The 108,960-nt window shown below is 57.5% G+C and overlaps 5 protein-coding genes across 22 annotated transcripts in view; all 5 read right to left on the minus strand.

Annotated features, from left to right (window-relative positions):
- Positions 1-2,667, minus strand: part of LOC141750206 (uncharacterized) — a 12,424-nt gene extending 9,757 nt beyond the window's left edge. For 4 of the 7 annotated variants that reach the window (XM_074604918.1, XM_074604920.1, XM_074604916.1 and 1 more), the window contains exons 1-4: positions 2,330-2,666; positions 1,829-1,885; positions 1,282-1,358; positions 546-711 (exon numbers count right to left, since the gene is read on the minus strand). In XM_074604918.1, coding sequence (XP_074461019.1) covers positions 546-711; positions 1,282-1,358; positions 1,829-1,885; positions 2,330-2,428 — 399 coding nt within the window. In that variant the 5' untranslated portion in view covers positions 2,429-2,666. Of the gene's footprint in view, positions 1-545; positions 712-1,281; positions 1,359-1,828; positions 1,886-2,329 lie in introns of all 7 variants that reach the window. The other 3 variants (XM_074604923.1, XM_074604922.1, XM_074604919.1) reach the window with 2 other exon arrangements.
- A 15,203-nt stretch (positions 2,668-17,870) lies between these two features.
- On the minus strand, positions 17,871-29,049 carry LOC141750428 (uncharacterized). Of its 4 annotated transcripts, none has more exons than XM_074605473.1 (14): positions 28,777-29,049; positions 28,276-28,332; positions 27,729-27,805; positions 26,993-27,158; positions 25,403-25,509; positions 24,772-24,903; positions 23,701-23,845; positions 23,210-23,440; positions 22,781-22,974; positions 21,793-21,920; positions 21,426-21,595; positions 19,428-19,583; positions 18,888-19,001; positions 17,871-18,060 (listed from the first exon to the last, which is right to left on the minus strand). In XM_074605473.1, exons 1-14 carry the CDS (start codon positions 28,873-28,875, stop codon positions 18,019-18,021), a joined length of 1,818 nt encoding a protein of 605 aa, XP_074461574.1. In that variant the 5' UTR covers positions 28,876-29,049; the 3' UTR covers positions 17,871-18,018. The 4 variants fall into 4 exon arrangements, with proteins under 4 accessions (XP_074461574.1, XP_074461570.1, XP_074461573.1 ...); XM_074605469.1 differs by having other exon boundaries at positions 19,428-19,580; positions 28,777-29,024; XM_074605472.1 differs by lacking the exon at positions 17,871-18,060 and having other exon boundaries at positions 19,428-19,580; positions 21,426-21,722; positions 28,777-29,024.
- Positions 29,050-39,016: 9,967 nt separating this feature from the next.
- Positions 39,017-59,463, minus strand: LOC141750098 (uncharacterized). Its single transcript, XM_074604680.1, has 17 exons — positions 59,425-59,463; positions 58,886-58,951; positions 54,028-54,061; positions 53,102-53,252; positions 50,776-51,111; positions 49,493-49,658; positions 47,904-48,010; positions 47,273-47,404; positions 46,202-46,346; positions 45,802-45,948; positions 45,017-45,247; positions 44,588-44,781; positions 43,600-43,727; positions 43,236-43,402; positions 41,240-41,395; positions 40,700-40,813; positions 39,017-39,872 (listed from the first exon to the last, which is right to left on the minus strand). The coding sequence occupies exons 1-17, from the start codon at positions 59,461-59,463 to the stop codon at positions 39,831-39,833; spliced, it is 2,355 nt and encodes a 784-aa protein (XP_074460781.1). The 3' UTR covers positions 39,017-39,830.
- A 1,301-nt stretch (positions 59,464-60,764) lies between these two features.
- LOC141750425 (uncharacterized) lies at positions 60,765-73,624 on the minus strand. 5 transcript variants are annotated; one of them, XR_012589665.1, is made up of 15 exons: positions 73,110-73,624; positions 72,609-72,665; positions 72,062-72,138; positions 71,326-71,491; positions 69,734-69,840; positions 69,103-69,234; positions 68,032-68,176; positions 67,632-67,778; positions 66,847-67,077; positions 66,418-66,611; positions 65,430-65,557; positions 65,063-65,359; positions 63,068-63,220; positions 62,528-62,641; positions 60,765-61,685 (listed from the first exon to the last, which is right to left on the minus strand). XR_012589665.1 is itself a non-coding variant. In XM_074605466.1 (15 exons), the coding sequence occupies exons 1-15, from the start codon at positions 73,206-73,208 to the stop codon at positions 61,659-61,661; spliced, it is 1,947 nt and encodes a 648-aa protein (XP_074461567.1). In that variant the 5' UTR covers positions 73,209-73,624; the 3' UTR covers positions 60,765-61,658. The 5 variants fall into 5 exon arrangements, 3 of the variants coding, with proteins under 3 accessions (XP_074461567.1, XP_074461566.1, XP_074461568.1); XR_012589664.1 differs by having other exon boundaries at positions 63,068-63,223; XM_074605466.1 differs by having other exon boundaries at positions 65,063-65,232.
- Positions 73,625-83,293: 9,669 nt separating this feature from the next.
- Positions 83,294-95,966, minus strand: LOC141750418 (uncharacterized). Of its 5 annotated transcripts, none has more exons than XM_074605442.1 (15): positions 95,694-95,966; positions 95,192-95,248; positions 94,645-94,721; positions 93,921-94,086; positions 92,328-92,434; positions 91,698-91,829; positions 90,627-90,771; positions 90,227-90,373; positions 89,442-89,672; positions 89,013-89,206; positions 88,025-88,152; positions 87,658-87,827; positions 85,661-85,816; positions 85,121-85,234; positions 83,294-84,277 (listed from the first exon to the last, which is right to left on the minus strand). In XM_074605442.1, exons 1-15 carry the CDS (start codon positions 95,790-95,792, stop codon positions 84,251-84,253), a joined length of 1,950 nt encoding a protein of 649 aa, XP_074461543.1. In that variant the 5' UTR covers positions 95,793-95,966; the 3' UTR covers positions 83,294-84,250. The 5 variants fall into 5 exon arrangements, 1 of the variants encoding a protein (XP_074461543.1); XR_012589662.1 differs by having other exon boundaries at positions 83,295-84,271; positions 85,661-85,813; positions 87,658-87,954; positions 95,694-95,941; XR_012589661.1 differs by having other exon boundaries at positions 83,295-84,277; positions 85,661-85,813; positions 87,658-87,954; positions 95,694-95,941.
- Positions 95,967-108,960: the final 12,994 nt, after the last annotated feature.

The following is a 108,960-nucleotide window of genomic DNA, read 5'->3' on the forward strand; positions in this document are numbered from 1 at the left end:
GTTAAGAGATTCCGGGCTGCAACAGATCCTCGCTAAATTGGTTTATAGCATGCTGAACTTTGACATTCTGTGATAGAAAGCATTGATTGTGCACATAGAATCCTTTAGCCATAAACCATTGACCAAGTCTGCGACTAGGATTGGGTCCAGCCGCACCCGACTCCTCTCTCAGAAGGCCTTTAGAAAGCCAGGGGTCCTTTCTGAACCTTGACTCAACGGGAGGGTCTCCCTGACAGCTCTCTCTGACCCCGTCCTCTGTGCAGGAAAAAAACAAGTGGACCTTGCTATAGCACCCCCTTAAAACTGTCGCATCTACTGTCGACTTGGTCAAATCATTGGTTTATATCAATAAATATATTGCTGCTTCTCTCTTAGGGGTGAAGTCTATCGCTCCATCCGCGACAACCCCTCTCTTCTGCTCGTCAACACCAACACATCCTCAGCAGAGCCACAACCTTCTCACAGCAAGTTCTCTGGGCCAGAAACAAAATGCGTTCTCATGCCACGCTGGCACCACCTCTGACATTCCCGCAGCTGAGCCTCACCTCACGTTCCTGGCGCCATTCGCGCTCCTTCGCTTCCAGCTCCTCCCGCGCCCTCATCCAATCCACCGTCAGCTTTCCAACATCTTCTTTGAGGGCTGAATTCACCTCTTCCGCTTTCTCCAGGTGCTCCCGCAGCAGACTGTTCGCTTCGGCCAGATCCTCGCACCTTGGAAAGGGAGGAACAGCCATGAGGTCACTGAACAACCCCTATCCACAAGCACCATCCCCGGGATTTCCCGGCTCCCCCAACACTGACTTTCTTCTCAAACTGAGAGGCAGGAAAAGCGCTTTCTAGGGTGAACTAAGATCTCTCGCTGATGGCCAACTCATTTGCTTCTCCTTGCTTTAAGCCTTCCATTTCCACCTACAGGTTGGGTTTCTCCTTCCTCTTCAACTCGGACGATGCCCACGGCTGGGCCTCCCCTTCGTGCTGCCTCATCACTGGACGCATCACCTTTCTCTAGCGTTGCCCCCAGTCCCTCACCTACTGCACCAGGGCAGCGTTTAGGCTGGAAAGGGACCCTTGGAGCTCACCCACAGGAACGCCCCGCTCCAAACAGAAGCATTCCGCACACACCACTATTACTGCCCCACAGAACAGGTGGTGCACCTCTCTCCTTTCCAAAGGGCTTGCCCCAACACTTCCCTTGCGGAGACTGACTACCACTGACAGGTTTTCCCTCCCTGCCGTGAGCATCCAGGATACTGAGTAGGAGGGAACGCTTCTTCCTTGTACCTTTGCTGCTCCTCTTTCACCTGAAGCAGGGCTTTCTCCAGGGCCTCTGTGCCTTCCCACCTGCCTGGGAGGCATCCCTGAAGAAGAAAGCAAATAGTTAGTCCAATTCTTCCACCTGAAGCCCAGGAATGCTCTCCTACGCTCCCACCCTTTCTTTCCTAGATCTGCTTTAGCCGGGAAGCAGAACGAAAAGCACAGAGACAGCTCTCTCTGGCCGACGCCAGCATTCTCGCCTTCCAAAACACTGTCTGTCCACCCATTCCATTTCAGAGACAGCCCTAGAACAGGCAGCAAAGCCCTCGCCCGAGACCCAGGACAAAACGTTCCCCGCCAATAAAGCACTCCCGCACACAACTCCAATCCTGCATTTCTGGGACTGCTGGCTGCTCTAAGAGCGGCAACTGGGCAGAACACGGGCGGGCAAACTCGCAGCGCTTCTTGAAACCCTCCGCGAGCACAATCTTGCTTTCCCCTGCCATGGCTCGGGGAGCTTTTTCGCTCCCGAACGCTCCGGCCGCTCTCTTCAGTTCGCGCCCTGCGCACTCACCGCTCCTGCTTCCAGCTGCTGCTCCAGCTCTCGGCAGCGGGTCCGGTACTGCAGGACCTGGGCGCAGACACGGCATGAAGATGAGCGACTGCAGCCGGGGACGGACCCGGCTCCTCCGGCACCGGCTTTTCTCTCGCTCTCCGCAGCCCGAGCTCAGCCCGCGCCACGGCGCTGCCGCTACAACACCGAGTCCCTTCGGGACCGGGAAGCTTCGCTTCCCCCGAGCCCGGCCAAGCCCCGGCGAGCGGCTCGGGGGTGACCGCGGACGGGACGGGACGGGCGGGGCGGCTCCCGGGGCCTCCCTCCCTCCCTCCCCCGAGCTTCGGGCTCGGCGCCGTCCCGCCCGCGGCAGCGCAGCGCAGGGCAGGGCCCGGGCAGGACCCCGCCGGGGCCGCGCCTTCGCCCCCCGAGGGCTCCGCCGCCGAGTCCGTCCGCCGACGGCGCGGGCACCCCGGCCCGGCCTCGGGGAGCTCCCCCCGGGCAGGCGCCCCCGCTCCTCACCTTCGCCTGCAGCTTCCGCACCAGCACCGCTTGCCGGTGCCGCGCCTCCTGCGAGCTCTGCAGCCGGCGCTGCAGGGAGGCCGGGCCCGGCGCCGCCATGCCCCCGCTCGCCGGCCGGGCTCCGCCGCCTGACGGGCGCCGCCGGGAGCCGCGGGGCGGGAGGGACGGGCTCGCTCGGGGCCGCTCTGCGGCGGCGCTTTCCTGCGGGCTGCGGGGCTGCCGCGGGGGAAGAGGCCGCTCCGGCCGCGGTTCGCTCCGGCCGGCTCCGCTCGGAGACCGTTACCGGCCCCGGCCGACGCTGGGGGCGGGAGCGGGGGGAAACGGTCCCCGCGAGCCGCGTGTCGGGGGGTCCCCGAGACGGCGGGCGAGAGCCGGGGCCGCGGGGACGGGCCGTCGCCCGGGGAAGGCGGCGGCAGCGCCGGAGCCTCTGCCGGAGGCTCCGGCTTCGGCCTGGGCTGCCGCGGGAGCGGGGGGCCCGGCCCGGGGCGAAACCCCGACGTGCCCGGGGGGAGCTCCCGGACCTTGTCCTCCCCGACGGGCGGCGCGAAGGGCCCGGGCCGCCAGCAGGGAACGGGGAAGCCGGGGCGGGAGGGAAAGCTTCCGAGTTCCAGGGCAAGGGACCCCGGGAATAAAGCGCTATTTCATGGGCTCAGGAGGAAACACGACAAACGGGGCTCAGCCCCCTTTGCCCCCCAGCCTCCTCTGTCCTGGGAATTCACTTATTCGCCACTCAAGTCATGAGCTTGCATAACTTACAGCCCTTAAGTCGGGCACTTGCAAGCAAACAAAAGAGAATTAGTTCCCTAGTGAGAGTGCTCATCCTTCCCCTTCCATCACGGTGCGGGCGTCCCCTGTGTCACCCCGGGAAGCACGAAAGCCTGAGCGGGCCGGCTGCTGCTGCATCCTGGGTCTAAAGTAGACCCAGTCAGGACGTTGTGACTGATACAGGACCCGTTACGCAACATTTTAAATACTTCTTGTCCCCAGGCATTAAACTTGCAATGCCACAACCTGTGAATAGAGAAAGGCTGCCAAGGGACACAGCAGCGAGAGCACTATCACCACACTCCCGCGACAACGGGAGAAATCCTCGTACCTCCCCCTCATTCAGCTCTTGCCTTAGTTTAGCCTTTCAGCTTCAACAACAGAAAGCTACATCCAAGTGACACAAACCAACAAATTCCCTTTATGCTGACACACAGAATGACGCTGTCTCCCAGAAAAGGGAGTCAGGAGATCATGTTTTGGAAAGGAGAAGTCAGGACAGTATTCCTGTTAGACTGCAACACTTTGCCAGAATCCTTTCTGGTTTGTATCGAAGAGCAAGGGTGAGCCATAACAGGTAGAAAGGGTAGAGGAGAGGGTCACGTAGCCAAGGGCCACTTCCTACAACTTGTAACCGATAAGTCAGCTACAATATATTTCTCAGGTATGCATGAACACACACAAAGTGCCTGCAGTAAGGGGCACGTTTAGGCTTAAAGGCTTGAGTCGCCGGAACCTTCCCTGGGGAGAGGCTCTTTCCTCTAACCAGGTCATGCCATTTGTCAGCCCGCTGTGATTTAAAGATACAACCAAAGCCAAGTTTGGCCAGAACAGCTGCTTCCTTTCTAGTCGTAAAAGACCATTAACTTGGGAGCTTTATTCCTGAAATGCATCCATGAGTCCTTGTCATGATTTCAGAGGGACTAGGCAAAGATTTGCCCCGCAAAAGTAGCCAGTATAAAAGCAGTCGGACTGATCTGCACGTTTCATAGACTTGCGTGCCTTAAACGTGTTGAAAAACTGGTTGAAAGCTGCCTCCTACCTCAACCCCCCCACCTTCGGCTGTCTGACTCCTTGTCTGACTCCTTGTGGGAGTGGGGTGTCTCTGAGGGTGCCAGGGAGAATTTAGACGTTTCCCGAGAGCGGTTCCCGAAGATTTCCGAAGGGCGAACTTTGGCCTGCTTAGGAGCATGGTTGAGAGTGTCCACTGGGGGACAGTCCAGAAGGGCAAAGGTGCCCAGGAAGGCTGGTCTTACTTCAAGGAGGAACTCCTGAAAGCTCAGGAGAAGGCCATCCCCAAGTCCCAGAAAACAAGCAGACAGGGAAGAAGACCAGCCTGGCTAAATAGAGAGCTTAGGCTGGCCATCAGGTAAAAAAAAATAGAAAGTTTATGATCCTTGGAAAAGGGGGTTGGCTACTTATGAAAAACAGCAAGACGTAGTAAAGCTATGCAGGGCGAAAATCAGAAGGGCCAAAGCTCAAGCAGAACTCGTCTTGGCCACCACGGTTAAAGAGAACAAGAGGTTCTTTCAGTATATCAACAGCAAAAGGAAGACTAGGGAAAACGCAGGCCCACTAACGAATGAGATGGGCGCCCTAGTGGTGGAAGACACAGAGAAGGCAGAGCTACCGAATGCCTTCTTTGCTTCAGCCTTCACTGCTAAAGCCGACCCGCACGAATAGCAGGCCCTGGAGGCAAGGGGGGCGGTCTGGAGAGAGGAAGAGTTTTCCCCAGTAGGGGAAGATCAGGTTAGAGACCACTCGGCCAAACTGGACATCCATAAGTCCATGGGCCCTGACGAGATGCACCCGCGAGTGCTGAGAAAGCTGGCAGATGTTATTGCTTGGCCACTCTCCATCATCTTTGAAAGGTCATGGAGAAGAGGAGAGGGGCCTGAGGACTGGAGGAAGGCCAATATCACTCCAGTCTTCAAGAAGGGCAGGAAGGAGCACTCGGGGAACTACAGACCAGTTAGTCTCACCTCCGGCCCTGGGAAGGTAGCGGAGCGACTTGTTCTGGGTGTCATATCCACGCACGTTCAGGAGCAGGAAGTTATTAGAAGTGGTCAACGTGGATTTCCCAAGGGTAAATCATGCTTGACCAATCTCAGAGCCCTCTATGATGTTATAACTGGTTGGCTGGATGAGGGCAGAGCAGCGGATGTCGTCTACCTTGGCTTCAGCAAGGCTTTTGACACTGTCTCTCATAACATCCTCCTTAGGAAACTGAGGAAGTGTGGACTAGACGAGGGGACAGTGAGGTGGATTGAGAGCTGGCTGTGTGACAGGACTCAGAGGGTCGTCATTAATGGAGCAGGGTCGAGCTGGAGGCCTGTAACCAGTGGTGTCCCCCAGGGGTCAATCCTTGGACCAGTATTGTTTAACGTATTCATCAAGGGCCTGGACGAGGGGACAGAGCGTATGCTCAGCAAGTTCGCGATGACACCAAAGCGGGTGGGGTGGCTGACACCCCAGAGGGCCGTGCTGCCATCCAGCTTGACCTAGACAGGCTGGAGAGCTGGGCAGAGAAAAAACTAATGAGGTTCAACAAGGACAAGTGTAGGGTCCTGCACCTGGGGAGGAAGAATGTCAGGCACCAGTAGAGGTAGGGGTGGACCTGCTGGAAAGCAGCTCTGAAGAAAAGGATCTGGGGGTCTTGGTAGACAGTAAATTATCCATGAGCAAGCAATGTGCCCTTGTCGCCAAGGCGGCCAACGGAATTCTGGGCTGCATAGGGAAGAGTGTGGCCAGCAGGTCCAGGGAGGTCATTCTCCCCCTCTACTCTGCACTGGTGAGGCCACAACTGGAATACTGTGTCCAGTTCTGGGCTCCCCAGTTCAAGAGAGACAGGGAACTGCTGGAGAGAGTCCAGCATAGGGCAAGAAAGACGATGGAGGCATTGGAGCATCTCCCTTATGAGGAAAGGCTGAGAGAGCTGGGACTCTCTAGCCTGGAGAAGAGAAGGCTGAGGGGAGACCTTATTAATGTTGACAAGTATCTAAAGGGTGGGTTTAAAGAGGATGGAGACAGACTCTTTTCAGTGGTTCCCAGTAACGGCCGATGGGCACAAGGAGCCTTGGGGCCTCCCTGTAGGGCTGCCTACACTTTCTGCATTCCTTGTGCAGTGGAAAGGGTCCCCTTCTTGACCTCTCCTGTCAGGGGACACTACACCCAGGAATCAGCAGCTCTCTGCCGTTTGGCAGGACTCGGAGCAAACCCACCTTCTGCAGCCTTAAACCCCTCCCCTGAGCAGCCCGTGGGAGCGAGCAGCCTGTGCAGAGCAGGGTCAGGAGAACTGAACCTGGTGAAGCAAAGCTCCTGCTGCGCTGGTGGATGAGCCTGGGACCCCCGGCTCTGCAGCGCAGTCAGGGCTCTGCCCCTTATCTCAGCCCTTTGCCGGCCAGGGCTGCTGCGGTGGCACCAAAACTCTTCATTCCTGCACCTGTGAGCAAAAACTAAACAAACCATTTCCCCAGCCAACGGTGAGAGTGCTCATCTCTCCTCCCCCCTCACCTCCTCCTTTCCGCCAGTGGGCAGCAACCCCACTCCCGACACCAACCTGGGGGGGATTCTGCATCTCTGGGGCCTCAGCCGAGAGAGAATTTTCATCCCGAGCCAGCCTGTCCCGTGGAGAAGGGGCAATAAAGAGCAGGTCACAGACAACCTCCCATCGGCACGTTTGCTGGCAGAAGAATGCATGCACCAAATAAATAACATTTTCAAAAAATGAGCAGTAGTATGTTTTCCATTCTCCTTGAGCAAAAGAGTTTTGCTGAAGCGTTTTCCCCTTTTGGCAACAACCAAACTTCCATATTTTGGCTGGGGCACGCAGCAGGGCTGGGGACCCTCCACTTGCCTCGGCAGCGGCACTGGCTCCTCGTCCCGGGTTGTTGAGACCCCCACCTGCCGCCACCCCCTGCCCCATCCTGGTTCCCCCCCGCCCGCCTCAGCCCTGACACATGCCAGCCAGCGGGACTGGCACCAAGGAGCGCGTCCCACAGCCTCCACCCCACCGCTGAGGGCGATGCCTTCCCCTCCCAGCCCACGGGCTGCTTGGCAGCACCTTGGAAAGCCTGACCCACCGGGCACTCAGCCCCCGCCTTGCCCTGGCACCTTTCCTCCGAACCAAGGCACCGGGGCTTTCCCTTCATTGCTCCCTGCAGTTCCTTGCAACTCCTTTGCGCTCCCCACAACTCACTGCTGGGCACAAAAAGATGCCCCCAGTCATCCCCGCAAACATTTTATTACTGACTTCCCACTTGCCCCCCACCTTGCCCCTTCTACTCTATTCCTTCTTAAGCAGGCCTTTCCCCAAACCCACCCAACACCACCCTCGTTACCCAGCTCATCTAGGATTATTACAGCTCTGAGAAAGTTAATGCCCTCCCAACACCATCATCTTGGGGCACTCGCTACAAACTCACCAACAGCAGGGGTGAGCTCAACTCAAGCCACAAGGACAAAGGATCTCGCAGGAAGGGTCTCAGCAGGGAGGGGGAAAGGGAGAAGCATTGCTTTGGGCAGCAGGATCCGAGTGGAGACCGGGTGCAGGCTGCTCCCTGCAGCGCCTGACCCTGGGACAGCCCGGACACCTGCGAGTCACTGGCTGGAACCCATGCGTCCAGGGGAGCCTTTCCTGGGGGGCAGAAGGGCTCAGGTCCCACCAGCCCCACTCCACCCAGCTGCTCAAGGGAAGCCCTGAGACCCCGCCTGCGCAGGAGGTCTCAGGACAAGCCCAGTGGGTGGGAGCCATTGCTAAGGGCCAGGGATGCGAAATCCTGCTGGAGCCAGGCACCCCAGACAGACGGAGGGAGCGAGGAAAGGAGCTCAGCAGATCGGTATGAAATCAGAGCAAGGTGGGGAGCACGTGTGTGTCTGCACACACCGGTGGGATCCAGGAGTGCTGGAAGAGAAGACGTCAGACAGCAGCACCCACCACAGGGGCAAGGCCAAAAAGCCACGCTGGCCGTGCACCACGGATAAACCCCCAACCCGCCCTCCTCTGGGGACTGTCCCCACGGGGTGGAACAGGCAGGGGGTCGCGGCGTGGGGCCACACTCACCCACAGACTCGGTGCAAGCCCTGCAACTCCACACCATCCGCCTCCTCGTACGTGGCCATGTCTTCCCCCAGCTGGAGGACGCAGTCCCACAAGCCTTGGTAAACGCTGGCGCAGGCGGTGCCCGATGCCAGCAGCCCGGCCAGCCACCCACGGGGTCGGCGTCAGCGCCCACACCTCGGGGGACAGAGCCCACCTCCTCCCCAGGCTCACCCGGGCACACCACGGCCACCACCGTGCCGCTGCCACCCAGGCACGGCGAGCTGCCCCTTCCCCGCAGGACACACACCAACCTCATGCTGTCCCTCGCCCCTGCCCAGCCCCGCCGCCCTTTGCGGAGAGCCCCAAAGCGCCGCTCCGCCGGGGCAGGGAGCCCATGCGGGGGCAGCCGGGGCACCCCAGCACCGGCACCCCCGGCCCGGAGCCCAGGGCACGGACACCCGGGGGGGCACGGACAGCTCGGCACCGCCAGCCGACACCCACCGGACACACACGCACAGCCCCGACACAGCCACACAGAGAGGGGACCCCGCATCGCCCCCCGCCTCCGCACCCCGGGGAGCGGCCCCTCCGCAGCCCGGCACCCCACAGCCCCCCCCGGCCACCCCATAGCTCGACCCACGCCCGGACAGCCTTACCCCCCGCCAGGAACCCCACGGCCGCGTCCCGGTCCCCGTCCCCTCACGCCGGCATCGGGAGCGGGCTCCGGCTCCGCAGCTGGCCGCAACCCCCCTGGCCGGCAGCGCTCCCCGACCCCCTCCGCGGGGAGGGCGCCCGGCCCGGACCGCCGCTAATGAGGGGCTAATGAGCCGCGGGTAATGAGGGGGCGGGCGGGGCCGCGGCTCCCGAGCGCCCGGGGGCAGCCCCGTGCCCGCAGCCCCGGCCCCCCGCGGCTCCCCGCATCCTGCACCCCCGGCCCGCACAGCATCGCCCCCCCTCGCCACTCTGCCGGCACCCACGGCTCCCCGCACCCCGCCACAACACATGAAAAACACGAATACAACTCTTTATTAACAACAACACAACTACCTACAACTCCTAACAACTATTAACAACTCTTACAAATATTAACTAACAAAAATATTAACAACTAACAAAAATATTAACAACTAACAAAAATATTAACAACTAACAAAGCACGAGGGCATCGTGCGCGGGGTCCCTGCAGCGGGGACCACTCACCCCAGCCCCAGCCCGGTGGCAGGAGACCCTCCCTCCCTGCGGGCAGTGCATGGCGAGCACGTGCCTGTCCTCCTGATGGCACGTCCACATCCATCACCTCCTCCTCCTCCACATCCACCTCCATCTCTTCACTTTCCTCCACCTGCTCGATCTCCATGTCTTCCTCCATCTTCACAGTCTCCTCCACAGCCTCCAGTGCAAGTTCTAACATCCTAAGACAAGAGGCAAGCAGAAAAGTGCATTGGTCCTGCCCTGCCCAGCCGAGTGGACCCGTGGGACAGGGCTCTCCACACCCCTGCCCCTCTCGCCGGCCAGGGAGAGCCGTGGCCACAGCCCCAGCAGGAGCTGGCTGGACCTGGGCAGCTCCTTGGCCACCAGCACCCACCAGCGCTGACACCCCAGTGCCTGCAGCTGGAGGCTCCTGTTCTTCTGCATCTTCATCATTTTGGTGATTCTCATGGTCTTCTGGATCTGATGGCACAGAGAGGGCAGGGGTGAGCAGCCCTGCTCCCTGCCCTGCAGGGCCACGGGCATACACCCAGCACCCCGCCCCCCCCCCCCCCCCCCCCCCAGCCCCTGGCCCCACGTGTGCCTGGGTGCCCCGAAGCTCCTTACTCGGTGCAGGTGGCCTTTGGGCTCCGTGCTGCTCCGCTGGCAGGGCTCAGCTCCCACGGCTCCAGCCTGGAAGGTGGCAGCATTCATGGACTGCAGATCCATGGGGAATGTTGGGGAATTTTTCTCACAATGCTATGGCAGCAGGCAAAGAAATAACGGTGATGGGCACAGGCAGGGCGGGAGGGCTGCGGTGTGTCCAAAGGTTGAGGCGGGAAACGCTCGCTGGGGCGTGGTCTCAAGGCACCAGGCGCATGGCAGAAGGGCTCGGGGTGGAAAGGTTGGGATCAAGCAGGAAGCGCTGGGCTGTGGGTTCAAGGCAGAAGGTTCAGGGCACAAGGTCTGTGTCGGGCACAGGTGTCCTGGTTCCTGTGGGGAGAGGATTAATTCTCCCCACGCTCCGGCAGGGACACAGGTATTCTATCCCATGGGAGCCATGCCCACTCCGAGCTGCCGGGGGAGGCAGCAGGAAGTCGCCGCTTGGAGGGGGCGGGGGCGTCCCGGGCCGGGTTGGTGAGCGGGCGGTGAGCGGCGGTCCGGTAATCGTGTTTGTATACTCCTCTATCCGTGTTATTGTTGTTGTTTTCTTGTTCCCTTTGCTGTTCTGTTAAACTGCCTTTGTCTCAACCCAAGAGTTTTGCCTTTTTCTTCTGATTCTTCCCATATTGGGAAAGCCCAAGAGAGCAGCACGTGGCTCTTTGTTGCTGTCTGAGGCCAAACCACGACGCCCGGGTCTTCCTCTTTTCCCTTTTTGAAAATGGGGGTTATGTGTCCCCTCTTCCAGTCAGCGGGAACTTCACCCGACTGCCACGACTTTTCAAATATAACGGAAAGTGGCTCAGCGACTTCATCCGCCAGCTCCCTCAGGAGCCGGGGATGGATTTCATCACGTCCCATGGACTTATGCACCATCAGGTTCCTCAGATGGTCTCAGACCTGATCTACTCCTACAGCAGGCGCTTCTTCATTCTCGTAGATCCTGCCTTGGCATTCTGCAGCTTGGGCGGTGTGGTTGGAGCCCTTGCTGGTGAAGAAAGAGGCGAAAAAATCATTGAGTACCTCAGCCTTCTCCAGATCCTGGGTGACCAGGTCGCCTGTTTCCTTCTGGAGAGGGCCCACACCTTCCCTACTCTGGCCTTTGCCCGTGACGTACTTAGAGAAGTTTTTCTTGTCACCCTTGATGTCCCTAACCAGATTTAATTCTGTCTGGGCTTTAGCTTGCCTAATCTGGTTCCTGCCCACTCGGACAGTTTCTCTGGATTCCACCCAGTCAACCCGTCCTTGCTTCCACCCTCTGTACGCCTCCTTTTTGCTTTTGAGCTTGTCCAGGAGCTCCTTGTTAATCCATGCTTTTCAAATGGTCCGTTTTCAAATGGTCCCCACGGTTTAGGGGGTGCAGCCCCACTTGTCGTCTTCTCCCGGGCTTGTATCATTTTGTTGAGGAGTTGTCCCAGCAAGAAGAAGGTTTCAACATTTGTTAGCAAGCTTCAGTCATTTACACCTTCATTTCTGACAAAACAAAACTACAACATAGAGCTATTGCATTAAATAAAAATGCATATGAATTATAGTAACCCTAAATTTATGTCATCTATTAAAAAAATAAAAACATCATATCTAAATTTCCTTAACATTCCTTTTTCAGTATTGGCTATATCTTCAGGAACAACAATTTTAACCATGTAGTCATCACCCCAGTGACTTCATTAAAGCGTTCAGTTGCTCTCGTTGCTGTCTCAAATAACGTTGAGAAGAGACAAATACCTGAGCAATGGGCGCACAAGAACAACCTGGAGCAAAGCGATGCTGCCGCGACGCTGCATCCTCCCCACTTTGCTGGTGCAGCCACTGACGGTGGCAGCCGCGCAAGGGCCGGGGGATCTGCCCCTCTTCTGGATGCCTCCATTCTGGCTGCCCCCCAAGGCCGGTTTACTGCAGGGAGCTGGAAATCCTCCAGCTGTGCTCACAGCGGGGTCCTTCCTGCCTCCTCGGCTCTCGCAGGACAATTAGTGAGGAGCCACCAAGTCAACTCCAGCTTGGAACTGAGCTGGGAGAAAAGGGGAGTTTTAAGCCATAGAGAAGCTTCCCCAGCTCCCCTTTACAATCTTACTGTGGTTTGAGAAAAGCCATAACAACTTAGTGTTGTTTAGACAATTATTCTATAACCCGATGAGCCTCCCCACCCAGGAAGGGGAATTGGGGAAAGCAGGGAAACACAAGGGTTGAAATATAAATAGATTTAATAGGATAAGACCAAAGAATTGACAATAACACTAAAGAAACAGTATTAATGACGATATTAATACAAGATATACAAGCTCAGGCAATTTTATCAGCAGGAAGCGGTGCACTCCCAACAGGGGACAGCAAATGTGGGACACTGCCAGCACTGTGGCTTTGGGAGGAAGGGAAGGGCTCAGTCAGAGCAAGGTGGGGAGCACGTGTGTGTCTGCACACACCGGTGGGATCCAGGAGTGCTGGAAGAGAAGAGGTCAGACAGCAGCACCCACCACAGGGGCAAGGCCAAAAAGCCACGCTGGCCGTGCACCACGGATAAACCCCCAACCCGCCCCCCTCCGGGGACTGTCCCCACGGGGTGGAACAGGCAGGGGGTCGCGGCGTGGGGCCGTACTCACCCACAGACTCGGTGCAAGCCCTGCAACTCCACACCATCCGCCTCCTCGTACGTGGCCATGTCTTCCCCCAGCTGGAGGACGCAGTCCCACAAGCCTTGGTAAACGCTGGCGCAGGCGGTGCCCGATGCCAGCAGCCCGGCCAGGTGCCCTGCCAGCCACCCACGGGGTCGGCGTCAGCGCCCACACCTCGGGGGACAGAGCCCACCTCCCCCCCGGGCTCACCCGGGCACACCACGGCCACCACCGTGCCGCTGCCACCCAGGCACGGCGAGCTGCCCCTTCCCCGCAGGACACACACCAACCTCATGCTGTCCCTCGCCCCTGCCCAGCCCCGCCGCCCTTTGCGGAGAGCCCCAAAGCGCCGCTCCGCCGGGGCAGGGAGCCCGTGCGGGGGCAGCCGGGGCACCCCAGCACCGGCACCCCCGGCCCGGGGCCCAGGGCACGGACACCCGGGGGGGCTCGGACAGCTCGGCTCCGCCAGCCGACACCCACCGGACACACACGCACAGCCCCGACACAGCCACACAGAGAGGGGACCCCGCATCGCCCCCCGCCTCCGCACCCCGGGGAGCGGCCCCTCCACAGCCCAGCACCCCACAGCCCCCCCGGGCACCTCACAGCCCGACCCCCGCCCGAGCAGCCTTACCCAGGGTCAGGAGCAGCACGGCCATGCCCCAAGGACGACCCATCCCGACTCCGCTTCACACCGGCATTGGGCTCGGCCACCGCCGCCCCCACCACCATGACCGGCAGCACTCCCCGCCCGCCTCCGCGGGGAGACCTCCCCGTCCCGGACCGCCGCTAATGAGGGGCTAATGAGCCGCGGGTAATGAGGGGGCGGGCGGGGCCGCGGCTCCCGAGCGCCCGGGGGCAGCCCCGTGCCCGCAGCCCCGGCCCCCCGCCGCTCCCCGCATCCCGCACCCCCGGCCCGCACAGCATCGCCCCCCCTCGCCACTCTGCCGGCACCCACGGCTCCCCGCACCCCGACACCCTGCGCCCACCGCACCCCTGCACCAGCTCCCTCTCCCCAAAGCCCCCCGCAGCCTGCGCTGCCCACTCCACGGCTCGCCCCGAGTGGCGACCAGGGCCCGGGGCCGCTGCCAGCAGCGGGAATGCCAGAGGGCAAGGAGGGCTCTGCTCCGGGCTTCAGCTCTGGACACGGCCCCGGCTAAAGCAAGGCAGAACCAGAAGCAAAGACCTGAGCGTGGGGAGGTTCAAAGCCTTAAACATCAGCACCTACAGCTCCAAAACCTTCTCCCCTCATCCTTGTACCAGCCATTCCCAAGGATGTCATGGTCCTCGGGTGATCAGTTTGCATTTTGCAGCTCTGCGGCCTCATCCTGGCTTGTGCCCCATCCCTCCCTTTCCTTTCCCTCCAGCAGCAAGGCCAGCAGCAGGTTTCCCGCCTGCTTTGGTGGCATCACGGCAGGGGTCGGTCACAGCAGAGCTCACACTTGGCTGGGGACCCCTTTGCTCTTGGGGCCACCACTCTCCAGCAGCCCATGAACCCCGCTGGTGCCCAGGTCTGTCCCTGCCATCAGCCGCATCCCATCTGTGCACAGGGACCCCCTGCCCCCGGGGCGCCCGTGCCAGCACCCCCAGCCGCCTCCAGCCCCGCCATCCCCGAGACACTGGAACCACAACTCTGCAAACGCCGCGGGTGCCCAAACAAAGGCAAAGAGAACTTGGGTGTGAAAAACATGAACACAACTCTTTATTAACAACAACACAACTACCTACAACTACTGACAAAAACACAAGTAACTACAAAACACAACGGTAGAAATACAACTGTAGAAATACAACTATATAAATACTATAGAAATACAACTAAGTGTAGAAAGACAACTATATAAATCCTATAGAAACCCAACTGTAGAAATATAACTATATACATCTCTTCCTCTTTGTCGCTCTTGTGTGTTGCTTTGAACTGCCACACGTCTGCTGCCCCTGGAAGAAAAGCAAGCGGCACGGCCGTTTGGCTAACGAGCAGCGCCTCACCCAGCAGAGCTGGGGCTTCCCGAGCCAGCTCAGCGGCAGCAGCTCCTTCACTTCGGGCTTCACTGTGATGGGCATTCGATGGCCACAGCCCTGGGACACGCTGGGGACAGCGGGACTCTGCTGCCAGCGCTGAGCCCCACCTGGGCTCGGGCTTACACTTGCCTGTCCCGGCCCTAAGGAACCGCTCCCGGCCCAAAGCAGACGGGGGCTCAGGGCAGCGTGGTGGGGGCGGTTGTGCCGCCAGCACGAGGGCAGCGGGTGCCATGTCCTTGCAGCGGGGACCACCCACCCCAGCCCCAGCCCCAGCCCCAGCCCGGTGGCAGGAGACCCTCCCTCCCTGCGGGCAGTGCATGGCGAGCACGTGCCTGTCCTCCTGATGGCACGTCCACATCCATCGCCTCCTCCTCCTCCACATCCACCTCCATCTCTTCCACTTCCTCCTTCTTGTCAACCTCCATTTCTTCTTCTATGTTTATATTCCTGGCAGCCTCGTCCGCAGCCTCCAGTGCAAGTTCTAACATCCTAAGACAAGAGGCAAGCAGAAAAGTGCATTGGTCCTGCCCTGCCCAGCCGAGTGGACCCGTGGGACAGGGCTCTCCACACCCCTGCCCCTCTCGCCGGCCAGGGAGAGCCGTGGCCACAGCCCCAGCAGGAGCTGGCTGGACCTGGGCAGCTCCTTGGCCACCAGCACCCACCAGCACTGGCGCCCCAGTGCCTGCAGCTGGAGGCTCCTGTACTTCTGCATCTTCATCATTTTGGTGTTTCGCATGGTCTTCTGGATCTGGCGGAATAGAGAGGGCAGGGGTGAGTGGCCCTGCTCCCTGCCCCATGGGGCCCTGAGCACACAGCCCGGCCAAGGGCCCCCCACTGCACAGACCCCGGCCCTGCGCCTGCCTGGGCGCCCCGAAGCTCCTTACTCGGTGCAGGTGGCCTTTGGGCTCGGCGCTGCTCCGCTGGCAGGGCTCAGCTCCCACGGCTCCAGCCTGGAAAGGGGCAGCGCAGGCACCGGCTCAGGCTCCGGCCAGCACCCGCCTGCTCCCGGCAAGCATCCCTGCGGCACCAGCCCGGGGCAGCCTGGGCTGTGTGTGGGGACGTGTCCCCCCGGCGCAGGGATGCTGCATTCCAGCAGGGCATGAGCAGCCCAGAAGGGCTTCTGCCAGCCCCTGGCCTTGCAGGGGTGGGGGGAGAGGGCAAGACAAGGTCTCGGCCCCCCGACCACTGCTGGGTGCCCACCTCCGGGGAGCAGGGACGTACCTCTGCCAGCGCAAGCCTCTTGGTCTTCGTCGCCTTCATTATCACAACGCTAGGGGAAAGGTAATGGAGCAGGTGGGATGGGAAGGGAAGGGCTGGGTGGAGGGTAGGAGCTGTGAGGAGCAGGAGAGCAGGGCTGTGTGGGGAGCAGGAGAGAAGGGCTGTCGGGCACAGGGCAGAGGGGATGCGTTGTGCCCGTCGCCAGGGACTGGCAGTTACAGATGGAACACGGGCCATGGCAACGGGAACGCAGTGGGCATGGGGACGAGCCCCCTTAAAGGGGGGCCAGCTTAATACATACCTACCCCCCAAAGTTAAGAATCCCAACACGTTACACTTCAGTCCTGTCTTAAGCGGCTCTTCCTCACCATCCCCTCATGCCTGACCATCCCCTCATGCCAAGCTGCTCCTCAGTTTAGTCTCAGAAGCGTGCCGGAGAATACGTGCCCAACAGCATCCAGCCTACGCTGCTGCGGGCTACGCTGGCCGAAGAGCAGGAGCTTAAAGAGGAGGCTGAGACCGTGGTCGGGGAAGTGCTGGATGGGGGAAGGCGCTGGATCAGCCCCTCCACGTCTTCAGGAGGGCTCCCCATGGGGTCGGCGGGAGGTTGTTTGCCAGTGCCAGAGAGGCAGAGCCTTTGGACACTTCTCCTGCGGAGCGATGGGAGGAATTGGGACTGGTGGCTCGAGAGATTGTGGCGAGCACGTTGGGGAGCTTTGGGCAGCGTTTGGTCCTGAGGAGGTGTGCGGCTCCTGGGGCAAGGAGCCCCCGCGCAGCTCCACCAGGCGGACAATAAAACGTTTGCTCCCAGGGGGTGCCTTGTGCCTTCCTTCCTTCCTTCAGGCCAGGCCATACTGTGTCTGTCCGGGCATCTTCCCTGCAATGATTTCCCTCCTCTTCCTCCCTCCCACAGCCTGGGTCAGACGAAGACCCAGCTTTTGTCTCCTTTGGGAAGCTTTGTGGCCGGGCTATCAGAGGGACTGGCCCAGCTCTGTTGAGCCTGGGTTCTGGCGGTCCTTGTGTTGAGATCCTTTCTCCAGGGCTCTTTCTCCTCAGAGCAAGCAGCCCTGCACAAAACCCTTGTTCTCGCCCCTCCGGGGATGGACGGTGGCGTCTCCCCCTGGGGACCGCTCTGCCACATCGCCTTTGGGTCTCCTCGCTGCGCAGCGCGGAGGCAGGTCTATTGTGGAGGCCCAGAACGGTGCAGCGGAGCAGGTTCGAGCGGCCGGTGCCAGGGCTCACCCAAAGAGAGCTGCAGGCGGGGAATGGGAAAAACCAGGGCAGGAGGAGATGGCCCTAAATCAGGGTTCTTCACCCGCTGGGCAAAAACCAATCAACACACTGAGTCGAGATATTTGGCTTTATTTCAGTTCTGCAGAATCGGGTGCCGGGCGTTTAACAACAGCCAGCACACCACACGTTTCCGACAGTCCCAGGTTCACAGTGATAAGATACAGCCCATGAGTGAGCTACAGTTCCCTTACCAGCCCTCATCACACACGTGCATTCAAGTCCAAGTTTGGAACGGTTTGGGAGATCCCCCTAATTAGGCCAATTAAGGTTTAATTTCAGGAGTTCAGCTCAGGTTCCATCAAAGTTCTACTACAATTCTATACAAAGCGCTCCTGTAACTTTTTAACCATATTCTTTTGACATCCCTACTCTAACCTTTTCCTGACCCATGAATGTACCAAGCACTCTTTTTTTCCTTCAGAAACAGTACAAAATGGCTTTTATTACAAAAAGGTAAAAACCCCTCTCCCTTTTTCCTTCAGAAACAATACAAAATGGCTTTTATTACAAAAAGGTAAAAACCCCTCTCCCTTTTTCCTTCAGAAACAATACAAAACGGTTTTTAGTACAAAAACATAAAAACCCCTCTCCCTTTTTTCCTTCAGAAATAGTACAAAACGGTTTTTAGTACAAAAACGTAAAACCCCACTATCACTAGCACATGCTGCAAAATCTAAACAGAACAAATGCACCCCCCCTGCCCACAGGAAAACAAACACAGTCCAGGGAAGGGCCCAAGACGGGAACCCTGCGACGCTGCAGCTGCTCCGCGGCAGGACAAGGTTCAGCGCAGCTCCCGAGTCTCTGCCATCGGAGCAGCAGCTTTGGCCTTCAAGGTCTTGAAGTTCCTGGCCGGTCTTTGCACAGCACGCAATCCAGTCCCGCTTCTATTTTCGCTCTTGCGCCAGCTGCGTCTGCAGAAGGGACACCTGAAAGAGGCCAAAGGCCGAGCTCAGACAAGCCCACGCTGGTAGGACCAGCCCTAGCTCCACGGTACCGGCTCTCGGGGAAGACGCACCCTCTAACGCCAGCCCCGACAAACACTTGCTCTTCGGGGAATGGAAGTCGCAGGTTCCCAGAGTCACCCTGGCCTCACCTCACACTATCAACAAGTTGACTTTCTCTCTGGCTTACCATTCACACGTACAACCCCGAGACATCCCATGGATATGAGAGAGAGAGGTTCCTACAGGATTAAGTCACCCAACTCCCCTTTCCAAGAGAGAGACTGGGGCTACTGCCACCTTACTGCCACAGGCTTTTTCCTCAGCAGGAGAGTTACTGGTGACACAAGGCACTGAGGAACTCTTCTGTTCTCATCTGCCTTAAAAACGTGACAGCTGGCGCGTGAAAAGGGAAAATGGGAAAGCTCAACAAGACGAGCAAGGCTCAAGGGGAACGTCCTTAGACTATTCTCTATTTCCCATCCATTCCGTTTTCTGAGTTTCCTCCAATCCCTCTCCCACCCTGCCTGACCCACAGGCACCACAGAGACCAGACCTCGGTGAACGATGCTGTCTGGCCATGGCCAAGGGACGCGTCTGACTGGGTATTCCCACTGCCTGCCCATCTCCCTTCCCCATGGCCAAACAAAACTCGGGCCACAGCATCGTGCAGAGCTGTGCCCACCAGCACAGCCACAGCGGCTTTGGATGAGAGCTTTCCTGCTCCTCAGCCGGTCTATACTGGGGGGCTGCTGCCATCGTTCCTCCATCTGGCCAGAGTCTCCTCCCACCAAGTAAGATCCTGGTCTCACCTGCTGAGACGCCAGCATCTTGTGCTGGTCAGACTCGGAGACAGAAAATCCGCCTGCATCTGGCAGCGCACGACCTCTGCAATATCTCCTCAGTCGCCTCCGTTCACGTTCCACCTGCACGTTGGATAGGAGAAAGGGTCACAGAAGCCTGCCACCAAACAAGGAGCAAAAGGACCTCTGGGCATCACGGCAAGGAGATGGCTGCTCAGGGACTGTGAATTGCACCACAGAACGCTGGGGCCAAAAAGCACTCCAAGTAGCCCACGGAAGAGAGCGAGCAGGAGGAAAGAGTTCCTGACACAAGAGTGTCCAATGGGTGTGTATGGGGACACTGGGGCAAGAAGGGTGGTACCGCAGTGAACGTGCATTTGCGAAGGCAACGGGGTGCCAGAAGAGAGAGAAAAGACAAAAGTGTGTGGCCACAGGGCACAGTGGGAGAGGGAAGGAAACAAGCCGAGGACTCCACAGTGCTGCCTCTGGGAATGCGGTGTCTTCCAGAGGACCGTGATGCTGCGCAGAGGCAGCGAAAGCCTGGTCTACCTCCTCCAGAGTCCTCCTGAGCTCAGCACTGTATTGCTTCAGCTCCGTCTTCTCCCGGTCCAGCCTTGCAACTGCTCGCTGCAGACGTTCCAGCCGCTGCGACAGGAGTCTCTTCTCCGAGAGCCAGGACAGCCGCTGCCCTTCTGCAATCGCCTGCTGGGCATTCAGAGAGCAGATGATGGGAGTGGTGCCACAGAAAGGAGAGAAGGGCCAGAGTCAACACATCGCGGAGAGCGACCATGGAGGAAAGGACAGTGCTACGTCCCTTCTCCTCCTCCTCCCGGTCCACAGCCCAAAACAACACTCTCCCTTCCCAGGGGCCCTCCTCCACATCACCTCGGAGAAATCCCTGCGCCAAAAGAACACCCTGAAAGCGCAATGAAGCCTTCAACCTCACCAGCCAACGGTACCATTTCCATTCTCTCTAATACCCTGGGAAAGCTGGACCTCAGGAGTCTCCATCTCTGAAAGCATCCTCTAAGCACCATCAGCGTCGCTGCTGTTCAGCCATCCTCACAAAATTCTGCTACGTTTAGTACATTCGCTTGGTCAACTGTGCCCTTTCCTTTCCATGCCAAATCCCAACCGCCACACATTGCTTAATCTTGCCTAGATAGGAGAGAACCAATCACCCACGCACAGCTCTTGGACTCGCATTAATTTTAACGGCAAGCTGCGTAGTTCTTTCATTACTTCTGGGCTTGACAGAAAGCGTTTGAGCAGCTGAATGGTGAATTACTAGCAAACATTGTCTTCTCGGCCCAAGCACAAACACAGGCTGGGCAGAGAATGGATTGAGAGAGCCCTGAGCAGAAGGACTTGGGGGTGATGGTCCATGAGAGCCGGCAACGTGCACTTGCAGCCCAGAAAGCCCCCCGTATCCTGGGCTGCATCCCCAGTAGCGTGGCCAGCAGAGCGAGGGAGGGGATTCTGCCCCTCTGCTCTGCTCTGGGGAGAACCCCTGCAGTGCTGCCTCCAGCTCTGGGGCCATGAATATCAGCACACGGACCTGTCGGAGCGGGGACAGAGGAGGCCACAGAGATGCTGCGAGGGCTGGAGCCCCTCTGCTGTGAGGACAGGCTGAGAGAGCTGGGGGGGTTCAGCCTGGAGAAGAGAAGGCCCCGGGGAGACCTTAGAGCCCCTTCCAGTCCCTAAAGGGGCTCAGGGGGGAACGGTTTTAGACTGAAAGAAGGGAGACTGAGATGAGATATTAGGAAGAAATTCTTTGCTGTGCGAGCGGTGAGACACTGGCCCAGGTTGCCCGGAGAAGCTGTGGCTGGCCCATCCCGGGAGGGGTTCAAGGCCAGGTTGGACGGGGCTTGGAGCAACCTGGTCTAGTGGGAGGTGTCCCACTGGCATGGGGGTAGGAACTAGAAGATCTTTAAGGTCTCTTCCAACCCAAACCATTCAGTCATTTGATGAAGTCTCAGCCAAGCTCCTCAGAACAGCGTAGGCTCACAGCCTCCATTTTCACAGCTCGGCTCCCTTTTCATCAAGGAAAAGGTGCAGACGGACTGCAGGGTCAGAAAGGGACCAGACCCTCGTGCCCTCCTCACAAGACAGGCCGCGAACGCCAGTACCAGGAACAAGGGGCCTGTTCCGTCTGCTCCAATACCTCTGTCAGCCGCCAAAGGACAGAAAGGAAGGAACAAGGTTCCCCCGCCTGCAGCTGGCAGCAGCGTTAGGAGTCTACTCCATGGCGGGCGGGAGGCTGCTAAGATCCCAGCCCTTTGCTGCCATGCTTTGGCTGGGGACCACCCAACCTTCTGTTGAACTCCTCTTACACCCACACGCAACCCGTGCCTGCATTTACTGTCCCACCAGAGTCCTGGGGGTCTCCACGCTCCTTCAAGGACGAGCCACTGGCTCTGCTGCCTGGCCCGGCACCGTGTCGCCCGGGACAGACCACTGCTGCCATTTCACACGCTCAGCCTGTTCTTCTCCTCAAGCCAGCCCACAAAGCTTGCTTGAAGGATTCAGAAGCATAGTGTTTCCTACCACGTCTTGCAGGAGCTTGTTTATCTCCCCTTGGTGGTCGGCCTCCCGAACTTTGAGGGTGTCGGTATGCTGCTCTTCTTTCTGCAGGAGCTCTTGCGCCATGTTTTGCCGTTCCTGCTTCAGGAGAGACCTCTCTGCTTCCAGCTCCCACTGAAGGCACTTCACTTCCCCTGCAAACACGACAAATGGCAAGAGTCAGAGGCTGCACAAACAGCGCCTCTGACTTTACTGACCTTACGCCCTTTGAGTTTCCGTGGAGGAGGGGTCTGTCTCCAGCTCCTTCACTCCTCAGAAGCACTGCGGACACAGAGCTGCTTTCATACCACCTTCCCCGGGCATGGGGTCACCAGAAACGGGAGGCTCTCACCTTGGATCACCTCCTTGGCCTGCGCCACCGCGTGAAGCTGGGTTTCAAGATGACTCCTGGTGATCTCCAGCTCAGACAAGTGCTGCTGAGCCTCCAACAGGCTGCATTCCACGGTCTCCTTCCCTGACCTGCAAAGCGTGAATACAGAGAGAAAGGAGCTGCTTGCTCCTGACACCCAACAGGGAGTTGTTCCAGGAAGAAGTGGTGCAAGATCCCTACCCCTGCCTACGGAAAAAGGCTCGCGTGGAAACTCCTGCACAGAGAGCCTATTTCTGCCCTTTAAAATAGCAATGCGGGCCCCTGCGAGGGAATGGCCAGGCTTCCCGTGTCACCTGGCAGGGCACAGAAAGCCCAGCCAAATTGGACTGCAATAGCCAAATCTTCACTTGCTGGGGTCTGATCCACGACACACGGGTAGCTGCGCCCACCAAGCCTGTGCCAGCAAGCAAAACTTGGATGGACAACGGAGGATGTATCTTCAAGGAGGAGAACAAGCACACAGTCCCGATTACACCAGTCTCTGGCAGGCCAAAGTAACTATGTCCATTTTAACAGACATCAGTGATGGGCAGGAACCCCTGAAGGCTGGCGACAATTCAAGAGAGGTTTCCCTGCTGCTGGTGTCACCAGCTCTAGCTCCTGCACCATACTAACACGAGTTAGCTTAGTTTAATTATGTGTGGTTTAATCATGGCTCCATTGAGAGCCCACTCGGCTGGCTGTGGACGTCACAGAGGAACACGTAAGGGGGCATAAACATGAGCTCAACGCTCAGGACAGCTTTGCCAGCTTCAGCTGTCAGAAAAATAACCTTCAAATCAAGGTAGACTTTGTTTTTTTTTGCTTGAAATTCTTCCGTTTTCTGTCCATGGAAGCGAAAACATGTGAAAAGCACAGAGGATGCAATCAATCCCCATGTAACCATTGTCACCTTTACCATTACAGACATTAAAGAACGTCCTGCCCAGGGTCTCCTCCCTGCCCTTACCTGGCCTCTGCCAGCTGCTCCGAAAGGCCTTGTCTCTCCCGCTCCATGGCTGCCAGTCGCACCTCCAGGGCAGCCTTCTCCCGCACCAGCAATTCCTTCTCTGCGCACACCTCGGCCAGTGCGTGCCCTTGGCGAGAGGACTCCTGGCGCAACTGCTCCAGGCCACTGCGAGACGACTCTTGCTGGCGGGAAACCTGAAAGCGGGACAAAATGCAGTGAGAGTCCTTGCGTGCAGCCCTGGCTTTTGCCCCAGACAAAGGCTCCAGAGCTACACAGTTTGCTGCTTTTGCCACCTGGGAGAACAGTAGAGTCGTGGATGCAGTCCTCTCTCTGCAACTTACCAGAAGCCAAAAAGGAGGCCAACACGCACAGCTTCAGCCAGCCAAGCAGCCACATGCCCACCCAGAAGCACCAGGTCTTTGGTCTCACCTCAAGGAGTTTCTCTTGGGCTTCTTCCTTCTCCTCTGCCAGGACCCCCAGCTCTACCCGCAGCTCCTCTTGTTGCTCCTCTGCTTTCTTCAGCAGCTGCTCCAGGTGGGCTTTCTCTGCACAGAGCTCTTTGGTTGTTCTTTTACACAAGCTCAGCTTCTCCTGGGCAGAGATCTTTGCTCTCTCCATCTCATCCACTTTACACAAGAGAGCGTCATTCTCTCCCTCCAGCTGCAATCACAGAAGCACAGAGGAAATTAAATACAGCAAGACTTACTCTGAAGAAGAGGAGAGCAGCAAATCCACATCCCCTGCGTCTCGCTGACATACTCCCAGCTCAGCGCGCCCAATAAGCACGTGCGGACAAACTACCCCAAAGAGCCTGCGTGGTCTCATCACCATTTCCCAAGGAGGAGAACAGCACGTTCCCTGGCGTCTACTGACACGAAAAAAGCATCTGTGCTGGTCTTGCTACCACAAGGTGACCATACCTTCTCCAGGGCCACTCTAAGCTCATGCTTCTCTTCCTTCAGCACATCCCTCTCAAGGTGCGATTCCTCCAGCGCCTCTCTCGCAACTAACAACTCATGCTGTAACAAGCAGTGTTTGTCTTCAAGTGCCACTAAGTCCTTCAGTCTGTGAGAAGGGGAAAGACAAACAACTTGTCAACGTAAAAACATTCTCCTTTCCAAAACCAGGAGCACATACTGTGTCCCAGCTATGGCAGTTGGAATGACTTCCAACGGCTTTGTACCTACACCTAAACACCACCGGCATTTCCTGACTAGAGCTGCATCACTCTTTCTCATGGATGAAACGTTCGTCACTGAGAAAGTAAATCAAGCTTCCAGACATCACAGAACGTTTCCAAAACGTTCAGGTACTCGCAACAGCTTCCTGCCTCTTAGTTCTCTCTCTCCTCTTTCATACGTTGGATACAAGCCTTGCACAAGTTCTTCTTGGGCTAAAACAGACTTTGAAAGTCCAGACTACGACTCCCACAATTACTTTTGCCTTCTGCAGTGAATGAATCAAAGGCCCTGCAAGCTCTCTGGGGAGACGGCTATGAATGTCCAATCCAATGACCATGGGATCACAGGAGGGTCCAGGTTAATACGCTGCATGTTGCAAAATGGCCCCTCTTGCCCCAAAGGCCTTCTGCACTCAGTCTGGCAAGGAACTGTCAGCACAGAGGTGCTACAGTGCTTAGGATGGTGCTGGGCAAATTCCTGCCAACTCCTCTAGCACCGCCCCGGGGAGCAAAAGGGCTGGACCAGAGACAGAGCTCTCTTTAGGCTGCTCTCGCTTGCTCACCAAGAACCAGTTCACAGCAAAAGCACTGGAATACGCCACCTCTTTGCCAGTCTGGTCTTACCCAGAGGAGCTTCTGGCAGTCAGACGATTTTTGCCGTCCTTTCTGTTGAAGGCAACCGTTTGACTCGGGACAGAAACAAGGCTGTGCAGAACGGGCGTGTTTGCAATGCGAACACAGCCCATCTATGAACGCAAGAGGCAGCCCCAGAAGAGAATGGTGGTAACAGCAAAGTTTAAAACACCTTTACCTGTCCTGAAGCTCCTTCTTCTCCAGCTCCCCCTTGGCTTGGAAGGACATCACGCTGCAGTTTAGACGGGAGCAGTTTGCCATTACAGACCCAGAAAGCCTCATTTGCTCTGCCTTCAGCTCTGACAAATCTCTGCAGAAGAACAAAGGAAGAGCCAACGTTCACACCACCAGCTCTATCAGCTGACTCGCTTCTCACGCACGTAATCACGCAAAGAGGAAAAGCTGGCAGGAAAGATGACATCTCGGCTGGGGACAAATCATTCCCCTGACACTCTGGGGTCAGGACACACCTTGGCGAGCGACTGCTCAGAGGCTCACGACAACAGCCACATAATAAACTTTTCAGGAAGGTGGAGGAAGAATAAGCCTAAAACGGCGTAACAGCAAAAGCACAAAGAACACAAGAACCAAGGCACGCTCGACGCCTTAAGGAAGGTTCATAATCCAGGAAGATAAACGGCTGACAGTAACCCAGAGTTTGAAATCACTTGCCGACACCAGCAGCAGACACTATCACGGCTACGCTGTTCTTGTTTGTGTAGGAGGCAACTCTGAGAAAGGAACCTCAGAGAGGTGTGAAGGGAAGGTACATTTTTGCTGCAAGAGATGGGGCCTCAACTTCTACTCACCGGTTCGTGGCAGCCTTCATTTCCAGGAAATGACGGCGGAAGGTGACCATCTGATGCCACAGACCGAGCAGACGGTCACGGTCACCCCTGAAGTAGTTCTCATAGAGCTAAAGATGCAAAGACAAAAAGAAATGCCAGTTCAGCCTCCGCCATCACTGTACGAGTCTTTCCGCTGGCAGAGAGCACAACCACCATCGCCAGCTCTCCTTGAATAACTATTCCGACAGGGCACCAAGGACTGAAGAGGCACCGCAGAAGCAGCCCCAGCAGACCTGCCACCTGCCTTCAAAGAAGGCAACATCCACCCTTCTCCTGCGGGAGGGGACATCAGCAAAGCAAGCTGACCCCGAGTCAGCACCTCGCCTTGCAGAGCTGTCTCACACTCTTGGTGGAGGAAGACAAAGACAAGCCCCTCCAAGACCACTGTCCCATTTGCTAGCGGTGACGGAGGCCTGTCTTGTCCTTCCCTTGGCTACTCTGAATCTCAAAACACACAGACCTCTCTGCTCTCACGGCTCTAGACGGAGATTTAAGAACCATCAAAAAGACGAGCGCTCCTGTGTCACTGCCCTACAGCGTCCAGCAGCAGCAAGCATTTGCCTTTAGGACCGAGCAGCACGGCCACAGCAGGTGGGCCTCTTCCATCACCACGATTTGCAGACACTCCTCCATCTCCCACCCCTGCCACGCTGAGCTCCCCCTCCCACGCACCAACTTGATCTTTGGCTCCCATAACCCTGCCCAAGCGATAACCACCCCTGGAGGTCAGCATGGGTGCATCTCGTCGCGATGGCGGCATCCGGGGCTCACAGGGGGTCTCAGGGAGACGCATAACACCACAACAGCCAAGGGGTGACGTGAGCAATGCGCCCACCTCACCGCAATCCTGGTACTGTGGTCAATGTGCAAATTCGACTGGAAGTCGTCATCTTCCCCCCATAAATAGTCAAGAGCCCAAGGGCATTTGGAGCTCTCCTGCTCGGCAGCGGGCTGCGGCCAGGATCTCCCCGTGAGCAGGGACGCTGCTCAGGATTACTCCTCCAGGTTAAGAGATTCCTGGCTGCAACAGATCCTCGCTAAATTGCTTTAGAGCATGCTGAACTTTGACATTCTGTGATAGAAAGCATTGCTTGTGCACATAGAATCCTTTAGCCATAAACCATTGACCAAGTCTGCGACTAGGATTGGGTCCAGCCGCACCCAGACTCCTCTCTCAGAAGGCCTTTAGAAAGCCAGGGGTCCTTTCTGAACCTTGACTCAACGGGAGGGTCTCCCTGACAGCTCTCTCTGACCCCGTCCTCTGTGCAGGAAAAAAACAAGTGGACCTTGCTATAGCACCCCCTTAAAACTGTCGCATCTACTGTCGACTTGGTCAAATCATTGGTTTATATCAATAAATATATTGCTGCTTCTCTCTTAGGGGTGAAGTCTATCGCTCCATCCGCGACAACCCCTCTCTTCTGCTCGTCAACACCAACACATCCTCAGCAGAGCCACAACCTTCTCACAGCAAGTTCTCTGGGCCAGAAACAAAATGCGTTCTCATGCCACGCTGGCACCACCTCTGACATTCCCGCAGCTGAGCCTCACCTCACGTTCCTGGCGCCATTCGCGCTCCTTCGCTTCCAGCTCCTCCCGCGCCCTCATCCAATCCACCGTCAGCTTTCCAACATCTTCTTTGAGGGCTGAATTCACCTCTTTCGCTTTCTCCAGGTGCTCCCGCAGCAGACTGTTTGCTTCGGCCAGATCCTCGCACCTTGGAAAGGGAGGAACAGCCATGAGGTCACTGAACAACCCCTATCCACAAGCACCATCCCCGGGATTTCCCGGCTCCCCCAACACTGACTTTCTTCTCAAACTGAGAGGCAGGAAAAGCGCTTTCTAGGGTGAACTAAGATCTCTCGCCGATGGCCAACTCATTTGCTTCTCCTTGCTTTAAGCCTTCCATTTCCACCTACAGGTTGGGTTTCTCCTTCCTCTTCAACTCGGACGATGCCCACGGCTGGGCCTCCCCTTCGTGCTGCCTCATCACTGGACGCATCACCCTTCTCTAGCGTTGCCCCCAGTCCCTCACCTACTGCACCAGGGCAGCGTTTAGGCTGGAAAGGGACCCTTGGAGCTCACCCACAGGAACGCCCCGCTCCAAACAGAAGCATTCAGCACACACCACTATTACTGCCCCACAGAACAGGTGGTGCACCTCTCTCCTTTCCAAAGGGCTTGCCCCAACACTTCCCTTGCGGAGACTGACTACCACTGACAGGTTTTCCCTCCCTGCCGTGAGCATCCAGGATACTGAGTAGGAGGGAACGCTTCTTCCTTGTACCTTTGCTGCTCCTCTTTCACCTGAAGCAGGGCTTTCTCCAGGGCCTCTGTGCCTTCCCACCTGCCTGGGAGGCATCCCTGAAGAAGAAAGCAAATAGTTAGTCCAATTCTTCCACCTGAAGCCCAGGAATGCTCTCCTACGCTCCCACCCTTTCTTTCCTAGATCTGCTTTAGCCGGGAAGCAGAACGAAAAGCACAGAGACAGCTCTCTCTGCCCGACGCCAGCATTCTCGCCTTCCAAAACACTGTCTGTCCACCCATTCCATTTCAGAGACAGCCCTAGAACAGGCAGCAAAGCCCTCGCCCGAGACCCAGGACAAAACGTTCCCCGCCAATAAAGCACCCCTGCACACAACTCAAATCCTGCATTTCTGGGACTGCTGGCTGCTCTAAGAGCGGCAACTGGGCAGAACACGGGCGGGCAAACTCGCAGCGCTTCTTGAAACCCTCCGCGAGCACAATCTTGCTTTCCCCTGTCATGGCCCGGGGAGCTTTTTCGCTCCCGAACGCTCCGGCCGCTCTCTTCAGTTCGCGCCCTGCGCACTCACCGCTCCTGCTTCCAGCTGCTGCTCCAGCTCTCGGCAGCGGGTCCGGTACTGCAGGACCTGGGCGCAGACACGGCATGAAGATGAGCGACTGCAGCCGGGGACGGACCCGGCTCCTCCGGCACCGGCTTTTCTCTCGCTCTCCGCAGCCCGAGCTCAGCCCGCGCCACGGCGCTGCCGCTACAACACCGAGTCCCTTCGGGACCGGGAAGCTTCGCTTCCCCCGAGCCCGGCCAAGCCCCGGCGAGCGGCTCGGGGGTGACCGCGGACGGGACGGGACGGGCGGGGCGGCTCCCGGGGCCTCCCTCCCTCCCTCCCTCCCCCGAGCTCCGGGCTCGGCGCCGTCCCGCCCGCGGCAGCGCAGGGCAGGGCCCGGGCAGGACCCCGCCGGGGCCGCGCCTTCGCCCCCCGAGGGCTCCGCCGCCGAGTCCCGTCCGCGGACGGCGCGGGCACCCCGGCCCGGCCTCGGGGAGCTCCCCCCGGGCAGGCGCCCCCGCTCCTCACCTTCGCCTGCAGCTTCCGCACCAGCACCGCTTGCCGGTGCCGCGCCTCCTGCGAGCTCTGCAGCCGGCGCTGCAGGGAGGCCGGGCCCGGCGCCGCCATGCCCCCGCTCGCCGGCCGGGCTCCGCCGCCTGACGGGCGCCGCCGGGAGCCGCGGGGCGGGAGGGACGGGCTCGCTCGGGGCCGCTCTGCGGCGGCGCTTTCCTGCGGGCTGCGGGGCTGCCGCGGGGGAAGAGGCCGCTCCGGCCGCGGTTCGCTCCGGCCGGCTCCGCTCGGAGACCGTTACCGGCCCCGGCCGACGCTGGGGGCGGGAGCGGGGGGAAACGGTCCCCGCGAGCCGCGTGTCGGGGGGGCCCCGAGACGGCGGGCGAGAGCCGGGGCCGCGGGGACGGGCCGTCGCCCGGGGAAGGCGGCGGCAGCGCCGGAGCCTCTGCCGGAGGCTCCGGCTTCGGCCTGGGCTGCCGCGGGAGCGGGGGGCCCGGCCCGCAGCGAAACCCCGACGTGGCCGGGGGGAGCTCCCGGACCTTGTCCTCCCCGACGGGCGGCGCGAAGGGCCCGGGCCGCCAGCAGGGAACGGGGAAGCCGGGGCGGGAGGGAAAGCTTCCGAGTTCCAGGGCAAGGGACCCCGGGAATAAAGCGCTATTTCATGGGCTCAGGAGGAAACACGACAAACGGGGCTCAGCCCCCTTTGCCCCCCAGCCTCCTCTGTCCTGGGAATTCACTTATTCGCCACTCAAGTCATGAGCTTGCATAACTTACAGCCCTTAAGTCGGGCACTTGCAAGCAAACAAAAGAGAATTAGTTCCCTAGTGAGAGTGCTCATCCTTCCCCTTCCATCACGGTGCGGGCGTCCCCTGTGTCACCCCGGGAAGCACGAAAGCCTGAGCGGGCCGGCTGCTGCTGCATCCTGGGTCTAAAGTAGACCCAGTCAGGACGTTGTGACTGATACAGGACCCGTTACGCAACATTTTAAATACTTCTTGTCCCCAGGCATTAAATTTGCAATGCCACAACCTGTGAATAGAGAAAGGCTGCCAAGGGACACAGCAGCGAGAGCACTATCACCACACTCCCGCGACAACGGGAGAAATCCTCGTACCTCCCCCTCATTCAGCTCTTGCTTTAGTTTAGCCCTTCAGCTTCAACAACAGAAAGCTACATCCAAGTGACACAAACCAACAAATTCCCTTTATGCTGACACACAGAATGACGCTGTCTCCCAGAAAAGGGAGTCAGGAGATCATGTTTTGGAAAGGAGAAGTCAGGACAGTATTCCTGTTAGACTGCAACACTTTGCCAGAATCCTTTCTGGTTTGTATCGAAGAGCAAGGGTGAGCCATAACAGGTAGAAAGGGTAGAGGAGAGGGTCACGTAGCCAAGGGCCACTTCCTACAACTTGTAACCGATAAGTCAGCTACAATATATTTCTCAGGTATGCATGAACACACACAAAGTGCCTGCAGTAAGGGGCACGTTTAGGCTTAAAGGCTTGAGTCGCCGGAACCTTCCCTGGGGAGAGGCTCTTTCCTCTAACCAGGTCATGCCATTTGTCAGCCCGCTGTGATTTAAAGATACAACCAAAGCCAAGTTTGGCCAGAACAGCTGCTTCCTTTCTAGTCGTAAAAGACCATTAACTTGGGAGCTTTATTCCTGAAACGCATCCATGAGTCCTTGTCATGATTTCAGAGGGACTAGGCAAAGATTTGCCCCGCAAAAGTAGCCAGTATAAAAGCAGTCGGACTGATCTGCACGTTTCATAGACTTGCGTGCCTTAAACGTGTTTAAGATTTAACCTTAAGGTGTTTCAGTTTTAAACACCTTTAAGGTGTTTAAATGCTCGTCAGCTGTCCCTTGTTCCCGTGAAAGCGAAACCAGGCATACAGTGATGGCAGGACGACCAGAGCATCCACCCAAGAAAGGCAGAAGAGCATCTTACCGTGTCTCTCGGCCCCTGGAGTCACGCGATTGCCACCTTTATCCAACCGCTGCTTAAACAGGTTGTGCTCTACATCCAGCTGCTGCTCTCCTGCTCCTTCCATGGCTTCGATGCTCAAATCTGAAAGCAGTGAGCAAGGGAAGTGGTCTGTAAAGGCACAGTCATTATGGCCTGTGGTGGGCTGAGGAAGCATTCAACCCGTGAAAACGCAGAATCTTTCAGCCAGGGGGACAAGAATGTGCCAAAGTGAAAGACTCTGTATGCTTGGGGCCAAGTGTCACCCAGGGAAGAAAACACACGTTGCAGCAGCCGAAATGCCCCTTCCAAATACGGGGTTAGGTTTGGTGTACAAGAAGGACTGTTTCCAGCTGCCACAGAAAGCGTTACCCTGAAGGGTAATACACTTAAGGCAAAAAAAAAAAAAAATCCACAAACCAAGCCCCTCCAAGCCCATAACCATCTTCACAAACACCGCTTCAGGAGCACAGCTTAAAAGTGGTTGAAAGCTGCCTCCTGTCTCAACCCCCCCACCTTCGGCTGTCTGACTCCTTGTCTGACTCCTTGTGGGAGTGGGGTGTCTCTGAGGGTGCCAGGGATAATTTAGACGTTTCCCGAGAGCGGTTCCCGAAGGGCGAACTTTGGCCTTCTTAAGAGCATGGTTGAGAGTGTCCCTTGGGGGACAGTCCAGAAGGGCAAAGGTGCCCAGGAAGGCTGGTCTTACTTCAAGGAGGAACTCCTAAAAGCTCAGGAGAAGGCCATCCCCAAGTCCCAGAAAACAAGCAGACAGGGAAGAAGACCAGCCTGGCTAAATAGAGAGCTTAGGCTGGCCATCAGAGAAAAAAAGCAAGTTTATGATCCTTGGAAAAGGGGGTTGGCTACTTATGAAAAATACCAAGACGTAGTAAAGCTATGCAGGGCGAAAATCAGAAGGGCCAAAGCTCAAGCAGAACTCGTCTTGGCCACCACGGTTAAAGAGAACAAGAGGTTCTTTCAGTATATCAACAGCAAAAGGAAGACTAGGGAAAACGTAGGCCCACTAACGAATGAGATGGGCGCCCTAGTGGTGGAAGACACAGAGAAGGCAGAGCTACCGAATGCCTTCTTTGCTTCAGCCTTCACTGCTAAAGCCGACCTGCACGAATCCCAGGCCCTGGAGGCAAGGGGGGCGGTCTGGAGAGAGGAAGAGTTTTCCCCAGTAGGGGAAGATCAGGTTAGAGACCACTCGGCCAAACTGGACATCCATAAGTCCATGGGCCCTGACGAGATGCACCCGCGAGTGCTGAGAGAGCTGGCAGATGTTATTGCTTGGCCACTCTCCATCATCTTTGAAAGGTCATGGAGAAGAGGAGAGGGGCCTGAGGACTGGAGGAAGGCCAATATCACTCCAGTCTTCAAGAAGGGCAGGAAGGAGCACTCGGGGAACTACAGACCAGTTAGTCTCACCTCCGGCCCTGGGAAGGTAGCGGAGCGACTTGTTCTGGGTGTCATATCCACGCACGTTCAGGAGCAGGAAGTTATTAGAAGTGGTCAACGTGGATTTCCCAAGGGTAAATCATGCTTGACCAATCTCAGAGCCCTCTATGATGTTATAACTGGTTGGCTGGATGAGGGCAGAGCAGCGGATGTCGTCTACCTTGGCTTCAGCAAGGCTTTTGACACTGTCTCTCATAACATCCTCCTTAGGAAACTGAGGAAGTGTGGACTAGACGAGGGGACAGTGAGGTGGACTGAGAGCTGGCTGTGTGACAGGACTCAGAGGGTCGTCATTAATGGAGCAGGGTCGAGCTGGAGGCCTGTAACCAGTGGTGTCCCCCAGGGGTCAATCCTTGGACCAGTATTGTTTAACGTATTCATCAAGGGCCTGGACGAGGGGACAGAGCGTATGCTCAGCAAGTTCGCGATGACACCAAAGCGGGTGGGGTGGCTGACACCCCAGAGGGCCGTGCTGCCATCCAGCGTGACCTAGACAGGCTGGAGAGCTGGGCAGAGAAAAAACTAATGAGGTTCAACAAGGACAAGCGTAGGGTCCTGCACCTGGGGAGGAAGAATGTCAGGCACCAGTAGAGGTAGGGGTGGACCTGCTGGAAAGCAGCTCTGAAGAAAAGGATCTGGGGGTCTTGGTAGACAGTAAATTATCCATGAGCAAGCAATGTGCCCTTGTCGCCAAGGCGGCCAACGGAATTCTGGGCTGCATAGGGAAGAGTGTGGCCAGCAGGTCCAGGGAGGTCATTCTCCCCCTCTACTCTGCACTGGTGAGGCCACAAGTGGAATACTGTGTCTAGTTCTGGGCTCCCCAGTTCAAGAGAGACAGGGAACTGCTGGAGAGAGTCCAGCAAAGGGCAAGAAAGACGATGGAGGCATTGGAGCATCTCCCTTATGAGGAAAGGCTGAGAGAGCTGGGACTCTTTAGCCTGGAGAAGAGAAGGCTGAGGGGAGACCTTATTAATGTTGACAAGTATCTAAAGGGTGGGTTTAAAGAGGATGGAGACAGACTCTTTTCAGTGGTTCCCAGTAACGGCCGATGGGCACAAGGAGCCTTGGGGCCTCCCTGTAGGGCTGCCTACACTTTCTGCATTCCTTGTGCAGTGGAAAGGGTCCCCTTCTTGACCTCTCCTGTCAGGGGACACTACACCCAGGAATCAGCAGCTCTCTGCCGTTTGGCAGGACTCGGAGCACACCCACCTTCTGCAGCCTTAAACCCCTCCCCTGAGCAGCCCGTGGGGGCGAGCAGCCTGTGCAGAGCAGGGTCGGGAGAACTGAACCTGGTGAAGCAAAGCTCCTGCTGCGCTGGTGGATGAGCCTGGGACCCCCGGCTCTGCAGCGCAGTCAGGGCTCTGCCCCTTATCTCAGCCCTTCGCTGGCCAGGGCTGCTGCGGTGGCACCAAAACTCTTCATTCCTGCACCTGTGAGCAAAAACTAAACAAACCATTTCCCCAGCCAACGGTGAGAGTGCTCATCTCTCCTCCCCCCTCACCTCCTCCTTTCCGCCAGTGGGCAGCAACCCCACTCCCGACACCAACCTGGGGGGGATTCTGCATCTCTGGGGCCTCAGCCCAGAGAGAATTTTCATCCCGAGCCAGCCTGTCCCGTGGAGAAGGGGCAATAAAGAGCAGGTCACAGACAACCTCCCATCGGCACATTTGCTGGCAGAAAAATGCAAGCACCAAATAAAGACATTTTCAAAAAATGAGCAGTAGTATGTTTTCCATTCTCCTTGAGCAAAAGAGTTTTGCTGAAGCGTTTTCCCCTTTTGGCAACAACCAAACTTCCATATTTTGGCTGGGGCAGGCAGCAGGGCTGAGGATCCTCCACTTGCCTCGGCAGCAGCACTGGCTCCTCGTCCCGGGTTGTTGAGACCCCCACCTGCCGCCACCCCCTGCCCCATCCTGGTTCCCCCCCGCCCGCCTCAGCCCTGACACATGCCAGCCAGCGGGACTGGCACCAAGGAGCGCGTCCCACAGCCTCCACCCCACCGCTGAGGGCGATGCCTTCCCCTCCCAGCCCACGGGCTGCTTGGCAGCACCTTGGAAAGCCTGACCCACCGGGCACTCAGCCCCCGCCTTGCCCTGACACCTTTCCTCCGAACCAAGGCACCAGGGCTTTCCCTTCATTGCTCCCTGCAGTTCCTTGCAACTCCTTTGCGCTCCCCACAACTCACTGCTGGGCACAAAAAGATGCCCCCAGTCATCCCCGCAAACATTTTATTACTGACTTCCCACTTGCCCCCCACCTTGCCCCTTCTGCTCGATTGCTCTTTAAGCAGGCCTTTCCCCAAACCCACCCAACACCACCCTCGTTACCCAGCTCATCTAGGATTATTACAGCTCTGAGAAAGTTAATGCCCTCCCAACACCATCTTCTTGGGGCACTCGCTACAAACTCACCAACAGCAGGGGTGAGCTCAACTCAAGCCACAAGGACAAAGGATCTCGCAGGAAGGGTCTCAGCAGGGAGGGGGAAAGGGAGAAGGATTGCTTTGGGCAGCAGGATCCGAGTGGAGACCGGGTGCAGGCTGCTCCCTGCAGCGCCTGACCCTGGGACAGCCCGGACACCTGCGAGTCCCTGGCTGAAGCCCCTGTGTCCAGGGGAGCCTTGACAGCCGGGGGGGCACGGACAGCTCGGCTCCGCCAGCCGACACCCACCGGACACACACGCACAGCCCCGACAGAGCCACACGGAGAGAGGGGACCCCGCATCGCCCCCCGCCTCCGCACCCCGGGAAGCGGCCCCTCCGCACCCCGGCCCCCCGCAGCCCGACCCCCGCCCGGGCAGCCTTACCCAGGGACAGGAGCAGCACGGCAGGGCGCCGCCGCCCGCAACCCCCCTGGCCGGCAGCACTCCCCGCCCGCCTCCGCGGCGAGGGCACCACGCCCCGGCCGCCGCTAATGAGGGGCTAATGAGCCGCGGGTAATGAGGGGGCGGGCGGGGCCGCGGCTCCCGAGCGCCCGGGGGCAGCCCCGTGCCCGCAGCCCCGGCCCCCCGCGGCTCCCCGCATCCCGCACCCCCGGCCCGCACAGCATCGCCCCCCCTCGCCACTCTGCCGGCACCCACGGCTCCCCGCACCCCGACACCCTGCGCCCACCGCACCCCTGCACCAGCTCCCTCTCCCCAAAGCCCCCCGCAGCCTGCGCTGCCCCCTCCACGGCTCGCCCCGAGTGGCGACCAGGGCCCGGGGCCGCTGCCAGCAGCGGGAATGCCGGAGGGCAAGGAGGGCTTTGCTCCGGGCTTCAGCTCTGGGCACGGCCCCGGCTAAAGCAAGGCAGAACCAGAAGCAAAGACCCGAGCGTGGGGAGGTTCAAGGCCTTAAACATCAGCAGCTACAGCTCCAAAACCTTCTCCCCTCATCCTTGTACCAGCCATTCCCAAGGATGTCATGGTCCTCGGGTGATCAGTTTGCATTTTGCAGCTCTGCGGCCTCATCCTGGCTTGTGCCCCATCCCTCCCTTTCCTTTCCCTCCAGCAGCAAGGCCAGCAGCAGGTTTCCCGCCTGCTTTGATGGCATCACGGCAGGGGTCGGTCATGGCAGAGCTCACACTTGGCTGGGGACCCCTTTGCTCTTGGGGCCACCACTCTCCAGCAGCCCACGAACCCCGCTGGTGCCCAGGTCCGTCCCTGCCGTCAGCCGCATCCCATCTGTGCACAGGGACCCCCTGCCCCCGGGGCGCCCGTGCCAGCACCCCCAGTCGCCTCCAGCCCCGCCATCCCCGAGACACTGGAACCACAACTCTGCAAACGCCTCGGGTGCCCAAACAAAGGCAAAGAGAACTTGGGTGTGAAAAACATGAACACAACTCTTTATTAACAACAACACAACTACCTACAACTACTGACAAAAACACAAGTAACTACAAAACACAACGGTAGAAATACAACTGTAGAAATACAACTATATAAATACTATAGAAATACAACTGTAGAAATACAACTATATAAATACTATAGAAATACAACTATATAAATACAATGGAAATCCAATGGTAGAAATACAACTATATAAATACTATAGAAATACAACTAACTGTAGAAAGACAACTATATAAATCCTATAGAAACCCAACGGTAGAAATATAACTATATACATCTCTTCCTCTTTGTCGCTCTTGTGTGTTGCTTTGAACTGCCACACGTCCGCTGCCCCTGGAAGAAAAGCAAGCGGCACGGCCGTTTGGCTAACGAGCAGCGCCTCACCCAGCAGAGCTGGGGCTTCCCGAGCTGGCTCAGCGGCAGCAGCTCCTTCACTTCGGGCTTCACTGTGATGGGCATTCGATGGCCACAGCCCTGGGACACGCTGGGGACAGCGGGACTCTGCTGCCAGCGCTGAGCCCCACCTGGGCTCGGGCTTACACTTGCCTGTCCCGGCCCTAAGGAACCGCTCCCGGCCCAAAGCAGACGGGGGCTCAGGGCAGCGCGGTGGGGGCGGTTGTGCCGCCAGCACTAGTGCAGCGGGTGCCATGTCCCTGCAGCGGGGACCACCCACCCCAGCCCCAGCCCCAGCCCCAGCCCCAGCCCGGTGGCAGGAGACCCTCCCTCCCTGCGGGCAGTGCATGGCGAGCACGTGCCTGTCCTCCTGATGGCACGTCCACATCCATCGCCTCCTCCTCCTCCACATCCACCTCCATCTCTTCCACTTCCTCCTTCTTGTCAACCTCCATTTCTTCTTCTATGTTTATATTCCTGGCAGCCTCATCCGCAGCCTCCAGTGCAAGTTCTAACATCCTAAGACAAGAGGCAAGCAGAAAAGTGCATTGGTCCTGCCCTGCCCAGCCGAGTGGACCCGTGGGACAGGGCTCTCCACACCCCTGCCCCTCTCGCTGGCCAGGGAGAGCCGTGGCCACAGCCCCAGCAGGAGCTGGCTGGACCTGGGCAGCTCCTTGGCCACCAGCACCCACCAGCACTGGCGCCCCAGTGCCTGCAGCTGGAGGCTCCTGTTCTTCTGCATCTTCATCATTTTGGTGTTTCGCATGGTCTTCTGGATCTGGCGGAACAGAGAGGGCAGGGGTGAGTGGCCCTGCTCCCTGCCCCATGGGGCTCTGAGCACACAGCCCGGCCAAGGGCCCCCCACTGCACAGACCCCGGCCCTGCGCCTGCCTGGGCGCCCCGAAGCTCCTTACTCGGTGCAGGTGGCCTTTGGGCTCGGCGCTGCTCCGCTGGCAGGGCTCAGCTCCCACGGCTCCAGCCTGGAAAGGGGCAGCGCAGGCACCGGCTCAGGCTCCGGCCAGCACCTGCCTGCTCCCGGCAAGCATCCCTGCGGCACCAGCCCAGGGCAGCCTGGGCTGTGTGTGGGGACGTGTCCCCCCGGCGCAGGGATGCTGCATCCCAGCAGGGCATGAGCAGCCCAGAAGGGCTTCTGCCAGCCCCTGGCCTTGCAGGGGTGGGGGGAGAGGGCAAGACAAGGTCTCGGCCCCCCGACCACTGCTGGGTGCCCACCTCCGGGGAGCAGGGACGTACCTCTGCCAGCGCAAGCCTCTTGGTCTTCGTCGCCTTCATTATCACAACGCTAGGGGAAAGGTAATGGAGCAGGTGGGATGGGAAGGGAAGGGCTGGGTGGAGGGTAGGAGCTGTGAGGAGCAGGAGAGCAGGGCTGTGTGGGGAGCAGGAGAGAAGGGCTGTCGGGCACAGGGCAGAGGGGATGCGTTGTGCCCGTCGCCAGGGACTGGCAGTTACAGATGGAACACGGGCCATGGCAACGGGAACGCAGTGGGCATGGGGACGAGCCCCCTTAAAGGGGGGCCAGCTTAATACATACCTACCCCCCAAAGTTAAGAATCCCAACACATTACACTTCAGTCCTGTCTTAAGCGGCTCTTCCTCACCATCCCCTCATGCCTGACCATCCCCTCATGCCAAGCTGCTCCTCAGTTTAGTCTCAGAAGCGTGCCGGAGAATACGTGCCCAACAGCATGCAGCCTACGCTGCTGCGGGCTACGCTGGCCGAAGAGCAGGAGCTTAAAGAGGAGGCTGAGACCGTGGTCCGGGAAGTGCTGGATGGGGGAAGGCGCTGGATCAGCCCCTCCACGTCTTCAGGAGGGCTCCCCATGGGGTCAGCGGGAGGTTGTTTGCCAGTGCCAGCGAGGCAGAGCCTTTGGACACTTCTCCTGCGGAGCGATGGGAGGAATTGGGACTGGTGGCTCGAGAGATTGTGGCGAGCACGTTGGGGAGCTTTGGACAGCGTTTGGTCCTGAGGAGGTGTGCGGCTCCTGGGGCAAGGAGCCCCCGCGCAGCTCCACCAGGCGGACAATAAAACGTTTGCTCCCAGGGGGTGCCTTGTGCCTTCCTTCCTTCAGGCCAGGCCATACTGTGTCTGTCCGGGCATCTTCCCTGCAATGATTTCCCTCCTCTTCCTCCCTCCCACAGCCTGGGTCAGACGAAGACCCAGCTTTTGTCTCCTTTGGGAAGCTTTGTGGCCGGGCTATCAGAGGGACTGGCCCAGCTCTGTTGAGCCTGGGTTCTGGCGGTCCTTGTGTTGAGATCCTTTCTCCAGGGCTCTTTCTCCTCAGAGCAAGCAGCCCTGCACAAAACCCTTGTTCTCGCCCCTCCGGGGACGGACGGTGGCGTCTCCCCCTGGGGACCGCTCTGCCACATGGCCTTTGGGTCTCCTCGCTGCGCAGCGCGGAGGCAGGTCTATTGTGGAGGCCCAGAACGGTGCAGCGGAGCAGGTTCGAGCAGCCGGTGCCAGGGCTCACCCAAAGAGAGCTGCAGGCGGGGAATGGGAAAAACCAGGGCAGGAGGAGATGGCCCTAAATCAGGGTTCTTCACCCGCTGGGCAAAAACCAATCAACACACTGAGTCGAGATATTTGGCTTTATTTCAGTTCTGCAGAATCGGGTGCCGGGCGTTTAACAACAGCCAGCACACCACACGTTTCCGACAGTCCCAGGTTCACAGTGATGAGATACAGCCCATGAGTGAGCTACAGTTCCCTTACCAGCCCTCATCACACACGTGCATTCAAGTCCAAGTTTGGAACGGTTTGGGAGATCCCCCTAATTAGGCCAATTAAGGTTTAATTTCAGGAGTTCAGCGCAGGTTCCATCAAAGTTCTACTACAATTCTATACAAAGCGCTCCTGTAACTTTTTAACCATATTCTTTTGACATCCCTACTCTAACCTTTTCCTGACCCATGAATGTACCAAGCACTCTCTTTTTCCTTCAGAAACAGTACAAAATGATTTTATTACAAAAAAGGTAAAAACCCCACTCTCTTTTTCCTTCAGAAACAATACAAAATGGCTTTTATTACAAAAACATAAAAACCCCTCTCCCTTTTACCTTCAGAAATAGTACAAAATGGTTTTTAGTACAAAAACATAAAAACCCCTCTCCCTTTTTCCCTTCAGAAATAGTACAAAACGGTTTTTAGTACAAAAACATAAAACCCCACTATCACTAGCACATGCTGCAAAATCTAAACAGAACAAATGCACCCCCCCTGCCCACAGGAAAACAAACACAGTCCAGGGAAGGGCCCAAGACGGGAACCCTGCGACGCTGCAGCTGCTCCGCGACAGGACAAGGTTCAGCGCAGCTCCCGAGTCTCTGCCATCGGAGCAGCAGCTTTGGCCTTCAAGGTCTTGAAGTTCCTGGCCGGTCTTTGCACAGCACGCAATCCAGTCCCGCTTCTATTTTCGCTCTTGCGCCAGCTGCGTCTGCAGAAGGGACACCTGAAAGAGGCCAAAGGCCGAGCTCAGACAAGCCCACGCTGGTAGGACCAGCCCTAGCTCCACGGTACCGGCTCTCGGGGAAGACGCACCCTCTAACGCCAGCCCCGACAAACACTTGCTCTTCGGGGAATGGAAGTCGCAGGTTCCCAGAGTCACCCTGGCCTCACCTCACACTATCAACAAGTTGACTTTCTCTCTGGCTTACCATTCACACGTACAACCCCGAGACATCCCATGGATATGAGAGAGAGAGGTTCCTACAGGATTAAGTCACCCAACTCCCCTTTCCAAGAGAGAGACTGGGGCTACTGCCACCTTACTGCCACAGGCTTTTTCCTCAGCAGGAGAGTTACTGGTGACACAAGGCACTGAGGAACTCTTCTGTTCTCATCTGCCTTAAAAACGTGACAGCTGGCGCGTGAAAAGGGAAAATGGGAAAGCTCAACAAGACGAGCAAGGCTCAAGGGGAACGTCCTTAGACTATTCTCTATTTCCCATCCATTCCGTTTTCTGAGTTTCCTCCAATCCCTCTCCCACCCTGCCTGACCCACAGGCACCACAGAGACCAGACCTCGGGGAACGATGCTGTCTGGCCATGGCCAAGGGACGCATCTGACTGGGTATTCCCACTGCCTGCCCGTCTCCCTTCCCCATGGCCAAACAAAACTCGGGCCACAGCATCGTGCAGAGCTGTGCCCACCAGCACAGCCACAGCGGCTTTGGATGAGAGCTTTCCTGCTCCTCAGCCGGTCTATACTGGGGGGCTGCTGCCATCGTTCCTCCATCTGGCCAGAGTCTCCTCCCACCAAGTAAGATCCTGGTCTCACCTGCTGAGACGCCAGCATCTCGTGCTGGTCAGACTCGGAGACAGAAAATCCGCCTGCATCTGGCAGCGCACGACCTCTGCAATATCTCCTCAGTCGCCTCCGTTCACGTTCCACCTGCACGTTGGATAGGAGAAAGGGTCACAGAAGCCTGCCACCAAACAAGGAGCAAAAGGACCTCTGGGCATCACGGCAAGGAGATGGCTGCTCAGGGACTGTGAATTGCACCACAGAACGCTGGGGCCAAAAAGCACTCCAAGTAGCCCACGGAAGAGAGCGAGCAGGAGGAAAGAGTTCCTGACACAAGAGTGTCCAATGGGTGTGTACGGGGACACTGGGGCAAGAAGGGTGGTACCGCAGTGAACGTGCATTTGCGAAGGCAACGGGGTGTCAGAAGAGAGAGAAAAGACAAAAGTGTGTGGCCACAGGGCACAGTGGGAGAGGGAAGGAAACAAGCCGAGGACTCCACAGTGCTGCCTCTGGGAATGCGGTGTCTTCCAGAGGACCGTGATGCTGCGCAGAGGCAGCGAAAGCCTGGTCTACCTCCTCCAGAGTCCTCCTGAGCTCAGCACTGTATTGCTTCAGCTCCGTCTTCTCCCGGTCCAGCCTTGCAACTGCTCGCTGCAGACGTTCCAGCCGCTGCGACAGGAGTCTCTTCTCCGAGAGCCAGGACAGCCGCTGCCCTTCTGCAATCGCCTGCTGGGCATTCAGAGAGCAGATGATGGGAGTGGTGCCACAGAAAGGAGAGAAGGGCCAGAGTCAACACATCGCGGAGAGCGACCATGGAGGAAAGGACAGTGCTACGTCCCTTCTCCTCCTCCTCCCGGTCCACAGCCCAAAACAACACTCTCCCTTCCCAGGGGCCCTCCTCCACATCACCTCGGAGAAATCCCTGCGCCAAAAGAACACCCTGAAAGCGCAATGAAGCCTTCAACCTCACCAGCCAACGGTACCATTTCCATTCTCTCTAATACCCTGGGAAAGCTGGACCTCAGAAGTCTCCATCTCTGAAAGCATCCTCTAAGCACCATCAGCGTCGCTGCTGTTCAGCCATCCTTACAAAATTCTGCTACGTTTAGTACATTCGCTTAGTCAACTGTGCCCTTTCCTTTCCATGCCAAATCCCAGACACCACACATTGCTTAATCGTGCCTAGATAGGAGAGAACCAATCACCCACGCACAGCTCTTGGACTCGCATTAATTTTAACGGCAAGCTGCGTAGTTCTTTCATTACTTCTGGGCTTGACAGAAAGCGTTTGAGCAGCTGAATGGTGAATTACTAGCAAACATTGTCTTCTCGGCCCAAGCACAAACACAGGCTGGGCAGAGAATGGATTGAGAGAGCCCTGAGCAGAAGGACTTGGGGGTGATGGTCCATGAGAGCCAGCAACGTGCACTTGCAGCCCAGAAAGCCCCCCGTATCCTGGGCTGCATCCCCAGTAGCGTGGCCAGCAGAGCGAGGGAGGGGATTCTGCCCCTCTGCTCCGCTCTGGGGAGAACCCCTGCAGTGCTGCCTCCAGCTCTGGGGCCATGAATATCAGCACACGGACCTGTCGGAGCGGGGACAGAGGAGGCCACAGAGATGCTGCGAGGGCTGGAGCCCCTCTGCTGTGAGGACAGGCTGAGAGAGTTGGGGGATTCGGCCTGGAGAAGAGAAGGCCCCGGGGAGACCTTAGAGCCCCTTCCAGTCCCTAAAGGGGCTCAGGGGGAACGGTTTTAGACTGAAAGAAGGGAGACTGAGATGAGATATTAGGAAGAAATTCTTTGCTGTGCGAGCGGTGAGCCCCTGGCCCAGGTTGCCCAGAGAAGCTGTGGCTGGCCCATCCCTGGAGGGGTTCAAGGCCAGGTTGGACGGGGCTTGGAGCAACCTGGTCTAGTGGGAGGTGTCCCACTGGCATGGGGGTAGGAACTAGAAGATCTTTAAGGTCTCTTCCAACCCAAACCATTCAGTCATTTGATGAAGTCTCAGCCAAGCTCCTCAGAACAGCGTAGGCTCACAGCCTCCATTTTCACAGCTCGGCTCCCTTTTCATCAAGGAAAAGGTGCAGACGGACTGCAGGGTCAGAAAGGGACCAGACCCTCGTGCCCTCCTCACAAGACAGGCCGCGAACGCCAGTACCAGGAACAAGGGGCCTGTTCCGTCTGCTCCAATACCTCTGTCAGCCGCCAAAGGACAGAAAGGAAGGAACAAAGTTCCCCCGCCTGCAGCTGGCAGCAGCGTTAGGAGTCTACTCCATGGCGGGCGGGAGGCTGCTAAGATCCCAGCCCTTTGCTGCCATGCTTTGGCTGGGGACCACCCAACCTTCTGTTGAACTCCTCTTACGTCCACACGCAACCCGTGCCTGCATTTACTGTCCCACCAGAGTCCTGGGGGTCTCCACGCTCCTTCAAGGACGAGCCACTGGCTCTGCTGCCTGGCCCGGCACCGTGTCGCCCGGGACAGACCACTGCTGCCATTTCACACGCTCAGCCTGTTCTTCTCCTAAAGCCAGCCCACAAAGCTTGCTTGAAGGATTCAGAAGCATAGTGTTTCCTACCACGTCTTGCAGGAGCTTGTTTATCTCCCCTTGGTGGTCGGCCTCCCGAACTTTGAGGGTGTCGGTATGCTGCTCTTCTTTCTGCAGCTCTTGCGCCATGTTTTGCCGTTCCTGCTTCAGGAGAGACCTCTCTGCTTCCAGCTCCCACTGAAGGCACTTCACTTCCCCTGCAAACACGACAAATGGCAAGAGTCAGAGGCTGCACAAACAGCGGCTCTGACTTTACTGACCTTACGCCCTTCGAGTTTCCGTGGAGGAGGGGTCTGTCTCCAGCTCCTTCACTCCTCAGAAGCACTGCGGACACAGAGCTGCTTTCATACCACCTTCCCCGGGCATGGGGTCACCAGAAACGGGAGGCTCTCACCTTGGATCACCTCCTTGGCCTGCGCCACCGCGTGAAGCTGGGTTTCAAGATGACTCCTGGTGATCTCCAGCTCAGACAAGTGCTGCTGAGCCTCCAACAGGCTGCATTCCACGGTCTCCTTCCCTGACCTGCAAAGCGTGAATACAGAGAGAAAGGAGCTGCTTGCTCCTGACACCCAACAGGGAGTTGTTCCAGGAAGAAGTGGTGCAAGATCCCTACCCCTGCCTACGGAAAAAGGCTCGCGTGGAAACTCCTGCACAGAGAGCCTATTTCTGCCCTTTAAAATAGCAATGCGGGCCCCTGCGAGGGAATGGCCAGGCTTCCCGTGTCACCTGGCAGGGCACAGAAAGCCCAGCCAAATTGGACTGCAATAGCCAAATCTTCACTTGCTGGGGTCTGATCCACAACACACGGGTAGCTGCGCCCACCAAGCCTCTGCCAGCAAGCAAAACTTGGATGGACAACGGAGGGTGTATCTTCAAGGAGGAGAACAAGCACACAGTCCCGATTACACCAGTCTCTGGCAGGCCAAAGTAACTATGTCCATTTTAACAGACATCAGTGATGGGCAGGAACCCCTGAAGGCTGGCGACAATTCAAGAGAGGTTTCCCTGCTGCTGGTGTCACCAGCTCTAGCTCCTGCACCATACTAACACGAGTTAGCTTAGTTTAATTATGTGTGGTTTAATCATGGCTCCATTGAGAGCCCACTCGGCTGGCTGTGGACGTCACAGAGGAACATGTAAGGGGGCATAAACATGAGCTCAACGCTCAGGAGAGCTTTGCCAGCTTCAGCTGTCAGAAAAATAACCTTCAAATCAAGGTAGACTTTGGTTTTTTTTGCTTGAAATTCTTCCGTTTTCTGTCCATGGAAGCGAAAACATGTGAAAAGCACAGAGGATGCAATCAATCCCCATGTAACCATTGTCACCTTTACCACTACAGACATTAAAGAACGTCCTGCCCAGGGTCTCCTCCCTGCCCTTACCTGGCCTCTGCCAGCTGCTCCGAAAGGCCTTGTCTCTCCCGCTCCATGGCTGCCAGTCGCACCTCCAGGGCAGCCTTCTCCCGCACCAGCAATTCCTTCTCTGCGCACACCTCGGCCAGTGCGTGCCCTTGGCGAGAGGACTCCTGGCGCAACTGCTCCAGGCCACTGCGAGACGACTCTTGCTGGCGGGAAACCTGAAAGCGGGACAAAATGCAGTGAGAGTCCTTGCGTGCAGCCCTGGCTTTTGCCCCAGACAAAGGCTCCAGAGCTACACAGTTTGCTGCTTTTGCCACCTGGGAGAACAGTAGAGTCGTGGATGCAGTCCTCTCTCTGCAACTTACCAGAAGCCAAAAAGGAGGCCAACACGCACAGCTTCACCCAGCCAAGCAGCCACATGCCCACCCAGAAGCACCAGGTCTTTGGTCTCACCTCAAGGAGTTTCTCTTGGGCTTCTTCCTTCTCCTCTGCCAGGACCCCCAGCTCTACCCGCAGCTCCTCTTGTTGCTCCTCTGCTTTCTTCAGCAGCTGCTCCAGGTGGGCTTTCTCTGCACAGAGCTCTTTGGTTGTTCTTTTACACAAGCTCAGCTTCTCCTGGGCAGAGATCTTTGCTCTCTCCATCTCATCCACTTTACACAAGAGAGCGTCATTCTCTTCCTCCAGCTGCAATCACAGAAGCACAGAGGAAATTAAATACAGCAAGACTTACTCTGAAGAAGAGGAGAGCAGCAAATCCACATCCCCTGCGTCTCGCTGACATACTCCCAGTTCAGCGCGCCCAATAAGCACGTGCGGACAAACTACCCCAAAGAGCCTGCGTGGTCTCATCACCATTTCCCAAGAAGAAGGAGGACACTGCATTTAAGCAACAGTAGGAGAATGGAAAGGGAGCAACACGGTCTTCAAAGACGGGTAGACGTGGCGCTCAGGGACATGGGTTAGTGGGGTTTTGGCAGTGTTAGGTTCGTGTTTGGACTCAATGATTTTAAAGGTCCCTTCCAACCTAGACAATTCTACGAGTCTACGATTGTCCCTGTCTTCCCCTGCCAGAAACAGCATCTGTGGCGCTCTTGCTAGACTTCCTATGAAGGTTGGGCTTGGACAGAAAAAGGAACCCTTCCGTATTCAGTCAGTCACACTCTCAGAAGGCAAGAAGTCTGAGAAGACGCAGCGGCTGGAGACAAACACCTGCCAAGACCTTTGGCAACTCTGCTCACCTGCAGCACAAGTTTGTTCAGTTGCACTTTGTCCAAAGCAAGAGCTTCATTGATACAGCTCATGTTTGCTGTTGCAACACGTAGATCGGCAAGTTCAGCACTCAGCTCATTCTGAGCCCCTGTCAGCTCTGCCACCGACTGCTCGGCCTGAAGAGACAAAAGAACAACATGACAACAAGGGCAGGGAAATCCCTGCCTTCGAGCAGCAACTCCACATCCCCTGCGTCTCGCTGACATACTCCCAGGTCAGCGCTCCCAATAAGCACGTGCGGACAAACTACTCCAAAGAGCCTGCGTGGTCTCATCACCATTTCCCAAGGAGGAGAACAGCACGTTCCCTGGCGTCTACTGACACGAAAAAAGCATCTGTGCTGGTCTTGCTACCACAAGGTGACCATACCTTCTCCAGGGCCACTCTAAGCTCATGCTTCTCTTCCTTCAGCACATCCCTCTCAAGGTGCGATTCCTCCAGCGCCTCTCTCGCAACTAACAACTCATGCTGTAACAAGCAGTGTTTGTCTTCAAGTGCCACTAAGTCCTTCAGTCTGTGAGAAGGGGAAAGACAAACAACTTGTCAACGTAAAAACATTCTCCTTTCCAAAACCAGGAGCACATACTGTGTCCCAGCTATGGCAGTTGGAATGACTTCCAACGGCTTTGTACCTACACCTAAACACCACCGGCATTTCCTGACTAGAGCTGCATCACTCTTTCTCATGGATGAAACGTTCGTCATTGAGAAAGTAAATCAAGCTTCCAGACATCACAGAACGTTTCCAAAACGTTCAGGTACTCGCAACAGCTTCCTGCCTCTTAGTTCTCTCTCTCCTCTTTCATACGTTGGATACAAGCCTTGCACAAGTTCTTCTTGGGCTAAAACAGACTTTGAAAGTCCAGACTACGACTCCCACAATTACTTTTGCCTTCTGCAGTGAATGAATCAAAGGCCCTGCAAGCTCTCTGGGGAGACGGCTATGAATGTCCAATCCAATGATCACGGGATCACAGGAGGGTCCAGGTTAATACGCTGCATGTTGCAAAATGGCCCCTCTTGCCCCAAAGGCCTTCTGCACTCAGTCTGGCAAGGAACTGTCAGCACAGAGGTGCTACAGTGCTTAGGATGGTGCTGGGCAAATTTCTGCCAACTCCTCTAGCACCGCCCCGGGGAGCAAAAGGGCTGGACCAGAGACAGAGCTCTCTTTAGGCTGCTCTCGCTTGCTCACCAAGAACCAGTTCACAGCAAAAGCACTGGAATACGCCACCTCTTTGCCAGTCTGGTCTTACCCAGAGGAGCTTCTGGCAGTCAGACGATTTTTGCCGTCCTTTCTGTTGAAGGCAACCGTTTGACTCGGGACAGAAACAAGGCTGTGCAGAACGGGCGTGTTTGCAATGCGAACACAGCCCATCTATGAACGCAAGAGGCAGCCCCAGAAGAGAATGGTGGTAACAGCAAAGTTTAAAACACCTTTACCTGTCCTGAAGCTCCTTCTTCTCCAGCTCCCCCTTGGCTTGGAAGGACATCACGCTGCAGTTTAGACGGGAGCAGTTTGCCATTACAGACCCAGAAAGCCTCATTTGCTCTGCCTTCAGCTCTGACAAATCTCTGCAGAAGAACAAAGGAAGAGCCAACGTTCACACCACCAGCTCTATCAGCTGACTCGCTTCTCACGCACGTAATCGCGCAAAGAGGAAAAGCTGGCAGGAAAGATGACATCTCGGCTGGGGACAAATCATTCCCCTGACACTCTGGGGTCAGGACACACCTTGGCGAGCAACTGCTCAGAGGCTCACGACAACAGCCACATAATAAACTTTTCAGGAAGGTGGAGGAAGAATAAGCCTAAAACGGCGTAACAGAAAAAGCACAAAGAACACAAGAACCAAGGCACGCTCGACGCATTAAGGAAGGTTCATAATCCAGGAAGATAAACGGCTGACAGTAACCCAGAGTTTGAAATCGCTTGCTGACACCAGCAGCAGACACTATCACGGCTACGCTGCTCTTGTTTGTGTAGAAGGCAACTCTGAGAAAGGAACCTCAGAGAGGTGTGAAGGGAAGGTACATTTTTGCTGCAAGAGATGGGGCCTCAACTTCTACTCACCGGTTCGTGGCAGCCTTCATTTCCAGGAAATGACGGCGGAAGGTGACCATCTGATGCCACAGCCCGAGCAGACGGTCACGGTCACCCCTGAAGTAGTTCTCATAGAGCTAAAGATGCAAAGACAAAAAGAAATGCCAGTTCAGCCTCCGCCATCACTGTACGAGTCTTTCCGCTGGCAGAGAGCACAACCACCATCGCCAGCTCTCCTTGAATAACTATTCCGAGAGGGCACCAAGGACTGAAGAGGCACCGCAGAAGCAGCCCCAGCAGACCTGCCACCTGCCTTCAAAGAAGGCAACATCCACCCTTCTCCTGCGGGAGGGGACATCAGCAAAGCAAGCTGACCCTGAGTCAGCACCTCGCCTTGCAGAGCTGTCTCACACTCTTGGTGGAGGAAGACAAAGACAAGCCCCTCCAAGACCACTGTCCCATTTGCTAGCGGTGACGGAGGCCTGTCTTGTCCTTCCCTTGGCTACTCTGAATCTCAAAACACACAGACCTCTCTGCTCTCACGGCTCTAGACGGAGATTTAAGAACCATCAAAAAGACGAGCGCTCCTGTGTCACTGCCCTACAGCGTCCAGCAGCAGCAAGCATTTGCCTTTAGGACCGAGCAGCACGGCCACAGCAGGTGGGCCTCTTCCATCACCACGATTTGCAGACACTCCTCCACCTCCCACCCCTGCCACGCTGAGCTCCCCCTCCCACGCACCAACTTGATCTTTGGCTCCCATAACCCTGCCCAAGCGATAACCACCCCTGGAGGTCAGCATGGGTGCATCTCGTCGCGATGGCGGCATCCGGGGCTCACAGGGGGTCTCAGGGAGACGCATAACACCACAACAGCCAAGGGGTGACGTGAGCAATGCGCCCACCTCACCGCAATCCTGGTACTGTGGTCAATGTGCAAATTCGACTGGAAGTCGTCATCTTCCCCCCATAAATAGTCAAGAGCCCAAGGGCATTTGGAGCTCTCCTGCTCGGCAGCGGGCTGCGGCCAGGATCTCCCCGTGAGCAGGGACGCTGCTCAGGATTACTCCTCCAGGTTAAGAGATTCCGGGCTGCAACAGATCCTCGCTAAATTGGTTTATAGCATGCTGAACTTTGACATTCTGTGATAGAAAGCATTGATTGTGCACATAGAATCCTTTAGCCATAAACCATTGACCAAGTCTGCGACTAGGATTGGGTCCAGCCGCACCCGACTCCTCTCTCAGAAGGCCTTTAGAAAGCCAGGGGTCCTTTCTGAACCTTGACTCAACGGGAGGGTCTCCCTGACAGCTCTCTCTGACCCCGTCCTCTGTGCAGGAAAAAAACAAGTGGACCTTGCTATAGCACCCCCTTAAAACTGTCGCATCTACTGTCGACTTGGTCAAATCATTGGTTTATATCAATAAATATATTGCTGCTTCTCTCTTAGGGGTGAAGTCTATCGCTCCATCCGCGACAACCCCTCTCTTCTGCTCGTCAACACCAACACATCCTCAGCAGAGCCACAACCTTCTCACAGCAAGTTCTCTGGGCCAGAAACAAAATGCGTTCTCATGCCACGCTGGCACCACCTCTGACATTCCCGCAGCTGAGCCTCACCTCACGTTCCTGGCGCCATTCGCGCTCCTTCGCTTCCAGCTCCTCCCGCGCCCTCATCCAATCCACCGTCAGCTTTCCAACATCTTCTTTGAGGGCTGAATTCACCTCTTCCGCTTTCTCCAGGTGCTCCCGCAGCAGACTGTTCGCTTCGGCCAGATCCTCGCACCTTGGAAAGGGAGGAACAGCCATGAGGTCACTGAACAACCCCTATCCACAAGCACCATCCCCGGGATTTCCCGGCTCCCCCAACACTGACTTTCTTCTCAAACTGAGAGGCAGGAAAAGCGCTTTCTAGGGTGAACTAAGATCTCTCGCTGATGGCCAACTCATTTGCTTCTCCTTGCTTTAAGCCTTCCATTTCCACCTACAGGTTGGGTTTCTCCTTCCTCTTCAACTCGGACGATGCCCACGGCTGGGCCTCCCCTTCGTGCTGCCTCATCACTGGACGCATCACCTTTCTCTAGCGTTGCCCCCAGTCCCTCACCTACTGCACCAGGGCAGCGTTTAGGCTGGAAAGGGACCCTTGGAGCTCACCCACAGGAACGCCCCGCTCCAAACAGAAGCATTCCGCACACACCACTATTACTGCCCCACAGAACAGGTGGTGCACCTCTCTCCTTTCCAAAGGGCTTGCCCCAACACTTCCCTTGCGGAGACTGACTACCACTGACAGGTTTTCCCTCCCTGCCGTGAGCATCCAGGATACTGAGTAGGAGGGAACGCTTCTTCCTTGTACCTTTGCTGCTCCTCTTTCACCTGAAGCAGGGCTTTCTCCAGGGCCTCTGTGCCTTCCCACCTGCCTGGGAGGCATCCCTGAAGAAGAAAGCAAATAGTTAGTCCAATTCTTCCACCTGAAGCCCAGGAATGCTCTCCTACGCTCCCACCCTTTCTTTCCTAGATCTGCTTTAGCCGGGAAGCAGAACGAAAAGCACAGAGACAGCTCTCTCTGGCCGACGCCAGCATTCTCGCCTTCCAAAACACTGTCTGTCCACCCATTCCATTTCAGAGACAGCCCTAGAACAGGCAGCAAAGCCCTCGCCCGAGACCCAGGACAAAACGTTCCCCGCCAATAAAGCACTCCCGCACACAACTCCAATCCTGCATTTCTGGGACTGCTGGCTGCTCTAAGAGCGGCAACTGGGCAGAACACGGGCGGGCAAACTCGCAGCGCTTCTTGAAACCCTCCGCGAGCACAATCTTGCTTTCCCCTGCCATGGCTCGGGGAGCTTTTTCGCTCCCGAACGCTCCGGCCGCTCTCTTCAGTTCGCGCCCTGCGCACTCACCGCTCCTGCTTCCAGCTGCTGCTCCAGCTCTCGGCAGCGGGTCCGGTACTGCAGGACCTGGGCGCAGACACGGCATGAAGATGAGCGACTGCAGCCGGGGACGGACCCGGCTCCTCCGGCACCGGCTTTTCTCTCGCTCTCCGCAGCCCGAGCTCAGCCCGCGCCACGGCGCTGCCGCTACAACACCGAGTCCCTTCGGGACCGGGAAGCTTCGCTTCCCCCGAGCCCGGCCAAGCCCCGGCGAGCGGCTCGGGGGTGACCGCGGACGGGACGGGACGGGACGGGCGGGGCGGCTCCCGGGGCCTCCCTCCCTCCCTCCCTCCCCCGAGCTTCGGGCTCGGCGCCGTCCCGCCCGCGGCAGCGCAGGGCAGGGCCCGGGCAGGACCCCGCCGGGGCCGCGCCTTCGCCCCCCGAGGGCTCCGCCGCCGAGTCCGTCCGCCGACGGCGCGGGCACCCCGGCCCGGCCTCGGGGAGCTCCCCCCGGGCAGGCGCCCCCGCTCCTCACCTTCGCCTGCAGCTTCCGCACCAGCACCGCTTGCCGGTGCCGCGCCTCCTGCGAGCTCCGCAGCCGGCGCTGCAGGGAGGCCGGGCCCGGCGCCGCCATGCCCCCGCTCGCCGGCCGGGCTCCGCCGCCTGACGGGCGCCGCCGGGAGCCGCGGGGCGGGAGGGACGGGCTCGCTCGGGGCCGCTCTGCGGCGGCGCTTTCCTGCGGGCTGCGGGGCTGCCGCGGGGGAAGAGGCCGCTCCGGCCGCGGTTCGCTCCGGCCGGCTCCGCTCGGAGACCGTTACCGGCCCCGGCCGACGCTGGGGGCGGGAGCGGGGGGAAACGGTCCCCGCGAGCCGCGTGTCGGGGGGTCCCCGAGACGGCGGGCGAGAGCCGGGGCCGCGGGGACGGGCCGTCGCCCGGGGAAGGCGGCGGCAGCGCCGGAGCCTCTGCCGGAGGCTCCGGCTTCGGCCTGGGCTGCCGCGGGAGCGGGGGGCCCGGCCCGGGGCGAAACCCCGACGTGCCCGGGGGGAGCTCCCGGACCTTGTCCTCCCCGACGGGCGGCGCGAAGGGCCCGGGCCGCCAGCAGGGAACGGGGAAGCCGGGGCGGGAGGGAAAGCTTCCGAGTTCCAGGGCAAGGGACCCCGGGAATAAAGCGCTATTTCATGGGCTCAGGAGGAAACACGACAAACGGGGCTCAGCCCCCTTTGCCCCCCAGCCTCCTCTGTCCTGGGAATTCACTTATTCGCCACTCAAGTCATGAGCTTGCATAACTTACAGCCCTTAAGTCGGGCACTTGCAAGCAAACAAAAGAGAATTAGTTCCCTAGTGAGAGTGCTCATCCTTCCCCTTCCATCACGGTGCGGGCGTCCCCTGTGTCACCCCGGGAAGCACGAAAGCCTGAGCGGGCCGGCTGCTGCTGCATCCTGGGTCTAAAGTAGACCCAGTCAGTACGTTGTGACTGATACAGGACCCGTTACGCAACATTTTAAATACTTCTTGTCCCCAGGCATTAAACTTGCAATGCCACAACCTGTGAATAGAGAAAGGCTGCCAAGGGACACAGCAGCGAGAGCACTATCACCACACTCCCGCGACAACGGGAGAAATCCTCGTACCTCCCCCTCATTCAGCTCTTGCCTTAGTTTAGCCTTTCAGCTTCAACAACAGAAAGCTACATCCAAGTGACACAAACCAACAAATTCCCTTTATGCTGACACACAGAATGACGCTGTCTCCCAGAAAAGGGAGTCAGGAGATCATGTTTTGGAAAGGAGAAGTCAGGACAGTATTCCTGTTAGACTGCAACACTTTGCCAGAATCCTTTCTGGTTTGTATCGAAGAGCAAGGGTGAGCCATAACAGGTAGAAAGGGTAGAGGAGAGGGTCACGTAGCCAAGGGCCACTTCCTACAACTTGTAACCGATAAGTCAGCTACAATATATTTCTCAGGTATGCATGAACACACACAAAGTGCCTGCAGTAAGGGGCACGTTTAGGCTTAAAGGCTTGAGTCGCCGGAACCTTCCCTGGGGAGAGGCTCTTTCCTCTAACCAGGTCATGCCATTTGTCAGCCCGCTGTGATTTAAAGATACAACCAAAGCCAAGTTTGGCCAGAACAGCTGCTTCCTTTCTAGTCGTAAAAGACCATTAACTTGGGAGCTTTATTCCTGAAATGCATCCATGAGTCCTTGTCATGATTTCAGAGGGACTAGGCAAAGATTTGCCCCGCAAAAGTAGCCAGTATAAAAGCAGTCGGACTGATCTGCACGTTTCATAGACTTGCGTGCCTTAAACGTGTTGAAAAACTGGTTGAAAGCTGCCTCCTACCTCAACCCCCCCACCTTCGGCTGTCTGACTCCTTGTCTGACTCCTTGTGGGAGTGGGGTGTCTCTGAGGGTGCCAGGGAGAATTTAGACGTTTCCCGAGAGCGGTTCCCGAAGATTTCCGAAGGGCGAACTTTGGCCTGCTTAGGAGCATGGTTGAGAGTGTCCACTGGGGGACAGTCCAGAAGGGCAAAGGTGCCCAGGAAGGCTGGTCTTACTTCAAGGAGGAACTCCTAAAAGCTCAGGAGAAGGCCATCCCCAAGTCCCAGAAAACAAGCAGACAGGGAAGAAGACCAGCCTGGCTAAATAGAGAGCTTAGGCTGGCCATCAGGTAAAAAAAAATAGAAAGTTTATGATCCTTGGAAAAGGGGGTTGGCTACTTATGAAAAATACCAAGACGTAGTAAAGCTATGCAGGGCGAAAATCAGAAGGGCCAAAGCTCAAGCAGAACTCGTCTTGGCCACCACGGTTAAAGAGAACAAGAGGTTCTTTCAGTATATCAACAGCAAAAGGAAGACTAGGGAAAACGCAGGCCCACTAACGAATGAGATGGGCGCCCTAGTGGTGGAAGACACAGAGAAGGCAGAGCTACCGAATGCCTTCTTTGCTTCAGCCTTCACTGCTAAAGCCGACCTGCACGAATCCCAGGCCCTGGAGGCAAGGGGGGCGGTCTGGAGAGAGGAAGAGTTTTCCCCAGTAGGGGAAGATCAGGTTAGAGACCACTCGGCCAAACTGGACATCCATAAGTCCATGGGCCCTGACGAGATGCACCCGCGAGTGCTGAGAGAGCTGGCAGATGTTATTGCTTGGCCACTCTCCATCATCTTTGAAAGGTCATGGAGAAGAGGAGAGGGGCCTGAGGACTGGAGGAAGGCCAATATCACTCCAGTCTTCAAGAAGGGCAGGAAGGAGCACTCGGGGAACTACAGACCAGTTAGTCTCACCTCCGGCCCTGGGAAGGTAGCGGAGCGACTTGTTCTGGGTGTCATATCCACGCACGTTCAGGAGCAGGAAGTTATTAGAAGTGGTCAACGTGGATTTCCCAAGGGTAAATCATGCTTGACCAATCTCAGAGCCCTCTATGATGTTATAACTGGTTGGCTGGATGAGGGCAGAGCAGCGGATGTCGTCTACCTTGGCTTCAGCAAGGCTTTTGACACTGTCTCTCATAACATCCTCCTTAGGAAACTGAGGAAGTGTGGACTAGACGAGGGGACAGTGAGGTGGATTGAGAGCTGGCTGTGTGACAGGACTCAGAGGGTCGTCATTAATGGAGCAGGGTCGAGCTGGAGGCCTGTAACCAGTGGTGTCCCCCAGGGGTCAATCCTTGGACCAGTATTGTTTAACGTATTCATCAAGGGCCTGGACGAGGGGACAGAGCGTATGCTCAGCAAGTTCGCGATGACACCAAAGCGGGTGGGGTGGCTGACACCCCAGAGGGCCGTGCTGCCATCCAGCTTGACCTAGACAGGCTGGAGAGCTGGGCAGAGAAAAAACTAATGAGGTTCAACAAGGACAAGTGTAGGGTCCTGCACCTGGGGAGGAAGAATGTCAGGCACCAGTAGAGGTAGGGGTGGACCTGCTGGAAAGCAGCTCTGAAGAAAAGGATCTGGGGGTCTTGGTAGACAGTAAATTATCCATGAGCAAGCAATGTGCCCTTGTCGCCAAGGCGGCCAACGGAATTCTGGGCTGCATAGGGAAGAGTGTGGCCAGCAGGTCCAGGGAGGTCATTCTCCCCCTCTACTCCGCACTGGTGAGGCCACAACTGGAATACTGTGTCCAGTTCTGGGCTCCCCAGTTCAAGAGAGACAGGGAACTGCTGGAGAGAGTCCAGCAAAGGGCAAGAAAGACGATGGAGGCATTGGAGCATCTCCCTTATGAGGAAAGGCTGAGAGAGCTGGGACTCTCTAGCCTGGAGAAGAGAAGGCTGAGGGGAGACCTTATTAATGTTGACAAGTATCTAAAGGGTGGGTTTAAAGAGGATGGAGACAGACTCTTTTCAGTGGTTCCCAGTAACGGCCGATGGGCACAAGGAGCCTTGGGGCCTCCCTGTAGGGCTGCCTACACTTTCTGCATTCCTTGTGCAGTGGAAAGGGTCCCCTTCTTGACCTCTCCTGTCAGGGGACACTACACCCAGGAATCAGCAGCTCTCTGCCGTTTGGCAGGACTCGGAGCAAACCCACCTTCTGCAGCCTTAAACCCCTCCCCTGAGCAGCCCGTGGGAGCGAGCAGCCTGTGCAGAGCAGGGTCAGGAGAACTGAACCTGGTGAAGCAAAGCTCCTGCTGCGCTGGTGGATGAGCCTGGGACCCCCGGCTCTGCAGCGCAGTCAGGGCTCTGCCCCTTATCTCAGCCCTTTGCCGGCCAGGGCTGCTGCGGTGGCACCAAAACTCTTCATTCCTGCACCTGTGAGCAAAAACTAAACAAACCATTTCCCCAGCCAACGGTGAGAGTGCTCATCTCTCCTCCTCCCTCACCTCCTCCTTTCCGCCAGTGGGCAGCAACCCCACTCCCGACACCAACCTGGGGGGGATTCTGCATCTCTGGGGCCTCAGCCGAGAGAGAATTTTCATCCCGAGCCAGCCTGTCCCGTGGAGAAGGGGCAATAAAGAGCAGGTCACAGACAACCTCCCATCGGCACGTTTGCTGGCAGAAGAATGCATGCACCAAATAAATAACATTTTCAAAAAATGAGCAGTAGTATGTTTTCCATTCTCCTTGAGCAAAAGAGTTTTGCTGAAGCGTTTTCCCCTTTTGGCAACAACCAAACTTCCATATTTTGGCTGGGGCACGCAGCAGGGCTGGGGACCCTCCACTTGCCTCGGCAGCGGCACTGGCTCCTCGTCCCGGGTTGTTGAGACCCCCACCTGCCGCCACCCCCTGCCCCATCCTGGTTCCCCCCCGCCCGCCTCAGCCCTGACACATGCCAGCCAGCGGGACTGGCACCAAGGAGCGCGTCCCACAGCCTCCACCCCACCGCTGAGGGCGATGCCTTCCCCTCCCAGCCCACGGGCTGCTTGGCAGCACCTTGGAAAGCCTGACCCACCGGGCACTCAGCCCCCGCCTTGCCCTGGCACCTTTCCTCCGAACCAAGGCACCGGGGCTTTCCCTTCATTGCTCCCTGCAGTTCCTTGCAACTCCTTTGCGCTCCCCACAACTCACTCCTGGGCACAAAAAGATGCCCCCAGTCATCCCCGCAAACATTTTATTACTGACTTCCCACTTGCCCCCCACCTTGCCCCTTCTACTCTATTCCTTCTTAAGCAGGCCTTTCCCCAAACCCACCCAACACCACCCTCGTTACCCAGCTCATCTAGGATTATTACAGCTCTGAGAAAGTTAATGCCCTCCCAACACCATCATCTTGGGGCACTCGCTACAAACTCACCAACAGCAGGGGTGAGCTCAACTCAAGCCACAAGGACAAAGGATCTCGCAGGAAGGGTCTCAGCATGCGGGGGGGAAGGGAGAAGGATTGCTTTGGGCAGCAGGATCCGACTGGAGACCGGGTGCAGGCTGCTCCCTGCAGCGCCTGACCCTGGGACAGCCCGGACACCTGCGAGTCCCTGGCTGAAGCCCCTGTGTCCAGGGGAGCCTTGACAGCCGGGGGGGCACGGACAGCTCGGCTCCGCCAGCCGACACCCACCGGACACACACGCACAGCCCCGACAGAGCCACACGGAGAGAGGGGACCCCGCATCGGCCCCCGCCTCCGCACCCCGGGAAGCGGCCCCTCCGCACCCCGGCCCCCCGCAGCCCGGCCCCCGCCCGGGCAGCCTTACCCAGGGACAGGAGCAGCACGGCAGGGCGCCGCCGCCCGCAACCCCCCTGGCCGGCAGCACTCCCCGCCCGCCTCCGCGGCGAGGGCACCACGCCCCGGCCGCCGCTAATGAGGGGCTAATGAGCCGCGGGTAATGAGGGGGCGGGCGGGGCCGCGGCTCCCGAGCGCCCGGGGGCAGCCCCGTGCCCGCAGCCCCGGCCCCCCGCGGCTCCCCGCATCCCGCACCCCCGGCCCGCACAGCATCGCCCCCCCTCGCCACTCTGCCGGCACCCACGGCTCCCCGCACCCGGACACCCTGCGCCCACCGCACCCCTGCACCAGCTCCCTCTCCCCAAAGCCCCCCGCAGCCTGCGCTGCCCCCTCCACGGCTCGCCCCGAGTGGCGACCAGGGCCCGGGGCCGCTGCCAGCAGCGGGAATGCCAGAGGGCAAGGAGGGCTCTGCTCCGGGCTTCAGCTCTGGGCACGGCCCCGGCTAAAGCAAGGCAGAACCAGAAGCAAAGACCCGAGCGTGGGGAGGTTCAAAGCCTTAAACATCAGCACCTACAGCTCCAAAACCTTCTCCCCTCATCCTTGTACCAGCCATTCCCAAGGATGTCATGGTCCTCGGGTGATCAGTTTGCATTTTGCAGCTCTGCGGCCTCATCCTGGCTTGTGCCCCATCCCTCCCTTTCCTTTCCCTCCAGCAGCAAGGCCAGCAGCAGGTTTCCCGCCTGCTTTGATGGCATCACGGCAGGGGTCGGTCATGGCAGAGCTCACACTTGGCTGGGGACCCCTTTGCTCTTGGGGCCACCACTCTCCAGCAGCCCACGAACCCCGCTGGTGCCCAGGTCCGTCCCTGCCGTCAGCCGCATCCCATCTGTGCACAGGGACCCCCTGCCCCCGGGGCGCCCGTGCCAGCACCCCCAGCCGCCTCCAGCCCCGCCATCCCCGAGACACTGGAACCACAACTCTGCAAACGCCGCGGGTGCCCAAACAAAGGCAAAGAGAACTTGGGTGTGAAAAACATGAACACAACTCTTTATTAACAACAACACAACTACCTACAACTACTGACAAAAACACAAGTAACTACAAAACACAACGGTAGAAATACAACTGTAGAAATACAACTATATAAATACTATAGAAATACAACTAAGTGTAGAAAGACAACTATATAAATCCTATAGAAACCCAACTGTAGAAATATAACTATATACATCTCTTCCTCTTTGTCGCTCTTGTGTGTTGCTTTGAACTGCCACACGTCTGCTGCCCCTGGAAGAAAAGCAAGCGGCACGGCCGTTTGGCTAACGAGCAGCGCCTCACCCAGCAGAGCTGGGGCTTCCCGAGCCAGCTCAGCGGCAGCAGCTCCTTCACTTCAGGCTTCACCGTGATGGGCATTCGATGGCCACAGCCCTGGGACACGCTGGGGACAGCGGGACTCTGCTGCCAGCGCTGAGCCCCACCTGGGCTCGGGCTTACACTTGCCTGTCCCGGCCCTAAGGAACCGATCCCGGCCCAAAGCGGACGGCGGCTCAGGGCAGCGCGGTGGGGGCGGTTGTGCCGCCAGCACGAGGGCAGCGGCTGCCGTGTCCCTGCAGCGGGGACCACCCACCCCAGCCCCAGCCCCAGCCCCAGCCCGGTGGCAGGAGACCCTCCCTCCCTGCGGGCAGTGCATGGCGAGCACGTGCCTGTCCTCCTGGTGGCACGTCCACATCCATCGCCTCCTCCTCCTCCACATCCACCTCCATCTCTTCCACTTCCTCCTTCTTGTCAACCTCCATTTCTTCTTCTATGTTTATATTCCTGGCAGCCTCGTCCGCAGCCTCCAGTGCAAGTTCTAACATCCTAAGACAAGAGGCAAGCAGAAAAGTGCATTGGTCCTGCCCTGCGCAGCCGAGTGGACCCGTGGGACAGGGCTCTCCACACCCCTGCCCCTCTCGCCGGCCAGGGAGAGCTGTGGCCACAGCCCCAGCAGGAGCTGGCTGGACCTGGGCAGCTCCTTGGCCACCAGCACCCACCAGCACTGGCGCCCCAGTGCCTGCAGCTGGAGGCTCCTGTACTTCTGTATCTTCATCATTTTGGTGTTTCGCATGGTCTTCTGGATCTGGCGGAACAGAGAGGGCAGGGGTGAGTGGCCCTGCTCCCTGCCCCATGGGGCCCTGAGCACACAGCCCGGCCAAGGGCCCCCCCCTGCACAGACCCCGGCCCTGCGCCTGCCTGGGCGCCCCGAAGCTCCTTACTCGGTGCAGGTGGCCTTTGGGCTCGGCGCTGCTCCGCTGGCAGGGCTCAGCTCCCACGGCTCCAGCCTGGAAAGGGGCAGCGCAGGCACCGGCTCAGGCTCCGGCCAGCACCCGCCTGCTCCCGGCGAGCATCCCTGCGGCACCAGCCCGGGGCTGCCTGGGCTGTGTGTGGGGACGTGTCCCCCCGGCGCAGGGATGCTGCATCCCAGCAGGGCATGAGCAGCCCAGAAGGGCTTCTGCCAGCCCTTGGCCTTGCAGGGGTGGGGGGAGAGGGCAAGACAAGGTCTCGGCCCCCCGACCACTGCTGGGTGCCCACCTCCGGGGAGCAGGGACGTACCTCTGCCAGCGCAAGCCTCTTGTTCTTCGTCGCCTTCATTATCACAACGCTAGGGGAAAGGTAATGGAGCAGGTGGGATGGGAAGGGAAGGGCTGGGTGGAGGGTAGGAGCTGTGAGGAGCAGGAGAGCAGGGCTGTGTGGGGAGCAGGAGAGAAGGGCTGTCGGGCACAGGGCAGAGGGGATGCGTTGTGCCCGTCGCCAGGGACTGGCAGTTACAGATGGAACACGGGCCATGGCAACGGGAACGCAGTGGGCATGGGGACGAGCCCCCTTAAAGGGGGGGCAGCTTAATACATACCTACCCCCAAAAGTTAAGAATCCCAACACATTACACTTCAGTCCTGTCTTAAGCGGCTCTTCCTCACCATCCCCTCATGCCTGACCATCCCCTCATGCCAAGCTGCTCCTCAGTTTAGTCTCAGAAGCGTGCCGGAGAATACGTACCCAACAGCATCCAGCCTACGCTGCTGCGGGCTACGCTGGCCGAAGAGCAGGAGCTTAAAGAGGAGGCTGAGACCGTGGTCGGGGAAGTGCTGGATGGGGGAAGGCGCTGGATCAGCCCCTCCACGTCTTCAGGAGGGCTCCCCATGGGGTCGGCGGGAGGTTGTTTGCCAGTGCCAGAGAGGCAGAGCCTTTGGACACTTCTCCTGCGGAGCGATGGGAGGAATTGGGACTGGTGGCTCGAGAGATTGTGGCGAGCACGTTGGGGAGCTTTGGGCAGCGTTTGGTCCTGAGGAGGTGTGCGGCTCCTGGGGCAAGGAGCCCCCGCGCAGCTCCACCAGGCGGACAATAAAACGTTTGCTCCCAGGGGGTGCCTTGTGCCTTCCTTCCTTCAGGCCAGGCCATACTGTGTCTCTCCGGGCATCTTCCCTGCAATGATTTCCCTCCTCTTCCTCCCTCCCACAGCCTGGGTCAGACGAAGACCCAGCTTTTGTCTCCTTTGGGAAGCTTTGTGGCCGGGCTATCAGAGGGACTGGCCCAGCTCTGTTGAGCCTGGGTTCTGGCGGTCCTTGTGTTGAGATCCTTTCTCCAGGGCTCTTTCTCCTCAGAGCAAGCAGCCCTGCACAAAACCCTTGTTCTCGCCCCTCCGGGGACGGACGGTGGCGTCTCCCCCTGGGGACCGCTCTGCCACATCGCCTTTGGGTCTCCTCGCTGCGCAGCGCGGAGGCAGGTCTATTGTGGAGGCCCAGAACGGTGCAGCGGAGCAGGTTCGAGCAGCCGGTGCCAGGGCTCACCCAAAGAGAGCTGCAGGCGGGGAATGGGAAAAACCAGGGCAGGAGGAGATGGCCCTAAATCAGGGTTCTTCACCCGCTGGGCAAAAACCAATCAACACACTGAGTCGAGATATTTGGCTTTATTTCAGTTCTGCAGAATCAGGTGCCGGGCGTTTAACAACAGCCAGCACACCACACGTTTCCGACAGTCCCAGGTTCACAGTGATAAGATACAGCCCATGAGTGAGCTACAGTTCCCTTACCAGCCCTCATCACACACGTGCATTCAAGTCCAAGTTTGGAACGGTTTGGGAGATCCCCCTAATTAGGCCAATTAAGGTTTAATTTCAGGAATTCAGCTCAGGTTCCATCAAAGTTCTACTACAATTCTATACAAAGCGCTCCTGTAACTTTTTAACCATATTCTTTTGACATCCCTACTCTAACCTTTTCCTGACCCATGAATGTACCAAGCACTCTCTTTTTCCTTCAGAAACAGTACAAAATGGTTTTATTACAAAAAGGTAAAAACCCCTCTCCCTTTTTCCTTCAGAAACAATACAAAACGGTTTTTAGTACAAAAACATAAAAACCCCTCTCCCTTTTTTCCTTCAGAAATAGTACAAAACGGTTTTTAGTACAAAAACATAAAAACCCCTCTCCCTTTTTTCCTTCAGAAATAGTACAAAATGGCTTTTATTACAAAAACATAAAAACCCCTCTCCCTTTTTCCTTCAGAAATAGTACAAAACGGTTTTTAGTACAAAAACATAAAACCCCACTATCACTAGCACATGCTGCAAAATCTAAACAGAACAAATGCACCCCCCCTGCCCACAGGAAAACAAACACAGTCCAGGGAAGGGCCCAAGACGGGAACCCTGCGACGCTGCAGCTGCTCCGCGACAGGACAAGGTTCAGCGCAGCTCCCGAGTCTCTGCCATCGGAGCAGCAGCTTTGGCCTTCAAGGTCTTGAAGTTCCTGGCCGGTCTTTGCACAGCACGCAATCCAGTCCCGCTTCTATTTTTGCTCTTGCGCCAGCTGCGTCTGCAGAAGGGACACCCGAAAGAGGCCAAAGGCCGAGCTCAGACAAGCCCACGCTGGTAGGACCAGCCCTAGCTCCACGGTACCGGCTCTCGGGGAAGACGCACCCTCTAACGCCAGCCCCGACAAACACTTGCTCTTCGGGGAATGGAAGTCGCAGGTTCCCAGAGTCACCCCGGCCTCACCTCACACTATCAACAAGTTGACTTTCTCTCTGGCTCACCATTCACACGTACAACCCCGAGACATCCCATGGATATGAGAGAGAGAGGTTCCTACAGGATTAAGTCACCCAACTCCCCTTTCCAAGAGAGAGACTGGGGCTACTGCCACCTTACTGCCACAGGCTTTTTCCTCAGCAGGAGAGTTACTGGTGACACAAGGCACTGAGGAACTCTTCTGTTCTCATCTGCCTTAAAAACGTGACAGCTGGCGCGTGAAAAGGGAAAATGGGAAAGCTCAACAAGACGAGCAAGGCTCAAGGGGAACGTCCTTAGACTATTCTCTATTTCCCATCCATTCCGTTTTCTGAGTTTCCTCCAATCCCTCTCCCACCCTGCCTGACCCACAGGCACCACAGAGACCAGACCTCGGGGAACGATGCTGTCTGGCCATGGCCAAGGGACGCATCTGACTGGGTATTCCCACTGCCTGCCCGTCTCCCTTCCCCATGGCCAAACAAAACTCGGGCCACAGCATCGTGCAGAGCTGTGCCCACCAGCACAGCCACAGCGGCTTTGGATGAGAGCTTTCCTGCTCCTCAGCCGGTCTATACCGGGGGGCTGCTGCCATCGTTCCTCCATCTGGCCAGAGTCTCCTCCCACCAAGTAAGATCCTGGTCTCACCTGCTGAGACGCCAGCATCTCGTGCTGGTCAGACTCGGAGACAGAAAATCCGCCTGCATCTGGCAGCGCACGACCTCTGCAATATCTCCTCAGTCGCCTCCGTTCACGTTCCACCTGCACGTTGGATAGGAGAAAGGGTCACAGAAGCCTGCCACCAAACAAGGAGCAAAAGGACCTCTGGACATCACGGCAAGGAGATGGCTGCTCAGGGACTGTGAATTGCACCACAGAACGCTGGGGCCAAAAAGCACTCCAAGTAGCCCACGGAAGAGAGCGAGCAGGAGGAAAGAGTTCCTGACACAAGAGTGTCCAATGGGTGTGTACGGGGACACTGGGGCAAGAAGGGTGGTACCGCAGTGAACGTGCATTTGCGAAGGCAACGGGGTGCCAGAAGAGAGAGAAAAGACAAAAGTGTGTGGCCACAGGGCACAGTGGGAGAGGGAAGGAAACAAGCCGAGGACTCCACAGTGCTGCCTCTGGGAATGCGGTGTCTTCCAGAGGACCGTGATGCTGCGCAGAGGCAGCGAAAGCCTGGTCTACCTCCTCCAGAGTCCTCCTGAGCTCAGCACTGTATTGCTTCAGCTCCGTCTTCTCCCGGTCCAGCCTTGCAACTGCTCGCTGCAGACGTTCCAGCCGCTGCGACAGGAGTCTCTTCTCCGAGAGCCAGGACAGCCGCTGCCCTTCTGCAATCGCCTGCTGGGCATTCAGAGAGCAGATGATGGGAGTGGTGCCACAGAAAGGAGAGAAGGGCCAGAGTCAACACATCGCGGAGAGCGACCATGGAGGAAAGGACAGTGCTACGTCCCTTCTCCTCCTCCTCCCGGTCCACAGCCCAAAACAACACTCTCCCTTCCCAGGGGCCCTCCTCCACATCACCTCGGAGAAATCCCTGCGCCAAAAGAACACCCTGAAAGCGCAATGAAGCCTTCAACCTCACCAGCCAACGGTACCATTTCCATTCTCTCTAATACCCTGGGAAAGCTGGACCTCAGGAGTCTCCATCTCTGAAAGCATCCTCTAAGCACCATCAGCGTCGCTGCTGTTCAGCCATCCTTACAAAATTCTGCTACGTTTAGTACATTCGCTTGGTCAACTGTGCCCTTTCCTTTCCATGCCAAATCCCAGACGCCACACATTGCTTAATCTTGCCTAGATAGGAGAGAACCAATCACCCACGCACAGCTCTTGGACTCGCATTAATTTTAACGGCAAGCTGCGCAGTTCTTTCATTACTTCTGGGCTTGACAGAAAGCGTTTGAGCAGCTGAATGGTGAATTACTAGCAAACGTTTTCTTCTTGGCCCAAGCACAAACACAGGCTGGGCAGAGAATGGATTGAGAGAGCCCCGAGCAGAAGGACTTGGGGGTGATGGTCCATGAGAGCCGGCAGCGTGCACTTGCAGCCCAGAAAGCCCCCCGTATCCTGGGCTGCATCCCCAGTAGCGTGGCCAGCAGAGCGAGGGAGGGGATTCTGCCCCTCTGCTCCGCTCTGGGGAGAACCCCTGCAGTGCTGCCTCCAGCTCTGGGGCCATGAATATCAGCACACGGACCTGTCGGAGCAGGGACAGAGGAGGCCACAGAGATGCTGCGAGGGCTGGAGCCCCTCTGCTGTGAGGACAGGCTGAGAGAGTTGGGGGTTCGGCCTGGAGAAGAGAAGGCCCCGGGGAGACCTTAGAGCCCCTTCCAGTCCCTAAAGGGGCTCAGGGGGAACGGTTTTAGACTGAAAGAAGGGAGACTGAGATGAGATATTAGGAAGAAATTCTTTGCTGTGCGAGCGGTGAGCCCCTGGCCCAGGTTGCCCAGAGAAGCTGTGGCTGGCCCATCCCTGGAGGTGCTCAAGGCCAGGTTGGACGGGGCTTGGAGCAACCTGGTCTAGTGGGAGGTGTCCCACTGGCATGGGGGTAGGAACTAGAAGATCTTTAAGGTCTCTTCCAACCCAAACCATTCAGTCATTTGATGAAGTCTCAGCCAAGCTCCTCAGAACAGCGTAGGCTCACAGCCTCCATTTTCACAGCTCGGCTCCCTTTTCATCAAGGAAAAGGTGCAGACGGACTGCAGGGTCAGAAAGGGACCAGACCCTCGTGCCCTCCTCACAAGACAGGCCGCGAACGCCAGTACCAGGAACAAGGGGCCTGTTCCGTCTGCTCCAATACCTCTGTCAGCCGCCAAAGGACAGAAAGGAAGGAACAAGGTTCCCCCGCCTGCAGCTGGCAGCAGCGTTAGGAGTCTACTCCATGGCGGGCGGGAGGCTGCTAAGATCCCAGCCCTTTGCTGCCATGCTTTGGCTGGGGACCACCCAACCTTCTGTTGAACTCCTCTTACACCCACACGCAACCCGTGCCTGCATTTACTGTCCCACCAGAGTCCTGGGGGTCTCCACGCTCCTTCAAGGACGAGCCACTGGCTCTGCTGCCTGGCCCGGCACCGTGTCGCCCGGGACAGACCACTGCTGCCATTTCACACGCTCAGCCTGTTCTTCTCCTCAAGCCAGCCCACAAAGCTTGCTTGAAGGATTCAGAAGCATAGTGTTTCCTACCACGTCTTGCAGGAGCTTGTTTATCTCCCCTTGGTGGTCGGCCTCCCGAACTTTGAGGGTGTCGGTATGCTGCTCTTCTTTCTGCAGGAGCTCTTGCGCCATGTTTTGCCGTTCCTGCTTCAGGAGAGACCTCTCTGCTTCCAGCTCCCACTGAAGGCACTTCACTTCCCCTGCAAACACGACAAATGGCAAGAGTCAGAGGCTGCACAAACAGCGCCTCTGACTTTACTGACCTTACGCCCTTTGAGTTTCCGTGGAGGAGGGGTCTGTCTCCAGCTCCTTCACTCCTCAGAAGCACTGCGGACACAGAGCTGCTTTCATACCACCTTCCCCGGGCATGGGGTCACCAGAAACGGGAGGCTCTCACCTTGGATCACCTCCTTGGCCTGCGCCACCGCGTGAAGCTGGGTTTCAAGATGACTCCTGGTGATCTCCAGCTCAGACAAGTGCTGCTGAGCCTCCAACAGGCTGCATTCCACGGTCTCCTTCCCTGACCTGCAAAGCGTGAATACAGAGAGAAAGGAGCTGCTTGCTCCTGACACCCAACAGGGAGTTGTTCCAGGAAGAAGTGGTGCAAGATCCCTACCCCTGCCTACGGAAAAAGGCTCGCGTGGAAACTCCTGCACAGAGAGCCTATTTCTGCCCTTTAAAATAGCAATGCGGGCCCCTGCGAGGGAATGGCCAGGCTTCCCGTGTCACCTGGCAGGGCACAGAAAGCCCAGCCAAATTGGACTGCAATAGCCAAATCTTCACTTGCTGGGGTCTGATCCACGACACACGGGTAGCTGCGCCCACCAAGCCTGTGCCAGCAAGCAAAACTTGGATGGACAACGGAGGGTGTATCTTCAAGGAGGAGAACAAGCACACAGTCCCGATTACACCAGTCTCTGGCAGGCCAAAGTAACTGTGTCCATTTTAACAGACATCAGTGATGGGCAGGAACCCCTGAAGGCTGGCGACAATTCAAGAGAGGTTTCCCTGCTGCTGGTGTCACCAGCTCTAGCTCCTGCACCATACTAACACGAGTTAGCTTAGTTTAATTATGTGTGGTTTAATCATGGCTCCATTGAGAGCCCACTCGGCTGGCTGTGGACGTCACAGAGGAACATGTAAGGGGGCATAAACATGAGCTCAACGCTCAGGAGAGCTTTGCCAGCTTCAGCTGTCAGAAAAATAACCTTCAAATCAAGGTAGACTTTGGTTTTTTTTGCTTGAAATTCTTCCGTTTTCTGTCCATGGAAGCGAAAACATGTGAAAAGCACAGAGGATGCAATCAATCCCCATGTAACCATTGTCACCTTTACCATTACAGACATTAAAGAACGTCCTGCCCAGGGTCTCCTCCCTGCCCTTACCTGGCCTCTGCCAGCTGCTCCGAAAGGCCTTGTCTCTCCCGCTCCATGGCTGCCAGTCGCACCTCCAGGGCAGCCTTCTCCCGCACCAGCAATTCCTTCTCTGCGCACACCTCGGCCAGTGCGTGCCCTTGGCGAGAGGACTCCTGGCGCAACTGCTCCAGGCCACTGCGAGACGACTCTTGCTGGCGGGAAACCTGAAAGCGGGACAAAATGCAGTGAGAGTCCTTGCGTGCAGCCCTGGCTTTTGCCCCAGACAAAGGCTCCAGAGCTACACAGTTTGCTGCTTTTGCCACATGGGAGAACAGTAGAGTCGTGGATGCAGTCCTCTCTCTGCAACTTACCAGAAGCCAAAAAGGAGGCCAACACGCACAGCTTCACCCAGCCAAGCAGCCACATGCCCACCCAGAAGCACCAGGTCTTTGGTCTCACCTCAAGGAGTTTCTCTTGGGCTTCTTCCTTCTCCTCTGCCAGGACCCCCAGCTCTACCCGCAGCTCCTCTTGTTGCTCCTCTGCTTTCTTCAGCAGCTGCTCCAGGTGGGCTTTCTCTGCACAGAGCTCTTTGGTTGTTCTTTCACACAAGCTCAGCTTCTCCTGGGCAGAGATCTTTGCTCTCTCCATCTCATCCACTTTACACAAGAGAGCGTCATTCTCTTCCTCCAGCTGCAATCACAGAAGCACAGAGGAAATTAAATACAGCAAGACTTACTCTGAAGAAGAGGAGAGCAGCAAATCCACATCCCCTGCGTCTCGCTGACATACTCCCAGGTCAGCGCGCCCAATAAGCACGTGCGGACAAACTACCCCAAAGAGCCTGCGTGGTCTCATCACCATTTCCCAAGAAGAAGGAGGACACTGCATTTAAGCAACAGTAGGAGAATGGAAAGGGAGCAACACGGTCTTCAAAGACGGGTAGACGTGGCGCTCAGGGACATGGGTTAGTGGGGTTTTGGCAGTGTCAGGTTCGTGTTTGGACTCAATGATTTTAAAGGTCCCTTCCAACCTAGACAATTCTACGAGTCTACGATTGTCCCTGTCTTCCCCTGCCAGAAACAGCATCTGTGGCGCTCTTGCTAGACTTCCTATGAAGGTTGGGCTTGGACAGAAAAAGGAACCCTTCCATATTCAGTCAGTCACACTCTCAGAAGGCAGGAAGTCTGAGAAGAAGCAGCAGCTGGAGACAAACACCTGCCAAGACCTTTGGCAACTCTGCTCACCTGCAGCACAAGTTTGTTCAGTTGCACTTTGTCCAAAGCAAGAGCTTCATTGATACAGCTCATGTTTGCTGTTGCAACACGTAGATCGGCAAGTTCAGCACTCAGCTCATTCTGAGCCCCTGTCAGCTCTGCCACCGACTGCTCGGCCTGAAGAGACAAAAGAACAACATGACAACAAGGGCAGGGAAATCCCTGCCTTCGAGCAGCAACTCCACATCCCCTGCGTCTCGCTGACATACTCCCAGGTCAGCGCTCCCAATAAGCACGTGCGGACAAACTACCCCAAAGAGCCTGCGTGGTCTCATCACCATTTCCCAAGGAGGAGAACAGCACGTTCCCTGGCGTCTACTGACACGAAAAAAGCATCTGTGCTGGTCTTGCTACCACAAGGTGACCATACCTTCTCCAGGGCCACTCTAAGCTCATGCTTCTCTTCCTTCAGCACATCCCTCTCAAGGTGCGATTCCTCCAGCGCCTCTCTCGCAACTAACAACTCATGCTGTAACAAGCAGTGTTTGTCTTCAAGGGCCACTAAGTCCTTCAGTCTGTGAGAAGGGGAAAGACAAACAACTTGTCAACGTAAAAACATTCTCCTTTCCAAAACCAGGAGCACATACTGTGTCCCAGCTACGGCAGTTGGAATGACTTCCAACGGCTTTGTACCTACACCTAAACACCACCGGCATTTCCTGACTAGAGCTGCATCACTCTTTCTCATGGATGAAACGTTCGTCATTGAGAAAGTAAATCAAGCTTCCAGACATCACAGAACGTTTCCAAAACGTTCAGGTACTCGCAACAGCTTCCTGCCTCTTAGTTCTCTCTCTCCTCTTTCATACGTTGGATACAAGCCTTGCACAAGTTCTTCTTGGGCTAAAACAGACTTTGAAAGTCCAGACTACGACTCCCACAATTACTTTTGCCTTCTGCAGTGAATGAATCAAAGGCCCTGCAAGCTCTCTGGGGAGACGGCTATGAATGTCCAATCCAATGACCATGGGATCACAGGAGGGTCCAGGTTAATACGCTGCATGTTGCAAAATGGCCCCTCTTGCCCCAAAGGCCTTCTGCACTCAGTCTGGCAAGGAACTGTCAGCACAGAGGTGCTACAGTGCTTAGGATGGTGCTGGGCAAATTTCTGCCAACTCCTCTAGCACCGCCCCGGGGAGCAAAAGGGCTGGACCAGAGACAGAGCTCTCTTTAGGCTGCTCTCGCTTGCTCACCAAGAACCAGTTCACAGCAAAAGCACTGGAATACGCCACCTCTTTGCCAGTCTGGTCTTACCCAGAGGAGCTTCTGGCAGTCAGACGATTTTTGCCGTCCTTTCTGTTGAAGGCAACCATTTGACTCGGGACAGAAACAAGGCTGTGCAGAACGGGCGTGTTTGCAATGCGAACACAGCCCATCTATGAACGCAAGAGGCAGCCCCAGAAGAGAATGGTGGTAACAGCAAAGTTTAAAACACCTTTACCTGTCCTGAAGCTCCTTCTTCTCCAGCTCCCCCTTGGCTTGGAAGGACATCACGCTGCAGTTTAGACGGGAGCAGTTTGCCATTACAGACCCAGAAAGCCTCATTTGCTCTGCCTTCAGCTCTGACAAATCTCTGCAGAAGAACAAAGGAAGAGCCAACGTTCACACCACCAGCTCTATCAGCTGACTCGCTTCTCACGCACGTAATCGCGCAAAGAGGAAAAGCTGGCAGGAAAGATGACATCTCGGCTGGGGACAAATCATTCCCCTGACACTCTGGGGTCAGGACACACCTTGGCGAGCAACTGCTCAGAGGCTCACGACAACAGCCACATAATAAACTTTTCAGGAAGGTGGAGGAAGAATAAGCCTAAAACGGCGTAACAGAAAAAGCACAAAGAACACAAGAACCAAGGCACGCTCGACGCATTAAGGAAGGTTCATAATCCAGGAAGATAAATGGCTGACAGTAACCCAGAGTTTGAAATCGCTTGCTGACACCAGCAGCAGACACTATCACGGCTACGCTGCTCTTGTTTGTGTAGAAGGCAACTCTGAGAAAGGAACCTCAGAGAGGTGTGAAGGGAAGGTACATTTTTGCTGCAAGAGATGGGGCCTCAACTTCTACTCACCGGTTCGTGGCAGCCTTCATTTCCAGGAAATGACGGCGGAAGGTGACCATCTGATGCCACAGCCCGAGCAGACGGTCACGGTCACCCCTGAAGTAGTTCTCATAGAGCTAAAAATGCAAAGACAAAAAGAAATGCCAGTTCAGCCTCCGCCATCACTGTACGAGTCTTTCCGCTGGCAGAGAGCACAACCACCATCGCCAGCTCTCCTTGAATACCTATTCCGACAGGGCACCAAGGACTGAAGAGGCACCACAGAAGCAGCCCCAGCAGACCTGCCACCTGCCTTCCAAGAAGGCAACATCCACTCTTCTCCTGCGGGAGGGGACATCAGCAAAGCAAGCTGACCCCGAGTCAGCACCTCGCCTTGCAGAGCTGTCTCACACTCTTGGTGGAGGAAGACAAAGACAAGCCCCTCCAAGACCACTGTCCCATTTGCTAGCGGTGACGGAGGCCTGTCTTGTCCTTCCCTTGGCTACTCTGAATCTCAAAACACACAGACCTCTCTGCTCTCACGGCTCTAGACGGAGATTTAAGAACCATCAAAAAGACAAGCGCTCCTGTGTCACTGCCCTACAGCGTCCAGCAGCAGCAAGCATTTGCCTTTAGGACCGAGCAGCACGGCCACAGCAGGTGGGCCTCTTCCATCACCACGATTTGCAGACACTCCTCCATCTCCCACCCCTGCCACGCTGAGCTCCCCCTCCCACGCACCAACTTGATCTTTGGCTCCCATAACCCTGCCCAAGCGATAACCACCCCTGGAGGTCAGCATGGGTGCATCTCATCGCGATGGCGGCATCCGGGGCTCACAGGGGGTCTCAGGGAGACGCATAACACCACAACAGCCAAGGGGTGACGTGAGCAATGCGCCCACCTCACCGCAATCCTGGTACTGTGGTCAATGTGCAAATACGACTGGAAGTCGTCATCTTCCCCCCATAAATAGTCAAGAGCCCAAGGGCATTTGGAGCTCTCCTGCTCGGCAGCGGGCTGTGGCCAGGATCTCCCCGTGAGCAGGGACGCTGCTCAGGATTACTCCTCCAGGTTAAGAGATTCCTGGCTGCAACAGATCCTCGCTAAATTGCTTTATAGCATGCTGAACTTTGACATTCTGTGATAGAAAGCATTGATTGTGCACATAGAATCCTTTAGCCATAAACCATTGACCAAGTCTGCGACTAGGATTGGGTCCAGCCGCACCCGACTCCTCTCTCAGAAGGCCTTTAGAAAGCCAGGGGTCCTTTCTGAACCTTGACTCAACGGGAGGGTCTCTCTGACAGCTCTCTCTGACCCCGTCCTCTGTGCAGGAAAAAAACAAGTGGACCTTGCTATAGCACCCCCTTAAAACTGTCGCATCTACTGTCGACTTGGTCAAATCATTGGTTTATATCAATAAATATATTGCTGCTTCTTCTCTCTTAGTGGTGAAGTCTATCGCTCCATCCGCGACAACCCCTCTCTTCTGCTCGTCAACACCAACACATCCTCAGCAGAGCCACAACCTCCTCACAGCAAGTTCTCTGGGCCAGAAACAAAATGCGTTCTCATGCCACGCCGGCACCACCTCTGACATTCCCGCAGCTGAGCCTCACCTCACGTTCCTGGCGCCATTCGCGCTCCTTCGCTTCCAGCTCCTCCCGCGCCCTCATCCAATCCACCGTCAGCTTTCCAACATCTTCTTTGAGGGCTGAATTCACCTCTTTCGCTTTCTCCAGGTGCTCCCGCAGCAGACTGTTTGCTTCGGCCAGATCCTCGCACCTTGGAAAGGGAGGAACAGCCATGAGGTCACTGAACAACCCCTATCCACAAGCACCATCCCCGGGATTTCCCGGCTCCCCCAACACTGACTTTCTTCTCAAACTGAGAGGCAGGAAAAGCGCTTTCTAGGGTGAACTAAGATCTCTCGCCGATGGCCAACTCATTTGCTTCTCCTTGCTTTAAGCCTTCCATTTCCACCTACAGGTTGGGTTTCTCCTTCCTCTTCAACTCGGACGATGCCCACGGCTGGGCCTCCCCTTCGTGCTGCCTCATCACTGGACGCATCACCCTTCTCTAGCGTTGCCCCCAGTCCCTCACCTACTGCACCAGGGCAGCGTTTAGGCTGGAAAGGGACCCTTGGAGCTCACCCACAGGAACGCCCCGCTCCAAACAGAAGCATTCAGCACACACCACTATTACTGCCCCACAGAACAGGTGGTGCACCTCTCTCCTTTCCAAAGGGCTTGCCCCAACACTTCCCTTGCGGAGACTGACTACCACTGACAGGTTTTCCCTCCCTGCCGTGAGCATCCAGGATACTGAGTAGGAGGGAACGCTTCTTCCTTGTACCTTTGCTGCTCCTCTTTCACCTGAAGCAGGGCTTTCTCCAGGGCCTCTGTGCCTTCCCACCTGCCTGGGAGGCATCCCTGAAGAAGAAAGCAAATAGTTAGTCCAATTCTTCCACCTGAAGCCCAGGAATGCTCTCCTACGCTCCCACCCTTTCTTTCCTAGATCTGCTTTAGCCGGGAAGCAGAACGAAAAGCACAGAGACAGCTCTCTCTGCCCGACGCCAGCATTCTCGCCTTCCAAAACACTGTCTGTCCACCCATTCCATTTCAGAGACAGCCCTAGAACAGGCAGCAAAGCCCTCGCCCGAGACCCAGGACAAAACGTTCCCCGCCAATAAAGCACCCCTGCACACAACTCAAATCCTGCATTTCTGGGACTGCTGGCTGCTCTAAGAGCGGCAACTGGGCAGAACACGGGCGGGCAAACTCGCAGCGCTTCTTGAAACCCTCCGCGAGCACAATCTTGCTTTCCCCTGTCATGGCCCGGGGAGCTTTTTCGCTCCCGAACGCTCCGGCCGCTCTCTTCAGTTCGCGCCCTGCGCACTCACCGCTCCTGCTTCCAGCTGCTGCTCCAGCTCTCGGCAGCGGGTCCGGTACTGCAGGACCTGGGCGCAGACACGGCATGAAGATGAGCGACTGCAGCCGGGGACGGACCCGGCTCCTCCGGCACCGGCTTTTCTCTCGCTCTCCGCAGCCCGAGCTCAGCCCGCGCCACGGCGCTGCCGCTACAACACCGAGTCCCTTCGGGACCGGGAAGCTTCGCTTCCCCCGAGCCCGGCCAAGCCCCGGCGAGCGGCTCGGGGGTGACCGCGGACGGGACGGGACGGGCGGGGCGGCTCCCGGGGCCTCCCTCCCTCCCTCCCTCCCCCGAGCTCCGGGCTCGGCGCCGTCCCGCCCGCGGCAGCGCAGGGCAGGGCCCGGGCAGGACCCCGCCGGGGCCGCGCCTTCGCCCCCCGAGGGCTCCGCCGCCGAGTCCCGTCCGCGGACGGCGCGGGCACCCCGGCCCGGCCTCGGGGAGCTCCCCCCGGGCAGGCGCCCCCGCTCCTCACCTTCGCCTGCAGCTTCCGCACCAGCACCGCTTGCCGGTGCCGCGCCTCCTGCGAGCTCTGCAGCCGGCGCTGCAGGGAGGCCGGGCCCGGCGCCGCCATGCCCCCGCTCGCCGGCCGGGCTCCGCCGCCTGACGGGCGCCGCCGGGAGCCGCGGGGCGGGAGGGACGGGCTCGCTCGGGGCCGCTCTGCGGCGGCGCTTTCCTGCGGGCTGCGGGGCTGCCGCGGGGGAAGAGGCCGCTCCGGCCGCGGTTCGCTCCGGCCGGCTCCGCTCGGAGACCGTTACCGGCCCCGGCCGACGCTGGGGGCGGGAGCGGGGGGAAACGGTCCCCGCGAGCCGCGTGTCGGGGGGGCCCCGAGACGGCGGGCGAGAGCCGGGGCCGCGGGGACGGGCCGTCGCCCGGGGAAGGCGGCGGCAGCGCCGGAGCCTCTGCCGGAGGCTCCGGCTTCGGCCTGGGCTGCCGCGGGAGCGGGGGGCCCGGCCCGCAGCGAAACCCCGACGTGGCCGGGGGGAGCTCCCGGACCTTGTCCTCCCCGACGGGCGGCGCGAAGGGCCCGGGCCGCCAGCAGGGAACGGGGAAGCCGGGGCGGGAGGGAAAGCTTCCGAGTTCCAGGGCAAGGGACCCCGGGAATAAAGCGCTATTTCATGGGCTCAGGAGGAAACACGACAAACGGGGCTCAGCCCCCTTTGCCCCCCAGCCTCCTCTGTCCTGGGAATTCACTTATTCGCCACTCAAGTCATGAGCTTGCATAACTTACAGCCCTTAAGTCGGGCACTTGCAAGCAAACAAAAGAGAATTAGTTCCCTAGTGAGAGTGCTCATCCTTCCCCTTCCATCACGGTGCGGGCGTCCCCTGTGTCACCCCGGGAAGCACGAAAGCCTGAGCGGGCCGGCTGCTGCTGCATCCTGGGTCTAAAGTAGACCCAGTCAGGACGTTGTGACTGATACAGGACCCGTTACGCAACATTTTAAATACTTCTTGTCCCCAGGCATTAAATTTGCAATGCCACAACCTGTGAATAGAGAAAGGCTGCCAAGGGACACAGCAGCGAGAGCACTATCACCACACTCCCGCGACAACGGGAGAAATCCTCGTACCTCCCCCTCATTCAGCTCTTGCTTTAGTTTAGCCCTTCAGCTTCAACAACAGAAAGCTACATCCAAGTGACACAAACCAACAAATTCCCTTTATGCTGACACACAGAATGACGCTGTCTCCCAGAAAAGGGAGTCAGGAGATCATGTTTTGGAAAGGAGAAGTCAGGACAGTATTCCTGTTAGACTGCAACACTTTGCCAGAATCCTTTCTGGTTTGTATCGAAGAGCAAGGGTGAGCCATAACAGGTAGAAAGGGTAGAGGAGAGGGTCACGTAGCCAAGGGCCACTTCCTACAACTTGTAACCGATAAGTCAGCTACAATATATTTCTCAGGTATGCATGAACACACACAAAGTGCCTGCAGTAAGGGGCACGTTTAGGCTTAAAGGCTTGAGTCGCCGGAACCTTCCCTGGGGAGAGGCTCTTTCCTCTAACCAGGTCATGCCATTTGTCAGCCCGCTGTGATTTAAAGATACAACCAAAGCCAAGTTTGGCCAGAACAGCTGCTTCCTTTCTAGTCGTAAAAGACCATTAACTTGGGAGCTTTATTCCTGAAACGCATCCATGAGTCCTTGTCATGATTTCAGAGGGACTAGGCAAAGATTTGCCCCGCAAAAGTAGCCAGTATAAAAGCAGTCGGACTGATCTGCACGTTTCATAGACTTGCGTGCCTTAAACGTGTTTAAGATTTAACCTTAAGGTGTTTCAGTTTTAAACACCTTTAAGGTGTTTAAATGCTCGTCAGCTGTCCCTTGTTCCCGTGAAAGCGAAACCAGGCATACAGTGATGGCAGGACGACCAGAGCATCCACCCAAGAAAGGCAGAAGAGCATCTTACCGTGTCTCTCGGCCCCTGGAGTCACGCGATTGCCACCTTTATCCAACCGCTGCTTAAACAGGTTGTGCTCTACATCCAGCTGCTGCTCTCCTGCTCCTTCCATGGCTTCGATGCTCAAATCTGAAAGCAGTGAGCAAGGGAAGTGGTCTGTAAAGGCACAGTCATTATGGCCTGTGGTGGGCTGAGGAAGCATTCAACCCGTGAAAACGCAGAATCTTTCAGCCAGGGGGACAAGAATGTGCCAAAGTGAAAGACTCTGTATGCTTGGGGCCAAGTGTCACCCAGGGAAGAAAACACACGTTGCAGCAGCCGAAATGCCCCTTCCAAATACGGGGTTAGGTTTGGTGTACAAGAAGGACTGTTTCCAGCTGCCACAGAAAGCGTTACCCTGAAGGGTAATACACTTAAGGCAAAAAAAAAAAAAATCCACAAACCAAGCCCCTCCAAGCCCATAACCATCTTCACAAACACCGCTTCAGGAGCACAGCTTAAAAGTGGTTGAAAGCTGCCTCCTGTCTCAACCCCCCCACCTTCGGCTGTCTGACTCCTTGTCTGACTCCTTGTGGGAGTGGGGTGTCTCTGAGGGTGCCAGGGATAATTTAGACGTTTCCCGAGAGCGGTTCCCGAAGATTTCCGAAGGGCGAACTTTGGCCTTCTTAAGAGCATGGTTGAGAGTGTCCCTTGGGGGACAGTCCAGAAGGGCAAAGGTGCCCAGGAAGGCTGGTCTCACTTCAAGGAGGAACTCCTAAAAGCTCAGGAGAAGGCCATCCCCAAGTCCCAGAAAACAAGCAGACAGGGAAGAAGACCAGCCTGGCTAAATAGAGAGCTTAGGCTGGCCATCAGAGAAAAAAAGCAAGTTTATGATCCTTGGAAAAGGGGGTTGGCTACTTATGAAAAATACCAAGACGTAGTAAAGCTATGCAGGGCGAAAATCAGAAGGGCCAAAGCTCAAGCAGAACTCGTCTTGGCCACCACGGTTAAAGAGAACAAGAGGTTCTTTCAGTATATCAACAGCAAAAGGAAGACTAGGGAAAACGTAGGCCCACTAACGAATGAGATGGGCGCCCTAGTGGTGGAAGACACAGAGAAGGCAGAGCTACCGAATGCCTTCTTTGCTTCAGCCGTCACTGCTAAAGCCGACCCGCACGAATCCCAGGCCCTGGAGGCAAGGGGGGCGGTCTGGAGAGAGGAAGAGTTTTCCCCAGTAGGGGAAGATCAGGTTAGAGACCACTCGGCCAAACTGGACATCCATAAGTCCATGGGCCCTGACGAGATGCACCCGCGAGTGCTGAGAGAGCTGGCAGATGTTATTGCTTGGCCACTCTCCATCATCTTTGAAAGGTCATGGAGAAGAGGAGAGGGGCCTGAGGACTGGAGGAAGGCCAATATCACTCCAGTCTTCAAGAAGGGCAGGAAGGAGCACTCGGGGAACTACAGACCAGTTAGTCTCACCTCCGGCCCTGGGAAGGTAGCGGAGCGACTCGTTCTGGGTGTCATATCCACGCACGTTCAGGAGCAGGAAGTTATTAGAAGTGGTCAACGTGGATTTCCCAAGGGTAAATCATGCTTGACCAATCTCAGAGCCCTCTATGATGTTATAACTGGTTGGCTGGATGAGGGCAGAGCAGCGGATGTCGTCTACCTTGGCTTCAGCAAGGCTTTTGACACGCTCTCTCATAACATCCTCCTTAGGAAACTGAGGAAGTGTGGACTAGACGAGGGGACAGTGAGGTGGACTGAGAGCTGGCTGTGTGACAGGACTCAGAGGGTCGTCATTAATGGAGCAGGGTCGAGTTGGAGGCCTGTAACCAGTGGTGTCCCCCAGGGGTCAATCCTTGGACCAGTATTGTTTAACGTATTCATCAAGGGCCTGGACGAGGGGACAGAGCGTATGCTCAGCAAGTTCGCGATGACACCAAAGCGGGTGGGGTGGCTGACACCCCAGAGGGCCGTGCTGCCATCCAGCGTGACCTAGACAGGCTGGAGAGCTGGGCAGAGAAAAAACTAATGAGGTTCAACAAGGACAAGTGTAGGGTCCTGCACCTGGGGAGGAAGAATGTCAGGCACCAGTAGAGGTAGGGGTGGACCTGCTGGAAAGCAGCTCTGAAGAAAAGGATCTGGGGGTCTTGGTAGACAGTAAATTATCCATGAGCAAGCAATGTGCCCTTGTCGCCAAGGCGGCCAACGGAATTCTCGGCTGCATAGGGAAGAGTGTGGCCAGCAGGTCCAGGGAGGTCATTCTCCCCCTCTACTCCGCACTGGTGAGGCCACAACTGGAATACTGTGTCCAGTTCTGGGCTCCCCAGTTCAAGAGAGACAGGGAACTGCTGGAGAGAGTCCAGCAAAGGGCAAGAAAGACAATGGAGGCATTGGAGCATCTCCCTTATGAGGAAAGGCTGAGAGAGCTGGGACTCTTTAGCCTGGAGAAGAGAAGGCTGAGGGGAGGCCTTATTAATGTTGACAAGTATCTAAAGGGTGGGTTTAAAGAGGATGGAGACAGACTCTTTTCAGTGGTTCCCAGTAACGGCCGATGGGCACAAGGAGCCTTGGGGCCTCCCTGTAGGGCTGCCTACACTTTCTGCATTCCTTGTGCAGTGGAAAGGGTCCCCTTCTTGACCTCTCCTGTCAGGGGACACTACACCCAGGAATCAGCAGCTCTCTGCCGTTTGGCAGGACTCGGAGCACACCCACCTTCTGCAGCCTTAAACCCCTCCCCTGAGCAGCCCGTGGGGGCGAGCAGCCTGTGCAGAGCAGGGTCGGGAGAACTGAACCTGGTGAAGCAAAGCTCCTGCTGCGCTGGTGGATGAGCCTGGGACCCCCGGCTCTGCAGCGCAGTCAGGGCTCTGCCCCTTATCTCAGCCCTTCGCTGGCCAGGGCTGCTGCGGTGGCACCAAAACTCTTCATTCCTGCACCTGTGAGCAAAAACTAAACAAACCATTTCCCCAGCCAACAGTGAGAGTGCTCATCTCTCCTCCCCCCTCACCTCCTCCTTTCCGCCAGTGGGCAGCAACCCCACTCCCGACACCAACCTGGGGGGGATTCTGCATCTCCGGGGCCTCAGCCCAGAGAGAATTTTCATCCCGAGCCAGCCTGTCCCGTGGAGAAGGGGCAATAAATAGCAGGTCACAGACAACCTCCCATCGGCACGTTTGCTGGCAGAAAAATGCAAGCACCAAATAAATAACATTTTCAAAAAATGAACAGTAGTATGTTTTCCATTCTCCTTCAGCAAAAGAGTTTTGATGAAGCGTTTTCCCCTTTTGGCAACAACCAAAGTTCCATATTTTGGCTGGGGCACGCAGCAGGGCTGAGGATCCTCCACTTGCCTCGGCAGCGGCACTGGCTCCTCGTCCCGGGTTGTTGAGACCCCCACCTGCCGCCACCCCCTGCCCCATCCTGGTTCCCCCCCGCCCGCCTCAGCCCTGACACATGCCAGCCAGCGGGGCTGGCACCAAGGAGCGTGTCCCACAGCCTCCACCCCACCGCTGAGGGCGATGCCTTCCCCTCCCAGCCCACGGGCTGCTTGGCAGCACCTTGGAAAGCCTGACCCACCGGGCACTCGGCCCCCGCCTTGCCCTGGCACCTTTCCTCCGAACCAAGGCACCGGGGCTTTCCCTTCATTGCTCCCTACATTCCCTTGCAACTCCTTTGCGCTCCCCACAACTCACTGCTGGGCACAAAACAATGCCCCCAGTCATCCCCGCAAACATTTTATTACTGACTTCCCACTTGCCCCCCACCTTGCCCCTTCTGCTCGATTGCTTTTTAGGTAGACCTTTCCCCAAACCCGCCCAACACCACCCTCGTTATCCAGCTCATCTAGGATTATTACAGCTCTGAGAAAGTTAATGCCCTCCCAACACCATCATCTTGGGGCACTCGCTACAAACTCACCAACAGCAGGGCTGAGCTCAACTCAAGCCACAAGGACAAAGGATCTCGCAGGAAGGGTCTCAGCATGCGGGGGGGAAGGGAGAAGGATTGCTTTGGGCAGCAGGATCCGACTGGAGACCGGGTGCAGGCTGCTCCCTGCAGCGCCTGACCCTGGGACAGCCCGGACACCTGCGAGTCCCTGGCTGAAGCCCCTGTGTCCAGGGGAGCCTTGACAGCCGGGGGGGCACGGACAGCTCGGCTCCGCCAGCCGACACCCACCGGACACACACGCACAGCCCCGACAGAGCCACACGGAGAGAGGGGACCCCGCATCGGCCCCCGCCTCCGCACCCCGGGAAGCGGCCCCTCCGCACCCCGGCCCCCCGCAGCCCGACCCCCGCCCGGGCAGCCTTACCCAGGGACAGGAGCAGCACGGCGGGGCGCCGCCGCCCGCAACCCCCATGGCCGGCAGCACTCCCCGCCCGCCTCCGCGGCGAGGGCACCACGCCCCGGCCGCCGCTAATGAGGGGCTAATGAGCCGCGGGTAATGAGGGGGCGGGCGGGGCCGCGGCTCCCGAGCGCCCGGGGGCAGCCCCGTGCCCGCAGCCCCGGCCCCCCGCCGCTCCCCGCATCCCGCACCCCCGGCCCGCACAGCATCGCCCCCCCTCGCCACTCTGCCGGCACCCACGGCTCCCCGCACCCCGACACCCTGCGCCCACCGCACCCCTGCACCAGCTCCCTCTCCCCAAAGCCCCCCGCAGCCTGCGCTGCCCCCTCCACGGCTCGCCCCGAGTGGCGACCAGGGCCCGGGGCCGCTGCCAGCAGCGGGAATGCCAGAGGGCAAGGAGGGCTCTGCTCCGGGCTTCAGCTCTGGACACGGCCCCGGCTAAAGCAAGGCAGAACCAGAAGCAAAGACCCGAGCGTGGGGAGGTTCAAAGCCTTAAACATCAGCAGCTACAGCTCCAAAACCTTCTCCCCTCATCCTTGTACCAGCCATTCCCAAGGATGTCATGGTCCTCGGGTGATCAGTTTGCATTTTGCAGCTCTGCGGCCTCATCCTGGCTTGTGCCCCATCCCTCCCTTTCCTTTCCCTCCAGCAGCAAGGCCAGCAGCAGGTTTCCCGCCTGCTTTGATGGCATCACGGCAGGGGTCGGTCACGGCAGAGCTCACACTTGGCTGGGGACCCCTTTGCTCTTGGGGCCACCACTCTCCAGCAGCCCACGAACCCCGCTGGTGCCGAGGTCCGTCCCTGCCATCAGCCGCATCCCATCTGTGCACAGGGACCCCCTGCCCCCGGGGCGCCCGTGCCAGCACCCCCAGCCGCCTCCAGCCCCGCCATCCCCGAGACACTGGAACCACAACTCTGCAAACGCCGCGGGTGCCCAAACAAAGGCAAAGAGAACTTGGGTGTGAAAAACATGAACACAACTCTTTATTAACAACAACACAACTACCTACAACTACTGACAAAAACACAAGTAACTACAAAACACAACGGTAGAAATACAACTGTAGAAATACAACTATATAAATACTATAGAAATACAACTATATAAATACAATGGAAACCCAATGGTAGAAATACAACTATATAAATACTATAGAAATACAACTAACCGTAGAAATACAACTATATAAATCCTATAGAAACCCAACGGTAGAAATATAACTATATACATCTCTTCCTCTTTGTCACTCTTGTGTGTTGCTTTGAACTGCCACACATCTGCCGCCCCTGGAAGAAAAGCAAGCGGCACGGCCGTTTGGCTAACGAGCAGCGCCTCACCCAGCAGAGCTGGGGCTTCCCGAGCCGGCTCAGCGGCAGCAGCTCCTTCACTTCGGGCTTCACTGTGATGGGCATTCGATGGCCACAGCCCTGGGACACGCTGGGGACAGCGGGACTCTGCTGCCAGCGCTGAGCCCCACCTGGGCTCGGGCTTACACTTGCCTGTCCCGGCCCTAAGGAACCGCTCCCGGCCCAAAGCGGACGGGGGCTCAGGGCAGCGCGGTGGGGGCGGTTGTGCCGCCAGCACGAGGGCAGCGGGTGCCATGTCCTTGCAGCGGGGACCACCCACCCCAGCCCCAGCCCCAGCCCCAGCCCGGTGGCAGGAGACCCTCCCTCCCTGCGGGCAGTGCATGGCGAGCACGTGCCTGTCCTCCTGATGGCACGTCCACATCCATCGCCTCCTCCTCCTCCACATCCACCTCCATCTCTTCCACTTCCTCCTTCTTGTCAACCTCCATTTCTTCTTCTATGTTTATATTCCTGGCAGCCTCATCCGCAGCCTCCAGTGCAAGTTCTAACATCCTAAGACAAGAGGCAAGCAGAAAAGTGCATTGGTCCTGCCCTGCCCAGCCGAGTGGACCCGTGGGACAGGGCTCTCCACACCCCTGCCCCTCTCGCTGGCCAGGGAGAGCCGTGGCCACAGCCCCAGCAGGAGCTGGCTGGACCTGGGCAGCTCCTTGGCCACCAGCACCCACCAGCACTGGCGCCCCAGTGCCTGCAGCTGGAGGCTCCTGTACTTCTGCATCTTCATCATTTTGGTGTTTCGCATGGTCTTCTGGATCTGGCGGAACAGAGAGGGCAGGGGTGAGTGGCCCTGCTCCCTGCCCCATGGGGCCCTGAGCACACAGCCCGGCCAAGGGCCCCCCACTGCACAGACCCCGGCCCTGCGCCTGCCTGGGCGCCCCGAAGCTCCTTACTCGGTGCAGGTGGCCTTTGGGCTCGGCGCTGCTCCGCTGGCAGGGCTCAGCTCCCACGGCTCCAGCCTGGAAAGGGGCAGCGCAGGCACCGGCTCAGGCTCCGGCCAGCACCCGCCTGCTCCCGGCGAGCATCCCTGCGGCACCAGCCCGGGGCAGCCTGGGCTGTGTGTGGGGACGTGTCCCCCCGGCGCAGGGATGCTGCATTCCAGCAGGGCATGAGCAGCCCAGAAGGGCTTCTGCCAGCCCCTGGCCTTGCAGGGGTAGGGGGAGAGGGCAAGACAAGGTCTCGGCCCCCCGACCACTGCTGGGTGCCCACCTCCGGGGAGCAGGGACGTACCTCTGCCAGCACAAGCCTCTTGGTCTTCGTCGCCTTCATTATCACAACGCTAGGGGAAAGGTAATGGAGCAGGTGGGATGGGAAGGGAAGGGCTGGGTGGAGGGTAGGAGCTGTGAGGAGCAGGAGAGCAGGGCTGTGTGGGGAGCAGGAGAGAAGGGCTGTCGGGCACAGGGCAGAGGGGATGCGTTGTGCCCGTCGCCAGGGACTGGCAGTTACAGATGGAACACGGGCCATGGCAACGGGAACGCAGTGGGCATGGGGACGAGCCCCCTTAAAGGGGGGCCAGCTTAATACATACCTACCCCCCAAAGTTAAGAATCCCAACACGTTACACTTCAGTCCTGTCTTAAGCGGCTCTTCCTCACCATCCCCTCATGCCTGACCATCCCCTCATGCCAAGCTGCTCCTCAGTTTAGTCTCAGAAGCGTGCCGGAGAATACGTGCCCAACAGCATCCAGCCTACGCTGCTGCGGGCTACGCTGGCCGAAGAGCAGGAGCTTAAAGAGGAGGCTGAGACCGTGGTCGGGGAAGTGCTGGATGGGGGAAGGCGCTGGATCAGCCCCTCCACGTCTTCAGGAGGGCTCCCCATGGGGTCGGCGGGAGGTTGTTTGCCAGTGCCAGAGAGGCAGAGCCTTTGGACACTTCTCCTGCGGAGCGATGGGAGGAATTGGGACTGGTGGCTCGAGAGATTGTGGCGAGCACGTTGGGGAGCTTTGGGCAGCGTTTGGTCCTGAGGAGGTGTGCGGCTCCTGGGGCAAGGAGCCCCCGCGCAGCTCCACCAGGCGGACAATAAAACGTTTGCTCTCAGGGGGTGCCTTGTGCCTTCCTTCCTTCAGGCCAGGCCATACTGTCTGTCCGGGCATCTTCCCTGCAATGATTTCCCTCCTCTTCCTCCCTCCCACAGCCTGGGTCAGACGAAGACCCAGCTTTTGTCTCCTTTGGGAAGCTTTGTGGCCGGGCTATCAGAGGGACTGGCCCAGCTCTGTTGAGCCTGGGTTCTGGCGGTCCTTGTGTTGAGATCCTTTCTCCAGGGCTCTTTCTCCTCAGAGCAAGCAGCCCTGCACAAAACCCTTGTTCTCGCCCCTCCGGGGACGGACGGTGGCGTCTCCCCCTGGGGACCGCTCTGCCACATGGCCTTTGGGTCTCCTCGCTGCGCAGCGCGGAGGCAGGTCTATTGTGGAGGCCCAGAACGGTGCAGCGGAGCAGGTTCGAGCGGCCGGTGCCAGGGCTCACCCAAAGGGAGCTGCAGGCGGGGAATGGGAAAAACCAGGGCAGGAGGAGATGGCCCTAAATCAGGGTTCTTCACCCGCTGGGCAAAAACCAATCAACACACTGAGTCGAGATATTTGGCTTTATTTCAGTTCTGCAGAATCGGGTGCCGGGCGTTTAACAACAGCCAGCACACCACACGTTTCCGACAGTCCCAGGTTCACAGTGATGAGATACAGCCCATGAGTGAGCTACAGTTCCCTTACCAGCCCTCATCACACACGTGCATTCAAGTCCAAGTTTGGAACGGTTTGGGAGATCCCCCTAATTAGGCCAATTAAGGTTTAATTTCAGGAGTTCAGCTCAGGTTCCATCAAAGTTCTACTACAATTCTATACAAAGCGCTCCTGTAACTTTTTAACCATATTCTTTTGACATCCCTACTCTAACCTTTTCCTGACCCATGAATGTACCAAGCACTCTCTTTTTCCTTCAGAAACAGTACAAAATGATTTTATTACAAAAAAGGTAAAAACCCCACTCTCTTTTTCCTTCAGAAACAATACAAAATGGCTTTTATTACAAAAAGGTAAAAACCCCTCTCCCTTTTTCCTTCAGAAACAATACAAAACGGTTTTTAGTACAAAAACATAAAGACCCCTCTCCCTTTTTTCCTTCAGAAATAGTACAAAACGGTTTTTAGTACAAAAACATAAAAACCCCTCTCCCTTTTTTCCTTCAGAAATAGTACAAAATGGCTTTTATTACAAAAACATAAAAACCCCTCTCCCTTTTTTCCTTCAGAAATAGTACAAAACGGTTTTTAGTACAAAAACGTAAAACCCCACTATCACTAGCACATGCTGCAAAATCTAAACAGAACAAATGCACCCCCCCTGCCCACAGGAAAACAAACACAGTCCAGGGAAGGGCCCAAGACGGGAACCCTGCGACGCTGCAGCTGCTCCGCGACAGGACAAGGTTCAGCGCAGCTCCCGAGTCTCTGCCATCGGAGCAGCAGCTTTGGCCTTCAAGGTCTTGAAGTTCCTGGCCGGTCTTTGCACAGCACGCAATCCAGTCCCGCTTCTATTTTCGCTCTTGCGCCAGCTGCGTCTGCAGAAGGGACACCCGAAAGAGGCCAAAGGCCGAGCTCAGACAAGCCCACGCTGGTAGGACCAGCCCTAGCTCCACGGTACCGGCTCTCGGGGAAGACGCACCCTCTAACGCCAGCCCCGACAAACACTTGCTCTTCGGGGAATGGAAGTCGCAGGTTCCCAGAGTCACCCTGGCCTCACCTCACACTATCAACAAGTTGACTTTCTCTCTGGCTTACCATTCACACGTACAACCCCGAGACATCCCACGGATATGAGAGAGAGAGGTTCCTACAGGATTAAGTCACCCAACTCCCCTTTCCAAGAGAGAGACTGGCGCTACTGCCACCTTACTGCCACAGGCTTTTTCCTCAGCAGGAGAGTTACTGGTGACACAAGGCACTGAGGAACTCTTCTGTTCTCATCTGCCTTAAAAACGTAGACAGCTGGCGCGTGAAAAGGGAAAATGGGAAAGCTCAACAAGACGAGCAAGGCTCAAGGGGAACGTCCTTAGACTATTCTCTATTTCCCATCCATTCCGTTTTCTGAGTTTCCTCCAATCCCTCTCCCACCCTGCCTGACCCACAGGCACCACAGAGACCAGACCTCGGGGAACGATGCTGTCTGGCCATGGCCAAGGGACGCATCTGACTGGGTATTCCCACTGCCTGCCCGTCTCCCTTCCCCATGGCCAAACAAAACTCGGGCCACAGCATCGTGCAGAGCTGTGCCCACCAGCACAGCCACAGCGGCTTTGGATGAGAGCTTTCCTGCTCCTCAGCCGGTCTATACTGGGGGGCTGCTGCCATCGTTCCTCCATCTGGCCAGAGTCTCCTCCCACCAAGTAAGATCCTGGTCTCACCTGCTGAGACGCCAGCATCTCGTGCTGGTCAGACTCGGAGACAGAAAATCCGCCTGCATCTGGCAGCGCACGACCTCTGCAATATCTCCTCAGTCGCCTCCGTTCACGTTCCACCTGCACGTTGGATAGGAGAAAGGGTCACAGAAGCCTGCCACCAAACAAGGAGCAAAAGGACCTCTGGACATCACGGCAAGGAGATGGCTGCTCAGGGACTGTGAATTGCACCACAGAACGCTGGGGCCAAAAAGCACTCCAAGTAGCCCACGGAAGAGAGCGAGCAGGAGGAAAGAGTTCCTGACACAAGAGTGTCCAATGGGTGTGTACGGGGACACTGGGGCAAGAAGGGTGGTACCGCAGTGAACGTGCATTTGTGAAGGCAACGGGGTGCCAGAAGAGAGAGAAAAGACAAAAGCGTGTGGCCACAGGGCACAGTGGGAGAGGGAAGGAAACAAGCCGAGGACTCCACAGTGCTGCCTCTGGAAATGCGGTGTCTTCCAGAGGACCGTGATGCTGCGCAGAGGCAGCGAAAGCCTGGTCTACCTCCTCCAGAGTCCTCCTGAGCTCAGCACTGTATTGCTTCAGCTCCGTCTTCTCCCGGTCCAGCCTTGCAACTGCTCGCTGCAGACGTTCCAGCCGCTGCGACAGGAGTCTCTTCTCCGAGAGCCAGGACAGCCGCTGCCCTTCTGCAATCGCCTGCTGGGCATTCAGAGAGCAGATGATGGGAGTGGTGCCACAGAAAGGAGAGAAGGGCCAGAGTCAACACATCGCGGAGAGCGACCATGGAGGAAAGGACAGTGCTACGTCCCTTCTCCTCCTCCTCCCGGTCCACAGCCCAAAACAACACTCTCCCTTCCCAGGGGCCCTCCTCCACATCACCTCGGAGAAATCCCTGCGCCAAAAGAACACCCTGAAAGCGCAATGAAGCCTTCAACCTCACCAGCCAACGGTACCATTTCCATTCTCTCTAATACCCTGGGAAAGCTGGACCTCAGAAGTCTCCATCTCTGAAAGCATCCTCTAAGCACCATCAGCGTCGCTGCTGTTCAGCCATCCTTACAAAATTCTGCTACGTTTAGTACATTCGCTTGGTCAACTGTGCCCTTTCCTTTCCATGCCAAATCCCAACCACCACACATTGCTTAATCTTGCCTAGATAGGAGAGAACCAATCACCCACGCACAGCTCTTGGACTCGCATTAATTTTAACGGCAAGCTGCGTAGTTCTTTCATTACTTCTGGGCTTGACAGAAAGCGTTTGAGCAGCTGAATGGTGAATTACTAGCAAACATTGTCTTCTCGGCCCAAGCACAAACACAGGCTGGGCAGAGAATGGATTGAGAGAGCCCTGAGCAGAAGGACTTGGGGGTGATGGTCCATGAGAGCCGGCAACGTGCACTTGCAGCCCAGAAAGCCCCCCGTATCCTGGGCTGCATCCCCAGTAGCGTGGCCAGCAGAGCGAGGGAGGGGATTCTGCCCCTCTGCTCCGCTCTGGGGAGAACCCCTGCAGTGCTGCCTCCAGCTCTGGGGCCATGAATATCAGCACACGGACCTGTCGGAGCGGGGACAGAGGAGGCCACAGAGATGCTGCGAGGGCTGGAGCCCCTCTGCTGTGAGGACAGGCTGAGAGAGTTGGGGGGGTTCGGCCTGGAGAAGAGAAGGCCCCGGGGAGACCTTAGAGCCCCTTCCAGTCCCTAAAGGGGCTCAGGGGGAACAGTTTTAGACTGAAAGAAGGGAGACTGAGATGAGATATTAGGAAGAAATTCTTTGCTGTGCGAGCGGTGAGCCCCTGGCCCAGGTTGCCCAGAGAAGCTGTGGCTGGCCCATCCCTGGAGGTGCTCAAGGCCAGGTTGGACGGGGCTTGGAGCAACCTGGTCTAGTGGGAGGTGTCCCACTGGCATGGGGGTAGGAACTAGAAGATCTTTAAGGTCTCTTCCAACCCAAACCATTCAGTCATTTGATGAAGTCTCAGCCAAGCTCCTCAGAACAGCGTAGGCTCACAGCCTCCATTTTCACAGCTCGGCTCCCTTTTCATCAAGGAAAAGGTGCAGACGGACTGCAGGGTCAGAAAGGGACCAGACCCTCGTGCCCTCCTCACAAGACAGGCCGCGAACGCCAGTACCAGGAACAAGGGGCCTGTTCCGTCTGCTCCAATACCTCTGTCAGCCGCCAAAGGACAGAAAGGAAGGAACAAAGTTCCCCCGCCTGCAGCTGGCAGCAGCGTTAGGAGTCTACTCCATGGCGGGCGGGAGGCTGCTAAGATCCCAGCCCTTTGCTGCCATGCTTTGGCTGGGGACCACCCAACCTTCTGTTGAACTCCTCTTACGCCCACACGCAACCCGTGCCTGCATTTACTGTCCCACCAGAGTCCTGGGGGTCTCCACGCTCCTTCAAGGACGAGCCACTGGCTCTGCTGCCTGGCCCGGCACCGTGTCGCCCGGGACAGACCACTGCTGCCATTTCACACGCTCAGCCTGTTCTTCTCCTCAAGCCAGCCCACAAAGCTTGCTTGAAGGATTCAGAAGCATAGTGTTTCCTACCACGTCTTGCAGGAGCTTGTTTATCTCGCCTTGGTGGTCGGCCTCCCGAACTTTGAGGGTGTCGGTATGCTGCTCTTCTTTCTGCAGGAGCTCTTGCGCCATGTTTTGCTGTTCCTGCTTCAGGAGAGACCTCTCTGCTTCCAGCTCCCACTGAAGGCACTTCACTTCCCCTGCAAACACGACAAATGGCAAGAGTCAGAGGCTGCACAAACAGCGGCTCTGACTTTACTGACCTTACGCCCTTTGAGTTTCCGTGGAGGAGGGGTCTGTCTCCAGCTCCTTCACTCCTCAGAAGCACTGCGGACACAGAGCTGCTTTCATACCACCTTCCCCGGGCACGGGCTCACCAGAAACGGGAGGCTCTCACCTTGGATCACCTCCTTGGCCTGCGCCACCGCGTGAAGCTGGGTTTCAAGATGACTCCTGGTGATCTCCAGCTCAGACAAGTGCTGCTGAGCCTCCAACAGGCTGCATTCCACGGTCTCCTTCCCTGACCTGCAAAGCGTGAATACAGAGAGAAAGGAGCTGCTTGCTCCTGACACCCAACAGGGAGTTGTTCCAGGAAGAAGTGGTGCAAGATCCCTACCCCTGCCTACGGGAAAAGGCTCGCGTGGAAACTCCTGCACAGAGAGCCTATTTCTGCCCTTTAAAATAGCAATGCGGGCCCCTGCGAGGGAATGGCCAGGCTTCCCGTGTCACCTGGCAGGGCACAGAAAGCCCAGCCGAATTGGACTGCAATAGCCAAATCTTCACTTGCTGGGGTCTGATCCACGACACACGGGTAGCTGCGCCCACCAAGCCTGTGCCAGCAAGCAAAACTTGGATGGACAACGGAGGGTGTATCTTCAAGGAGGAGAACAAGCACACAGTCCCGATTACACCAGTCTCTGGCAGGCCAAAGTAACTGTGTCCATTTTAACAGACATCAGTGATGGGCAGGAACCCCTGAAGGCTGGCGACAATTCAAGAGAGGTTTCCCTGCTGCTGGTGTCACCAGCTCTAGCTCCTGCACCATACTAACACGAGTTAGCTTAGTTTAATTATGTGTGGTTTAATCATGGCTCCATTGAGAGCCCACTCGGCTGGCTGTGGACGTCACAGAGGAACATGTAAGGGGGCATAAACATGAGCTCAACGCTCAGGAGAGCTTTGCCAGCTTCAGCTGTCAGAAAAATAACCTTCAAATCAAGGTAGACTTTGGTTTTTTTTGCTTGAAATTCTTCCGTTTTCTGTCCATGGAAGCGAAAACATGTGAAAAGCACAGAGGATGCAATCAATCCCCATGTAACCATTGTCACCTTTACCATTACAGACATTAAAGAACGTCCTGCCCAGGGTCTCCTCCCTGCCCTTACCTGGCCTCTGCCAGCTGCTCCGAAAGGCCTTGTCTCTCCCGCTCCATGGCTGCCAGTCGCACCTCCAGGGCAGCCTTCTCCCGCACCAGCAATTCCTTCTCTGCGCACACCTCGGCCAGCACGTGCCCTTGGCGAGAGGACTCCTGGCGCAACTGCTCCAGGCCACTGCGAGACGACTCTTGCTGGCGGGAAACCTGAAAGCGGGACAAAATGCAGTGAGAGTCCTTGCGTGCAGCCCTGGCTTTTGCCCCAGACAAAGGCTCCAGAGCTACACAGTTTGCTGCTTTTGCCACATGGGAGAACAGTAGAGTCGTGGATGCAGTCCTCTCTCTGCAACTTACCAGAAGCCAAAAAGGAGGCCAACACGCACAGCTTCACCCAGCCAAGCAGCCACATGCCCACCCAGAAGCACCAGGTCTTTGGTCTCACCTCAAGGAGTTTCTCTTGGGCTTCTTCCTTCTCCTCTGCCAGGACCCCCAGCTCTACCCGCAGCTCCTCTTGTTGCTCCTCTGCTTTCTTCAGCAGCTGCTCCAGGTGGGCTTTCTCTGCACAGAGCTCTTTGGTTGTTCTTCTACACAAGCTCAGCTTCTCCTGGGCAGAGATCTTTGCTCTCTCCATCTCATCCACTTTACACAAGAGAGCGTCATTCTCTTCCTCCAGCTGCAATCACAGAAGCACAGAGGAAATTAAATACAGCAAGACTTACTCTGAAGAAGAGGAGAGCAGCAAATCCACATCCCCTGCGTCTCGCTGACATACTCCCAGTTCAGCGCGCCCAATAAGCACGTGCGGACAAACTACCCCAAAGAGCCTGCGTGGTCTCATCACCATTTCCCAAGAAGAAGGAGGACACTGCATTTAAGCAACAGTAGGAGAATGGAAAGGGAGCAACACGGTCTTCAAAGACGGGTAGACGTGGCGCTCAGGGACATGGGTTAGTGGGGTTTTGGCAGTGTCAGGTTCGTGTTTGGACTCAATGATTTTAAAGGTCCCTTCCAACCTAGACAATTCTACGAGTCTACGATTGTCCCTGTCTTCCCCTGCCAGAAACAGCATCTGTGGCGCTCTTGCTAGACTTCCTATGAAGGTTGGGCTTGGACAGAAAAAGGAACCCTTCCATATTCAGTCAGTCACACTCTCAGAAGGCAAGAAGTCTGAGAAGAAGCAGCAGCTGGAGACAAACACCTGCCAAGACCTTTGGCAACTCTGCTCACCTGCAGCACAAGTTTGTTCAGTTGCACTTTGTCCAAAGCAAGAGCTTCATTGATACAGCTCATGTTTGCTGTTGCAACACGTAGATCGGCAAGTTCAGCACTCAGCTCATTCTGAGCCCCTGTCAGCTCTGCCACCGACTGCTCGGCCTGAAGAGACAAAAGAACAACATGACAACAAGGGCAGGGAAATCCCTGCCTTCGAGCAGCAACTCCACATCCCCTGCGTCTCGCTGACATACTCCCAGGTCAGCGCTCCCAATAAGCACGTGCGGACAAACTACCCCAAAGAGCCTGCGTGGTCTCATCACCATTTCCCAAGGAGGAGAACAGCACGTTCCCTGGCGTCTACTGACACGAAAAAAGCATCTGTGCTGGTCTTGCTACCACAAGGTGACCATACCTTCTCCAGGGCCACTCTAAGCTCATGCTTCTCTTCCTTCAGCACATCCCTCTCAAGGTGCGATTCCTCCAGCGCCTCTCTCGCAACTAACAACTCATGCTGTAACAAGCAGTGTTTGTCTTCAAGTGCCACTAAGTCCTTCAGTCTGTGAGAAGGGGAAAGACAAACAACTTGTCAACGTAAAAACATTCTCCTTTCCAAAACCAGGAGCACATACTGTGTCCCAGCTATGGCAGTTGGAATGACTTCCAACGGCTTTGTACCTACACCTAAACACCACCGGCATTTCCTGACTAGAGCTGCATCACTCTTTCTCATGGATGAAACGTTCGTCACTGAGAAAGTAAATCAAGCTTCCAGACATCACAGAACGTTTCCAAAACGTTCAGGTACTCGCAACAGCTTCCTGCCTCTTAGTTCTCTCTCTCCTCTTTCATACGTTGGATACAAGCCTTGCACAAGTTCTTCTTGGGCTAAAACAGACTTTGAAAGTCCAGACTACGACTCCCACAATTACTTTTGCCTTCTGCAGTGAATGAATCAAAGGCCCTGCAAGCTCTCTGGGGAGAAGGCTATGAATGTCCAATCCAATGACCATGGGATCACAGGAGGGTCCAGGTTAATACGCTGCATGTTGCAAAATGGCCCCTCTTGCCCCAAAGGCCTTCTGCACTCAGTCTGGCAAGGAACTGTCAGCACAGAGGTGCTACAGTGCTTAGGATGGTGCTGGGCAAATTCCTGCCAACTCCTCTAGCACCGCCCCGGGGAGCAAAAGGGCTGGACCAGAGACAGAGCTCTCTTTAGGCTGCTCTCGCTTGCTCACCAAGAACCAGTTCACAGCAAAAGCACTGGAATACGCCACCTCTTTGCCAGTCTGGTCTTACCCAGAGGAGCTTCTGGCAGTCAGACGATCTTTGCCGTCCTTTCTGTTGAAGGCAACCGTTTGACTCGGGACAGAAACAAGGCTGTGCAGAACGGGCGTGTTTGCAATGCGAACACAGCCCATCTATGAACGCAAGAGGCAGCCCCAGAAGAGAACGGTGGTAACAGCAAAGTTTAAAACACCTTTACCTGTCCTGAAGCTCCTTCTTCTCCAGCTCCCCCTTGGCTTGGAAGGACATCACGCTGCAGTTTAGACGGGAGCAGTTTGCCATTACAGACCCAGAAAGCCTCATTTGCTCTGCCTTCAGCTCTGACAAATCTCTGCAGAAGAACAAAGGAAGAGCCAACGTTCACACCACCAGCTCTATCAGCTGACTCGCTTCTCACGCACGTAATCGCGCAAAGAGGAAAAGCTGGCAGGAAAGATGACATCTCGGCTGGGGACAAATCATTCCCCTGACACTCTGGGGTCAGGACACACCTTGGCGAGCGACTGCTCAGAGGCTCACGACAACAGCCACATAATAAACTTTTCAGGAAGGTGGAGGAAGAATAAGCCTAAAACGGCGTAACAAAAAAGCACAAAGAACACAAGAACCAAGGCACGCTCGACGCATTAAGGAAGGTTCATAATCCAGGAAGATAAATGGCTGACAGCAACCCAGAGTTTGAAATCGCTTGCTGACACCAGCAGCAGACACTATCACGGCTACGCTGCTCTTGTTTGTGTAGAAGGCAACTCTGAGAAAGGAACCTCAGAGAGGTGTGAAGGGAAGGTACATTTTTGCTGCAAGAGATGGGGCCTCAACTTCTACTCACCGGTTCGTGGCAGCCTTCATTTCCAGGAAATGACGGCGGAAGGTGACCATCTGATGCCACAGCCCGAGCAGACGGTCACGGTCACCCCTGAAGTAGTTCTCATAGAGCTAAAAATGCAAAGACAAAAAGAAATGCCAGTTCAGCCTCCGCCATCACTGTACGAGTCTTTCCGCTGGCAGAGAGCACAACCACCATCGCCAGCTCTCCTTGAATACCTATTCCGACAGGGCACCAAGGACTGAAGAGGCACCGCAGAAGCAGCCCCAGCAGACCTGCCACCTGCCTTCAAAGAAGGCAACATCCACCCTTCTCCTGCGGGAGGGGATATCAGCAAAGCAAGCTGACCCCGAGTCAGCACCTCGCCTTGCAGAGCTGTCTCACACTCTTGGTGGAGGAAGACAAAGACAAGCCCCTCCAAGACCACTGTCCCATTTGCTAGCGGTGACGGAGGCCTGTCTTGTCCTTCCCTTGGCTACTCTGAATCTCAAAACACACAGACCTCTCTGCTCTCACGGCTCTAGACGGAGATTTAAGAACCATCAAAAAGACGAGCGCTCCTGTGTCACTGCCCTACAGCGTCCAGCAGCAGCAAGCATTTGCCTTTAGGACCGAGCAGCACGGCCACAGCAGGTGGGCCTCTTCCATCACCACGATTTGCAGACACTCCTCCATCTCCCACCCCTGCCACGCTGAGCTCCCCCTCCCACGCACCAACTTGGTCTTTGTCTCACATAACCCTGCCCAAGCGATAACCACCCCTGGAGGTCAGCATGGGCGCATCTCGTCGTGATGGCGGCATCCGGGGCTCACAGGGGGTCTCAGGGAGACGCATAACACCACAACAGCCAAGGGGTGACGTGAACAATGTGCCCACCTCACCGCAATCCTGGTACTGTGGTCAATGCGCAAATACGACTGGAAGTCATCATCTTCCCCCCATAAATAGTCAAGAGCCCAAGGGCATTTGGAGCTCTCCTGCTTGGCAGCGGGCTGCGGCCAGGATCTCCCCGTGAGCAGGGACGCTGCTCAGGATTACTCCTCCAGGTTAAGAGATTCCTGGCTGCAACAGATCCTCGCTAAATTGCTTTAGAGCATGCTGAACTTTGACATTCTGTGATAGAAAGCATTGATTGTGCACATAGAATCCTTTAGCCATAAACCATTGACCAAGTCTGCGACTAGGATTGGGTCCAGCCGCACCCAGACTCCTCTCTCAGAAGGCCTTTAGAAAGCCAGGGGTCCTTTCTGAACCTTGACTCAACGGGAGGGTCTCCCTGACAGCTCTCTCTGACCCCGTCCTCTGTGCAGGAAAAAAACAAGTGGACCTTGCTATAGCACCCCCTTAAAACTGTCGCATCTACTGTCGACTTGGTCAAATCATTGGTTTATATCAATAAATATATTGCTGCTTCTTCTCTCTTAGGGGTGAAGTCTATCGCTCCATCCGCGACAACCCCTCTCTTCTGCTCGTCAACACCAACACATCCTCAGCAGAGCCACAACCTTCTCACAGCAAGTTCTCTGGGCCAGAAACGAAATGCGTTCTCATGCCACGCTGGCACCACCTCTGACATTCCCGCAGCTGAGCCTCACCTCACGTTCCTGGCGCCATTCGCGCTCCTTCGCTTCCAGCTCCTCCCGCGCCCTCATCCAATCCACCGTCAGCTTTCCAACGTCTTCTTTGAGGGCTGAATTCACCTCTTTCGCTTTCTCCAGGTGCTCCCGCAGCAGACTGTTCGCTTCGGCCAGATCCTCGCACCTTGGAAAGGGAGGAACAGCCATGAGGTCACTGAACAACCCCTATCCACAAGCACCATCCCCGGGATTTCCCGGCTCCCCCAACACTGACTTTCTTCTCAAACTGAGAGGCAGGAAAAGCGCTTTCTAGGGTGAACTAAGATCTCTCGCTGATGGCCAACTCATTTGCTTCTCCTTGCTTTAAGCCTTCCATTTCCACCTACAGGTTGGGTTTCTCCTTCCTCTTCAACTCGGACGATGCCCACGGCTGGGCCTCCCCTTCGTGCTGCCTCATCACCTTTCTCTAGCGTTGCCCCCAGTCCCTCACCTACTGCACCAGGGCAGCGTTTAGGCTGGAAAGGGACCCTTGGAGCTCGCCCACAGGAACGCCCCGCTCCAAACAGAAGCATTCAGCACACACCACTATTACTGCCCCACAGAACAGGTGGTGCACCTCTCTCCTTTCCAAAGGGCTTGCCCCAACACTTCCCTTGCGGAGACTGACTACCACTGACAGGTTTTCCCTCCCTGCCGTGAGCATCCAGGATACCGAGTAGGAGGGAACGCTTCTTCCTTGTACCTTTGCTGCTCCTCTTTCACCTGAAGCAGGGCTTTCTCCAGGGCCTCTGTGCCTTCCCACCTGCCTGGGAGGCATCCCTGAAGAAGAAAGCAAATGGTTAGTCCAATTCTTCCACCTGAAGCCCAGGAATGCTCTCCTACGCTCCCACCCTTTCTTTCCTTGATCTGCTTTAGCCGGGAAGCAGAACGAAAAGCACAGAGACAGCTCTCTCTGGCCGACGCCAGCATTCTCGCCTTCCAAAACACTGTCTGTCCACCCATTCCATTTCAGAGACAGCCCTAGAACAGGCAGCAAAGCCTTCGCCCGAGACCCAGGACAAAACGTTCCCCGCCAATAAAGCACTCCCGCACACAACTCCAATCCTGCATTTCTGGGACTGCTGGCTGCTCTAAGAGCGGCAACTGGGCAGAACACGGGCGGGCAAACTCGCAGCGCTTCTTGAAACCCTCCGCGAGCACAATCTTGCTTTCCCCTGTCATGGCCCGGGGAGCTTTTTCGCTCCCGAACGCTCCGGCCGCTCTCTTCAGTTCGCGCCCTGCGCACTCACCGCTCCTGCTTCCAGCTGCTGCTCCAGCTCTCGGCAGCGGGTCCGGTACTGCAGGACCTGGGCGCAGACACGGCATGAAGATGAGCGACTGCAGCCGGGGACGGACCCGGCTCCTCCGGCACCGGCTTTTCTCTCGCTCTCCGCAGCCCGAGCTCAGCCCGCGCCACGGCGCTGCCGCTACAACACCGAGTCCCTTCGGGACCGGGAAGCTTCGCTTCCCCCGAGCCCGGCCAAGCCCCGGCGAGCGGCTCGGGGGTGACCGCGGACGGGACGGGACGGGACGGGCGGGGCGGCTCCCGGGGCCTCCCTCCCTCCCTCCCCCGAGCTCCGGGCTCGGCGCCGTCCCGCCCGCGGCAGCGCAGGGCAGGGCCCGGGCAGGACCCCGCCGGGGCCGCGCCTTCGCCCCCCGAGGGCTCCGCCGCCGAGTCCCGTCCGCGGACGGCGCGGGCACCCCGGCCCGGCCTCGGGGAGCTCCCCCCGGGCAGGCGCCCCCGCTCCTCACCTTCGCCTGCAGCTTCCGCACCAGCACCGCTTGCCGGTGCCGCGCCTCCTGCGAGCTCTGCAGCCGGCGCTGCAGGGAGGCCGGGCCCGGCGCCGCCATGCCCCCGCTCGCCGGCCGGGCTCCGCCGCCTGACGGGCGCCGCCGGGAGCCGCGGGGCGGGAGGGACGGGCTCGCTCGGGGCCGCTCTGCGGCGGCGCTTTCCTGCGGGCTGCGGGGCTGCCGCGGGGGAAGAGGCCGCTCCGGCCGCGGTTCGCTCCGGCCGGCTCCGCTCGGAGACCGTTACCGGCCCCGGCCGACGCTGGGGGCGGGAGCGGGGGGAAACGGTCCCCGCGAGCCGCGTGTCGGGGGGGCCCCGAGACGGCGGGCGAGAGCCGGGGCCGCGGGGACGGGCCGTCGCCCGGGGAAGGCGGCGGCAGCGCCGGAGCCTCTGCCGGAGGCTGCGGCTTCGGCCTGGGCTGCCGCGGGAGCGGGGGGCCCGGCCCGCGGCGAAACCCCGACGTGCCCGGGGGGAGCTCCCGGACCTTGTCCTCCCCGACGGGCGGCGCGAAGGGCCCGGGCCGCCAGCAGGGAACGGGGAAGCCGGGGCGGGAGGGAAAGCTTCCGAGTTCCAGGGCAAGGGACCCCGGGAATAAAGCGCTATTTCATGGGCTCAGGAGGAAACACGACAAACGGGGCTCAGCCCCCTTTGCCCCCAGCCTCCTCTGTCCTGGGAATTCACTTATTCGCCACTCAAGTCATGAGCTTGCATAACTTACAGCCCTTAAGTCGGGCACTTGCAAGCAAACAAAAGAGAATTAGTTCCCTAGTGAGAGTGCTCATCCTTCCCCTTCCATCACGGTGCGGGCGTCCCCTGTGTCACCCCGGGAAGCACGAAAGCCTGAGCGGGCCGGCTGCTGCTGCATCCTGGGTCTAAAGTAGACCCAGTCAGGACGTTGTGACTGATACAGGACCCGTTACGCAACATTTTAAATACTTCTTGTCCCCAGGCATTAAATTTGCAATGCCACAACCTGTGAATAGAGAAAGGCTGCCAAGGGACACAGCAGCGAGAGCACTATCACCACACTCCCGCGACAACGGGAGAAATCCTCGTACCTCCCCCTCATTCAGCTCTTGCCTTAGTTTAGCCCTTCAGCTTCAACAACAGAAAGCTACATCCAAGTGACACAAACCAACAAATTCCCTTTATGCTGACACACAGAATGACGCTGTCTCCCAGAAAAGGGAGTCAGGAGATCATGTTTTGGAAAGGAGAAGTCAGGACAGTATTCCTGTTAGACTGCAACACTTTGCCAGAATCCTTTCTGGTTTGTATCGAAGAGCAAGGGTGAGCCATAACAGGTAGAAAGGGTAGAGGAGAGGGTCGTGTAGCCAAGGGCCACTTCCTACAACTTGTAACCGATAAGTCAGCTACAATATATTTCTCAGGTATGCATGAACACACACAAAGTGCCTGCAGTAAGGGGCACGTTTAGGCTTAAAGGCTTGAGTCGCCGGAACCTTCCCTGGGGAGAGGCTCTTTCCTCTAACCTGGTCATGCCATTTGTCAGCCCGCTGTGATTTAAAGATACAACCAAAGCCAAGTTTGGCCAGAACAGCTGCTTCCTTTCTAGTCGTAAAAGACCATTAACTTGGGAGCTTTATTCCTGAAATGCATCCATGAGTCCTTGTCATGATTTCAGAGGGACTAGGCAAAGATTTGCCCCGCAAAAGTAGCCAGTATAAAAGCAGTCGGACTGATCTGCATGTTTCATAGACTTGCGTGCCTTAAATGTGTTGAAAAACTGGTTGAAAGCTGCCTCCTACCTCAACCCCCCCACCTTCGGCTGTCTGACTCCTTGTCTGACTCCTTGTGGGAGTGGGGTGTCTCTGAGGGTGCCAGGGAGAATTTAGACGTTTCCCGAGAGCGGTTCCCGAAGATTTCCGAAGGGCGAACTTTGGCCTGCTTAGGAGCATGGTTGAGAGTGTCCCTTGGGGGACAGTCCAGAAGGGCAAAGGTGCCCAGGAAGGCTAGTCTTACTTCAAGGAGGAACTCCTAAAAGCTCAGGAGAAGGCCATCCCCAAGTCCCAGAAAACAAGCAGACAGGGAAGAAGACCAGCCTGGCTAAATAGAGAGCTTAGGCTGGCCATCAGAGAAAAAAAGCAAGTTTATGATCCTTGGAAAAGGGGGTTGGCTACTTATGAAAAATACCAAGACGTAGTAAAGCTATGCAGGGCGAAAATCAGAAGGGCCAAAGCTCAAGCAGAACTCGTCTTGGCCACCACGGTTAAAGAGAACAAGAGGTTCTTTCAGTATATCAACAGCAAAAGGAAGACTAGGGAAAACGTAGGCCCACTAACGAATGAGATGGGCGCCCTAGTGGTGGAAGACACAGAGAAGGCAGAGCTACCGAATGCCTTCTTTGCTTCAGCCGTCACTGCTAAAGCCGACCCGCACGAATCCCAGGCCCTGGAGGCAAGGGGGGCGGTCTGGAGAGAGGAAGAGTTTTCCCCAGTAGGGGAAGATCAGGTTAGAGACCACTCGGCCAAACTGGACATCCATAAGTCCATGGGCCCTGACGAGATGCACCCGCGAGTGCTGAGAGAGCTGGCAGATGTTATTGCTTGGCCACTCTCCATCATCTTTGAAAGGTCATGGAGAAGAGGAGAGGGGCCTGAGGACTGGAGGAAGGCCAATATCACTCCAGTCTTCAAGAAGGGCAGGAAGGAGCACTCGGGGAACTACAGACCAGTCAGTCTCACCTCCGGCCCTGGGAAGGTAGCGGAGCGACTCGTTCTGGGTGTCATATCCACGCACGTTCAGGAGCAGGAAGTTATTAGAAGTGGTCAATGTGGATTTCCCAAGGGTAAATCATGCTTGACCAATCTCAGAGCCCTCTATGATGTTATAACTGGTTGGCTGGATGAGGGCAGAGCAGCGGATGTCGTCTACCTTGGCTTCAGCAAGGCTTTTGACACTGTCTCTCATAACATCCTCCTTAGGAAACTGAGGAAGTGTGGACTAGACGAGGGGACAGTGAGGTGGACTGAGAGCTGGCTGTGTGACAGGACTCAGAGGGTCGTCATTAATGGAGCAGGGTCGAGTTGGAGGCCTGTAACCAGTGGTGTCCCCCAGGGGTCAATCCTTGGACCAGTATTGTTTAACGTATTTATCAAGGGCCTGGACGAGGGGACAGAGCGTATGCTCAGCAAGTTCGCGATGACACCAAAGCGGGTGGGGTGGCTGACACCCCAGAGGGCCGTGCTGCCATCCAGCGTGACCTAGACAGGCTGGAGAGCTGGGCAGAGAAAAAACTAATGAGGTTCAACAAGGACAAGTGTAGGGTCCTGCACCTGGGGAGGAAGAATGTCAGGCACCAGTAGAGGTAGGGGTGGACCTGCTGGAAAGCAGCTCTGAAGAAAAGGATCTGGGGGTCTTGGTAGACAGTAAATTATCCATGAGCAAGCAATGTGCCCTTGTCGCCAAGGCGGCCAACGGAATTCTGGGCTGCATAGGGAAGAGTGTGGCCAGCAGGTCCAGGGAGGTCATTCTCCCCCTCTGCTCTGCACTGGTGAGGCCACAACTGGAATACTGTGTCCAGTTCTGGGCTCCCCAGTTCAAGAGAGACAGGGAACTGCTGGAGAGAGTCCAGCAAAGGGCAAGAAAGACGATGGAGGCATTGGAGCATCTCCCTTATGAGGAAAGGCTGAGAGAGCTGGGACTCTCTAGCCTGGAGAAGAGAAGGCTGAGGGGAGACCTTATTAATGTTGACAAGTATCTAAAGGGTGGGTTTAAAGAGGATGGAAACAGACTCTTTTCAGTGGTTCCCAGTAACGGCCGATGGGCACAAGGAGCCTTGGGGCCTCCCTGTAGGGCTGCCTACACTTTCTGCATTCCTTGTGCAGTGAAAAGGGGCCCCTTCTTGACCTCTCCTGTCAGGGGACACTACACCCAGGAATCAGCAGCTCTCTGCCGTTTGGCAGGACTCGGAGCAAACCCACCTTCTGCAGCCTTAAACCCCTCACCTGAGCAGCCCGTGGGGGCGAGCAGCCTGTGCAGAGCAGGGTCAGGAGAACTGAACCTGGTGAAGCAAAGCTCCTGCTGCGCTGGTGGATGAGCCTGGGACCCCCGGCTCTGCAGCGCAGTCGGGGCTCTGCCCCTTATCTCAGCCCTTCGCTGGCCAGGGCTGCTGTGGTGGCACCAAAACTCTTCATTCCTGCACCTGTGAGCAAAAACTAAACAAACCATTTCCCCAGCCAACGGTGAGAGTGCTCATCTCTCCTCCCCCCTCACCTCCTCCTTTCCGCCAGTGGGCAGCAACCCCACTCCCGACACCAACCTGGGGGGGATTCTGCATCTCCGGGGCCTCAGCCCAGAGAGAATTTTCATCCCGAGCCAGCCTGTCCCGTGGAGAAGGGGCAATAAAGAGCAGGTCACAGACAACCTCCCATCGGCACATTTGCTGGCAGAAAAATGCAAGCACCAAATAAATAACATTTTCAAAAAATGAGCAGTAGTATGTTTTCCATTCTCCTTGAGCAAAAGAGTTTTGCTGAAGCGTTTTCCCCTTCTGGCAACAACCAAACTTCCATATTTTGGCTGGGGCACGCAGCAGGGCTGAGGATCCTCCACTTGCCTCGGCAGCGGCACTGGCTCCTTGTCCCGGGTTGTTGAGACCCCCACCTGCCGCCACCCCCTGCCCCATCCTGGTTCCCCCCCGCCCGCCTCAGCCCTGACACATGCCAGCCAGCGGGGCTGGCACCAAGGAGCGCGTCCCACAGCCTCCACCCCACCGCTGAGGGCGATGCCTTCCCCTCCCAGCCCACGGGCTGCTTGGCAGCACCTTGGAAAGCCTGACCCACCGGGCACTCAGCCCCCGCCTTGCCCTGGCACCTTTCCTCCGAACCAAGGCACCGGGGCTTTCCCTTCATTGCTCCCTACATTCCCTTGCAACTCCTTTGCGCTCCCCACAACTCATTGCTGGGCACAAAACGATGCCCCCAGTCATCCCCGCAAACATTTTATTACTGACTTCCCACTTGCCCCCCACCTTGCCCCTTCTGCTCGATTGCTCTTTAAGCAGACCTTTCCCCAAACCCGCCCAACACCACCCTCGTTACCCAGCTCATCTAGGATTATTACAGCTCTGAGAAAGTTAATGCCCTCCCAACACCATCATCTTGGGGCACTCGCTACAAACTCACCAACAGCAGGGGTGAGCTCAACTCAAGCCACAAGGACAAAGGATCTCGCAGGAAGGGTCTCAGCAGGGAGGGGGAAAGGGAGAAGCATTGCTTTGGGCAGCAGGATCCGAGTGGAGACCGGGTGCAGGCTGCTCCCTGCAGCGCCTGACCCTGGGACAGCCCGGACACCTGCGAGTCACTGGCTGGAACCCATGCGTCCAGGGGAGCCTTTCCTGGGGGGCAGAAGGGCTCAGGTCCCACCAGCCCCACTCCACCCAGCTGCTCAAGGGAAGCCCTGAGACCCCGCCTGCGCAGGAGGTCTCAGGACAAGCCCAGTGGGTGGGAGCCATTGCTAAGGGCCAGGGATGCGAAATCCTGCTGGAGCCAGGCACCCCAGACAGACGGAGGGAGCGAGGAAAGGAGCTCAGCAGATCGGTATGAAATCAGAGCAAGGTGGGGAGCACGTGTGTGTCTGCACACACCGGTGGGATCCAGGAGTGCTGGAAGAGAAGACGTCAGACAGCAGCACCCACCACAGGGGCAAGGCCAAAAAGCCACGCTGGCCGTGCACCACGGATAAACCCCCAACCCGCCCTCCTCTGGGGACTGTCCCCACGGGGTGGAACAGGCAGGGGGTCGCGGCGTGGGGCCATACTCACCCACAGACTCGGTGCAAGCCCTGCAACTCCACACCATCCGCCTCCTCGTACGTGGCCATGTCTTCCCCCAGCTGGAGGACGCAGTCCCACAATCCTTGGTAAACGCTGGCGCAGGCGGTGCCCGATGCCAGCAGCCCGGCCAGCCACCCACGGGGTCGGCGTCAGCGCCCACACCTCGGGGGACAGAGCCCACCTCCTCCCCAGGCTCACCCGGGCACACCACGGCCACCACCGTGCCGCTGCCACCCAGGCACGGCGAGCTGCCCCTTCCCCGCAGGACACACACCAACCTCATGCTGTCCCTCGCCCCTGCCCAGCCCCGCCGCCCTTTGCGGAGAGCCCCAAAGCGCCGCTCCGCCGGGGCAGGGAGCCCATGCGGGGGCAGCCGGGGCACCCCAGCACCGGCACCCCCGGCCCGGAGCCCAGGGCACGGACACCCGGGGGGGCACGGACAGCTCGGCACCGCCAGCCGACACCCACCGGACACACACGCACAGCCCCGACACAGCCACACAGAGAGGGGACCCCGCATCGCCCCCCGCCTCCGCACCCCGGGGAGCGGCCCCTCCGCAGCCCGGCACCCCACAGCCCCCCCCGGCCACCCCATAGCTCGACCCACGCCCGGACAGCCTTACCCCCCGCCAGGAACCCCACGGCCGCGTCCCGGTCCCCGTCCCCTCACGCCGGCATCGGGAGCGGGCTCCGGCTCCGCAGCTGGCCGCAACCCCCCTGGCCGGCAGCGCTCCCCGACCCCCTCCGCGGGGAGGGCGCCCGGCCCGGACCGCCGCTAATGAGGGGCTAATGAGCCGCGGGTAATGAGGGGGCGGGCGGGGCCGCGGCTCCCGAGCGCCCGGGGGCAGCCCCGTGCCCGCAGCCCCGGCCCCCCGCGGCTCCCCGCATCCTGCACCCCCGGCCCGCACAGCATCGCCCCCCCTCGCCACTCTGCCGGCACCCACGGCTCCCCGCACCCCGCCACAACACATGAAAAACACGAATACAACTCTTTATTAACAACAACACAACTACCTACAACTCCTAACAACTATTAACAACTCTTACAAATATTAACTAACAAAAATATTAACAACTAACAAAAATATTAACAACTAACAAAAATATTAACAACTAACAAAAATATTAACAACTAACAAAAATATTAACAACTAACAAAGCACGAGGGCATCGTGCGCGGGGTCCCTGCAGCGGGGACCACTCACCCCAGCCCCAGCCCGGTGGCAGGAGACCCTCCCTCCCTGCGGCCAGTGCATGGCGAGCACGTGCCTGTCCTCCTGATGGCACGTCCACATCCATCACCTCCTCCTCCTCCACATCCACCTCCATCTCTTCACTTTCCTCCACCTGCTCGATCTCCATGTCTTCCTCCATCTTCACAGTCTCCTCCACAGCCTCCAGTGCAAGTTCTAACATCCTAAGACAAGAGGCAAGCAGAAAAGTGCATTGGTCCTGCCCTGCCCAGCCGAGTGGACCCGTGGGACAGGGCTCTCCACACCCCTGCCCCTCTCGCCGGCCAGGGAGAGCCGTGGCCACAGCCCCAGCAGGAGCTGGCTGGACCTGGGCAGCTCCTTGGCCACCAGCACCCACCAGCGCTGACACCCCAGTGCCTGCAGCTGGAGGCTCCTGTACTTCTGCATCTTCATCATTTTGGTGATTCTCATGGTCTTCTGGATCTGATGGCACAGAGAGGGCAGGGGTGAGCAGCCCTGCTTCCTGCCCTGCAGGGCCACGGGCATACACCCAGCACCCCGCCCCCCCCCCCCCCCCCCCCCCAGCCCCTGGCCCCACGTGTGCCTGGGTGCCCCGAAGCTCCTTACTCGGTGCAGGTGGCCTTTGGGCTCCGTGCTGCTCCGCTGGCAGGGCTCAGCTCCCACGGCTCCAGCCTGGAAGGTGGCAGCATTCATGGACTGCAGATCCATGGGGAATGTTGGGGAATTTTTCTCACAATGCTATGGCAGCAGGCAAAGAAATAACGGTGATGGGCACAGGCAGGGCGGGAGGGCTGCGGTGTGTCCAAAGGTTGAGGCGGGAAACGCTCGCTGGGGCGTGGTCTCAAGGCACCAGGCGCATGGCAGAAGGGCTCGGGGTGGAAAGGTTGGGATCAAGCAGGAAGCGCTGGGCTGTGGGTTCAAGGCAGAAGGTTCAGGGCACAAGGTCTGTGTCGGGCACAGGTGTCCTGGTTCCTGTGGGGAGAGGATTAATTCTCCCCACGCTCCGGCAGGGACACAGGTATTCTATCCCATGGGAGCCATGCCCACTCCGAGCTGCCGGGGGAGGCAGCAGGAAGTCGCCGCTTGGAGGGGGCGGGGGCGTCCCGGGCCGGGTTGGTGAGCGGGCGGTGAGCGGCGGTCCGGTAATCGTGTTTGTATACTCCTCTATCCGTGTTATTGTTGTTGTTTTCTTGTTCCCTTTGCTGTTCTGTTAAACTGCCTTTGTCTCAACCCAAGAGTTTTGCCTTTTTCTTCTGATTCTTCCCATATTGGGAAAGCCCAAGAGAGCAGCACGTGGCTCTTTGTTGCTGTCTGAGGCCAAACCACGACGCCCGGGTCTTCCTCTTTTCCCTTTTTGAAAATGGGGGTTATGTGTCCCCTCTTCCAGTCAGCGGGAACTTCACCCGACTGCCACGACTTTTCAAATATAACGGAAAGTGGCTCAGCGACTTCATCCGCCAGCTCCCTCAGGAGCCGGGGATGGATTTCATCACGTCCCATGGACTTATGCACCATCAGGTTCCTCAGATGGTCTCAGACCTGATCTACTCCTACAGCAGGCGCTTCTTCATTCTCGTAGATCCTGCCTTGGCATTCTGCAGCTTGGGCGGTGTGGTTGGAGCCCTTGCTGGTGAAGAAAGAGGCGAAAAAATCATTGAGTACCTCAGCCTTCTCCAGATCCTGGGTGACCAGGTCGCCTGTTTCCTTCTGGAGAGGGCCCACACCTTCCCTACTCTGGCCTTTGCCCGTGACGTACTTAGAGAAGTTTTTCTTGTCACCCTTGATGTCCCTAACCAGATTTAATTCTGTCTGGGCTTTAGCTTGCCTAATCTGGTTCCTGCCCACTCGGACAGTTTCTCTGGATTCCACCCAGTCAACCCGTCCTTGCTTCCACCCTCTGTACGCCTCCTTTTTGCTTTTGAGCTTGTCCAGGAGCTCCTTGTTAATCCATGCTTTTCAAATGGTCCGTTTTCAAATGGTCCCCACGGTTTAGGGGGTGCAGCCCCACTTGTCGTCTTCTCCCGGGCTTGTATCATTTTGTTGAGGAGTTGTCCCAGCAAGAAGAAGGTTTCAACATTTGTTAGCAAGCTTCAGTCATTTACACCTTCATTTCTGACAAAACAAAACTACAACATAGAGCTATTGCATTAAATAAAAATGCATATGAATTATAGTAACCCTAAATTTATGTCATCTATTAAAAAAATAAAAACATCATATCTAAATTTCCTTAACATTCCTTTTTCAGTATTGGCTATATCTTCAGGAACAACAATTTTAACCATGTAGTCATCACCCCAGTGACTTCATTAAAGCGTTCAGTTGCTCTCGTTGCTGTCTCAAATAACGTTGAGAAGAGACAAATACCTGAGCAATGGGCGCACAAGAACAACCTGGAGCAAAGCGATGCTGCCGCGACGCTGCATCCTCCCCACTTTGCTGGTGCAGCCACTGACGGTGGCAGCCGCGCAAGGGCCGGGGGATCTGCCCCTCTTCTGGATGCCTCCATTCTGGCTGCCCCCCAAGGCCGGTTTACTGCAGGGAGCTGGAAATCCTCCAGCTGTGCTCACAGCGGGGTCCTTCCTGCCTCCTCGGCTCTCGCAGGACAATTAGTGAGGAGCCACCAAGTCAACTCCAGCTTGGAACTGAGCTGGGAGAAAAGGGGAGTTTTAAGCCATAGAGAAGCTTCCCCAGCTCCCCTTTACAATCTTACTGTGGTTTGAGAAAAGCCATAACAACTTAGTGTTGTTTAGACAATTATTCTATAACCCGATGAGCCTCCCCACCCAGGAAGGGGAATTGGGGAAAGCAGGGAAACACAAGGGTTGAAATATAAATAGATTTAATAGGATAAGACCAAAGAATTGACAATAACACTAAAGAAACAGTATTAATGACGATATTAATACAAGATATACAAGCTCAGGCAATTTTATCAGCAGGAAGCGGTGCACTCCCAACAGGGGACAGCAAATGTGGGACACTGCCAGCACTGTGGCTTTGGGAGGAAGGGAAGGGCTCAGTCAGAGCAAGGTGGGGAGCACGTGTGTGTCTGCACACACCGGTGGGATCCAGGAGTGCTGGAAGAGAAGAGGTCAGACAGCAGCACCCACCACAGGGGCAAGGCCAAAAAGCCACGCTGGCCGTGCACCACGGATAAACCCCCAACCCGCCCCCCTCCGGGGACTGTCCCCACGGGGTGGAACAGGCAGGGGGTCGCGGCGTGGGGCCGTACTCACCCACAGACTCGGTGCAAGCCCTGCAACTCCACACCATCCGCCTCCTCGTACGTGGCCATGTCTTCCCCCAGCTGGAGGACGCAGTCCCACAATCCTTGGTAAACGCTGGCGCAGGCGGTGCCCGATGCCAGCAGCCCGGCCAGCCACCCACGGGGTCGGCGTCAGCGCCCACACCTCGGGGGACAGAGCCCACCTCCCCCCCGGGCTCACCCGGGCACACCACGGCCACCACCGTGCCGCTGCCACCCAGGCACGGCGAGCTGCCCCTTCCCCGCAGGACACACACCAACCTCATGCTGTCCCTCGCCCCTGCCCAGCCCCGCCGCCCTTTGCGGAGAGCCCCAAAGCGCCGCTCCGCCGGGGCAGGGAGCCCATGCGGGGGCAGCCGGGGCACCCCAGCACCGGCACCCCCGGCCCGGGGCCCAGGGCACGGACACCCGGGGGGGCTCGGACAGCTCGGCTCCGCCAGCCGACACCCACCGGACACACACGCACAGCCCCGACACAGCCACACAGAGAGGGGACCCCGCATCGCCCCCCGCCTCCGCACCCCGGGGAGCGGCCCCTCCACAGCCCAGCACCCCACAGCCCCCCCGGGCACCTCACAGCCCGACCCCCGCCCGAGCAGCCTTACCCAGGGTCAGGAGCAGCACGGCCATGCCCCAAGGACGACCCATCCCGACTCCGCTTCACACCGGCATTGGGCTCGGCCACCGCCGCCCCCACCACCATGGCCGGCAGCACTCCCCGCCCGCCTCCGCGGGGAGACCACCCCGTCCCGGACCGCCGCTAATGAGCCGCTACTGAGCCGCGGCTAATGAGGGGGCGGGCGGGGCCGCGGCTCCCGAGCGCCCGGGGGCAGCCCCGTGCCCGCAGCCCCGGCCCCCCGCGGCTCCCCGCATCCCGCACCCCCGGCCCGCACAGCATCGCCCCCCCTCGCCACTCTGCCGGCACCCACGGCTCCCCGCACCCCGACACCCTGCGCCCACCGCACCCCTGCACCAGCTCCCTCTCCCCAAAGCCCCCCGCAGCCTGCGCTGCCCACTCCACGGCTCGCCCCGAGTGGCGACCAGGGCCCGGGGCCGCTGCCAGCAGCGGGAATGCCGGAGGGCAAGGAGGGCTCTGCTCCGGGCTTCAGCTCTGGACACGGCCCCGGCTAAAGCAAGGCAGAACCAGAAGCAAAGACCCGAGCGTGGGGAGGTTCAAAGCCTTAAACATCAGCACCTACAGCTCCAAAACCTTCTCCCCTCATCCTTGTACCAGCCATTCCCAAGGATGTCATGGTCCTCGGGTGATCAGTTTGCATTTTGCAGCTCTGCGGCCTCATCCTGGCTTGTGCCCCATCCCTCCCTTTCCTTTCCCTCCAGCAGCAAGGCCAGCAGCAGGTTTCCCGCCTGCTTTGGTGGCATCACGGCAGGGGTCGGTCACAGCAGAGCTCACACTTGGCTGGGGACCCCTTTGCTCTTGGGGCCACCACTCTCCAGCAGCCCATGAACCCCGCTGGTGCCCAGGTCTGTCCCTGCCATCAGCCGCATCCCATCTGTGCACAGGGACCCCCTGCCCCCGGGGCGCCCGTGCCAGCACCCCCAGCCGCCTCCAGCCCCGCCATCCCCAAGACACTGGAACCACAACTCTGCAAACGCCGCGGGTGCCCAAACAAAGGCAAAGAGAACTTGGGTGTGAAAAACATGAACACAACTCTTTATTAACAACAACACAACTACCTACAACTACTGACAAAAACACAAGTAACTACAAAACACAACGGTAGAAATACAACTGTAGAAATACAACTATATAAATACTATAGAAATACAACTAAGTGTAGAAAGACAACTATATAAATCCTATAGAAACCCAACTGTAGAAATATAACTATATACATCTCTTCCTCTTTGTCGCTCTTGTGTGTTGCTTTGAACTGCCACACGTCCGCTGCCCCTGGAAGAAAAGCAAGCGGCACGGCCGTTTGGCTAACGAGCAGCGCCTCACCCAGCAGAGCTGGGGCTTCCCGAGCCAGCTCAGCGGCAGCAGCTCCTTCACTTCGGGCTTCACCGTGATGGGCATTCGATGGCCACAGCCCTGGGACACGCTGGGGACAGCGGGACTCTGCTGCCAGCGCTGAGCCCCACCTGGGCTCGGGCTTACACTTGCCTGTCCCGGCCCTAAGGAACCGATCCCGGCCCAAAGCGGACGGCGGCTCAGGGCAGCGCGGTGGGGGCGGTTGTGCCGCCAGCACGAGGGCAGCGGCTGCCGTGTCCCTGCAGCGGGGACCACCCACCCCAGCCCCAGCCCCAGCCCCAGCCCGGTGGCAGGAGACCCTCCCTCCCTGCGGGCAGTGCATGGCGAGCACGTGCCTGTCCTCCTGATGGCACGTCCACATCCATCGCCTCCTCCTCCTCCACATCCACCTCCATCTCTTCCACTTCCTCCTTCTTGTCAACCTCCATTTCTTCTTCTATGTTTATATTCCTGGCAGCCTCGTCCGCAGCCTCCAGTGCAAGTTCTAACATCCTAAGACAAGAGGCAAGCAGAAAAGTGCATTGGTCCTGCCCTGCGCAGCCGAGTGGACCCGTGGGACAGGGCTCTCCACACCCCTGCCCCTCTCGCCGGCCAGGGAGAGCCGTGGCCACAGCCCCAGCAGGAGCTGGCTGGACCTGGGCAGCTCCTTGGCCACCAGCACCCACCAGCACTGGCGCCCCAGTGCCTGCAGCTGGAGGCTCCTGTACTTCTGTGTCTTCATCATTTTGGTGTTTCGCATGGTCTTCTGGATCTGGCGGAACAGAGAGGGCAGGGGTGAGTGGCCCTGCTCCCTGCCCCATGGGGCTCTGAGCACACAGCCCGGCCAAGGGCCCCCCCCTGCACAGACCCCGGCCCTGCGCCTGCCTGGGCGCCCCGAAGCTCCTTACTCGGTGCAGGTGGCCTTTGGGCTCGGCGCTGCTCCGCTGGCAGGGCTCAGCTCCCACGGCTCCAGCCTGGA

The sequence above is a fragment of the Larus michahellis genome, chromosome 12 (genome assembly GCF_964199755.1).
Source record: "Larus michahellis chromosome 12, bLarMic1.1, whole genome shotgun sequence".
NCBI lineage: Eukaryota > Metazoa > Chordata > Aves > Charadriiformes > Laridae > Larus > Larus michahellis.

What these genes read in the sequence shown, in the direction of transcription:
- LOC141750428 (XM_074605473.1), bottom strand. Translation starts at nt 28,875, where the DNA reads ATGGCGGCGCCGGGCCCGGCCTCCCTGCAGCGCCGGCTGCAGAGCTCG. An exon ending in TTAGAGTGGCCCTGGAGAAG is followed by an intron (nt 23,441 to 23,700) that starts GTATGGTCACCT and finishes CTGTGATTGCAG; the next exon opens with CTGGAGGGAGAGAATGACGC. An exon ending in GGCCAAGGAGGTGATCCAAG is followed by an intron (nt 21,596 to 21,792) that starts GTGAGAGCCTCC and finishes TCGTGTTTGCAG; the next exon opens with GGGAAGTGAAGTGCCTTCAG.
- LOC141750098 (XM_074604680.1), bottom strand. Translation starts at nt 59,463, where the DNA reads ATGAAGGCGACGAAGAACAAGAGGCTTGCGCTGGCAGAG. An exon ending in ACAGGAGCCTCCAGCTGCAG is followed by an intron (nt 54,062 to 58,885) that starts GCACTGGGGCGC and finishes TATGACACCCAG; the next exon opens with AACAAGTCGCTCCGCTACCT. An exon ending in AAGAAGGAGCTTCAGGACAG is followed by an intron (nt 46,347 to 47,272) that starts GTAAAGGTGTTT and finishes CCCTTCTCACAG; the next exon opens with ACTGAAGGACTTAGTGGCAC.
- LOC141750425 (XM_074605465.1), bottom strand. Translation starts at nt 73,208, where the DNA reads ATGGCGGCGCCGGGCCCGGCCTCCCTGCAGCGCCGGCTGCAGAGCTCG. An exon ending in TTAGAGTGGCCCTGGAGAAG is followed by an intron (nt 67,779 to 68,031) that starts GTATGGTCACCT and finishes TTGTCTCTTCAG; the next exon opens with GCCGAGCAGTCGGTGGCAGA. An exon ending in GAGCAGCTGGCAGAGGCCAG is followed by an intron (nt 65,558 to 66,417) that starts GTAAGGGCAGGG and finishes CACGCTTTGCAG; the next exon opens with GTCAGGGAAGGAGACCGTGG.
- LOC141750418 (XM_074605442.1), bottom strand. Translation starts at nt 95,792, where the DNA reads ATGGCGGCGCCGGGCCCGGCCTCCCTGCAGCGCCGGCTGCAGAGCTCG. An exon ending in AAGAAGGAGCTTCAGGACAG is followed by an intron (nt 90,772 to 91,697) that starts GTAAAGGTGTTT and finishes CCCTTCTCACAG; the next exon opens with ACTGAAGGACTTAGTGGCAC. An exon ending in TCAGGAGGACTCTGGAGGAG is followed by an intron (nt 85,235 to 85,660) that starts GTAGACCAGGCT and finishes TCCAACGTGCAG; the next exon opens with GTGGAACGTGAACGGAGGCG.